The sequence below is a fragment of the Watersipora subatra genome, chromosome 5 (assembly GCF_963576615.1).
Source record: "Watersipora subatra chromosome 5, tzWatSuba1.1, whole genome shotgun sequence".
NCBI classification, from domain to species: Eukaryota; Metazoa; Bryozoa; class Gymnolaemata; order Cheilostomatida; family Watersiporidae; genus Watersipora; species Watersipora subatra.
This window is the reverse complement of record NC_088712.1, coordinates 34,043,854-34,188,032: the sequence shown is the minus strand read 5'-3', so window position 1 is coordinate 34,188,032 and position 144,179 is coordinate 34,043,854. Positions and strand designations below refer to the sequence as shown.

The window sequence follows — 144,179 nt, the reverse complement described above, 5'->3', positions numbered from 1 at the left end:
TCAGTAATCTCTTTCCATCATTTTGCTATCCTGCAGCTGATTGGTCTAAAATACTTATCATTGCCTCTTTGATTCCTATCCCAGCCACGCTTTATCGTTTAGTTCTTGTTAATCTTGTATAGATTTCAGTATTGTATGTACAATGGATCATGCAAGTATGTAGAGGGCATGCACATGTATATACGTGTAAGTACATGTACTTACGTGTACTTACATGTATAACAATTGTCAAAGTTTAGAAACCAGTTTAGGTGTTTTATAAAAAATGTAGTTTCTCTTTCATGGACATTTTCATTCACAAGTTGGTCTAAAACGTAAATCCTGCAAATCAGAAGGGATTACTGTAGGATTACTGTAAGATTACTGTTGGATTACTGTTGGATTACTGTAGGATTACTGTAGTTTGAGTGTGAATAAGGAGATAAACTTCTAACAGGCAGAATATTAGTGTACCCTAAATGTATTGACACTTTCATAAATACCCATTTATTGTCTGTAAGAGAACTTTTTCTAGGTTGCATCCTGGATTGCAATGAAGACTGTGTCCAAACTTCACTAGCAAAAAGCAAAAACAACTTGACAAGCAAAGATGTGAATAAATTCTATGCTTTATTGCAGGGGTGTTCTCACTCTTTGACATAGACAAAGATGGCAAAATTACCAAAGAAGAAATGACAAACATTGTCAAAGCAATATTCGACATGGTCGGCAACCAACTAGCAGAGAATTCAGAGTCTCCAGAGTCACGAGTCAACTTGATATTCTCACTAATGGATGCGGTAGGTTGCTTTGCCACAACTTGTATACCCTATCAACTAGGTAACTTAGCAACCACTTGTTTACCTTAGCAACTGCATTACTTAGCGACAAATTGCATTTTGTAGCAACTAGTGTTCTGAGCAAATCCTGGTGTTCGTTAACAACTATACTAGATTTTTTTTCTACAACTTATACGTGTTATCAACACGATTGCCCAGAAACAACTCCGGTTCCTCAACAGCTGCTGTAGGTTTATCAGCAACAATAAGCATAACATAATAATTTGACTGTTTAGCGACGCGACTGGGATTTCCTTGGTTGGTTGCTAAGCAATGACTTTTATAAAAGTCATTGCTTTTATAAAAGCAATGACTTGCTTTTATAAAAGCAATAAACATGCTCAGAATAAACATGAACTTGGTTACTACAATCCTGAGTAAAAACTAAACCTATATACTGTATATATTTCTCAAAATATGTCGTCTGTTATCAGTGGATCTGTCATTCCAGCTATAATAGGTATAGCTATAGCGCATGCCGATTATTTTACCGATGCGGCCACGCATTACGATGCCCCTGCTGAGAAATATTTTTCATAAGGTTTGATTACTATATCTGGGATCAAGGCCAATTCTTCTCGCACGGACAATTATATATAATTATATATAATAAATTTATTAAAAGATCCATATCTATTATCTATCGCCATGTACATGTAGGCCTACATGTATATTAAAAGATATACGTCGCTGAACTCGCCATGGCGAGTTATCTGTTAAAGCTTTTTACTTCAAGTGATTAAATAATAACATGTGTAAGAAGTTTCCAACTGCTTGAATGTGTTCTTTTTAAATAATCCTTGATGTTTAACTGTATGTACTTTGTCGGACTCATACAAGCATCTCTTCACAACTGAAGAGATCATAGGTGAGCTTTCATTTTACATGTAATTAAATACACTGTGGATGGCCATATCAACATTACATTTGTTACATAATGTAAATTTGAAATTAAAAAGCTTTTACAGTTGTATTATGTAGTACACTTAATGAGAATACAAATAATTTTATGTATTACGTAATAATCGGAATATTCTAGAACTATTTTTTGCTTATCACTTTAGTCAGTCTTCATAGATAAAAGTTTGTGTAGAAAGTAAATATGCATATGAGTATGCAAGTTTCCGATATGATTTGACAATTTTATAAGAATGCAGTATGATTGGTTGTTTGTAGAATCATGATGGTTTTGTGACAAATGATGAGTTTGTGCAGGGAGCTAAAAAGACCCATGGATAGTACGGTCAGATCTAAAAAAGATAACGATTTGTGAGTTTCTAGCCGCAATTCCTAACTCGGTTGCGGAATGTACACAAAAATAAATTTTGGCGCTAACAATATACCTGCACGTTGACAAGGTCGTTTCTATGGAACTACAAAATTGCTAATGCTAGTTGTACTGCCTAGTTGTAGTAGGCTGTTGTTGCAAATGGTTTTTAGTATACTCTTGAATAGAGCTTGTACATTGATAATATTATTACAAACTATTACGTATGTACTACATTGCAAAGCAGTTATTTTATATGACTACAGCAAGTTTTGGCTTGCCCACAAAACAGTTATACTTTTTCTTCTAATTACAATACAAATTAGAACCTGACTTTTCAGCAATTATTAGCCTAGCTACAAAACAGTTATATTTCTATTAAATACATATTGAAACCTGACTTTACAGCAAATATTAGCCCAGCTACAAAACAGTTATATTTCTATTTAATACATGTTAGAACCTGATTTTTCAGCAATTATTAGCCTAGCTACAAAACAGTTATATTTCTATTAAATACATATTGAAACCTGACTTTACAGCAAATATTAGCCCAGCTACAAAACAGTTATATTTCTATTTAATACATGTTAGAACCTGACTTTTCAGCAATTATTAGCCCAGCTACAAAACAGTTATATTTTTATTAAATGCATATTGGAACCTGACTTTTCAGCAATTATTAGCCTAGCTACAAAGCAGTTATATTTCTATTAAATACATGTTAGAGCCTGACTTTTCAGCAATTATTAGCCTAGCTACAAAACAGTTATATTTCTATTAAATATATATTGGAACCTGACTTTTCAGCAAATATTAGCCTAGCTACAAAACAGTTATATTTCTATTAAATACATGTTAGAGCCTGACTTAGCAATTATTAGCCCGGCTACAAAAGTTATATTTCTACTAAAAATACATATTGGAACCTGAATTTTCAGCAAATATTAGCCTAGCTACAAAACAGTTATATTTCTATTAAATACGTTAGAACCTAACTTTTCAGCAATTATTAGCCTCGCTACAAAACAGTTATCTTATTTCAACTTCATGGACTTGAACAGCAAGTATTAGCCTGGCTAAATAAGAGTTATGACTTCATACAAACTAAAGCTTAGAGTTATGAGAAGGTATTATCATTGTATGTTGTATGTAAAAGTTATATATTGTTTAGATTTACATAGCATCTCTCAACGAAATACAATATGTACCAAATAGAAAAACCGTTGAAAAAGTTGAATACACTAAGTTGCAAAATTGTATAACGAAAAGGTACACACTGAGTACAGCTGAGTACACACTGCCTTGATGTAGATTCGACTAATGCAAACAAACTGACTAGAAATACAGGATGGCTAAACTATATACATGTAAATGTATGCAACATAAAAGCTAATAAAACAGTAGTTACTATTGGATCAGGGCAACAAATACCAGGGAATACACTATAATAGTCCGGTGTGAACAAACAATAAAATTTTGTTTTAAAACATATTGAAGATATGCCAGTTATCCGCATACATATGTACATTGGAAAGCATAACAGAAAAACATGTTTAGCTATGCATAATGGATTTGTCCGTACCATAATATGCTGGAGATGGCCTACTATTGTCATCTTCTGGAGTCAACTTCTTACACCATGACTCGTAAGCTTCTAGGAGAGCTGGACTCAGTCTAATGAGTTGCCGACTAATGACCTGATAATCAGAGCTAGTCTCTTTAAGATAATATAAAATGGTCTCATTTACCATCTGAATACCATCATACATTCCAGATATATGCTCCTGTCGACAATGTTCGTAATCTTCGGCTGGAACTACATTAAATACACCATAACTAGTATGGTGCTAGTATGGTGCATAACTAGTAGCGCTTCAGGTACTTGATTTTATAATACATAAGCTGAGCATCTAGTGAGACAGCAGGAAATTCCACAGGGTTTTCTGTAAGCTCCTTGCCATTCCAGTTAGTAGCTTCATCATCTTCTGTTGTCATGAAACAATTCACTCCTCTTTCTCTGGTGGATTCTTCCTTGGCTATTACACAAATAAATAGAGAATGTTACGGACTACATCACAAAGTTTTGATCTAGTTAGCCCTTTGCTTACGAAATCCGTAAAAGCCTGGAATACGAGCATTGTCTCAGCGTACGGATCCCGAAAATCCCGAAATAATTCGGCCTTCGATAGACCTTTTTAAAATATATTATTTATTAAAAAAGCAGCATTAAAATTTAAAATTAGTAATTTGATCAATTTCCGTTGGCTTTGTAATACTGTTGTGAGGCTATAAGTAATCCCTAATACGCATGTGCAAGCAATACACTCTGCAAAGATGTGATCTTTTATGGAAATCTATTCATCATGAACGCACGCGGTTGTTCAAGCTCTGCTAAAAAAAGTTTGTTTAGAGAAAGACATCGACTGGTTTGGAAGTGAAGAAGAGGATATCAGGTCGGAAGAATGTGGGGAAGGCGATGAAAGTGAAAAATAAGATCAACAGGGTGAATTGGATTGCGAAAGTGAGAGTGAAACGGCCGGTGATGAAACCGGGAGTATTTACGGATTTTAAAGAGGAGCTGACTTAAAACCCCAAAAATTACATTTTGCTGACAGCTTGGCAGGAGTAAGTTCGAATTTTTAAACAGGTAAGTATTTTTAATGTTTAAAGCTTTCTATAACATTGGCCATTATAAATGTTATATTTAACGAAACGAATAAATATGGCCTCCAAAAACATTGCGATGCTTCGGAGCCTGTTGATGGTAAAGATATTTGGCGAGTTATTTATTTAGTTTTGCATATAAGTATTTTCAAATAGCCTACTCTGTTGTCTTACTGGTCCACAATCCTTTATTATCTACGCTGAATTTTAATAAAATTAAAAACAGAAAGAAAAATAGAAGCAATTTTACTTTCTACTGTGCATTTTGCTGACAATTTTGAACAGCCTGCTAGCAATAAATTTTTCAAGTTAGAAGATGTTTTTGCCATGATATGCGACCGGTTATATTCTGTTTTGCTGCCTAATAAATTCATATCTATAGCTGAAAGCTTGCTGGCTTGGAAAGGACGACTTAGACAACCAGTTTCTTTGCAAACTCTTGCAAACATATGACACCGTGCAGATGCTTATCATGAACCATGTTCACAGAGTTATTGCTTCCAAAAATGTATTTGTTATCAATGTTTTATGATAGAAAGGTGGCAACTTTGACACATCACAATTTTGATAGAAATATTCAGACGTATTATTTATACAGCATTGTCAATTACCTTTATCAATAGGAAAATACAATTGAAAATGGTGTATAAAAAGAAATTAATAGCTTCAACAAATTGAGACTTTTGCTGGAAAGCATTTGCAAGCTATCTGCATAGAAAAAATATCAGCTTGTAGAGAAATTTCTCAGCTTTCATATTATGTAGTATTTATGCAGTCATGTCGAAGGCTCAAATCGCCCTAATAATTGCCTCTGTACGCTGGTATTTTCCCGGCCGTAAGCGCGCCGTAGCCAAAGGGTTAAGAACATGCATTAGATATATATAATATATATATATATATGTACAAATAGTATAGTGTTGGTATCTACAGTAGATACCAACACTATACTATTTAAAGATATCAGAATAGTATTCTCATGCTCTAGATTGGTGAACACAGTAAAATAATTTTTATGTATTAACATGATACAAATATAAAACTTGTTAGCCTGTACGTGGCTTACATCTTCAACCTACCTGCTTCAATAGAGAGCCTGATACCCGCCAATGCTCGACCATCTTCCTAACATAAATAAAGACAACTGGTTAAAAACGAAATTCAATGCAAAAATGTTAAAAAGTTGTTAGTTCAGGTTGAGAAAATTAAACCAAATAAGTGAGGAAGTATCTTAACATATATTTACATACAAGATATACAGATGTGCTAAATCTGCTGGGAATAGTTATTGTTTCACATACCTTTATACTTGCCAATAATTCTTTACGGTATGTGGAACGATTTAAAGACATATCACCATCTTTTCTATTTTTTAGCTCAGAACGATTCAACCTATCGTTGCGCATGCTGAAAATATTAATAACATTATAAAAATACAGATTCTTAGAATTATTTTTTAATAAGTTTACAACAACAAAAAATGTGCCGAATATCTAGAAAGTTCAAGATTATTGCATAACCCCCTACAAGGAATCACACTAATTTTGCTGAAAAAACATTGTGGTTAACAGTGAAAATTGACAGAATAGGACTAGGTTTCCTAGTAATAGTTAATGTGTAGATAAATAATCCAACCAGACGTTTCCTACTGATAATTGTTGAAGTCTTGAGACCTCTACGAATTAGAGTGTCACTCACCTTGATAACATACAGTCCACAGCTTACACAATCTTTCTGTTGCATGGCCGCCATCTCACTATCTGTCACAGCATAATCAGCAAACCTCTCATCAACAGAAACAAGCTTCCTGCAAATATTGTTGCTAACAGTGAGTTTGGATTAAGCAATTTATGCTAGAATGCAAAGGCAATAACTGTTGCTTTTTGTAAGATTTACTGACAAACCTAGTGAAGTATTTCATGCTCACCTTTTTTCAATGGTCTGTTGTCCTTTGTAAGAAAGAGAGTCCATTAAATGAATTTTCCCAAGTTTCCTATCTACCAGCTGCAAACAGAGTACCATATACAACTTGTATATAAAGCTATGCAGGCTAATGCAAGTTGCATGTTATAGATACACGCAGAGCCAGTATTCCTGTGCCAGCTATGCCAGCTGTTACACGCTATATAAAAGATGTCCTGTTTTAAATTTTTAAAACAATTATAATAACTATGCACCACCATGCAACACTAATTGTTCTCAAAATTAATATCTTGACATAGTCTTTTAGTATAAAAGTGCAGCATAAGAATGCTAAGCATTATGGAGTAGTGACTTTGCTCAGAATCATGTCTTGGTACTATAACAATGTCAGCAGGCTGGTCTAATGCGTTAGTGAGACTATCATAGATTAGTAGAGCATAAAACTGAAAATAAACATTTGATACACATAAAAAAGTTAACGAATAATACAATATGGCAAGATCTTTTTTACTGCGTTAAGCGTTGCATAATAAGTTTATAAAATATATATTTTGTTGATGTAACAAAAATTATGATAAAATTAATCCCATGATGAACTTTTACTGCTGATTAAATGAAATAGAGATATTTTCAAATAGAGAGGTATTTGGACAGCATCACGTCACATCAACTTTAGATCACTACCTCAGAAATACATACCTTGATTGTTGATTTTGACTTTAAAATTGCTAGTTTTATGCCAACATCTAACACCTAAAATAAGTAAAAGAAAATCTAAAACAGTCCAATATTTCGAAGGAAAATTACAATTAGAAATTTAACAGACTGCACTAGAAGACACTGTTGCAACACAAACTGTCATCAAGAACGTAGTTGCTTATAAAACATCTGTCTAGGATCATATTTTTTCAATGTATTATGTTTTTATCACTCTTTTATATATATACCTTATATTTCTAGTGTCTAGAATAAATCTAGGCCTTTCCAGCACCAGCAAAACACCAGTAACCATTCTTTAATGCCAGTAATCATTCTTAATTTTCAAGAAGAAGAGTTTTGACTGTAAGCATGTAGCACGTTGCTGGCCCCACGATGCTGCTTGCTTTAGAAATGCAAAAAAGAAACAAATATTGCCCGCTAGAGCAGGACGTTTAACACTGATGTCAAAGGTTTGTTTTAATAGCTATACAAAACTATTTTCTCACGTCCATGGTACTACTGATTACTTATAATCGCCAACACAGCTACACAGTTTTCAAACTGAGTTAGGAACTGCGAGCTAGAAACTCACAAATCGTTATCTTTTTTGGATCTGACCGGATAGTACATGCTTTAGCCATGGATCTGGCCGGAATGTCTGGGAGTTAATGAACAACACATTATTTTGAACACATGTAGTATGCCTACCTTTAAATCAATGTAATGTGGTACTCATTCGCCAATAGTATCAACAACTACCAAATCTCTGCTGTCCCCTTATTTACAAAGTTTCATTTTCATGAGTACAAAAATTTTTCATATTTTAGTCTTTCATCTAAAACCTTTTATATTTGTATTGTAAATTATTTTATATATTACTGTGTGTTCTAAGGCACCATATATATGTATGAATTAAGTTGTAGTGCTTATAGTTCTTATGCTTTACCGCTCCTTTTAGTCATTTAAAAATAAACTATATTTGGTAGCATTTCAAGGACATTTCTAACACATTATTCAGGTCAAGGTCAAAGTTGTGACTAGTAATCTTGAACACAAGATTATTTGTTTTGAATGGCACTCAGAGGGACACGAGTTTGTTCAGTATTGATTGCTAGTTATTATCTAGATCATCTAAAGTATTTAGTTTATGAGAACTCCTACAGATTTCACAGTAAAAGGATAACTGCACAGATTTGTGACCCTTCTTCTTTCCTGTAATACTTCAACTATATAGAATTACGAAACCTCTTCATGACTATAGTTGTATATACGTTGCCTCTAATTTGCCTATAGACTCGGGTGACATTTCATTATATGCAGTAAATATAATTTTAAATTATGAAATCATTTAATATATATTTTTATATTACATCAGACACCATAGGACTCCAGAGACCTATGTTTACATTGTGACACGTAAGAGTGAAGAGAATATAAAACATAAAAAACTATACTGTTAGGATAGACAAAGCTTTGATAAAATTAGCAACTGAATTTTTATACAGAATATATTAAATTTAGCAATAAATTAAGTTAATATTCATCATATTAAAAAAATACATTTCAACAATTATCAAGAATTGCTATCAGAGCCTATTCAAGTTTAGTGTTTAAAAAAAATTCAAAGAACATTTTGTTGTGAAGGTACACTTAATGTAATTAATGTACAAAATGGTGTAGCAACTGTTCAATATTGAAACACCTGTAGGTAAATGAAGGATTAGAGTCTATAACGCGTTTCATAGCACTTATCACAGTACCACAGCTTTCCATACTCATAGGTAAAAATGTCAAACTTTTTGTTATCTATGCATCTTATTTCCCACCACCTTAAGCACTTTGAGCATATCATACATGTTTTATATCGTTTCCTAATGTCCTCATGACATTCAACACATCTATACGACTCCGTGTCAAATCTTCTTAAAATGATTCTACTCGCAGTCGACTCCATATGTGGAATTTGGAATTCATTCTCTGCAGTTTCTTCATCACTTGATGAGTCATCTCGTGCCAGAAAGGACACTTCATAACTAGATGTAGCCTTGACATTCTCTGCTGCAACTTCATGCATTTCCTGCAAGGAGGTTTGTCCATCGGCGCATTTAATTTGCTCAGCAAGCGCTGGTATGTATAGAAACTCGTCAGCAGTTTTCCCAAACAAAGTGGCACTCAAAAGAAGTATGTTATTGGCCTGCAGAGTGGTATATGTTGTATTTGAGTCAGGATCTGTTGTTCTGCACATATCAAATATCAGTACCTGAAAAGACAAATGCTTACTGATGGCCAATGAATGCGAAATTTACCTCTACATAGAATCGATGATACCACTAGGTGTAAGCCTTTTGGTTACGCCACCAAAATGGATGATTATTATTTGTTAGTTTACAAATGACCTGTTGATTAAAGCATTAATGTTGGGTAAAACCGAATGAGCACGATGACCATATGTAATTAGCCGGAAGGTTTTTGAATATTATTGTTTTAAATTATTAGGTTCAAAGATATGATAGCGACACAACTTTAAGATGTGTCCTCCAGAATGTTGGTTAATCCCAGTATTTGGTAATCCCAGTATTTAGTAATCCCAGTATTTAGTATTCCCAGTATTTAGTAATCCCAGTATTTAACAATCCCAGTATTTAGTAATCCTAGTATTTAGTAATTCCAGTATTTAGTAATCGCAGTATTTAGTAACCCCAGTATTTATTAATTCCAGTATTTATTAATCCCAGTATTTAGTAATCCCAGTATTTAGTAATCCCAGTATTTAGTAATCCCAGTATTTAGTAATTCCAGTATTTAGTATTCCCAGTATTTAGTAATCCCAGTATTTAATAATCCCAGTATTTAACAATCCCAGTATTTAGTAATCCTAGTATTTAGTAATTCCAGTATTTAGTAATTCTAGTATTTAGTAACCCCAGTATTTATTAATTCCAGTATTTATTAATCCCAGTATTTAGTAATCCCAGTAATTAGTAATCCCAGTATTTAGTAATCCCAGTATTTAGTAATTCCAGTATTTAGTATTCCCAGTATTTAGTAATCCCAGTATTTAATAATCCCAGTATTTAACAATCCCAGTATTTAGTAATCCTAGTATTTAGTAATTCCAATATTTAGTAATTCTAGTATTTAGTAACCCCAGTATTTATCAATTCCAGTATTTATTAATCCCAGTATTTAGTAATCCCAGTATTTAGTAATCCCAGTATTTAGTAATCCCAGTATTTAGTAATCCCAGTATTTAGTAATCCCAGTATTTAGTAATCCCAGTATTTAGTAATTTCAATATTTAGTCAAATCCTTTTTACAAACAATTTGATCATGTGCAGCAGGCGAGCTTGAATGGCTAATCTATTTTAATTATGAATATCTGGTTTTAAAACCTATAAAATCAAACAACAGATCATGTAAAATGGCCAAACTTTTACAATATTTATTAAACTAAAATTTGTATTGATTGTGTGATCAATTGTTGTGTTTAAGAATGAAACACACAATGTTTCACATTTTAAAACTATTTTGGAGTGGTTTGCATTAAACAATTATAACTGTGGTATCTACAAGTATGTTATGTCATGACAAGTTTGGACTAAATAATATAGCTTACACACTGCAAAGGTTCTTGAACTTTCTTGTTGTAAAGATGTGGAAAAGCTTTTACCTCAAGCATATACTGTACTTATATCATATCTAAGATCTGAACTTGAATTGAGATGAGATCTCCTTCTTACTTTTGGCACATTTTTTGGAAGGATCCCGCTGATGATATCAATGATTTCTGATAATTGAACAGATACTTGTGATCTTCCATTCTCTTGAATCATGTGCCCAGCTCTACCATGTGAGGTGATACACAGCAGAAAAATAGAACAGTTATCTTTAATTTTCTCTAGATGTGACTTTAGCTCAGTGAGAACCTTTCTGCTCTGTTGAACTTTTACTTCAGTCCAGTTTAGAGATTTTAGGGCTTCTTCCATAGCCTTAGCCTCCTCTAATGACCTTTTTAAAACATTTTTCTTGGAGTATTTTGAGTGCATGATTAGTGCGTAAGGCTTGCTTCCTTCACTTGGCATAGGAATTAAAAAGCTGTTTTGTATGACACCACTCGTATAAAAATAGTCAACAACTTTGAGGTTCATTTTCAATTGAAAAAAAAGATTTCGATAGGCAGGATTTCTAAGAGCTTCAGAAAGTTCTGCCTTGTTTTCTATAGACAGTAGCTCTGAGTGTTGAATGTCGTCACTCAGTAAAATGGACGACATAGCAGAGCAGCTGTATCCAAATTCTAGTAAGCTAAGAAACCATTTGTCTCGTGGAACACATGTTTCCAACAGTCGTATGGCAAATGATGGGTTTTTCTTTGCTGCCAGCCGGAGAGCATTGCTTTCTTTATCATATATTTCTGGGATCTCTTTGCGTATCACAACTTCTAACTTATCATCACTTGAAACCTCCTCCAAAGCATCAAAGATATACAGTGCTAATTTTGAAGGAACGTTTGGCCTTTGGAGAGAGACCATCAGCAGGTTGTATCCACAAAACTTTTCGCACCAACCAGGGTTATTTGCAGTACACTTTTCACACTTTGGAGTCATTTTAATCTGTGCAATGCGATCAGTTTCATCGAGTTTTTGAAGCAAAGTTTTCACAAAATGGTCTAACTGCATGCGTGCTGCCTCGAATAATATTTCTGTGACTTTCTCAAAATCTGTCTTTGCCCTGTTTATTTCATTGTTTCGTCCAACGGTATTTGCAGGAGCCACTGACTCTGCTTCTGTATGAGTTGGCATGGCATTCGATTTATTGCTTTCTTCTTTCGTTTGCCTTGAAAGCTCCCTGAAATCAGGAAACTTGTTCAAAAACTCTTCAATTACTTTTCGAAAATCGGTATCTGTACTTCTGCCATAACCTAGTTGAAGTGATGGATGTGGGTTTTGTTTTGAGAGACCTTCTATGAGTATATGGAAGCAAGTTTTACTGTCCGTATTCGACCAGAAGAGCACTTTTTGCATCTGAAGAACATGGGTCGATTGGTGTTTTTTCAATACATGAAGAACCTTTGTAGCGTTTTTATAGTCATCTAAACTAATTAAATAACTTAGAATGTTTGACCCATCCCTAAATGGGTGATTGATGAACGCAAAAGCATCTTCTGCATTGAATCCGTCGATCTTTGTCAATATTTCATCAGTATCTTTTGCTTCTCCATAGTAAAGCTTCTCCGCCATCTGCTGTGTAACTGTCATATCTACCATCTAAAGAACAGCAAATTGAACAATATTGTACAATAGTGTTCAATATTCTTGCACCATATTGAAAGTAAACATAAAACGAGGTGAGATCATAATAACATCACTTTGGGTGAAGACTTAAATTTAGTTTAAAGTGGGTCAGCTTGCATGCGATCAACCAGATTTGAGGATCTGATCTTCATGAATGATGCCAATGTGAAATGGAAAAATGTTGCAACAGAGGTAGGACAAGAGAAAGTGTTAATTGACTAGGGTGATAACATAGTAAATACTCTACCTTACCTGAGTATCAGTAGGAGAAGAGAAAGTGTTAATTGACTAGAGTGATAACATATCAGATACTCTACTTTACCTGAGTAACAGTAGGAGAAGAGAAAGTGTTATTTGACTAAAGTGATAACATATCAGATACTCTACCTTACCTGAGTATCAGTAGGAGAAGAGAGAGTGTTAATTGACTAAAGTGATAACATATCAGATACTCTACCTTACTTGAGTATCAGTAGGAGAAGAGAGAGTGTTAATTGACTAGAGTGATAACATAGTAAATACTCTACCTTACCTGAGTATCAGTAGGAGAAGAGAAAGTGTTATTTGACTAAAGTGATAACATATCAGATACTCTACCTTACTTGAGTATCAGTAGGAGAAGAGAGAGTGTTAATTGACTAGAGTGATAACATAGTAAATACTCTACTTTACCTGAGTAACAGTAGGAGAAGAGAAAGTGTTATTTGACTAAAGTGATAACATATCAGATACTCTACCTTACTTGAGTATCAGTAGGAGAAGAGAGAGTGTTAATTGACTAGAGTGATAACATAGTAAATACTCTACCTTACTTGAGTATCAGTAGGAGAAGAGAGAGTGTTAATTGACTAAAGTGATAACATATCAGATACTCTACTTTACCTGAGTAACAGTAGGGGAAGAGAGAGTGTTAACTGACTAAAGTGATAACATATCAGATACTCTACCTTACCTGACTATCAGTAGGGGAAGAAAGAGTGTTAACTGACTAAAGTGATAACATATCAGATACTCTACTTTACCTGAGTAACAGTAGGAGAAAAGGAAGTGTTAACTGACTAAAGTGATAACATATCAGATACTCTACCTTACCTGAGTATCAGTAGGAGAAGAGAGAGTGTAAACTGACTAGAGTGATAACATATCAGATACTCTACTTTACCTGAGTAACAGTAGGGGAAGAAAGAGTGTTAATTGACTAGAGTGATAACATAGTAAATACTCTACCTTACCTGAGTATCAGTAGGATAAGAGAAAGTGTAAACTGACTAAAGTGATAACATATCAGATACTCTACCTTACCTGAGTATCAGTAGGATAAGAGAGAGTGTTAATTGACTAGAGTGATAACATAGTAAATACTCTACCTTACCTGAGTATCAGTAGGATAAGAGAAAGTGTAAACTAACTAAAGTGATAACATATCAGATACTCTACCTTACCTGACTATCAGTAGGGGAAGAAAGAGTGTTAACTGACTAAAGTGATAACATATCAGATACTCTACCTTACCTGAGTATCAGTAGGAGAAGAGAGAGTGTAAACTGACTAGAGTGATAACATATCAGATACTCTACTTTACCTGAGTAACAGTAGGGGAAGAAAGAGTGTTAATTGACTAGAGTGATAACATAGTAAATACTCTACCTTACTTGAGTATCAGTAGGATAAGAGAAAGTGTAAACTGACTAAAGTGATAACATATCAGATACTCTACCTTACCTGAGTATCAGTAGGATAAGAGAGAGTGTTAATTGACTAGAGTGATAACATAGTAAATACTCTACCTTACCTGAGTATCAGTAGGATAAGAGAAAGTGTAAACTAACTAAAGTGATAACATATCAGATACTCTACCTTACCTGAGTAACAGTAGGAGAAGAAAGAGTGTTAACTGACTAGAGTGATAACATAGTAAATACTCTACCTTGAGTATTAGTAGGAGAAGAGAGAGTGTCAACTGACTAGAATAATGAAACAATTATTCTCTGCAGTACATCTTTAACCTTAGCATGAATCAAGTTGCGCTGTGACTGTTGTGCAAAATCAATGTTGTTGCTAGGTTACAGCATAAAAAACACAAACGGCATTGTGTCACCATTTGTAATGCGCTATAACCTCTTATGTGAAAGAATGTGAAGTACATTGATGCCCATTAGTAAGTCAATATTTGACTCGGTACACCTCCTATTCTCAGCTAAAATATTTGTGTAGCTCCAATGCAGTAGATCAGCAGGTTTTGGAGATTTTATTATAAGCCAGCAGCAAGCACCTTGTGATGACTTTATAAACTCTGTTAAACTAACTCTGTTTTGGATAGAAAGAGCTGTGAGGGTGCAGTGGCACTTGAATTGTTAGTGTAGTAGCTGATCTACATATATGCTGAACTACTCGCTAGTTGCTGCCGTTAACATTGTTTTGGTTCTGCCGAATAGCTGGAACAATTCTACAGGATAATAGATAGCTTTGCCATCATTACCTCTAAACCTTACAATATCTGATTATATTTATAGTAATAAATACTTACTTTTAAACCTTACAATATCTGATTATATTTATAGTAATATATACTTACCTTTAAACCTTACAATATCTGATTATATTTATAGTAATAAATACTTACCTTTACACCTTACAATATCTCAATATATTTATAGTAATAAATACTTACTTTTAAACCTTACAATATCTGATTCTATTTATAGAAATAAATACTTACCTCTAAACCTTACAATATCTGATTATATTTATAGTAATAAATACTTACCTCTAAACCTTACAATATCTGATTATATTTATAGTAATAAATACTTACCTCTAAACCTTACAATATCTGATTATATTTATAGTAATATATACTTACCTCTAAACCTTACAATATCTGATTATATTTATAGTAATAAATACTTACCTTTATACCTTACAATATCTCAATATATTTATAGTAATAAATACTTACCTTTATACCTTACAATATCTCAATATAACTATAGCAAGAGTACTTAGTCGGATACAACATGTGTATGAATCATACATACAATGTACACACACACACTCACACTCACATTCACACTCATACTCACACTCACATTCATATTCACATTCACACTCATACTCACACTCACACTCACACACGCACACGCACACGCACACATATACACACACACACACGCACACGCACACACACACACACATAAATACACGTATTGATTAAACCCAGTAAGAAATACATCGTCAAATTACACGACCATAAATAGACACATGAAAAAAAGAACAGAGAAATAACAAATTACAACTATGAACAACAGAGTCAGTTTACCTTTGGGGTCGGCAATCTAGATGAGGCCAATAGAAGAGTGCTGGGAGTGGAAGGACGGGGTCACAAAAGGTGAGTGTTGTATTGTTCACGTGAGTCTGCTTTGCTCAGAATAAATGTTTTGAGAACACAAGTATGGACAACCAAATATGTCCACCTTTGTATGCGGTATATCTCGTTCTTCCTCTTTCAAACTTGTTCTGTTAGGGGTTGCCGCAGCAATTAGTCGTCTTCCACTCTGGGAGTGAAGTTGAATAGGTATACGTACTCACTGTATCTTCTGCGTGTCATGAAAGGTGACTAACAGGGGTTGTGGCAGAAAGGGCATCTGGTATAAAATCTTTGCCAAAGAGGTAATTATCTGTAAAAAAGTCAACAGTTAAGCATGTAGTATATGATAACTCAAAATCCCACAAATAATGACCATTAAATCTTTGCAGTTTACTGCTTTTCGCTAGCAAATAAAATTGAGCGGAATGCATTGTACATTACGACATACCCAGTGCTGTGTAGGAGAGAGTTACGGGACCAATGGAAGTGTATACAGACTTTCCTAGTTTCCAAATATTCAAACCAAGATCATTGCATTATATCAGCTTCCATGGAACGATATCAACATTACCAAACAAAAACAACTTCCATTTGCAGTAGCTTTGAAATTGATTGCTGTATTACACATCATTTGAAAGAAGACAAAACCTTTTACAGGGTAATAATTTGTTTGCCAATTTCACAATTTAAGAGAAGACAACTGTTTTGAAGTCAAGGCACATATCATACCTGAATTGATACACAGCTTAAATTCTGATAGCTTTTGTATAGCAAAAGTACAAGAAAAAAACAATAAATTTAGTTTTTAAAATCTTCAGAGATTACAACACAAAACTAGAAATTTATGTGAACAAACAAATCGTTAATTTTTTGAATTGGTAATTTTCATTAAATTAGCACTTCATTTACCAACAAATAAACACAGTCTCTAGCTAAAGCCTGACTACAGCATATTATATGTACATAATCACCACTCAAAAAAACAAGCATCAGCGATCCTATAAATGTAAAGAAACTTGACAAAATATTACAGCCATGCCAAGGTGCATTAAAACAAAGCAGCTATAACACTAAACTCCAAAATGCAACAGAAACAAACATAAAAAGCACATTAGACAATGCAAGCAATTTGGTACACCCCTCATACAGTTCAAGTATTGCAACCTACGTAGGAAAAAAATATATTCAAATTGTTACCAGATGCTTTCACAAAGTAAAATGTTTTGCACAAAATCATTAACAAACACTCCCTGGAAATCAGCTACTCGTGTATGCTGAGTTTGGAAAGCTTAATTAATTAATAAATGAAGAAAGTAGTAAGCTCACCAAAGAAAAACATAATTAACCAAACAAAAAATACAACTGCAGACAAAAAGACAAATGGCCAACAAGGTTAATAAATAGGCAACAAGTTTATCACTAAGCTGAAGTAGCAAATCAAACCGTCATGAAAGCAGAGTCATATAATTATTAGATTGCGTGCAACAGAATTTAAATCTAGATGCAATAACCAATATAATAATGGAAAATATAAAAAAATTAAACCGTAAATGTGTTTTAATGTAAATGTGAAATCATTAGCAAGTATTGGCTAAATATAGTCTGTTTTGCTACGATTACAATGAAAAATTATTTGGTGTTGAATATGTACTAGTTGATGACATGATATGATGACATGACATGATTGACCATGGTCATTTGTTTGTTTCATATATAGCCATTCAGATACCTTGTTCATATTTACTCACTCATTTATTATGTAATCATTATGTAAACATTATGTAATTATGCTTTTACTCACTTGTCTCATCTATGTAGTTAATCAGTTGCTGTTTAGCTATCAAATTAAAAATCTTAACAGGTTATGGGCCCAGATAACCAAATGAGCTGTACATGTGTTTGATACCAGAAACAGTAGAACAAAGGCAGTCAGATGTTATACTAACTGACCAAGGACTGATGAACCAGGATTTAGATAATTGATACCAGGAACAGTGGAACAAAGACTACTGAACCAGCAGCCAGATTCTATCTCTCATTTTACAATGGATAGGGATAAATGGACAATAGATAAGTTGGACAGTCAGAATCATAGAGTTATCTCCCCCTAGAGTGATAACTACCCTAGCGTTTCCGGTGCCATCAAGGAGCGTTTAGGCCCCGCCCATTTTTTGTGCTAGTCACTCGTAGTGATTGACAGAACAATAACATCAGCCATGAGAATGATCATTAATTTGCACAGTTAAGATAGTAATTAATGCTCATATTAAAGAAATGATGATTATAGTTTATTACTCTGATATATGCTTATTATTTAAAGCAATTCAATACCTACCAGGGATCGCTAAACATATTATGGAAATGTTTACTTTTTCCTATCCATTTCCATCAATGATATGCGACCCCCCCCCCAGCCCCATACAGCAATGACATACAGCCAATGATATATAGCCCCCCTGTATATCATTGTTTCCATAAACATAAATATTTCCATAATTTTAGGGAGATGGATATGGAAATTTTATTTTAGAAATATGGAAATGTTATTGAAATGGAAATAATATGGAAATGTTATTGAAATGGAAGTAATATGGAAATGGAAATAATATAGAAATGAAGTAGGGAAATGTTATGGAAATAATATGGAAATGAATTATGGAAATGTTATGGAAATGGAATTATATGGAAATGAATTATGGAAATTTTATGGAAATGGAAATAATATGAAAATGAATTATGGAAATGTTATGAAAATGGCAATACTATGGAAATGAAATAGGGAAATGTTATGGAAATAATAAGTAAATGAATTATGGAAATGTTATGGAAATGGAAATAATAAGTAAATGAATTATGGAAATGGAAATAATATGGAAATGAATTATGGAAATGTTATGGAAATGGAATTGATATGGAAATGAATTATGGAAATGGAAATTGTGACATACATGTAATCCCTGATATCTACTTGACTCGCAAAGGCACTGAATAGATAGTGTTAAGTAAGTGAGTTAATGCAATCAGTTACTCATAGATAAGATAGATAGTCATACTGAGGTTGTATTGCATTGGTGTGATGGGAAGCTAATCGACTGCCATCAACTATGAGCTGTACTACCCGAGTTGCCCGAGTAATAAAATAGTCTGGACAGAAAATTTATTTTTAGGTAACATTTACCATTCTAATTTTTAAATTTCATATCATGAGAAAATATTTTTAAGCAGTTCAAATGAATTAAGAGGAAAAAGAAAACAACTGTAAAGGTTTTCAAGCTTTTTCAAACAACTACAACTTTTAAATTTCATATCATGAAAGAAGTGTTTTGTTGAAATAAATTAGGAAAAAAAACTGTAAATGTGTTTAAATGTAAAATAATTAGCAAGTAATGGCTAAATATAATCTGTTTAGCTATGATTACAATGAAAAATTATTTAATAAATAAGGTAATAAAAGAGTATTTTATTTTTATATAATTATAATTTAGTATAATTAAGTACGTTATAATTTATTTTTATTTAACATATAACAACATTTGTCACTTTAACTTTCAAACTACATATTATGAGAAGTGTTTTGCGTAATGGAAATAAATGAAGAGAAGAGAGGAAATAAGAACAACTGTAAATGTTTTTAAGCTTTTTCAAACAACTACAACTTTTAAATTTCATATCATGAAAGAAGTTTTTTGTTGACATGAATTAGGAAGAAAAATGAAACTGCAAATGTGTTTAAATGTAAATGTGAAATAATTAGCAAGTAATGGCTAAATATAATCTGTTTAGCTATGATTACAATAAAAAATTACTTAATAAATAAAGTAATAAAAAAGTCTTTTTTATTTTTAAATAATTACAATTTAGTATAATTAGGTATAATTTATTTGTATCTAACATATAGCAACATTTGCCAGTCTAACTTTCAAACTTTTTGCTTGCTTACATCAAGCAAAGATGTCCACTAACTAGTGGACATCTTTGCTTTAAGCTAGTCTATGTGTTTGATTGATATGTATTGAAATCTAATATTACATGCAAGGGCTGTTTGTGAACTGTGGTGTCAATGAATCACTCTATCACCATACAGTGTCAATACTTTCAGTTGATGGCAGTCGATTAGCTTCCCATCACACCAATGTAATACAACTCCAGTATGATTACCTATCTTATCTATGAGTAACTAATGATATACAGCCCCCCATGTGTGGGGGCTGTATATCATTGGAGTAACTGATTGCATTAACTCACTTACTTAACACTATCTATTCAGTGCCTTTGCAATGCATGTAGGTATTGAATTGCTTTAAATAATAAGCATATATTAGAGCAGGGGTGTCAAACTCATTTTCACCGAGGGCCACATCAGCGTAATGGCTGTCCTCAAAGGGCCAGATGTAACTTATAATTGTAATGAAATGTAATCGAATAATATAAAATAACTTAAACTAGTCTTTGATATTAAATAGCTCTGACTTTATTACTTAAAGTTGCAAACAGAATAGTTGCACAGCAAAATATGCAAAACACTTGTTTTCGAAAAAAAATCAGAAAAGTTACACAATACCCATCAACATGGGCATACTTTCAGTAAAATCAAAAATTGTGAGCTGCTAAGAACGTGAATTTGTTGGCATACACACATTAAATCTGCAAACACTAAATAATTGCAACAGCAGCAACACAAAATCAATATGTAAGCAGCAAAAAATCAAAAAATTATTTGCTATTTGCTGAAACAAAGTTAGACTTGCACCAAAGAAATTACAAAATATACAGAGTTTGACTAAAATTAGTGATTTATTACATACAATACAAAGTTATGAATAATAGTTATACATGTACAGTTAGTCATGAACATGAAAATCACGAAACTATAATTTCGAATTTTTCCTCGCGAGTATTATCTTCATAGCATAGCAAATCTACATCCTAATATAACTTAAATAAACTGTCATAAACATGTTTCAAAGAATAAAATTATGTTCAGTAACTCTGTTCTTGACTTTTCAGACTTCAGGGGCCGCTCTAAGAATGAATATGATCCTATCGAGATTGAATGATAACTTTTGTCTGACTACGGTTGACAGCCTAAAAGGTGCATTTTTATTCGAGTGTAACGATGCAAATTGACAAAATTAAAAGTTAGTAAAAACTTCGAAACATTAAAAATAATGTTTCAATTTGATTTATGCAGTCTTTCACTGTCTTACCCCTTCTGAATCTGCATATTTACTTCTGACGTTGAAAAAAATTGATCGCGAACGATAAATTTTAAAGTGACGGCGATGATTTTCGGTTCAGTAGATGTCAAAATGGGCGTAATAATTTAGTTACAACTTTTGCCAGAGAGATCATTGATGTATATATGTACGTTTGTTTGATTGGCCAGAAAAAAAGTTTTTCTGACTAATCAAAATTATTCTCATGTAATGTAAAAATAACAACACAAGGAATAGACAAAGTTTAGAGGCAAGATAACTCGCGTTGATGTGCCTAGCAACGTTATAAATACGGGAGAATGAGTCTCGGGCGAATGAGTAATTAAGCCCTCGCGGGCCACATAAAATGAGGTGGTGGGCCACATGTGGCCCGCGGGCCATGTGTTTGACACCTGTGTATTAGAGTAATAAACTATAATCATCATTTCTTTAATATGAGCAATAATTACTATCTTAACTGTGGAAATTCAATATCATTCTCATGGCTGATGTTATCGTTCTGTCAATCACTGCGAGTGACTAGCACAAAAAAGGGGCGTGGCCTAAACGCTCCTTGTTGGCACCGGAAACGCTTGTGTTGTTGATGGCACAGTTATCACTCTAGGGGGAGATAACTCTATGGTCAGAATTATCAGACACGGAAATTTCTGATGAAACACATTTTACTAGTAAAGGAACTATCAAATTACTGTAGCCATCTCAACCGCAGAAGTTGAATATGTTTCATATTGTGGATACGCTGAAAACTGCTTTTAAATCCAGGTATCGTAAGCATTCTCAGTAATTGCTCTGTCTGCTACTACTGAACTTCTTTACTTAATAACAGATACGAAAGCACCTGATGTAGCTTGAAAGCGGCTTCACAACCATTTTGAACATAATGCATTAGCAAACAAGTTATTTCTGAAGAAACAGTATTTTAGAACAGTAATGAAGGAGGGTATACTTGTAGAACAACACTTGAAACGTATGAAAGGACTTACTGATAAACTCAACGCTATTCATGCACCAACTTCCGAGGAAGATCAAGTAGTCACACTCTTAGGCAGTCTTCCAAACAGCTACGCTCATCTTGTAACAGTATTAGAAGCAAAAGTAGAGTTCATGAATTTGCTCAGTAGTCATTGATAAATTAGGATTTAAAACGTAATGAGCGAAACGCCAATGAACCTAATTCTGCCAGTGTATCTGATTTCACATCGGTGTCAAGAAAGCAGCCTAGAACCAGGAAACCTATTATCTGCTACAACTGCAATAAGCCTGACCACAAGTCACCAGAATGCTCAAACAAGCGCCGCCAGAATGCACAGTTAGTAAGTGAAAATAGAAGAACTATGTAAAAATTACAATGACAGTGCAGACAATGAGATTGCATTCATCACTAATCATGACCACACTTTTTCATTGCGCTGTAGCTCACTCTGGCTAATTGACTCTGGAGCATCGAGTCATAAGACCCTTAACAGGGAAAGTTTTGATAGCTACAAGAAGCTAGAACATACTGAAATAGTCAGCCTTGGTGATGGTCGAATAGTTGAAGCTGTGGCAATTGGTGTTGTAAAGGTGATGCTAAAGCTCAATCGAAGGGTTCAAGCTGCATTTTAGAATGTACTTCATGCCCTTCAGCAATTTATCAGCTAGCCAGCAATTTATTTTCAGTTCGAGCGGCCACTGACAAACGCTACATTGAACAGTTTGACCATATTCGATGTTGGATTAAAGATGCTAGTGGTCGAGTTAGGCCATGGGATCACTAGCTAACAAGCTGTTCAGTCTAGACTGTGTACAAACTAAAACTCAATATGCAAACACTGCTAGCGCAGAGATTTGGCATCAATGTCTAGTACATGTGAATGACTCTACTCGTAAAAACCTGAACAAAGGAAATATAGTCTGTGCTACAAGCTTACCCGCAATGGATATTAAATTCTGCAAAGGTTGTGCTGAAAGGAAGATGGCTCATAAACCCTTCAAACCTGTGAGAGATATTAGAGCTACCCGTAAGTTGGAACTAGTACACTTTGATGTTTGTACAATAGAAACATAATCAATTGGAGGTGGCAAACACTTCACCTTTATAGACGATTATTTTAGATGCTGTGCTGTGTACTTTCGGTAGTTCAAAGAGTTTGAAACATGTACTACCAACCAATGTGGAAAAACCATTCAAACACTGAGATCAGATAAAGGTGGTGAATACATGTCTCAGGAATTTACTGACTATTTGCAATCTAAGGGTATTCATCATGAACTCACATCAGCCTACTCACCGGAACAAAATGGTGTTGCTGAGTGAATGAATAGAACTCTGTGTGAAGCAGAACCTACAATGTTGTGTCATGCTAAATTGTCAAAGCAATACTGGGCTGAGGCCATTTCTACTGCTGCCTATGTTAGAAATTGGCTTCCTACTTCTTCACACAACAATGATCTCACACCGTATGAAAAGTGGTATGAACACAAACCCGACATAGACAGTCTAAGGGTGTTTGAATGTATTGCTTATGCTTATGTTTCAGATCATCTGCGACAGAAACTTGACAAGAAGTGTCAGAAGCTAAGGTTTATAGGATATAGCAAACGGTCAAAAGCGTACCGCCTGCTTGATGAATCGACTGGTTAAGTCATTACTAGACGAGATGTAGTATTTGATGAAATGAACTTTACAAATAACATTAAACCATCATGTGACCAATTTACAAAACAGCAATCTATTGATGTTGAACATTCTGTAGATGAACAGACAACTCCTAACCTCTCTGAGCTATGCAATGATGAAGGGCAACAGCGACGCTTATCTGCACACAAACATAAACCTCCGGTTTGCTATGGAATTGAAAAGTATGCAGACTAAGCTCATCATGCTGCCCATCAAGCCAGTAAAAAAATTGAACCAGAAACATTCTCATAGGCAAAACAAAGCTCTCAACATAAGGAATGAATGGAAAGTGTGCGTATCAGTCACTGATAGATAACAATAACTGGAATCTTACCGAGCTGTCTCAAGGGCGTAGTGCTGTTGGATGCAAGTGGGTGTTTAAAGCTAAACACCGAAGTGATGGAACAGTAGAGCGATTCAAAGGTCGACTAGTGGCTAAGGGTTATTCACAGCAGCATAGAATAAACTATCATGAAACATTCTCACTTGTTGTTAGCTTTGCAACAGTTTGTACGCTATTGGCATAGGGCCGTAATCGCAACATGTACATTCATCAAATGGATGTTGTAACTGCTTTTCTGAATGGCAAACTTGATGAAAAAGTCTACATGTCTCAACCAAAAGCTTTTATTAAACCTGGAGCTGAACACCATGTGTGTAAACTCAACCAGTCTATCTATGAACTGAAGCAATCCCCTAGATGCTGGAATGTTGCTCTAGAACAGGGGTGTCAAACTCATTTTCACCGAGGGCCACATCAGCGTAATGGCTGTCCTCAAAGGGCCAGATGTAACTTATAATTGTAATGAAATGTAATCGAATAATATAAAATAACTTAAACTAGTCTTTGATATTAAATAGCTCTGACTTTATTACTTAAAGTTGCAAACAGAATAGTTGCACAGCAAAATATGCAAAACACTTGTTTTCGAAAAAAAATCAGAAAAGTTACACAATACCCATCAACATGGGCATACTTTCAGTAAAATCAAAAATTGTGAGCTGCTAAGAACGTGAATTTGTTGGCATACACACATTAAATCTGCAAACACTAAATAATTGCAACAGCAGCAACACAAAATCAATATGTAAGCAGCAAAAAATCAAAAAATTATTTGCTATTTGCTGAAACAAAGTTAGACTTGCACCAAAGAAATTACAAAATATACAGAGTTTGACTAAAATTAGTGATTTATTACATACAATACAAAGTTATGAATAATAGTTATACATGTACAGTTAGTCATGAACATGAAAATCACGAAACTATAATTTCGAATTTTTCCTCGCGAGTATTATCTTCATAGCATAGCAAATCTACATCCTAATATAACTTAAATAAACTGTCATAAACATGTTTCAAAGAATAAAATTATGTTCAGTAACTCTGTTCTTGACTTTTCAGACTTCAGGGGCCGCTCTAAGAATGAATATGATCCTATCGAGATTGAATGATAACTTTTGTCTGACTACGGTTGACAGCCTAAAAGGTGCATTTTTATTCGAGTGTAACGATGCAAATTGACAAAATTAAAAGTTAGTAAAAACTTCGAAACATTAAAAATAATGTTTCAATTTGATTTATGCAGTCTTTCACTGTCTTACCCCTTCTGAATCTGCATATTTACTTCTGACGTTGAAAAAAATTGATCGCGAACGATAAATTTTAAAGTGACGGCGATGATTTTCGGTTCAGTAGATGTCAAAATGGGCGTAATAATTTAGTTACAACTTTTGCCAGAGAGATCATTGATGTATATATGTACGTTTGTTTGATTGGCCAGAAAAAAAGTTTTTCTGACTAATCAAAATTATTCTCATGTAATGTAAAAATAACAACACAAGGAATAGACAAAGTTTAGAGGCAAGATAACTCGCGTTGATGTGCCTAGCAACGTTATAAATACGGGAGAATGAGTCTCGGGCGAATGAGTAATTAAGCCCTCGCGGGCCACATAAAATGAGGTGGTGGGCCACATGTGGCCCGCGGGCCATGTGTTTGACACCTGTGCTCTAGAATCTAGATAGTTTTCTGAAGTCTATAGATTTTTGTTAATCCACTAATAACCCATGTGTATATGTTAGAGATAGCAAATCAAGCATCAAAACTATAATGGCTGTGTATGTTGATGATCTCATTATAATGAGTGATGACGAAACATCATTAATACAAGTGAAGCTTGCTCTCTCAAATCAGTTTAAAATGAAAGACTTAGGACCACTGCACTATTGCTTGGGGGTTAATATTGATCAACCTGAATTTCCAATATCTCTATAGTAGTAGCACTATCTCCAGCAAGCCATCAATCGCTTTTGCATGCAAGACTCAAACCCGGTATCCACACCTGCTGACACAAATTTTAAACTTGTAAAAGTTGATGGAATCAGTAAGCCTGTGGATTCGAGGAAGTATCAAGCAATAGTTGGCTCACTTCTACAGTCTATGCTTCAGTTGCAACACATCCAAATATAGCAAAAGCAATAAGTGAAGTGTCAAAGTACCACTCATGGTCAACAAAAGCTCATCTTACCGCTGTAAAGCGGTAAGAATCATACACTATATCATAAGAACACTGACGACTAAACTTTGCTACAACAAATCAGATGAAAGTAAAGCTATTGGTTATTCCGATGCAAACTGGGCTGGATACTTAGATAATCGACATTCTACTTCAGGTAATGTGTTCGTAATGTCAGGTGGAGCTATAAGCTGGCAAAGCAAACATCAAAATACTGTAGCCATCTCAACCGCAGAAGTTGAATATGTTTCATTATTTTATGCAACACAAGAAGCAATGGAGTTATGTAGGTTACTCAATGACATTAATGGCAAGGATGCTTATATGCCTACAACGTGCATGGTTGACAATCAAGCTGCAATCGCTATAGCTAAGAACAATGCAACAAAATCCCGAACAAAAAATATCGACATCAAAAATTGCTTTTTGAGATAAGTTGTTGCAAATGGACACATTCTTATCAAATACTGTCCCTCTGCTGACATGACTGCCAATATCTTAACTAAACCCACATGTAGTACATCGGCAAGGCATGGTGCTAATGGCTTAATAAGTTTCCATGTGAAAACTATGTGGGAGAGTTGAATATGTACTAGTTGTTGACATTGATCAGGGTCAGTTGTTTGTTTTGTATATAGCCATTCAGACTCCTTGTTCATATTTAATCATTTACATGTATGTCATTATTATATAATTATACTTTTACACACTTGTCTCATCTATGTAGTTAGTCAGTTGCTGTTTAGCTATCAAATATAAAAATTTAACATTTGCTATACAATTATATGATTTTAGTTTGTTTCAGTGTTGACATCTTAAGGCGAAAATATCGTATAGTCGGTGTATAGAAACCCATAGTAATTATCTAATGCACACACCTGGTAAAAATCATCATCATTAAAAATAGTAACGAAACAATATGTTAACCTTGGTAACGATTTGTACCTACAATGACTTTAGTGCATTTTGTGGTTATGATCTGTAAGATATAACATTACAATGTACTACATGGAGAGTTTTTACCTTCATGACAGAAGTGTAACATAAACACTGAATCTAACCTGAATGAATTTAGCTTACTAAACACATACTTAAAAGAAAGTTTTAATATGTATTTTAGTAAACTTCAAACTTTTAACTAAAGTTTTATCAGTTATCTGTTTGCGAATCCGTTTTCACCATAACGGATAACACTGAACTCAGATAGCAAGCAACAAATAGCTTTTAATAGCGTATATAATCAGTACAACAATCGCCCTTTTGATTTCGAGAGATTATCTAATTATTGTTAATTATTGATTTTATTGTTGTTATTGTTATTATTTTTTAGACTTTTTTTTCTTCTTATTCTTCTGCTTCCTTTTGACTTATTTGACCTTGTTTTAAAAGTAACTAAAATGGTTTGATAAGCGATAAGTGAGTAAATAGACCGACTGAGATGTATTGTCGTTGCTATAGAGAAAACAACCTTATCAGTTCTTTTGTACTCACAATGATAGCTTCTTGTTTCGGACAAACAAAAGAAATTAAACAACACAAGTAAGTTATAATTAAAAAATGGCGTCCTTTCATATTTGTCTAAACAACAGTGATTCTTTTTAGCCAAGGAAACTTTTTGAAGACTCAATAAAATCATAAAGATAACCATAAAACAAACACAATGAGTGCCGGCTAAGGCTAGTAGCTCTACAATGGCTATTTGCTCGAGCAATAGCTCTTTTATTGTTAACTTTGCATTATAATTAACATAACTTAACATAATTAACATAGCTTATTACAAATTATATATATATAATATATATATATAATATATATATATAAAATATTTATATATATATACATATATATATATATATATATATATATATATATATATATATATATATATATATATATATATATATATATACGGGACTAATAGCTTAGTACGAATTGCATTCTACACTCAATTTTTCTTGCATAATCAGTTAACAATTAAATAGAAAATGTAGAAAACTTATATCAATTAATATAATACTTAATATTACCAATATAAATATTTTAATATTAGTGTTTAAACAGGTATAATGATATTTAAAACATTTTGAATGCTTGGCGTTCAATTTTAGTTAGCAGAGACACCGTCCAATGTCGGAAAGTTAACAATTAAAGCGCTTTTGCTCGAACAAATAGCCATTGTAGAGCTACTAGCCTTAGCCGGCACTCATTGTGTTTGTTTTATGGTTATCTTTATGATTTTATTGAGTTTTAAAAAAGTTTCCTTGGCTAACAAGAATCACTGTTGTTTAGACAAATATGAAAGGACGCCATTTTTTAATTATAACTTACTTGTGTTGTTTAATTTCTTTTGTTTGTCCGAAACAAGAAGCTATCATTGTGAGTACAAAAGAACTGATAAGGTTGTTTTCTCTATAGCAACGACAATACATCTCAGTCGGTCTATTTACTCACTTATCGCTTATCAAACCATTTTAGTTACTTTTAAAACAAACTCGAAAAAGTCAGACGGTATGATGTAACGTTTAATTGGTTTGTGTACACATTTTATCATAGGCCTACACATGTTAACTCAGTATTTTTTACATGTTTATTCGGGATGAATCTTCCAAATCAAAAATGTGAGTAGCGCTGCAATAAAGTCAAGTCTCCTAAGGCTATTAGTTTAACAACAATTGCTATATTTGCACTGGAAGAGTGTGAGGTAAGAAGAAGTTTGAGCACCTCAAATACTTCTAAGTTTAAAAAAAGAAAGTAAATATTTAGTTAGCATTTACGCAGATGGCCAAAGTTCGAAAGCTCCTACCATTTGGTTATTTTCACTTTGATTCAACTGCTTATAGCAGGAACTGTTCTTAGCTCTACACATACAGTTTTATATTATTTTATACATATAAATGAATATAGGCTAATATTATAGTATAACAAGTGCTACTTGAAACTCTCAGTTATTTGTTTAAATCTAGTATAAAGTCCCTTAATCAGGATTAATAATGTTATTTTATGATTCTGAAGTACTGCGGATAAGTCTGGCTTTGATGAGAGACAGTTGCAGTGTAAAGAGAGTACATGTCTCTAGAACACCAGTGTCTTATCAGTAGAGAGGATGTGATGCGTTATGACAGTATAATTGCCTGTTAAGTGCTTAGTGTGTGTGCTCCAGCCACTTACTGCTAGACTCTAGTATCTAATGAGCCTACAGTCTTAGCTTTATAAACTATTCCCACAATAAGGTTGCACTTAGGCTAAGTAGGGAAGATACTAGCAAACTCGTGTCATATACAACCCATTACATACCACATTTATTACACTGGTTATAATTACTCGTAGTTTTTTGTTGTTGATACGTGTTGTTTTCACTGTAACAGCATGATAAGGTTGCGACACAATTGAATATTTTGCTTCAATTTGCTAATGTTTTAGTCAACTGAAATACCTTGCTAGACATACTCAGATTAGAAACACTTTGCTGTCTTTATGTTAGCTCTGGTGTGCTGCAGCGTTAAGGCTGGTTCACGCTGTATTACTGTATGCCGGAGTTGTCCTCTCATTGATTATTCATCGACTATGTGCCCAGTAAAATGATGAAAATGCTGCAGCAACGCAGATATGTTGAGAAACCTTGCAACTTTCAAACTTGTCTGAGATTTTGCTAAGCTTCCACGGCAGTCTGTGCAATGAGCAGCACTCCAGCAATGGTGATTGGCTGTCTCAGATCGCTTGATCTATATTTCCATTCATGATAGTCTATGGTAGTATTTCATCATTTCAGCCACTGCATTGTGTAATGAGAACACTATGCCAAGGGCTACTTGCCGATGTAAACACAATTGGATTTGTTATAGTGTGAACATTGTTATCACAAAATATCACTGATGCATTGTGGGATTAATGCAGACGCGCAGCAGCGCAGTGTGATCCAGCCTTTGCATGAGCACACTGATGTTAACATAAGAGAGCAAACTACAAGCATTGAAGGCACATTTATTTTCATCTTTGCAGTTAGTCTTTTAAATTATCCCAAAATGCTGACCCCAAATGTTATATTTCCATGATTTACAATTATCTCCCCATCAAAATGTCCCAGCTTGTTATAATTGCTTGAATCTACTTACACTGTAGATGTTTATTTTGAGTTACATGTTATTATTTCATGATTCAACTATGTTTCATTGTTAAACATCTACATGCTCTGTTTATAGACTAAATATTGTAGTTTCACTCTTTTACAAGTTTTGATATCATGTGTAGTGGAACCATGTTTGGAGTTGTGTTAACTTTACTTTTACCAAAGTTGGTCATGGAAAAACTCAAGCGATAAATTTAGGATAGACCAATCATTTCAGAGCTCTTTTTCTAAAGTTTATTCAATAACAACAATACTAGCTAAGTTTTAGGAAGATGATATGATCGATGAGCAGCAGACAGTCGGAAAGTAACTTTACAATCTTTTCAAGTATCCAGAATGGAAACTGTTGATGCCTGCACTTTGATCTCTAACTAATACCTTCATGTTATGTTGTAGTTTCAAAGAAAGAAATCAAGCTTTGGTAAGTAACTGGTCTGCAATTGTGAGCTAAAACACCTGTATAAGGATAATAATGCCTTCGGCAGCGTGTCACTCTAGTCAGCCCTTGTAAAGTTAGAATAGGTTATGTGTTATCATGTACCTCTATATGAGCTACCTGTTTATAACATGCATGTCTATGAGTTACCTGTGTATAATATACATGTCGATGAGTTACCTGTTTATAATATGCATGTCTATGAGCTACCTGTTTATAATATGCATGTCTATGAGCTACCTGTTTATAATATGCATGTCTATGAGTTATCTGTTTATAATATGCATGTCTATGAGTTTCCTGTTTACAATATGCATGTCTATGAGCTACCTGTTTATAATATGCATGTCTGTGAGTTACCTGTTTATAATATGCATGTCTATGAGTTACCTGTTTATAATGTGCATATCTATGAGCTACCTGTTTATAATCTGCTTGTCTATGAGTTACATTTTTATAATATGCATGTCTATGAGTTACCTGTTTATAATATGCATGTCTATGAGCTACCTGTTTATAATATGCATGTCTATGAGTTACCTGTTTATAATATGCATGTCTATGAGTTACCTGTTTATATTATGCATGTCTATGAGTTACCTGTTTATAATATGCATGTCTATGAGTTACCTGTTTATAATATGCATGTCTATGAGTTACCTGTTTATATTATGCATGTCTATGAGTTACCTGTTTATAATGTGCATATCTATGAGCTACCTGTTTATAATCTGCTTGTCTATGAGTTACAATTTTATAATATGCATGTCTATGAGTTACCTGTTTATAATATGCATGTCTATGAGCTACCTGTTTATAATATGCATGTCTATGAGCTACCTGTTTATAATATGCATGTCTATGAGTTACCTGTTTATATTATGCATGTCTATGAGTTACCTGTTTATAATATGCATGTCTATGAGTTACCTGTTTATAATATGCATGTCTATGAGTTACCTGTTTATAATATGCATGTCTATGAGTTACCTGTTTATAATATGCATGTCTATGAGTTACCTGTTTATAATATGCATGTCTATGAGCTACCTGTTTATAATATGCATGTCTATGAGTTACATTGTTATAATATGCATGTCTATGAGCTACCTGTTTATAATATGCATGTCTATGAGCTACCTGTTTATAATCTGCTTGTCTATGAGCTATCTGTTTATAATCTGCTTGTCTATGAGTTACCTGTTTATAATCTGCTTGTCTATGAGTTACCTGTTTATAATATGCATGTCTATGAGCTACCTGTTTATAATCTGCTTGTCTATGAGCTACCTGTTTATAATATGCATGTCTATGAGTTACCTGTTTATAATATGCATGTCTATGAGCTACCTGTTTATAATATGCATGTCTATGAGTTACCTGTTTATAATATGCATGTCTATGAGCTACCTGTTTATAATATGCATGTCTATGAGCTACCTGTTTATAATATGCATGTCTATGAGCTACCTGTTTACAATATGCATGTCCATGAGTTACTTGTTTACAATATACTTGTCTATGAGTTACCTGTTTATAATCTGCTTATCTATGAGTTACCTGTTTATAATCTGCTTGTCTATGAGTTACCTGTTTATAATCTGCATGTCTATGAGCTACCTGTTTATAATATGCATGTCTATGAGCTACCTGTTTATAATCTGCTTGTCTATGAGTTACCTGTTTATAATATACATGTCTATGAGTTACATTTTTATAATATGCATGTCTATGAGTTACCTGTTCATTTTATACTTGTCTATGAGTTACATTTTTATAATATGCATGTCTATGAGCTACCTGTTTATAATATGCATGTCTATGATCTACCTGTTTACAATATGCATATCTATGAGTTACCTGTTTATAATATGCACTTCTATGAGCTACCTGTTTATAATATGCATGTCTATGAGTTACCTGTTTATAATCTGCTTGTCTATGAGCTACCTGTTTATAATCTGCTTGTCTATGAGTTACCTGTTTATAATCTGCTTGTCTATGAGTTACCTGTTTATAATATGCATGTCTATGAGCTACCTGTTTATAATATGCTTGTCTATGAGCTAACAGTTTATAATATGCATGTCTATGAGCTACCTGTTTACAATATGCATGTCTATGAGCTACCTGTTTATAATATGCATGTCTATGAGTTACCTGTTTATAATATGCATGTCTATGAGTTACCTGTTTATAATGTGCTTGTCTATGAGCTAACAGTTTATAATATGCATGTCTATGAGCCACCTGTTTATAATATGCATGTCTATGAGCTACCTGTTTATAATATGCATGTCTATGAGCTACTTGTTTATAATATGCATGTCTATGAGCTACTTGTTTATAATATACATGTTTATGAGCTACCTGTTTATAATATGCATGTCTATGAGTTACCTGTATATAATATGCTTGTCTATGAGCTAACAGTTTATAATATGCATGTCTATGAGCTACCTGTTTATAATATGCATGTCTATGAGCTACCTGTTTATAATATGCATGTCTATGAGCTACCTGTTTATAATATGCATGTCTATGAGCTACTTGTTTATAATATGCATGTCTATGAGCTACCTGTTTATAATATGCATGCCTATGAGCTACCTGTTTATAGTATGTTTGTCTTCGAGCGCATTGCTGTTTGGTTCGTTTGGCTGTTTGCTGCATATGTATATATACATATAAAAGTATATCTAAATTCAATCACTGTCCATACCACCACTTTGATACAGTATGTTTAAAGCTTGTTTAATACAAATAGTAACAAAAGTGTTACACTAATGATTCACACATAGCAACATAATAACATTAGCACTTTAAGAACTAACAGTAGGGAATATAAGGCTACAGCATTGTGTCTGGTTTTAATGAGGAATAACTTGATAGACGTAATCAGCTTTATATGTATAGTGTTGTTCTTATCGGTACAAACACTTTATATGTATAGTGTTGTTCTTATCTGTACAAACACTTTATATGTATAGTGTTGTTCTTGTTGGTACAAACACTTTATATGTATAGTGTTGTTCTTATCGGTACAAACACTTTATATGTATAGTTTTACTCTTGTAAGTACAAACACTTTGTATGTATAGTATTATTCTTATAGGTACAAACACTTTCTAAAGGATTGTCCTTCTGGAAAGCTGAGCAAACAGGTAAGTAACACTCATTGGTGAAGATTGGTTAGGTCATCATGACTGTGATTATTTGATCAGCATGGTGCATGTATGATGGCAGATGTATGGCAGATGGTTGACCAGCTTTCAAGGCCTGGCCACACATGTCAATGAAACGCGCCTTCTATGTGAGCAAAATATACCATTACAGTTAGCTGTACAAGTGCTACAGCTATTACAAAACAAATGTTTGATTATTCATGTTATGAAACGCATAACCTGACAATACCTCAATATACTGTAAAACCTGTATTTGAACACCACCTTTATTTGAGAAGGGTTAAAAAATAGAGTGCCACCCTTCAATTGAACGTCACTTCTATTTGAACACCACTTCTATTTTACCGATACTATTTGACATTTTTAATCTTCACGAACCCATAATAGCAAGTTATCAGTAGAAAAGTGTCTACGAAACCAAGCTAATAACACTTAAATCATTCATATGTTTCGGTTTGTATCGAACTTTTCCAACTCTTTAGGTTTTTTTCGAAATACCTAAAGAAAAACCAAGTCTAGGTTTTGCCATTAGAAACTTTGATTGCAACATCATAAAAATAATTAGTAACTGCATCAGGCTAATAATAGTTCCTTTAAAACAGTCTTCATACACCGGTGTATGTGGGGAGAAGTTTTAGCATTTACCATGGAAAATGTCCTACTACGTATTTTGAGGCTATTTATTACAAGCAGTTTCTTCTTATTCGCGCTAGAAGTTTTTATTTAATTAAATAATTTAAAATCTTTTTTCAAAAATGTTAATTTTGTTGCTGCATGTATTGTATTTATGGTTTGTTTATGTCACTTGTTCATGAATATATATTTGTATCATATGATAGATTATTGTTGTATAACTTATGAATATGCAGATTTATAGCATGTTATTTAATAGCATCCTTGTGGCTATCTTAACACTGCTTACAATGGATTGATGCTCATAACTCCTGCTCTATTGCACCTAAAAACCTAGTTTTGGCTGTGAACTGTAACAAACATATCGATGCATAAAAGCTTAAAAGCTCATTGTTCCGCAATGAGCTCTTATGCAACCTTGTTAAAAATAGTTATGAAATTACACCTCCAAATTTAAAATGAAACAAAAAACTTTGAAAGTTCCAACAAATTGCAACGCAAGCTATAAGATTATTGTAGATTATATCATGAATAGATATCAACTGGTAGAGGTTCATATTAATATGTCGACATATCAGTCAGCTTCCGCATGTATATTTACTTTAAAAGTTTATGACAAGTTGGGGGTAAGTTAGCAATTTTTTTGCCTCCCAAAAGGTTAATGCCGCACCCCCTGAAGGAAAGTGCAAAATAAAGTGTTAACTTGATCTTGCCAACATACTGTCGAGACGTTTGAAAGATACAACGCCACTCTTTATTTGAATGTCACCACTAATAAAGTGCCATTTTAAGGGAAAGTTGAAAAATAGAGTGCCATGGCATTCAAATAAAGGTTTTATGACAAGTAGTGGAAAATACTTTCCTACTTTTCATACGACTGAGGTTAGTTTTAATTGTCAAAACAAGCTCATTATTTAGTGGGATTGGTAAAGGTTTCCACAGCTAGTATCTACGTTGCATGTCAGCGATGCAGCTTCTCAGTACTGTAATAAGGTCATGGAGAGTTGAAATATCTAATAAGTAGAACTGCTCTGTTTTAAACTAAAGACACTAATAGTAGTGTCTGCTGAGCTTCAGAACCATTTCCTTTCCTCTGATGCAGCCCTCTTGCCTAGCCTCTGCAATGACCAATGTGACCATTGCTTATAATAGTCTCTTTCTGTATAGCATGGCTTTCTCGTTTCGTTATGCCACAGTGAATTTAAATATCAATAGTACTAATGATTTATGCGAAAGGAGACCAGCCTTCAAGATTAGCCTCATAAGTAGGGCAAACTTTATATTGACCACAAAATCATAAAAATTGACCTTATTGTTTTGAGAAATTGACTTTATTGACTTTAAATTTTCAAATACATAGTTTTCTAATTAATTAACAAATCGAGCTGTCCAAGTGTAGTTTGAAAACATAACATTAATACATGTAACTACATAATGGATGCATTGCATGCTGCCGGTAAGAACTTTTGCGTTGACTGGTTTGGCTGTTCTACTTGTTTCTTGTGCTTGGCACTTTTCTGATGGCTTTCCACAAAAAATCGTTTAGGAGATTTTACTACACTACTGCAAAGTTTACAATACATATCATTGCCTGGTGTTTAGGTAAACTTGGTAGGAAACTCTCTTATAATCTGAAGAACCTTCCCATGAGCTGATTGCTTAGCTTTTGGCATCTTTGCTAGTGTAAAACTGACCGCATACTAGTCATATAATTGGGCACGCTATAAATACAACCAGTGGCTTAGCAGATTTCATCCGGTCATGCTTACTCATCCTATACAAGCGAGAATAAACCAAGAGCAAAAAACCTACCAAATTTCCATTAGGAAAGGGAAATACCCAAATACCTTAATAAGGGAAATTCTGAATTCCCAGTATGCATAAAGAGTGAAAATTGACCCAAAAATATAAAAGTTGACCTCAAACATAAAAATTGACCTGAAAGATAAAAATTGACTATTTATTGACCTTATAACTTGGCTATTAATGAACCTAGGGTGCTCATATGTGGTATTTTTGTGTTTTAAAGTGATCCCAACATGTAAAAAAAAGTTGACTTTATTGACAAAAGTTTGCCCTACTCATAACCAATTTCATGAAGTAATCAGCTATTGCCAAGTTAGTTAACAAGAGCTGCATGGCTGAAATTGGCTTTATGTGTCACTAACATTTAAGATAATGCTGCCAAACAGATCTCTATGTTGAAGTTTCACCCTTTGTGTGATTAAAAAACTCACTTCTTAGTTTCAAAGAGAAAGAAATCTAATACAATGATATCAAGATTACAAAAACATTGAAATAAAGATCTCTTGCTTGTTCTATTTCGTAAGCAAACAAGATAATTGTGCAAAAGAATAAAAAAGCACCATTTACTGCTTTCTGTATGATGGTAAATCTTAAAATCTATAGATAAATGCAGCCCCAGTGCTGGAACAAACTTGGATTTTATTTTTACGCAGTCTGATGTACTTTGAAACAAAATCTGTTTTTAACAACATTTCAACTCCGAACTATAAAGAATCTTTCTCCTTTTATTTATTGTAAACCTTATTTATTATGTGTTTAGAATAATTATGAACTATGATTATTATAATACATAATTATTAATTAAATATTATAACTATTAATTTATAATTATCCACAAATGGTGTGAGAGTTATTTCACACCGTGTCATATCTTACAAAGGTTCCTTTCAATAGTATCCTTCTCTTTGCAAATATACAATCTGAAAGTGTTCGCATTAAAAGCTGTCTCTTTGTTAAACTTTAGACTACAAACTCAAATACATTTGACTATGTTTGAAGCATGGATTTTGCAAAACTCTTGTATGAGAAGTCCTGTTCATGCAAACAAAATTTCTTTTGCTCATTTTTGTACCATTGAAAACACCAGCTAAAAGATACTATTTCATGTCATAACAGAGACTATTTCATGTCATAACAGAGACTATTTCATGTCATAACAGAGACTATTTCATGTCATAACAGAGACTATTTCAAGTCATAAAAGAGACTATTTCAAGTCATAAAAGAGACTATTTCATGTCATAAAAGAGACTATTTCAAGTCATAAAAGAGACTATTTTATGTCATAAAAGAGACTATTTCAACTCATAAAAGAGACTAATTCAAGTCATAAAACAGACTATTTCAAGTCATAAAAGATACTATTTCATGTCATAACAGAGACTATTTCAAGTCATAAAAGAGACTATTTCAAGTCATAAAAGAGACTATTTCATGTCATAAAAGAGACTATTTCAAGTCATAAAAGAGACTATTTTATGTCATAAAAGAGACTATTTCAACTCATAAAAGAGACTATTTTATGTCATAAAAGAGACTATTTCAACTCATAAAAGAGACTATTTCATGTCATAAAAGAGACTATTTCAAGTCATAAAAGAGACTATTTCATGTCATAACAGAGACTATTTCAAGTCATAACAGAGACTATTTCATGTCATAACAGAGACTATTTCATGTCATAACAGAGACTATTTCAAGTCATAAAAGAGACTATTTCAAGTCATAAAAGAGACTATTTTATGTCATAAAAGAGACTATTTCAACTCATAAAAGAGACTATTTCGTGTCATAAAAGAGACTATTTCAAGTCATAAAACAGACTATTTCAAGTCTTAAAAGATACTATTTCATGTCATAACAGAGACTATTTCAAGTCATAAAAGAGACTATTTCAAGTCATAAAAGAGACTATTTCATGTCATAAAAGAGACTATTTCAAGTCATAAAAGAGACTATTTTATGTCATAAAAGAGACTATTTCAAGTCATAAAAGAGACTATTTCATGTCATAAAAGAGACTATTTCAACTCATAAAAGAGACTATTTTATGTCATAAAAGAGACTATTTCAACTCATAAAAGAGACTATTTCATGTCATAAAAGAGACTACTTCAAGTCATAAAAGAGACTATTTTAAGTCATAAAAGAGACTATTTCAAGTCATAAAAGAGACTATTTCAAGTCATAAAAGAGACTATTTCAAGTCATAAAAGAGACTATTTTATGTCATAAAAGAGACTATTTCAACTCATAAAAGAGACTATTTCGTGTCATAAAAGAGACTATTTCAAGTCATAAAACAGACTATTTCAAGTCTTAAAAGATACTATTTCATGTCATAACAGAGACTATTTCAAGTCATAAAAGAGACTATTTCAAGTCATAAAAGAGACTATTTCATGTCATAAAAGAGACTATTTCAACTCATAAAAGAGACTATTTTATGTCATAAAAGAGACTATTTCAACTCATAAAAGAGACTATTTCATGTCATAAAAGAGACTACTTCAAGTCATAAAAGAGACTATTTTAAGTCATAAAAGAGACTATTTCAAGTCATAAAAGAGACTATTTCAAGTCATAAAAGAGACTATTTCAAGTCATAAAAGAGACTATTTTATGTCATAAAAGAGACTATTTCAAGTCATAAAAGAGACTATTTTATGTCATAAAAGAGACTATTTCTACTCATAAAAGAGACTATATTTCATGTCATAACAGAGACTATTTCATGTCATAAAAGAGACTATTTTAAGTCATAAAACAGACTATTTCAAGTCATAAAAGATACTATTTCATGTCATAACAGAGACTATTTCAAGTCATAAAAGAGACTACTTCAAGTCATAAAAGAGACTATTTCATGTCATAAAAGAGACTATTTCAAGTCATAAAAGAGACTATTTTATGTCATAAAAGAGACTATTTCAACACATAAAAGAGACTATTTCAACTCATAAAAGAGACTATTTTATGTCATAAAAGAGACTATTTCAACTCATAAAAGAGACTATTTCATGTCATAAAAGAGACTATTTTATGTCATAAAAGAGACTATTTCAAGTCATAAAAGAGACTATTTCAAGTCATAAAAGAGACTATTTCATGTCATAACAGAGACTATTTCAAGTCATAACAGAGACTATTTCATGTCATAACAGAGACTATTTCAAGTCATAAAAGAGACTATTTCAAGTCATAAAAGAGACTATTTCATGTCATAAAAGAGACTATTTCAACTCATAAAAGAGACTATTTTACGTCATAAAAGAGACTATTTCAACTCATAAAAGAGACTATTTCATGTCATAAAAGAGACTACTTCAAGTCATAAAAGAGACTATTTTAAGTCATAAAAGAGACTATTTCAAGTCATAAAAGAGACTATTTCAAGTCATAAAAGAGACTATTTCAAGTCATAAAAGAGACTATTTTATGTCATAAAAGAGACTATTTCAAGTCATAAAAGAGACTATTTTATGTCATAAAAGAGACTATTTCTACTCATAAAAGAGACTATATTTCATGTCATAACAGAGACTATTTCATGTCATAAAAGAGACTATTTTAAGTCATAAAACAGACTATTTCAAGTCATAAAAGATACTATTTCATGTCATAACAGAGACTATTTCAAGTCATAAAAGAGACTACTTCAAGTCATAAAAGAGACTATTTCATGTCATAAAAGAGACTATTTCAAGTCATAAAAGAGACTATTTTATGTCATAAAAGAGACTATTTCAACACATAAAAGAGACTATTTTATGTCATAAAAGAGACTATTTCAAGTCATAAAACAGACTATTTCAAGTCATAAAAGATACTATTTCAAGTCATAAAAGAGACTATTTCAAGTCATAAAAGAGACTATTTCAAATCATAAAAGAGACTATTTCATGTCATAAAAGAGACTATTTCAAATCATAAAAACCAAATTAAAACTTTCTCCGCTTCTAAAAGATTGTGTTTAGTATTCAGCTATCCTGTCCAGAGTATCATGTCAAGTTGTTATGTTGTTAGGAGTGGTGACAGCAGGAATGGCACCGCACCACGAACTCACAGATAAAGATCTTTCTGCCATGTTGAAGCGACATGAGCCAACTTCAAAAACAAACCAGAATCAGAACTTCTTCAACAATGTGGGGGTCAAAAAAAAAGACAGCTACAATTCAAATCTAATCCCAAAAGACTTGGGATTAAATCGTCTACTACCTGTATACTACTTTTTCTATAGCCTTTGCCAAACCAAAAAAAAAGTACAAAACAGAGCTTCTACTGAGAAAAGTAACTTTTATTTTATCAAAAAGAATGTATTCTCAAGTAGTAGCTCAATAAAAACAGCTAATAAAAATACGAGTGAAGATAATAAAAAGTCGTTTACTGGATTACTAAAAACATCAACCTCAAAATTAGTTCCAACGCCTGCTTCTGTGATGACTCAGACGGCCAATTACCAGTTTGGCAACACTGCACATGAATTGCAAACGAGGTGCCAACACAAAGAACAAAACAAGGGGATTCAAATGTGTGAAATATGCAGGATTGGTTGTGAAGGAGAAAAACGTGCGGAAGACTGCAAAGAAGGCAACAACCTCCTAATGCTTGCTCTACAGAATGAGCGTGAGCTAGTTATGTACATCCTAGATATGTTAACCAAACAAGAGACAAGTGAACAAAAAAGGTTACAGATTTTGCTTGGCCAAAAAAAGGTGGATTACTTTAGGAATGATTTTAGCTGCGTCATGCTTGTTGGACAACAGTTTAACACTGATTCAAATATGTGCAGTATTTTTAAGAAGTTAGACAAATGTATTCCACGCCATTTCCTGAAAGCCTTACTTCAAGTTAGAAGACCAACTCATTCAGCTTTGTCCTCCATAATAGAGAGCAAAGAAGCTGTTGAAAACTTGAGAAAGATTCTACCAAGGACTCAAACTACTAATAAGTTAGAGTGTTCAGAGTGGCGTAAAATTTTGACAGATGCCGGTTGGAAAGACATCTTCTTGCAGTTACAAATGTCGCCTGCAGTGATCAAGTTTTTCTCATGTGAAATGAGATTGTTAGAAGAAGAATACATAATACCGTTTCCTAGCAACAAGAGTAGTCCGACGGCTCTCATCTGTTATCACACAGATGATGGTGGTCTGGAAGACATAGAAAAAGAAGCTGTGCACATGAAGGAGGCATTGAAAAGTCAAGGATGGGCCGATATCAGCATGTATGGTCCAAGTTGGAGCTGTGATCAATTACAAAAAGAAATTACAAGAAAGATTGACGTGGTGCACGACCACTGCTCATTATTCTTACTGTGTATTTCCTGTCATGGAACTTCTGCTCATATCCATGGAGATGGTGAACCAGGTCCCATAAATGAAATTTTGGAAGATGTCACAGACCCACGTCTTGAATGCATCCCAAAGGTTTGCACTCTTGGCCAATTGCAATAGTTTTAGATCAAGACGTTCATTGAAAAATAGCAAACGCTTAGGGAAGAGTACAATGATTAAACAATCTGTTTTTGTTTGGATGAAACGACCTTCTATCTCATGTTGATAACAGAGTCTTTTATGTTTATTTTAGCCACAGCTGTAAATATTTATTGTATATTTTGAGGTACTTTGGGTTCTTCTACCTATAAACTAAATCTGTGTACAACCAATATTTAAAAAAATGTTATTGCTTTATTTTCTAGCTTTTAACTTTTATCAGTATATCTACTATAGCTACACTGGTAAACTGCTATTATAGCAGTTTATCAGTATAGCTAGTACAGAAATACTGATATACTGCTATAGCATAGCTAGTATAGCTAACATTAATGAAAAATTTGGCTTTTTATTTAGAAATGGAAAACAATGAAACCTTTCAGCACTGACCCTGGCACAGAGACTCTTTTATCAAACACAATAAAAACAACGCAATTTTTATTAATACTTATCACAATAACTTTTTTCGGTTTTTGGTAAAAGTAGCATGTTTTTAAATAATTCTAATGTTTGTATTTCAACATATTAAATGGGTTTGTTTGTGACAGTAGCTATGACACTGTATTGTACATTTTAAGAATGTTTAGATAATTCGGTTGACCAAATGCTGCAGGTGGTGATTCTGGACATGTGCAGGAAGGAAGGTATTGACATCAAAGGGTCTACCGATAGCATAAAGGTGTCTAAGAAGGACTTGCTTGTGTTGAGTTCAACCGTTGTTGGTGGTAGCGCTGCTCAAATGGCATACATGTATGAACTTGCAACAGCAATCGAATCGTCAAGCTGTGAAGTTGAGTTAAGAGATTTGCATAATACAGCAAGTAGAGCAATCGTCGCTCGTGTACAACCTAGAAGAGCTCAAACACCACCTGAAGATAACCTGTCATTGCCTGGAGAAGCTGTAGGGACCCTTCTCAGAAGTCTAGCACAACCTCGAGAAGATCGAACACAGCCTGAAGAAAGTACAACATACCATGAAGAAACTGAAGCACTGGGTGAAAGGACTCAAACATTGTTCGGCACTTGCCAAGTTCATTGTGAAACATATCAAGACTCAACCAAAGAAGGAGAAGTAATACAAATTACGCATATCGACTCCACTCAGAACAAAAAAATCTTCTTGGGAAAGAAAAAACTAAGTGAAGAAATCTGCCCATATTGTAAAGAGAGTGTAATTTTAGAGACATATATAAAATGCTCCGGATGCTATCATTACAGTCATTTAGCATGCATAACAAACCATAAAAGAGATATTAAAAAGCATTATAATAACAGGCCAGGTAACGAATGGAAGTGTATCTTATGCTATCCCAACTATTCAGTGTCTGCTGTAGAGGATTTATCTTTTCCAGACATACCAGATGATGAAATTTGATGAGTATCGTAGCCTTATCAATTTACGGTGTCTCTGCGAGTGCATCAGAATTGCTCGAACACAAACTGCGTTAAGCTACACTAAACCATAAAACTTATAAGTAGTATATTTATTGTTTGCGTTTAAGTATATATTGTGCCACTTACCATAGTGTTTACAGCGATCTTCATTGAACTTCTACTGTGTAGAGTTAAGTTGGTTTGCTTGCATCTTATTCTCCTATAGTTATCTTCAGGAAGCGTAGTTATCTATCAAACCATTTGTATTGTGAATAACATTTTATATACTAATCCCTAATACAATACTTGATGCCTGTGTGGCTCGATATTTCTCATAACTCCAGAGCCACGTTAAGAGCCACTCTAAGCTCCCAGAATGCCTTTCGATAGACACGACTCTTATTATAGTGAAGAGTCGTACCCAAACAGTCCCGAGTGAGATGGTCATGTGTAATAGCTATGTGTACCACTATTCTAACAAGGATGAAAGTTGAGTGTGTCTAGCTGGTAAGCTGAGTCTCCGGGCTAGATTCTCAAGCTTTCTTTGGCATTCTAAGCATTGAATTTGGATAGGCAGACGGACAGACACAGCTCTGATTATAGTAACTAGAAATTCCCCTGTCATACAGCCCACGACCAAAGTGATATTGGAAAAAAGAAAGTGTACTGATGGTTGAGAAATGCAATATTAGCAGTCAAATGGCACTGCAGTGCAATAGGATAACTGCAATGGTAGCTGTAATGTAGTGGGTGTGGGTGTTATTATGTACAACAAACAGCAATAATGAAAGGAAAGGATTATATGTTTATATCTCTCCCCCTGCAATAGGAGAAATGCAATATTAGAAGTAAAATGCACTGATATTATTAGAATAACCAATATCATTAATATACTAGTAATACAGTAATAATAGAAAACCGATGCACAATTTTGTTTACATTTCAAAACGTCATAGCTAACAATATCAAGAAGTTGTGATATTTATATAGATTTTTAGAAAATCTATTTAACAAAACTATTTAGAAAAAATAATAACAGTAACACATTGCTCATCATCGATGTTGCTAGTGTGGCTATAACACTTCAATAGTCATCCAAACTTATAATTAAATATTGTAATAATCTCATAAAAATCGTTAAAAAAAATATCATCGTCATTTCTTTTACTTTCACTGCGTTGGACATCAGTTAGAATTCCAAAGTACTCAAAAGTGTTTAAAATGTCAGTTACTTTGAAATCGGCAAAAAAGAAACAATAATATTTCAGTACTTCTACATTAATTACAGAGACCTTCGGCAATTCGACAATGCTATAGACGGGTGAAATGCGCACATTATTTTTTCGTGAAATGCGCACGACTTAATGGTTCTATTCTCTGTTGCTCGGCGTTTCAATTGCCGGTCTCAATTTTGATAAAAATAAGGCTTGGCAAGTTTTAATAACGATTTTCGTCCAAATTAATCTGTCTATTTATGTGTCATCCGGTCAGATGGGTTATTTTTAAGACTTTGCGGTAACCTTTCAAAGGCTTGGTAACATATTTAAATAGGCCTATAGGTGTTTTGTATCATTATTATACTTAAACGACTTTACTGAAAAATGGTTAAATTTGTTGATGAGATTTTGGTACAAGGGTTTGCGACGGCTGCTAAAAAACAATTTTCGTGAGTTGTGTGCACATGTGCATTTATCAAAAATCTCCCAACCAGTCGCTCCGCTCGTATTTGAAAAACACGGTCGTGGGATGAAAAAGTTTTTTGTGCAGAAGATTTATTAGTAGTTGCTAAATTTAGTTGTGATTGGCTAAATCTCTTTACCTAATGAATTTGAGTAACTTAAGCAAGTCTAAATCTTTACTATAATAAGATCCGTTATTATAACTTCAGCCAATGCTAGAAAAAAATTGTAGGCTATCATGATTCCTCACGCAATCATCAACGTGAAGCGCGTTTGATGACTTGAATGAATGCGCCTTGAATGATTGGCAGGTGTGATGAGTATGATTACAATTAATCCTTTGATAAGTGCTGAAAAGCTTCATTGTTTTCCATTACTAAATAAAAAACTAAATTTTTCATTGGTGTTAGCTATCCTAGCTATGCTATAGCAGTATATCAGTGTAGCTATGTTAGCTATGCTATATTACATGTGGTAGTTGGAAGTGTAGTGTAATGGTTAGGCTGCAGGTCTGCAGAGCATGTTGTAGGCTCTGAGTTCAAATCCAGTGTGATGCATATTTTTTGTTGCTATATTTTAATCACTATAACTATATAAACAACCCACAGACAACACATTATGAGATTTATATATATAAAATTGTTTCCTCACCCCGGATACCCCGTATGGGTGGTAAATTCTGCTCTAACTCGGGTCTCCTACCAGAGACCTGGGAGTTTGAGCACTCGTCTCAAGATCTTAGCTGTTCCCAATAGCGCACTTTTCTGCAACTCACCTGAGTTGATTGTTGTTGGTATTTGGGCAAGCCACATTTTATGCGCCGGTGTTATTGCGCCCAGTGCCCCAATCACTACTGGGATTACGGTTGTTCTTACATTCCAGCATTTTTCAATTTCTTCTCCAAGAGGGAGATATTTTTCTACCTTTTCTTTTTCTTTGCTGGCTATATTGTAGTCATTGGGTACTGCTATATCTATTATAGTAGCCCTCTTGTTCTCCTTGTCTACCACCACTATATCTGGTTGGTTTGCTAGGACATGCTTGTCAGTTTGGATGTAGAAGTCCCAGAGGATCTTAGCGCGGTCATTTTCATTGACCTTACCAGGAGCTTCCCACCAGTGTTGTGGTTTATTAAGGCCATACTCATCACATAGACTTCTATACACAATACCTGCGACATGATTATGCCGCTCAGTGTATGCGTTCCCTGCTAGCTGTCTGCATCCACTGATGATGTGTTGGATGGTCTCAGGTGCATCTTTGCACAGTCTGCATCTAGGATCGTCTCCAGTGTGATAGATTTTCGTTTGGAGTTGCCTTGTTGGGAGCACTTGCTCCTGGGCTGCCATGATTAGCGACTCTGTATTGGCCGTTAGGTTTCCTTTGTTCAGCCACATATATGTCTGGTGAAGATCGCCAACTTTAGATATTTGTTGGTGGTAAGCACCATGAAGAGGTTTCGTATGCCAGTCAATTTCCTCATCATCAGGGCATAGGTCCGTTGTGAGAGCAGCCGATTGAAATTCAGCTAGCAACTTATCTGAGATGGCCATGGAGGCTGCATATGCTTTGATGCTTTGCTCCTCCTCTTTCACTGTCTGCTGTACACTTTTGAGTCCCCTACCGCCATCCTTCCTATCAAGATACAATCTAATAGTATCAGATTTTGGGTGGAGTGCTCCATGCATGGTCAGCAGTTTACGAGTTGCTATATCTGTTTCTTTGATGGCTTCCTCAGTCCACTTTATTATGCCTGCTGGATATCTTATTACTGGCAGTGCGTAGGTATTTATTGCCATGATTTGGTTCTTGGCATTGAGCTGGCTCCGTAAGACCTGCCGAAGGCGTTTCTTGTATTCGGAAATGGCTTTGTGACGTACCTCGGCTTCGTGGTTGATGTTGCTTTGCATAATCCCCAAGTACTTGTACCCTTCTTCTATATCTTTGATGGTACCATTTGGCATTCTTAGGCCATCTGTGAGCATAGAATGGCCTTTCTTAAGAATTAGCCTTCCACATTTCTCAATACCTAAGGTCATTCCGATGTCCTTGCTGTATACCTGAGTGAGGTGTATGAGCGAATCAATGTCCCTTTCTTTGTTAGCGTACAGCTTGATGTCATCCATGTAGAAGAGGTGGTTTATCTTGGTGCCACTCTTAAACTGGTACCCATATTGAGTCTCCTTCAGCATATTGCTTAGAGGGTTTAGGCATATGCAGAAGAGCAGCGGTGATAAGGAGTCACCTTGATAGATGCCTCGCTTAATTTGTACACTCGCCAGCTTTTTGCCATTAGCCTCCAGTTCCGTCTTCCATTTGGTCATTGACATCTTGATGAATGCCACAAGAGCAGGGTGAACATTGTACATACTGAGGCACTCAAGTATCCAACTATGGGGAATTGAGTCATAGGCCTTTCTGTAGTCAATCCAAGCCATGGCAAGATTGGTTTGCCTTCTCCTGCTGTCTTGACAGACCGTCCGATCCACCAGTAACTGATGTTTAGCTCCTCGGGTGTTGCGCCCAATTCCTTTCTGAGCACTGGTCATATAGTGACTCATGTGCTCTTCCAGTTTGTCTGCAACTATTCCTGAGAGCAGTTTCCAAGTGGTGGGCAAGCACGTTATTGGTCGATAGTTTTTGGGAATCGGCCCCTGCTTTGGATCTTTTATCAGAAGCACAGTTCGTCCTTTGGTCAGCCATTCTGGATGGTCACCTTGTTCTATTAGGTATTCCATCTGCTTAGCCATTCTAGTGTGAAGTGATGTCAATTTCTTTAACCAGAAGGCTTGAATCATGTCATGGCCAGGTGCTGCCCAGTTTTTCATACGCTGCACTCTGCACTTAATGTCGTCTTTGCTGATGGTGAGTCCTTGCTGAGCCACAGTGTGTTGTTGGTTCTCTTTAAGCCTCTTCAGCCAATTAGCAGTGGTGTTATGAGTGGTCTCTTTCTCCCAGATGTCCTTCCAGAACTTTGAAGTGCTAGATCGGGGAGGCTCAGACATTGGCCTCTGCAGTTCACCTTTGAACTGGGAATACACTCTAGATGGATTATTGATGAACAGTTTGTTCATTCTCTTGTTATCTCGCTCTTTGGTGTACCGCTTCAGTCGTGCCGAGAGTGCTACTAGCCGCTGTTTGGCAGATTCTAGAGCTTCTATTGTGGCTTCCCTTTTTGGACGCTCCAAACTGTGGTTAGATCTCTCACTGAGCCTACTAACTTTCTTGCGCAAGTCCTTGATCTTATTTTGTAGCCTCAGCTGCCAGGATGGAATGGCTTGAAGCCTTGTTGGCATTGGCTTAATATCCATCTCCTCCAAGATGACGGTTGCTGTACTGTAGATTAAGGCATTAGTCTCACTGATTGATCCAGTTGAGATCGACTCCAGTGCAATGTTAATGTCTTCTAACAGCTTCTTAGGTATGGCCTTGCTAACTCTTCGTAGTGGTACCCTGCTTCCATAATCATTAGCAGCTGACATCTTGTTGATGATATTTTCCGCAAGCTCTTTCACCCTTGGGTCAAGGTCCAAGTGCATGTCCTCTTCTACATATATATATATATATATATGTATATATATATATATATATATATATATATATATATATATACATATATATATAAATCTCATTATGTGTTGAGATATGTATTACATATATATATATATATGTATATATATATATATAGATTATTATTGATAGTTATGTATAAACTTACACTACGCCTTTGGGTTGCGATAACCCTGTTATACAATTATTCGCACTACGAGGTAGAAAAGGATGATTTTTCCCCTTCACCATATGAAATATTTTTCATCATACATAACAAACAATTTTCTCGAATTTGAAAATTGGCAGTCAGTGTGCTGATTATGTTGGAATAACAAATATGCCAATATGCAATATGAAACAAATACAATGCCCGATCTCTCTCAGTTTGGCGTTATTCCTTATTAGTTATTGAAAAAATAAAACTGGAAACCGATAGGTTATAAAAGTTTAGCCGATGAAAATGCTGAAGTTCAGTAAAATGGTTGAAAATACTAATACTTGTTTAGTTAGCTAAGTTCATTTAAGGTAAATTCAACTATTATGTTATCTGTCTGCCTCGAAGGTAAGAACTCCCTATGGTATGTACTACACATAGTACATTGTAACATGACATTTTATTGCGGATCATAACCACTAAATACACTAAAGTAACTGTAGGTAACTTTAGTTACTAATGGTAACATATTATTTTGTTTCTAATTTTTAATATGTACGTACATAAAATTTTAATGATTTTATCAGGTGGTGTTTGTATTAGATATCTTCTATCAGGTTTTATCCTCCTCTGTACAAAATTTTCGCTTCACGATGCAAACACAGGCAGGAATTAAATCGTATTGCAAAGGCCCACTGGATAAGTAATCGCAATTAGTAGCTACATGTATAGAACCAGATACAATCTAGCACTTTACAGTCTACCCTAAGCTTTTAGAGTTGTTTCATTATATTCTTTTGTGTTCCTCAAGTACTCCGATTTGTATGAACTACGCTATACAGTAACCTTAGCTAACAGCTGTCAACACTGTTGCTATACAGTAACTTTAGCTAACAACTGACACAAGTGTTGCTATACAGTAACCTTAGCTAACATCTGTCACAACTGTTGCTATACAGTAACCTTAGCTTCCAGATGTCACAACTGCTGCTATACAGTAACCTTAGCTAACATCTGTCACAACTGTTGCTATACAGTAACCTTAGCTAACATCTGTCACAACTGTTGCTATACAGTAACTTTAGCTAACAACTGTCACAAGTGTTGCTATACAGTAACCTTAGCTAACATCTGTCACAACTGTTGCTATACAGTAACCTTAGCTTCCAGATGTCACAACTGCTGCTATACAGTAACCTTAGCTAACATCTGTCACAACTGTTGCTATACAGTAACCTTAGCTAACATCTGTCACAACTGTTGCTATACAGTAACCTTAGCTAACATTTGTCACAACTGTTGCTATACAGTAACCTTAGCTAACAACTGTCACAACTGCTGCTGTACAGTAACCTTAGCTAACATCTGTCACAGCTGTTGCTATACAGTAACCTTAGCTAACATCTGTCACAACTGCTGCTATACAGTAACCTTAGCTAACATCTGTCACAACTGTTGCTATACAGTAACCTTAGCTAACATCTGTCACAACTGTTGCTATACAGTAACCTTAGTTAACATCTGTCACAACTGCTGCTATACAGTAATCTTAGCTAACATCTGTCACAACTGTTGCTATACAGTAACCTTAACTAAAATCTGTCACAACTGCTGCTATACAGTAACCTTAGCTAACAGCTGTCACAACTGTTGCTATATAGTAACCTTAGCTAACAGCTGTCACAACTACTGTTATACAGTAACCTTAGCTAACATCTGTCACAACTGTGGCTATACAGTAACCTTAGCTACCAGATGTCACAACTGCTGCTATACAGTAACCTTAGCTAACAGCTGTCACAACTGTTGCTATACAGTAACCTTAGCTAACAGCTGTCACAACTGTTGCTATACAGTAACTTTAGCTAACAACTGTCACAAGTGTTGCTATACAGTAACCTTAGCTAACATCTGTCACAACTGTTGCTATACAGTAACCTTAGCTACCAGATGTCACAACTGCTGCTATACAGTAACCTTAGCAAACATCTGTCACAACTGTTGCTATACAGTAACCTTAGCTAACATCTGTCACAACTGTTGCTATACAGTAACCTTAGCTAACATCTGTCACAACTGTTGCTATACAGTAACCTTAGCTAACATCTGTCACAACTGCTGCAATACAGTAACCTTAGCTAACATCTGTCACAACTGTTGCTATACAGTAACCTTAGCTACCAGATGTCACAACTGCTGCTATGCAGTAACCTTAGCAAACATCTGTCACAACTGTTGCTATACAGTAACCTTAGCTAACATCTGTCACAACTGTTGCTATACAGTAACCTTAGCTAACATCTGTCACAACTGTTGCTATACAGTAACCTTAGCTAACATCTGTCACAACTGTTGCTATACAGTAACCTTAGCTGACAGCTGCCACATCTGCTGCTATACAGTAACCTTAGCTAAAAGCTGTCACAACTGTTGCTATACAGTAACCTTAGCTAACAGCTGTCACAACTGTTGCTATTCTGTTATCATTACTTTATAAAGCCAATGACAAGCATGAACAGGTAACAAAACCAGGCAACTGCATCAGACATTTTGGCAAGTAAGCTGTCTCCTTTTTGTTTTCTTAGCGTATAACTGTTGTTGTTCTAGATATTTTTCAGACAGAGTACAAGGATCCCTAGTAATAAATATCCCAGAGTGCTTCACTAGATTGGATCCAGCAATTTTTGTAGAGTATTCAGAGTCTTGCAGCTGGTTGGTCAGCTCAGTAACTGGCAAGGGCTGAGCTTGGGATTCCTCAATAATGTTACTCATATGTTAAAAATTTTATCTTCTGATAGGGTGCTTTCCATTTCCTAAGCACATGTATACCCTTGAGAGGTGGGCATGACAACATATCGACAAAATCTGGATCATAGAATGGTGTGCTTCATAAATGCCATATCTAATCTTAAATGCACCTATAAATTTGGATTTATCCACTACACACAATAGCATGGCCGTAACTCTATTGATAATAAGGAAATAAATAAAATCAAAGCATACTCCAAACATGTTTATTACAAGGCAAGCATATGTTTAGGGAAGACTGTGAACTCAAAAATCTTCACTATAAGACGAGACTTGTTTATATGAAGGCAGGGTTAGATGTTGGATTAGAAGATTACCTTGCAGGGGATTCGAACTCACAACCTCCAGCTTAGTAAACCGTCATTAATCAACAGCCTTGCAACATATCTTAATAATTGTACAAATACATAGTTATATTCTGTATTTTATCAGCCCACCTGATGATCCCTCATGATGCACGAGACTGCCAGTTTACTAGTATTTATAAAGATCTCAGACTAGATTTTAATCATGCTTGACATGAATGCCCTTACCACTATCAATGCTAAGGTATACTTCATCCAACTAAGGGAAACCCGAACTGTAATTCTCCTTAAATTGCTGTCACAAATTTCGAAGTTAGTTTTCATTCTGCGTGTAATAATCATTGTTATAACACGTGTTATTACTGCTTGAGAGCTTGCGGCTTTGTTTGTGATTTGGTTGTATCGCTCAATCACCTACTAGTGAATGTCAAAAGCTTAGAATATTCTAGATTATTTGACTTACTATTGACTATTATTGACTTACTACAAATACTGCAACAGATTGTTAATAGAAGTTTTTAATATTTCAAGGCTTTGCTATAAACATCAGATAGAAGAATAAATCAGCAATCCTCCACAATGCTATATCTTTCTCTTGACTAGTTTAGCCGTAGGCTTAGCCTGTTTTGACAAGCTGTTGTTTTTGCGTAGTTGTCCCCCCCCCCTCCGAGCAACAACAGCTTGTCACAAGACGTACTGCACCTGATGCATCAGCTGCACTTATAAGGAGTTATTTTCTTCCGTCTATGCGGCTTGGTTGCGATGTTATGTCAGTCGCTCCATTGGTAATCATAACGAATTTTGTGCAAAAATTTATGTAGAAAAAATAAGATTATAACGTTTAACCAGCGACCAGTCTCTGCGGTAAACTTTAGTGGAACTTGAGAACTTAGGTAACAACAGCGACTAAAAATGTCGTTATTTGTGCGCTCAGTCAGTTTTATTTCTATTTTTGTATCAGTCAGTTTTATTTGTTCTAATGGATTTTATTTTAAGTTTATTTTATTCTTAAATTCTACTAAAGTTTAGCACAAAAAAACTGGTCTTTGGTTAAACGTTGTAATCTTGTTTTTTTTCTACATAAATTTTTGCGTAAAATCCGTTATGATTACCAATGGAGCGACCGACATAACATCGCGGCCAAGCCGCGTAGACGGAAGAGAACAACTCCCTATAAGTGCAGCTGATGCTTCAGGTGCAGTACGTCTTGTGACAAGCTGTTGTTGCTCGCCGCTCGACGGGGGGGGGGGGGGGGGGGGTTGTTGGGGGATTACTACGCAAAAACAACAGCTTGTCAAGACAGGCTACCGTAGGCTATACCACTTGTCAGGGCACTTGTGACCCTAGGAGTCCTTTCCGAACTCGTCACATAACAGTCACTAACAGTCTTTTGTGACAACGGTTGTTAGAATACCTTGTGTCTACTAGACTCACATAACCCTTACTAGTAGAAGTCAACCCAAATTAGATCACTGATCACTATCATCTTCATTGCAGTATTTACACTCGTCTCAATGACCAGCTCCTTCGCTGTAAACTCGTCAGACAAATATATGGAAAAACCCTCAACCGTGTGATTAGTTTGAGGCAGTAATGGCCAGTAAGGCCTCCACTAAAGTACAAGAAGCCTAAAGTTGTTGGTATACGAGATGAGATTTTACCACAAGGAAGAAATTTGGTGGCCCCAGAGCAGAATTTGACTCAATCTCTATTTGCCAGGCTAACAAGCAGTTGAGAAATGTTCAGAAAAATTTTCTGTTTTTCATTTTTCAAATCAGATAATTTGGTTTAGCTGTGGCGCATGTATATTAACCAACTTAATTTCATATGGCTAATCTGTACTACTTCGGCACGTGTATACATGCATACACTTGCTTCGGCGTGATCAGCCATATCTTCCTAGGTTGGAGCTATAATAACTTGTTACAATGGCACATTTGTGTTAACATATATTTGAATCCATCACAGGACCAATACATATATTTCATTTACTAGTATTGGAACAAAAAGGTCCTATTATTCTATTAAAAAAATACTTTGTTGCTGTCTCTAGCCTGTGTACTCAAAATATCATCCTGTAAAATATGATAGATTTGTATTGGGTATAGCCCAAATGTTAAAGATGGCAAAGCCACTAGGGACACAGCCTAAAATATATTCAGAAGAAAAAGGGAAAGAATTCAAGATCTAAACATGAAAACTTACTACAATAATGAATGTGAATTCTGTAAAGTAAAAATATTGACACGATCATTTCAGTAAACTATGAGAGCTGAATGGCTGAGATTGAGCTCATAGGAAAGGCAACTCCTTATTTATATCATAACTGTACTGAGATTGCCAGTCTCTATCAAACACATCAGCTAACTGTTTGCGTATTGTGATAGCCGACATATCTGCATTTGACTGGTTGAAGATCATACCAACCCCAGCGGTTGTAATGAAGTAATCACCTGACCAATTTGATGTTCCTATAAAACGAAACATTATTTTTAAAATAGAGGTAAACCCCTTCTTCTCAGACATTGCAAAGGAAAACAGCATGCTGATCTATTACCACGTACAAAAAGCATCATGTACAACAAACCTCATGTTTTACTAGCCAAAAAAAATGCAAATAAGATAGGGCCAAACATCATGCAGCTCAGCTCAATTTATGTAATAATATTATCATTGTTATAATTATTTAAATTGGTGTTTATCTATTTTATAGCCTTTGTTTATCATGTATAAATATTACTTTTGCTTTAACTGCATATACAGGCGGGTATCTATAATACATATACAAGTGAGTATCAATAACACATATACAAGTGAGTATCTATAATACATATACAAGTGAGTATCTATAATACATATACAAGTGATTATCTATAATACATATACAAGTGATTATCTATAATACATATACAAGTGATTATCAATAACACATATACAAGTGAGTATCTATAATACATATACAAGTGAGTATCTATAATACATATACAAGTGATTATCTATAATACATATACAAGCGAGTATCTATAATACATATGCAAACGAGTATCTATAATCTATATACAAGTGAGTATCTATAACACATATACAAGTGAGTATCTATAACACATATACAAGTGAGTATCTATAACACATATACAAGTGAGTATCTATAATACATATACAAGTGAGTATCTGTAATACATATACAAGTGAGTATCTATAATACATATACAAGTGAGTATCTATAATACATATACAAGTGAGTATCTATAATACATATAACAAGTGAGTATCTATAATACATATATAAGTGAGTATCTATAATACATATGCAAGTGAGTATCTATAATCCATATACAAGTGAGTATTTATAACACATATACAAGTGAGTATCTATAATCCATATACACAAGTGAGTATCTATAATACATTTACAAGTGAGTATCTATAATACATATACAAGTGAGTATCTATAATACATCTACAAGTGAGTATTCATAATCCATATACAAGTGAGTATCTATAATACATATACAAGTGAGTACCTATAACACATATACAATTGGGTATCTATAATACATATACACATGAATATCTATAATACATATACACATGAATATCTATAATACATATACAGGTGAATATATATAATACATATACCAGTGACTACCTATAATACATATAGAAGTGAGTATCTATAATACATATACAAGTGAGTATCTAAAATCCATATAGAAGTGAGTATCTATAATCCAGATACAAGTGAGTATCTATAACACATATAAAAGTGAGAATCTATAATACATATACAAGTGAGTATCTATAATACATATACAAGTGAGTATATATAATCCATATACAAGTGAGTATCTATAATACATATACAAGTGAGTATCTATAATACATATACAAGTGATTATCTATAATACATATACAAGTGAGTACCTATAATACATATACAAGTGAGTATCTATAGTACATATACAAGTGAGTATCTATAATACATATACAAGTGAGTATCTATAATACATATACAAGTGAGTACCTATAATACATGTACAAGTGAGTATCTATAATACATATAAAAGTGAGAATCTATAATACATATACAAGTGAGTATCTATAATACATATACAAGTGAGTATATATAATCCATATACAAGTGAGTATCTATAGTACATATACAAGTGAGTATCTATAATACATATACAAGTGAGTATCTATAATACATATACAAGTGAGTACCTATAATACATGTACAAGTGAGTATCTATAACACATATAAAAGTGAGAATCTATAATACATATACAAGTGAGTATCTATAATACATATACAAGTGAGTATATATAATCCATATACAAGTGAGTATCTATAATACATATACAAGTGAGTATCTATAATACATATACAAGTGATTATCTATAATACATATACAAGTGAGTACCTATAATACATATACAAGTGAGTATCTATAGTACATATACAAGTGAGTATCTATAATACATATACAAGTGAGTATCTATAATACATATACAAGTGAGTACCTATAATACATGTACAAGTGAGTATCTATAATACATATACAAGTGAGTACCTATAATACATATACAAGTGAGTATCTATAATCCATATACAAGTGAGTATATATAATACATATACAAGTGAGTATCTATAGTACATATACAAGTGAGTACCTATAATACATATACAAGTGATTATTTATAATACATATACAAGTGAGTATCTATAATCCATATACAAGTGAGTATCTATAAAACATATGCAAGTGATTATCTATAATACATATACAAGTGAGTACCTATAATACATATACAAGTGAGTACCTATAATACATATACAAGTGAGTATCTATAATACATTTACACATGAATATCTATAATACATATACAAGTGAATATATATAATACATATACAAGTGAATATATATAATACATATACAAGTGAGTATCTATAATACATATACAAGTGAGTATCTATAATCCATATACAAGTGAGTATCTATAAAACATATACAAGTGAGTACCTATAATACATATACAAGTGAGTATCTATAATACATATACACATGAATATCTATAATACATATACAAGTGAATATATATAATACATATACAAGTGAATATATATAATACATATACAAGTGAGTATCTATAATACATATACAAGTGAGTATCTAAAATACATATACAAGTGAGTATCTATAATACATATACCAGTGAGTATCTATAATATATATGCAAGTATCTATAATAGGTATACAGTCAAATCATGATTTTTTAACAGTTCACATCTATAAAATCTGAACTCAAACAATTAGTGCCAGCATTCTTTGCATCACATGTTGAACGAAAGTCACATATGTACATATATAAATCACACATGTACATATATAAATCACATGTGTACATATATAAATCTCATATGTACATATATAAATCACACATGCACATATATAAATCACATATGTACATATATAAATCACACATGTACATATATAAATCACATGTGTACATATATAAATCTCATCTGTACATATATAAATCACATATGTACATATATAAATCACATATGTACACATGTAAGTCACATGTGTATATACATAAATCACATTTGTACATATATATAAATCACATATATACGTATATAAATCATGTGTGTGTATATATAAATCACATATGTACACATATAAATCACGTGTGTACATATACAAATCTCATATGTACATATATAAATCACATATGTACATATATAAATCACATATGTACATATATAAATCACATGTGTACATATATAAATCTCATACCCTAGGACACTTATGAATTTGCGGCATCTAACCTTCGCGTTTTCGCGGTGTCATCCTCTCGCGAAAATTTAATGCGCGAAACTAAACTAACATAACGAACGAGCGAAAACGCGAAGTTAAATAGCTTTGTTCATTGATATCCACAATAAAATCGTCATATTAGAAATGCAGGCAATTTTCGTCTGTGGTTGGATCAAGGGGAAATTTCTGGTAAACTCATTATAGCTAATACACTGACTGAGCAGCATGGCAAAGCAAATTAAGATTATATCAGTTTGGTCACCGAATTTGTAACTGATGAGGATGAAAGTCTGGTAGGTGAAGTCATAAAATTGAAGAATAATTATTGTAGTAATGAATTTTATTACCAACCAAAAACAATATCAACCCTCATCAGGTCCAACCACATTATCTCTTTCACTGCCAAATCATCATGTACAAATTCGCAACCGGCCTAGTGCCAGCCATTTTACCGAAATTGTCGATATTGCTTCATGATATGTATACACTATTTTTTCAAGTTCTACTTTAATTATCTGTATAATCACAAAAATCTAAATTGGCTATTATGTCATCAACAACTAATTACCTGTTTTATGACCCGCGCGGGGTAGTTAATGAACTCACAGAACAATGTTCGTTTTTAGATTAGAAATTCTCAAACAAAAGTTTAAAATTGCTTTGTTGTTTTAGGCTGATTTTATAGAGAAATCTTCGGACAACACAGTCAATTTCATAAAACTCTTAAAGACCGTGGGTTATGTGGTCAACAAATAATAAAATCAGGTTACCACGCAATTGCCGAGAAAGTCCAAAAATGCGTTAATGGCAGTGACCCCTAGAAAACGCATAAATGCGTTTATGGCAGCGTAAAGGTTATACAGTTTTGGTTGTGAAGTTGGTTGTTACCTATTTATTTTCTTCTGCTTGGGATTCGAGTGTGAAAGTCACGGCGGGAGGGACCTAGACGTCATTGATAGTCTAAGCAACAAATGGCAGCAAGTGATCAAATTGAATTGTCGATCTCACCCACACATTTCAACTTGTAGTTTACAAATACGAACTAGTCCCAAATTGAATTTTTTTCTTATTAGCGAACAGGACCTGAGGAATGTAATCTGTTTTTCCGCTGCATTTATTTTCACATCACTATATTTTCGCACTCATCAGAGCCACGAAATTAAGTTGCAGCGAAATTTTACTCTGTGTGCTACTCACGAAACTAAATACTAGCGAAATATAAGTGTCCTAGGGTATGTACATATATAAATCTCATATGTACATATATAAATCACACATGCACATATATAAATCACATATGTACATATATAAATCACATATGTACATATATAAATCACATATGTACATATATAAATCACATATGTACATATATAAATCACATATGTACATATATAAATCACATATGTACATATATAAATCACACATGTATGTATATAAATCACATATGTACATATATAAATCACATATGTACATATATAAATCACATGTGTACATATATAAATCACATATGTACATATATAAATCACATATGTGCATATATAAATCTCAGTGTTTGTCGTTTGTTTACTGGACTGTCATTCAAGCATTCAGTTATAGCGATGAAGTTTTAAGAACGAAAAACCCACTTCGCACTGGATTTGAACTCAGAATTTCCAGGTCTGCCGGCAGTCGTCCCTAGGCCGATCGGCTATGTTGTCACAAAAAAAATTGTGGTCATATTCATAGTGCTTATGAAGATGCTATTGGTTACCACTAGCATGCTTTAAGATCATGATTGTGAGAGAGATCAGGGCACGTAACGTCACATGTAACGATTACAAGCTGACTTCACAGCTCTTATTATAGTAAATATGTAAACAAGCTTAAGTTACTAGCTTAAGTTACTCAAGTTTGCTGGGTAACTTAAGTAACCCAGGTAACTTGAGGTGTTTTTTTCTTTCATCGCTAGGGGGCGCACTAACTGGAATTAGAATCAAAGCTGAGGAAAGGTTACGCAAAGAAGCGGCCGTTGATTTTTTATTCATTTAGTAAATAGAACACGGACGTTACACAGAAATGAAGTTAAGTAAATACTGGTCATTTCTATTGCTTCTGTTCCGTTTTAACAGGCAAAGTTGCTGCCATGTTAAAAAGCACTGTTATGAGTTCTGCGGCCGATACAAGAGGTGTGGCCTATGCATTGTTTTATTATCATTTTTTTAAAACAGAGCAGTAGTGGCTTAGCTAAGGAAGCGGCTAATAGTTTGGAAAATACAGTACATATTTTTGATTTGTTCATGAAAAGTTTTAAATACAGCAAAATAAATCTAATTGTTTGTATTTTGTCTACTGGAAAAAATCGTATTAAGGAATTATTATATCGTAACCCGTGGGTGCACTGTTCAATGCAACCCTGGTTCGTATAACAGAGACATCGTAACCCGTGGAGTTCAATGCAACCCTGGTTATGATACCCCTGTTATACAGTTTTTTCCCCTTACAACGCCACACACGATGTTTTTCTGTCCACGCCACATGACATTTCTTTCGTCATGCGACATTGTCACAAGTTTTTCTCGAAATTAAAATTTAGCAGTCGGTGTGCTGATCACATCCGGATATCGAAGATGCCGGATGCGGAAGCTATTTGCCGAAATCCCTCCAACACCTGAAAGTGATATGAAACACTCTCTTTCTCAGTTCAGCCTTATTTGTTATAAGTGCAGTTATTGCTAGTTGTTACAGTTACTATAACCAACTGTAAGTTATAGCGAAAACGAAACCGGAAACAGATAAGTGTTAAAAGTTTAGACGATGACAAAATTAAAGTTTAGTTTAGTAAAATACATATTAAAACTTAGCCTTAGGTATTTGTTTAGAAAGCTAAACTCCTTCAAGTTAAATCAACGCTTATGTTATACGCCTGTCTCAAAGGTAAGCACAATCTACGGTACATACTGCATGTAGTAAATTGTAATGTTACATTTTATTGCAGACCGTAACTACTTAATACTTAAAAAGTTACGATGGGTAACTATAGTTACTAAGGTTAACATACTATTTTGTTACTAATTTTTAATATGTACAATATGTATATTAAATTTTGATGTTTTTGTTAGGGGCGTCTGTATTAGATAATTACTATAGGTTTCCATACCCCATTATACAATTTCATCTTACGATGTAAATGCTGGAATGAATTAATGCTGTACGGCGAGGGTTTACTGTATCATGGCGAGGGTCCACTGTAGTATAGCAGCTACATATTATCACTAGAGTATTCAGGTTATTGAACTGATGAAATGAAACACAATTGTATTCCTATAAAATTCTCCGCTCTAGCATACCAGTATCAACTAATAAAAACAAGTGTACTTTTCATTTGTCAAGGTTTGACAACTCCTAATTGCTAGTTTAGCCAATGAAATTGACCCAGCATCATATAATATACTGACCTATATACGCAACACGATCTGTCACCATATACTTGTTATGGTTTACTCTGGCAAAAGGGACTCCAGTCTCATTTTGAAAAGTCGGTACAACGAATACTTTCTGCAGCATAAAAAGGGTTGAAAAGTTCAAAAATTCACAGAATAAACAGTCAAGACTTTTGTGAAAAAATTTGAACAAGGAAAGACAACTCTTTACCACTGTGTTTTCATGTTTCTAAGATTTTTAAGAGATGTTTCATCATTTATGTAACCATTATGTAACCAAACTATCTGTGAGTAGGTTTATATATAGTCAGAGATGATATTATGTAACCAAACTAACTGTGAGTAGGTTTATATACAGTCAAAGATGATATTATGTAACCGAACTATCTGTGAGTAGGTTTATATATAGTCAGAGATGATGTTATGCAACTAAACTAACTGCGAGTAGGTTTATATACAGTCAGAGGTGATATTATGTAACTAAACTAAGTGTGAGTAGGTTTATATACAGTCAGAGATGATATTATGTAACCAAACTAACTGCGAGCAGGTTTATATACAGTCAGAGATGATATTATGTAACGAAATAAACTGTGAGTAGGTTTATATACAGTCAGAAATGATATTATGTAACCGAACTAACTGTGAGTAGATTTATATACAGTCAGAGATGATATTATGCAACCAAACTAACTGTGAGTAGGTTTATATCCAGTCAAGATGATGTTATGTAGCCAAACTAACTGTGAGTAAGTAAACATATACAGTCAGAGATGATATTATGTAACCAAACTAACTGCGAGTAGGTTTATATATAGTCAGAGATGATATTATGTAACCAAACCAACTGTGAGTAGGTTTATATACAGTCAGAGATAATATAATGTAACCAAACTAACTGTGAGTAGGTTTATATACAGTCAGAGATGATATTATGCAACCAAACTAACTGTGAGTAGGTTTATATCCAGTCAAGATGATATTATGTAACCAAACTAACTGTAAGTAGGTTTATATCCAGTCAAGATGATATTATGTAACCAAACTAACTGTAAGTAGGTTTATATACAGTCAGAGATGATATTATGTAACTAAACTAACTGTGAGTAGGTTTATATACAGTCAGAGATGATATTATGTAACCAAACCAACTGTGAGTAGGTTTATATACATTCAGAGATAATATAATGTAACCAAACTAACTGTAAGTAGGTTTATATACAGTCAGAGATGATATTATGTAACCAAACTAACTGCGAGTGGGTTTATATACAGTCAGAGATGATATTATGTAACCAAACTAACTGCGAGTGGGTTTATATACAGTCAGAGATGATATTATGTAACCAAACTAACTGTAAGTAGGTTTATATACAGTCAGAGATGATATTATGTAACTAAACTAACTGTGAGCAGGTTTATATACAGTCAGATATGATATTATGTAACTAAACTAACTGTGAGCAGGTTTATATACAGTCAGAGATGATATTATGTAATCAAACTAACTGTGAGCAGGTTTATATAGTCAGAGATGATATTATGTAACCAAACCAACTGTGAGTAGGTTTATATACATTCAGAGATAATATAATGTAACCAAACTAACTGTAAGTAGGTTTATATACAGTCAGAGATGATATTATGTAACCAAACTAACTGTAAGTAGGTTTATATACAGTCAGAGATGATATTATGTAACCAAACCAACTGTGAGTAGGTTTATATACAGTCAGAGATAATATAATGTAACCAAACTAACTGTAAGTAGGTTTATATACAGACAGAGATGATATTATGTAACCAAACTAACTGTGAGTGGGTTTATATACAGTCAGAGATGATATTATGTAACCAAACCAACTGTGAGTAGGTTTATATACAGTCAGAGATGATATTATGTAACCAAACTAACTGTAAGTAGGTTTATATACAGTCAGAGATGATATTATGTAACTAAACTAACTGTGAGTAGGTTTATATACAGTCAGAGATGATATTATGTAACCAAACTAACTGTGAGTAGGTTTATATACAGTCAGAGATAATATAATGTAACCAAACTAACTGTGAGTGGGTTTATATACAGTCAGAAATGATATTATGTAGCCAAACTAACTGTGAGTAGGTAAACATATACAGTCAGAGATAATATAATGTAACCAAACTAACTGTGAGTGGGTTTATATACAGTCAGAGATGATATTATGTAACCAAACCAACTGTGAGTAGGTTTATATACAGTCAGAGATAATATAATGTAACCAAACTAACTGTGAGTGGGTTTATATACAGTCAGAGATGATATTATGTAACTAAACTAACCGTGAGTAGGTAAACATATACAGTCAGAGATAACATAATGTAACCAAACTAACTGTGAGTGGGTTTATATACAGTCAGAGATGATATTATGTAACTAAACTAACTGTAAGTAGGTTTATATACAGTCAGAGATGATATTATGTAACCAAACTAACTGCGAGTAGGTTTATATATAGTCAGAGATTAGGGGAGAGCGGGGTAGGTTGGACCCCTGGGGCAGGTTGGACTTTGTAAATTTTGAGCAATATGTGCATTTTCAGAGTTATCTTTCCACATTATATGTAGGTCAAGGTCAATTCATCACTTCCTGTCAATGACTGAACAAGACATGTGCAATTGTAAGTAAATAAGTTTCAAATCTATATTTTCTGCCTAAAAAGTAACTATACGAAATAAAAACTTTTAGCAATTTATTCTAGATTGAATTGTTATTTTGCCCCCAAACTCTGTTTGAGGGATGTTTACCATGTATTCAGCAAAATTCAGATAAAATTTTACAGCTAAACAATATTGAATTAAAAAAAAATACAATCTTGCTAGCAAAGGTCAGAAGGGGCAGGTTGGCCTTTTGAGAAAGGGGCAAGTTGGCCTGTAGGCCAACCTGCCCCTTCAACAATGTTATAATGGAAAATGATAATAATCTTTGCCTGTTTGACTCCTACTTCAGTTTAGTGACAATTAGTACAATTAATATATGCATACTAATACCATTGTAGGCAACCATGGTTAGGAATTATAAACGCAAGACAGAGAGAGGGGCCAGCAAAGAGAACATTGATGCTGCGCTCAAGTTTTGGAGTGAAGGGGCTACTTTAGACCAAACAGTAGATACTTATAAAATTTCAGCTACCACGCTTAAAAGACATCGAAAGAATGCTGGTGAGGGCTATGTCCGTTGTAAAACAGTGAAGATGGTGTTTAGCGAAGCCATGGAACAAACATTAGCTACACATCTTAAAGACCTAGACTCGCGATTCCATGGCTTAACACCTGTTAAGTGTCGTGAGTTAGCATATGAATATGCTATCAACAACAGAACCGAAGTAAAAGTACCTGAGAGCTGGCACACAAATAAGTCAGCTGGCAAAGATTGGCTTGCTGCTTTTATGAAGAGACACAAGTTATCAATAAGAACACCAGAGGCCACTTCGTTAGCCAGACAGTCAGCATTTAATAGGCCAGCAGTTAACCTGTTCTTCGACAAGCTCAAAGAAGTAACTGCTAGGTAAGCAAAATGTAACAAATTATTATGAGCCTACAGCATATAATTAGTTTTTAGCCGCGGCAAGTTCATCAATACTAAATACTCACATTATAATACTGCAGGCCAGCTATAGATCTTGTAGACTTCTACTACAAATTATAAGTAGCCTAACATTTAGTGAATTAAATTATGATGTTTCTGGTTTTCAAATAAGAACTATTTGTTTCAGATTCCAAATATTACCACAGAATATCTACAATCTAGACGAGACTGGTGTGACCACGGTTCAGAACCCTGGAAAAGTGATAAGTGTGATGGGAAAAAAGCAAGTAGGAGCTACTGCATCTCAGGAGCGTGGTGAACTGGTTACAATGTGTTGTGCTGTAAACGCTATCGGTAATTCTCTACCACCGTTCTACATTTTCCCAAGGGTGAATATGAAACAACACTTTCTAAATGGGGCTCCTGCAAGTGCAAAGGGAGTGGCTTGTAAAACTGGGTATATGAACAGCGATATATTTACAAATGAATACTTACCATTCTTCATTAGTCATGCAAAGCCATGCAGCAGCGAACCAACTCTGCTAATTCTTGACAATCACAGTTCACACATATCTCTTCAGTCAATCGAATTATGCAAAGAGAAGCATATCATCTTATTAACTCTCCCTCCTCACACTTCCCACAGACTTCAGCCCCTAGATCGTAGTGTATATGGTCCTCTGAAGCGTTACCTTAACTCAACTATGGATGAATGGCAGCGAAGTAATCCTGGGCGTGCTATAACCATATATGAAATGGCACAGCTATCAGGTGTAGCTTTTACAAAGAGTGTCACAAATGCTAACATTATAGCTGGGTTTCGCGCAACAGGCATATATCCCTACAATGCAGACATATTCGATGACAGTGAGTTTCTCCCTGCTGATGTGACCGACCAACCAGATCCTGAAAGACATCAACCACAACCGGATGCAGAGCCACAACCGGATGCTAGACATCAACCAGATAATGAGCCACAGTCTGATCCAGAGCCACATGTAGAGCCACAGGCTTCTACATCTACTCATCCCTCACCTTCTTCCAGTAATATACATGTAGGTGAACCAATACCATCAACATCTGCACAAACACCAATAGAGCAGAGGCGAGTATCAACCTCGCATATAACTCCAGAGCAGCTTATGCCATTGCCTAAAGCTGGCATTCGCCAAAAAAAGAACACCAAAAGAAGGAAAGTAGCATCTGCTATTCTAACTGATACACCGGAAAAAAACAGAATTGCAGAGCATGCTGCAGCAAAAGTATCCAAACAACCTGCAAAGAGGAGAAAAACGGCACCCATTCCTGAATCCTCAGATGACGATGATATCTTGCCAATAGCATTAACGGACTCGGAGTCTGGAGAAGATCCGTTCGATCCTGAACAGCAACAGGAAGATCTGGGGGAAATTACCAAAGGCTGCTATGTGCTAGTAAAATATCCTGCTGGCAGGAAGACAATATTTTATGCCGGGTCTGTATTAGATGTTAAAGAGGATGACAGATTTGAAGTTAACTTTCTACACAAGGTCAGCAGCAGTAGACAATGTGCCTTTCAGTATCCAGATAAGGAGGACCGTGACTGCATACCTAAAGATGATATTGTGTTAAATTTGGGCGACCCAGTATCTACAGGGGAACTTTAAGAGCAATAAGACGCATCATGTTCAACGTAGATTTGAGCAAGTTCTATGACGATCTGAGATGACTTGATTATTAGATACCAATTTTGAGTAAAATTTTATTTCTCTGTATTGGATACAAAGATTGAGCAAGATTTTATGTATTTCTGTTTTAAAAGCACTTCTTTGCTGGGACTTTTTCTGGTTCTGGTACCAACTTTATGGTATAAAACATTTTATTTCACTGTTTTAATAATTCTGTCTTCTACCATAATTCAACTTTATCTTATTCACCTTGGCTGTGTTAAATAAAACTTTCATATCACATCTTATTTTGCGCATAACCTGAGCTTAATAATGGATAGTCCAACCTGCCCCACTATGGGGTCCAACCTACCCCGCATGCGGGGCAGGTTGGACTTTTGAATTTGTTGTGCAAGAGCAAGAATAACTCTTTCAAAAAAATTCCCAGAAATTTAACAAAGGACCACAGTGGTGTCAACAAGTGAATGTAGTGTCACACAAAATTCCATGAAAATGTGATAAAAAACACAGCAGCAATAGCAAGAAACCTAAAAAGGGGTCCAACCTACCCCGCTCTCCCCTATATTATTTAACCAAACCAACTGTGAGTAGGTTTATATACAGTCAGAGACAATATAATGTAACCAAACTAACTGCGAATAGGTTTATATATAGTCAGAGATGATATTATGTAACTAAACCAACTGTGAGTAGGTTTATATACAGTCAGAGATAATATAATGTAACCAAACTAACTGTGAGTGGGTTTATATACAGTCAGAGATGATATTATGTAACCAAACCAACTGTGAGTAGGTTTATATACAGTCAGAGATGATATTATGTAACCAAACTAACTGTAAGTAGGTTTATATACAGTCAGAGATGATATTATGTAACTAAACTAACTGTGAGTAGGTCTATATACAGTCAGAGATGATATTATGTAACCAAACTAACTGTAAGTAGGTTTATATACAGTCAGAGATGATATTAAGTAACTAAACTAACTGTGAGTAGGTTTATATATAGTCAGAGAAGATATTATGTAACTAAACTAACTGTGAGTAGGTCTATATACAGTCAGAGATGATATTATGTAACCAAACTAACTGTAAGTAGGTTTATATACAGTCAGAGATGATATTATGTAACCAAACTAACTGTGAGTAGGTTTATATACAGTCAGAGATGATATTATGTAACCAAACTAACTGTAAGTAGGTTTATATACAGTTAAAGATGATATTATGTAACCAAACTAACAGTGAGTAGGTTTATATACAGTCAGAGATAATATTATGTAACCAAACTGACTGTGAGTAGGTTTATATACAGTCAGAGATGATATTATGTAACCAAACTAACTGTGAGTAGGTTTATATACAGTCAGAGATGATATTATGTAACCAAACTAACTGTGAGTAGGTTTATATACAGTCAGAGATGATATTATGTAACCAAACTAACTGTGAGTAGGTTTATATACAGTCAGAGATAATATTATGTAACTAAACTAACTGTGAGCAGGTTTATATACAGTCAGAGATGATATTATGTAACCAAACTAACTGTAAGTAGGTTTATATACAGTCTGAGATGATATTATGTAACTAAACTAACTGTGAGTAGGTTTATATACAGTCAGAGATGATATCATGTAACTAAACTAACAGTGAGTAGGTTTATATACAGTCAGAGATGATATTATGTAACCAAACTAACTGTGAGTAGGTTTATATACAGTCAGAGATGATATTATGTAACCAAACTAACTGTGAGTAGGTTTATATACAGTCAGAGATGATATTATGTAACCAAACTAACTGTGAGTAGGTTTATATACAGTCAGAGATGATATTATGTAACCAAACTAACTGTGAGTAGGTTTATATACAGTCAGAGATGATATTATGTAACCAAACTAACTGTGAGTAGGTAAACATATACAGTAAGAGATTATATTATGTAACCAAACTAACTGTGAGCAGGTTTATATACAGTCAGAGATGATATTATGTAACTAAACTAACTGTGAGTAGGTTTATATACAGTCAGAGATGATATTATGTAACTAAACTAACTGTAAGTAGGTTTATATACAGTCAGAGATGATATTATGTAACTAAACTAACTGTGAGTAGGTTTATATACAGTCAGAGATGATATTATGTAACCAAACTAACTGTGAGTAGGTTCATATACAGTCAGAGATAATATTATGTAACCAAACTAACAGTAAATAGGTTTATATACAGTCAGATATGACATTATGTAACCAAACTAACTGTGAGTAGGTTTATATACAGTCAGAGATTATATTATGTAACCAAACCAACTGTGAGTAGGTTTACATACAGTCAGAGATGATATTATGTAACCAAACTAACTGTCAGCAGGTTTATATACAGTCAAAGATGATATTATGTAACCAAACTAACTGTAAGTAGGTTTATATACAGTCAGAGATGATATTATGTAACCAAACTAACTGTCAGCAGGTTTATATACAGTCAAAGATGATATTATGTAACCAAACTAACTGTAAGTAGGTTCATATACAGTCAGAGATGATATTATGTAACCAAACTAACTGTGAATATGTTTACTTTGCAATAAACTTATTAACTGAAGTGGTCATGTAAAACACATGATATTAATTATTCGACATGAGCAAATATGGCTGACTTACAGTTGAACGCTTTCTACTTGCTATTGTTTATAGTTTATTGTTTATCAAACTATTTTATTGCCAGTAATACTGCAGGTATTTTATTACTAGTAATACTGCAGACGGATCAACCACAATATTTATACTTCTTAGCATAGTGACTACCTTTCAGCAGCAGGTTGATCTTTCAAGAATGGGACAGTCTGTCGACTTAAATAAAAGCATAAAAACAAGTGGCCTTGACCTTGTCTAATATTTGAGTGTGCTTCCTACTCACCACATCTATGCCATGGCCAAAGTCCTGAAGAGATTTGAGGTAACCTATCATGAGGGGGCTCGTGTGATTCCATAAGGAAGCAAGCAGTCGTACCCGCACCTTCTTTTCAAAGGATATCCTTTTGAGAGTATCATCTATCTCTGGCCAGTAACTGACAGAATGGAGGAATACATAATAAGTTTACTGCACTTGTTATATTAGATATAGCGGCATATTCATCGTACATAAATACTTGAAAGGATGCCAGATTTCATAGAAAGTCATCACGCTGGCAGCCCCGTGCGCCATGAGAGATTATCATGTGTAATAAGTAAGTACACAATTATTCCACAATGCAGCAAGGTGGTTGAGTGGTACAGACAGTCGTGTGATTGGCTGGGAATCACTGTTCATGTAGCCATTTTATACTAGCTTTGTGGACCAGGAGCGTCTAAATCAGATGGTAAAATGTTGCTCTAGTACAAAAAATCACACTAACTTGGCATTCCCTGGCATTCTTTTCATGGTAGCTAGGAAACTGCATCAACATAATTACAAATATCTTCCTTTATGGTGTAATTGCCTGTTCGCACCTTGAAATGACAAATTTGAATCCTACATACTCAATGCAACTATACACTACAGCCACTTCTGATTCATATTTTAGGAAAACTATTAACAGTAACGCAGTATTCACTAAATATTTGACATCTTCATCATTTAAATATCCTAACAATTCCATATTATTAGCTTTCCCTAGGACACTTATATTTCGCTAGTATTTAGTTTCGTGAGTAGTACACAGAGTAAAATTTCGCTGCAACTTAATTTTGCGGCTCTGATGAGTGCGAAAATATAGTGATGTGAAAATAAATGCAGTGGAAAAAACATTACATTCCTCAGGTCCAGTTCACTAATAGGAAAAAAATTCAATTTGGGAGTAGTTCGTATAAATTTGTAAACCACAGATTGAAATGTGTGGGTGAGATCGACAATTCAATTTGATCACTTGCTGCCATTTGTTTCTTAGACTATCAATGACGTCTAGGTCCCTCCCGCCGTGACTTTCACACTCGAATCCCAAGAAGAAGAAAATAGATAGGTAACAACCAACTTCACAACCATAACTGTATAGCCCTTACGCTGCCATAAACGCATTTATGCGTTTTCTAGGGGCCACTGACGTAAACACATTTTTGGATTTTCTCAGCAATTGTGTGGTAACCTGATTTTATTATTTGTTGACCACATAACCCACGGTCTTTAAGAGTTTTATGAAATTGACTGTGTTGTCCGAAGATTTCTCTATAAAATCAGCCTAAAACAACGAAGCAATTTTAAACCTTTGTTTGAGAATTTCTAATCTAAAAATGAACATTTTTCTGTGAGTTCATTAACTACCCCGCGGCGAGTCATAAAACAGGTAATTAGTTGTTGATGACATAATAGCCAATTTAGATTTTCATGATTATACAGATAATTAAAGTAGAACTTGAAAAAATACTGTATACATACAGGGGTGGATCTAGAAAAAAAAGTGTGTGGTGCAAAATTTGTGTAATATATTTAGAGTGGGAGGGGCTGCACGGGGCGATCCCCTTACCTGGCCCCGCGCTAGCGGAACTTTTTGAAATTTAGGCATCTTAGAATGAAGGAGAGGTGTGTTTGAGCCCAAAAAAGTGTAATCATTTATTTGCAGCAAGCAACAAGTTTAGAGGTAAAAATTGACATTAGATATGATTAATTAAATTGGTGTTTTATAATGTTCCTTAAGCTATTTATATCAAGATTACATGTAAACAGAAAGTTGACAAACATTTGTGCAATAAAATAAAATCAAGACTAAATCAATCACAAAACCTCAACAGCCATTTGGTTTGGCTGTGCAGAAATTATGGCTAATTTCTGACATTCAGAATTCTGAATTCAGAAATTAGCCATAATTTCTGTAAACTACCATAAAAAATGTTTCGTAGCATTAGCTACATAACGATGCTATTATAAAACAGACATATTAGGGCGTACTTTTTTGAATTGTTGTTTTGTCGTCGAAAAAAATTATCCAAAGTTCGTTCTTGACCTTTCTTTTGAGACATTTTGCTTTTAAAATTGCTTGTAGTACTTCTTTCGAAAAAGTTGTGGCTCAATTGGGGATGTTTATTGGGACCACTCTCATTTGTTTAGAAGCTAAACAAATTTAGGTCAATGTTATTAAAACTGGTTCGTTATAACCAGCTCTACTAGGCCGTTTTTGTTAATTTCCCCCCAAAGCAAGTTCTCAGTGAAATGAATTGTAATTTACTCAATTCTTGATGGATTTTAAATCTTTTTTTTTATTTTTTGCCATATTTATGGTGGTGCATTTGCACCATATGCACCACAGTAGATCCGTCCCTGTACATATCATGAAGCAATATCGGCAATTTAGGAAAAATGGCTGGCACTAGGCCGGTAGCGAATTTGTACATGGTTGGCAGTGAAAGAGATAATGTGGTTGGACCTGATGAGGGTTGATATTGTTTTTGGATGGTAATAAAATTCATCACTACAATAATTATTCTTCAATTTTATGACTTCACCTACCAGACTTTCATCCTCATCAGTTACAAATTCGGTGACTAAACTGATATAATCTTAATTAGCTTTGCCATGCTGCTCAGTCAGTGTATTAGCTATAATGAGTTTACCAGAAATTTCCCCTTGATCCAACCACAGACGAAAATTGCCTGCATTTCTAATATGACGATTTTATTGTGGATATCAATGAACAAAGCTATTTAACTTCGCGTTTCTCTCGTTCGTTATGATAGTTTAGTTTTGCTCATTAAATTTTCGCGAGAGGATGACACCGAGGATGACACCGCGAAAACGCGAAAGTTAGATGCCGCGAATACATAAGTGTCCTAGGGTATACAGGAATCTTTAGTACTCCCAGCCAACCTTTAAAGTTGGCTAACTAAGGTATTATGGCTTAGCATTGGCTTCAACTCGCGAAGTTTAGCGTGGTCCACCGGCTACAAACAACTAGCAGAGTTTAACATGGTCCACAGGCTACAAACAACTAGCAGAGTTTAGCGTGGTCCACAGGCTACAAACAACTAGCAGAGTTTAACGTGGTCCACAGGCTACAAACAACTAGCAGAGTTTAGCGTGGTCCACAGGCTACGAATGACTAGCAGAGTTTAAAGGTTGCGAGGCAATCTTTTTTTATCGTTCTTAGTGTGAATTCAGATCGACTGACAGACACAACTCTCATTATAGCAAGGATTAGTGAGGTGATACTCTGTAAAGGCTGTGGAGCCCAATTATTCCTAAGTAATGCGCATGAGCTCTTATAGGATGTATTATTACAACACATAAAACATACACTGGCTAATATATGGTGAACACTAGGTAATATAAGCCACACATTGACCATTATACAGTGTACACCGGTTATACAAAGTGTGCTGGTTATCATAATAGATACAGGAGTCACTGCATACGAGGGACATTTCATACTAGGCCAACTGTTATTTTGGCATGTAGACATATGTCACTGACAAGTTACCTAGCCGCAGGTTAAATAAAACTCTCGAATACTTCAATGTAATGAAACCCAAAGACTGCCAACTTGATACCCCAAACCTACTCAAACTATAGCAAAATTCACACTTCCATGAGCCGACAACTCCTTCCCTGCATACACAATAGCTATGCAGCACAAACTAGTCAGTGAAGTACTATTAATACACATCAGTGTACATTATTTGATTACTTTACGATCTTCTTGATTTACTGCTATTTTGTAGATCTGAAAGTATCAGAGTTGCAGCAACTATCACACTTCATTTCTTGTAAAATGACTCAAGAGTTGCCTCCTCCTGTCTCCTGTTCATATTTATAGTGTAGTTAAAATATAATATCTTACACTTGTTTTTTCATAATATTTCGGCAGGTTTGATAAAAAAATTAATCAGAATCATAAGAACCTTTGTTAACCTTCTGAATATCGCCATAGCAACGTAATAAGTAAGAGTGATGACACGAATTCGTTTGTCCGAATCCATGCTAAAGAAAGCGCATGAGGAGAAAGATTGCCTGGCATAAAAATGGAAACCCGGACATTCAGTTTGCCAGCCAAGCGCACTACCACTTTGCCACATCTAGGAATACTTGTGCACATACCTACTACACATGACCATCTTTCACGGCGCATGGTACTGCCAGGGTGATAGTTTATATTATAGTAACATCTCTAAAGACTCACATATTTCTGTCATCTGGCTTCAGATAAAGTGTCGTAGGATAGTAATCCATGACCGCGATGTCGATGAATTTCGTAGCGTCTTCCATAATAGAAGTAATCGCTTCAAGGTCCACAGTACGAGAGTTTGTGCAGAGGTCGGGTGGAGAACTCTGTAAAACAAAGACATGTGTATGTTATATGCACCTTGCATATGTCATTAAGTCTTCAGCAAGTATTGTAGAAATGTATAAACATGTACAGTGCACCTCCGGGTTACGATGTACATACATGTAGAAAACTGAGTTGTCTCCCCCGTCGAGCAACTTTTAAGGGCCGTATCCGGGGACTGTTTTCGGGTAGAAACCTATTTTTCCTCTTATGATGTGGAACAAAATGTTTTTTATTCCTTATCTACGGCACTTTTTCGGCATATAATATCAACAAAAGTGTTTCTCAAGATTCAAATTTGGCAGTTGGTGTCCTAAATACGTCGAAATAACGAAGATGTCGACATACTAGGTATTTGATAAATTCTTTGCCGAAATCCCTCCCAAAATGCCTGAAAGAGATCCGATGCTCACTCTCTCTCAGTTCAGCAGTATTCATTATAAGTTATTAATAAGTTATAGTGAAAACGAAACGGGAAACAGGCAATAAGGATCAAGATGATGCCAAAATTAAAGTTTATTAAAATACTGAAACTCAGCTTTAAGTGTGTGTTTAGTAAGTAGCTAAACTCATTTAAAGGTTGACTTGCAACAAAATTCAAATTACAGGTATTTGGTATCAAAAGATTCACCATGTCTTACTCTGTTGTGTAGTAGGTGCCAAATATGTGGGAATGTGATTACAAGCCCTTAAAAGCTAAAAAACGAACAGTTAATCGCAGCCATCACGAAAATTCTGTAGGTTGAAATACCTCTCCAAAACGGCTCAAATAGAACGTAGTTGAGCCCGATGTGCTTCTGTTTACACTTTCACGCAACCTCATTCGTCGAAATATTTTCACAAATAAACTTCACGCATTCAGTAAAACAATGTATGTTGTCTTTACGCATCTATTTCATTATTATTCTAATTCTGTCACTTTGAGCACTGATATCTCAAAACCTAGCCTAAAAATTAGTTTAACTTAAGCTCAAACGGATGCATATCATTCTCTGATAAACATGAGGAGTCTGTTGGTCACCTGCAGAAGTTTTTCATGGAAAATTTGGTGGAAAATATGGGTCCCATGATCATATAATGACTAGCTGATTAAACCAAGCTGAAACAAAACTGTAAAGTAACGAGCATCTACTGTATATTTGGTAACGGATTTTCGGTAGAACCCGAAGTGTTTGTCATAAACCAGTGCTATGATACGTTTTATATTGAGCCTTTTATTGGCCTTTCATTTCAAGTGATAACAGCATGTGACAAAAACAACCACATCAAATTGAATACGTCATCATAATAAAGGGATTCCAACCTATGGCCGTTTTTTAACTGTTTGTTTTTTTAGCTTTTAAGAGCTTGTAATCACATTTCAACATATTTTGAACATACAACACAGCAGAGTAAGACATGGTGAACCTTTTGATACCAAATAACTGTAATATGAATTTTGTGGCAAGTCAACCTTCAAGTCAAATTCAACGTTCATGATATACGTCTGTCTCGACGGTAAGAACTCCCTATAGCACATACTGCACATAGTACATAGTAATGTTACATTTTATAGCAGATCATAACCACAAAATACTCTAAACTCATGATAGATAACAACAGTTACTAAGGTTAACATACTATTATTATTATTAACTAGAAATTCCACTGTCATACAGCCCACGACCAAAGAGATGGCCAGAGATATTGGCAAAAAAATAAAGGGTACTAATGGTTGAGAAATGCAATATTGGCAATCAAATGGCTCTGCAGTGCAATAGGATAACTGCAATGGTAGCTGTAATGTACTGGGTGTGGGTGTTATTATATACAACAATAAGCAATAATGAATGGAAAATATGTTTATATTTTCCCCCTGCAACAGGAGAAATGCAATATTGGCCAATATTAGAAGTAAAATGCACTGATATTCTTAGAATAATCAATTTTATTAATATAGTAATAATAGAAAACCAATACACAATTTTGTTTACATTTCAAAACGTCATAGGTAGCAATATCGAGAAGTTGTGGTATTTATATAGGTTTTTAGAAAATTTATTCTAGCAGAATGCGTTAAGTTACTGTAGGTAACTATAGTTACTAAGGTTAACATACTATTTTGTTACTAATTTTTAATATGTACAGTACGTATATAAAACTTTCATGTTTTTTACCGGAGGATGTTTGCTCTAGATAATTACTATGGGTTTCTATACCCCTCGATATGACATTTTTGCATTACGATGCCAACACCGAAATCAATTAATGTCGTATGGGGGGGGGGGGGGGGGGGGGGGTCTACTGTATTTAAATTTCACATTAGAGTCCTGAATATTATCTAGTTTATCTAGCTCACCGCGAATTGCATTCCTAACCCAGACTACATTTCATCAACCAGAATTGTCATTAAATAAGCAAAATGAGGGAGAAGATATGCAGGCTGTACGTGTATATGAATATATACTGTATGTACATATATATGTATATGAACATATACTAGTGTATATATACATGTACACTAGTAGATGAATAGGATTACTCTTAGGCCAAGGACAATGGCTATGAGACTCTTTTACACCCATCTTCTCTTATTGGACATTATAAGATATAACATACTGTTGTAATATCTCCAATCTTAAACCATAACTGCCACGAACAACTTTTATCGTATTTACTAGATAAATCAGACATGCTGATTCCGATTTTGTAATCAAAATAAAGATTAGGCCACTAACTTTCAGAGTAATAAAGGATTTTTTATAGCGTTTTAATATCGGTCTCGAAAACAACACGATCGGCATAACAAGCTCCGCCCATAAATACTTGACGTAACCTAGCTTTTTAGGAACAGAAGTTACGTAGAGATGTTTAGACCGATTTAGAATAATAGAGATGGGTGTTTTAAAATCTATTAATATCTAAATCCAGCTTTAAAAATAATATCAGTCTTTTCTGAAAGGTAGATAAGCTATTTAGCATTGCATATTTAAAAAGCGCGATAACAACGCTAGCTCGTGATAAAACCGCGCTTTTTGAGCTCATTTTTCTCGGCGTCCAGCCCATTTAAACGTCATGTAACAAGCTGCGAGCAATTTTAAATAGTTTATATCCTTTTCATAAAAAGCTGAAATTATTTTACAGGCTGGATTTAGATAATAATGGGTTTTAAGACACCCATCTCTATTATTCTAAATCGGACTAAACTTTTCTAACTTCCGTTTCTGAAAAAGCTAAGTTTCGTCACATATTTATGGGCGGAGCTTGTAATGCCAATTGTGTTGTTTACGAAACGGATATTGAAACGCTTTAAAAAAAGCCTAAATGACTTTGAAGGTTAGTGGACTAATCTTTATTTTGAGTACAAAATCGGAATCAGCGTGTCTGATTTACCTAGTAAATACAATAAAAGTTGTTCGTGACAGTTATGGTTTAAATTAATCCAAGAGAGAATGAGAGTTGTCTGCTCTATACAGTATACATTATTTCTTGACTAGCTCACAATTTAACCATCCTCACCAGCTCCTAAAAGTAGCCATGGGGCAGAGGACACTGATTTCCAATGTATGACATAAAATTAATTTACCATGTCATTTACGTACGAAAATGTTTTTATCTCCTGATACCTCTAGCGTTTTATATCTTATATCCTTATTAAGCTGTCTTTATGAGTGTCAAATGTCAATCAAGTAATTAACTTTACATATTGATCACATAACGGGTGGCTTGTTACTGACCCGACCCGAATGCATTTTTTGCTAGAAGGCATTATATTATGTGGCTATTGTAGTGATTCAACATAAGCGTAAATCTGTTTAACGGCACGACATATTTTTGTCAATGAGCATCAATAGTTTACCAAAATTTTACAAACTATCCAAAGTACGATATCCTTACCACTCATGTTCACAAATTGTCCAATATTTTATAAAACTATGCCTCAAACTAAAGTAACATGAGAAGATAACACTTACAGATAGGCTAATATTTGCCATTTCATCTCCGGCCAGTCTGATAGCGAGCGGATGTGAAATATTATAGTGTGTGTCAAGCTCCTTGGGCCAGCTATCAGGTAGGGTATTGTTGTTGCCTATCAACCAGTAAATCTGGAATATCTTGTAGAGATCATCCACAATTGGACACCGACACTGTGACACGTGTACTCCCATCTCTTTTATCTAGATAACAACAAGTGACACTGTGACAGGTGTACTCCCATCTCTTTTATCTAGATAACAGCAAGTGACACTGTGACAGGTGTACTCCCATCTCTTTTATCTAGATAACAAGAAGTGGCAATGTGACACGTGTACTCCCATCTCTTTTATCTAGATAACAAGAAGTGGCAATGTGACACGTGTACTCCCATCTCTTTTATCTAGATAATAAGAAGTTTCCATAAACATAAACCTGAGCCGCGAACAGTCAGGTAAAAATAAGCGTGCAAAAGTCATATCAAATGCTTATTATAGTGTGTGCTGTATTACACTTATTATAGTGTATGCTGTGTTACACTTATTATAAATATATATATATATATATATATATATATATATATATATATATATATATATATATATATATATATATACCGTATACATGTCTTTTGACACCAGTTCAAATATATACACCGTATGCATGTCTCTTGATGCCAGTTCCAATATATACACTGTATACCTGCCTCTTGATGCCAGTTCAGATATATACACTGTATACATGCCTCTTGACACCAGTTCAAATATATACACTGTACACATGTCTCTTGATGCCAGGTCAGATATATACACTGTATACATGCCTCTTGACACCAGTTCAAATATATACACCGTATGCATGTCTCTTGATGCCAGTTCAAATATATACACTGTATACCTGCCTCTTGATGCCAGTTCAGATATATACACTGTATACATGCCTCTTGACACCAGTTCAAATATATACACTGTATACATGTCTCTTGATGCCAGTTCAGATATATACACTGTATACATGCCTCTTGACACCAGTTCAAATATATACACCGTATGCATGTCTCTTGATGCCAGTTCAATTATATACACTGTACACATGTCTCTAGATGTCAGTTCAAATATATACACTGTATGCATGCCATAAAAGATATTGGAGTAGCTTATCCACATGGAACTTTAATGCATATAACAGACCTTGTAATATTGCATAATAATCAAATAGAGGGTTTATAGTCAAATAGGTATAAACTCTTATACAAGGTCTTAAATACAATTTTTTGATAGATGACTTCTGAAACTTCTCAAAATATTTCAACTTTGTAAGTGATGTAAAACTCGCAAAAGCATAAAAAATACACAAATTAATTTCAACCATAGTTAGTTTAGCTAAAGTAAGTTATACAATGCATTCCTATTAATTTCAACCATAGTTAGTTTAGCTAAAGTAAGTTATACAATGCATTCCTATTAATTTCAACCATAGTCAGTTTAGCTAAAGTAAGTTATACAATGCATTCCTATTAATTTCAACCATAGTTAGTTTAGCTAAAGTAAGTTATACAATGCATTCCTATTAATTTCAACCATAGTTAGTTTAGCTAAAGTAAGTTATACAATGCATTCCTATTAATTTCAACCATTGTTAGTTTAGCTAAAGTAAGTTATACAATGCATTCCTATTAATTTCAACCATAGTTAGTTTAGCTAAAGTAAGTTATGCAATGCATTCTTATTAATTTCAACCATAGTTAGTTTAGCTAAAGTAAGTTATACAATGCATTCCTATTAATTTCAACCATAGTTAGTTTAGCTAAAGTAAGTTATACAATGCATTCCTATTAACTTCAACCATAGTTAGTTTAGCTAAAGTAAGTTATACAATGCATTCCTATTAATTTCAACCATAGTTAGTTTAGCTAAAGTAAGTTATACAATGCATTCCTATTAATTTCAACCATAGTTAGTTTAGCTAAAGTAAGTTATGCAATGCATTCCTATTAATTTCAACCATAGTTAGTTTAGCTAAAGTAAGTTATACAATGCATTCCTATTAATTTCAACCATAGTTAGTTTAGCTAAAGTAAGTTATGCAATGCATTCTTATTAATTTCAACCATAGTTAGTTTAGCTAAAGTAAGTTATACAATGCATTCCTATTAATTTCAACCATAGTTAGTTTAGCTAAAGTAAGTTATACAATGCATTCCTATTAACTTCAACCATAGTTAGTTTAGCTAAAGTAAGTTATACAATGCATTCCTATTAATTTCAACCATAGTTAGTTTAGCTAAAGTAAGTTATACAATGCATTCCTATTAATTTCAACCATTGTTAGTTTAGCTAAAGTAAGTTATGCAATGCATTCCTATTAATTTCAACCATAGTTAGTTTAGCTAAAGTAAGTTATACAATGCATTCCTATTAATTTCAACCATAGTTAGTTTAGCTAAAGTAAGTTATGCAATGCATTCTTATTAATTTCAACCATAGTTAGTTTAGCTAAAGTAAGTTATACAATGCATTCCTATTAATTTCAACCATAGTTAGTTTAGCTAAAGTAAGTTATACAATGCATTCCTATTAATTTCAACCATAGTTAGTTTAGCTAAAGTAAGTTATACAATGCATTCCTATTAATTTCAACCATAGTTAGTTTAGCTAAAGTAAGTTATGCAATGCATTCCTATTAATTTCAACCATAGTTAGTTTAGCTAAAGTAAGTTATACAATGCATTCCTATTAATTTCAACCATAGTTAGTTTAGCTAAAGTAAGTTATGCAATGCATTCTTATTAATTTCAACCATAGTTAGTTAAGCTAAAGTAAGTTATACAATGCATTCCTATTAATTTCAACCATAGTTAGTTTAGCTAAAGTAAGTTATACAATGCATTCCTATTAACTTCAACCATAGTTAGTTTAGCTAAAGTAAGTTATACAATGCATTCCTATTAATTTCAACCATAGTTAGTTTAGCTAAAGTAAGTTATACAATGCATTCCTATTAATTTCAACCATAGTTAGTTTAGCTAAAGTAAGTTATACAATGCATTCCTATTAATTTCAACCATTGTTAGTTTAGCTAAAGTAAGTTATACAATGCATTCCTATTAGTTTCAACCATAGTTAGTTTAGCTAAAGTAAGTTATACAATGCATTCCTATTAATTTCAACCATAGTTAGTTTAGCTAAAGTAAGTTATACAATGCATTCCTATTAATTTCAACCATAGTTAGTTTAGCTAAAGTAAGTTATACAATGCATTCCTATTAATTTCAACCATAGTTAGTTTAGCTAAAGTAAGTTATATAATGCATGCCTATTAATTTCAACCATAGTTAGTTTAGCTAAAGTAAGTTATACAATGCATTCCTATTAATTTCAACCATAGTTAGTTTAGCTAAAGTAAGTTATACAATGCATTCCTATTAATTTCAACCATAGTTAGTTTAGCTAAAGTAAGTTATACAATGCATTCCTATTAATTTCAACCATAGTTAGTTTAGCTAAAGTAAGTTATACAATGCATTCCTATTAATTTCAACCATAGTTAGTTAAGCTAAAGTAAGTTATACAATGCATTCCTATTAATTTCAACCATAGTTAGTTTAGCTAAAGTAAGTTATACAATGCATTCCTATTAATTTCAACCATAGTTAGTTTAGCTAAAGTAAGTTATACAATGCATTCCTATTAATTTCAACCATAGTTAGTTTAGCTAAAGTAAGTTATACAATGCATTCCTATTAATTTCAACCATAGTTAGTTTAGCTAAAGTAAGTTATATAATGCATGCCTATTAATTTCAACCATAGTTAGTTTAGCTAAAGTAAGTTATACAATGCATTCCTATTAATTTCAACCATAGTTAGTTTAGCTAAAGTAAGTTATACAATGCATTCCTATTAATTTCAACCATAGTTAGTTTAGCTAAAGTAAGTTATACAATGCATTCCTATTAATTTCAACCATAGTTAGTTTAGCTAAAGTAAGTTATACAATGCATTCCTATTAATTTCAACCATAGTTAGTTAAGCTAAAGTAAGTTATACAATGCATTCCTATTAATTTCAACCATAGTTAGTTTAGCTAAAGTAAGTTATACAATGCATTCCTATTAATTTCAACCATAGTTAGTTTAGCTAAAGTAAGTTATACAATGCATTCCTATTAATTTCAACCATAGTTAGTTTAGCTAAAGTAAGTTATACAATGCATTCCTATTAATTTCAACCATAGTTAGTTTAGCTAAAGTAAGTTATACAATGCATTCCTATTAATTTCAACCATAGTTAGTTAAGCTAAAGTAAGTTATACAATGCATTCCTATCATTCACTCTATCTTTACTGCTTTTACTCACGGATATCTGTGACAGAGTAACATCAAATACCTCTTTTAATAATTATTACTATAATACTACTTTGGTTTTCAAATATAATTCAAGTGTGTTGAATTTAGTTTGTTTATATAGGTTTAAATAATATATTAGATTTTAATGTTTCAAGCAACTTCTTAAAACATTGATCTTTGTTTTTGAGCTCTGGAACAAATTTAAGAAAATACAATGTATTTTTGTAAGAATATTCCTCCCAAATAAGGAGGTTTTGGCATACATGTACAAAGCATATATCTATATATAATATATATATATACTGATATGGCATATATCGGTATGAATTAACTTGGTGTTGTAAAATATGGATGTATGTTACTGAGGATAAAATGGAATTGCATGCACCAAGTCAAGACACGTTAGTGGACTGCTCATTATATCAAAAATTAGCACAAAAAGTAGGAGTCATTGCTTCAATAAAAGAGAAGAAAACTCCAACACATATTGGTGAAGTAACACAAGGTGCTCAAGGCTATGCAAGCATTCATCTACACACACACAAGATAACAGATATGTGGTCACACCCTGGCTGTATAGCAACTTTTTAAAATTGAAGCACACACACGCCTTACAATGACACGGCGTACATAAACAGGAGCCACAACAACACAAAAGCACTATTTTAAACCATTCTTAAAGGTTGACTTGCAACAAAATTCACATTACAGTTATTTGGTATTAAAAGATTCACCATGTCTTAAGGTGTAAACACACTAGGCGATTTTATCGCGGGCGTCATGAGGAGGGCGGAGATATCGCTAGCGTGTGCATAAACACACTTGAGCGATTCACTAGCAAGCGATATAATGGGCACGCCCACAAACTGCCAATAAAATTCCGTATCATTAGTTTCTTCGGAGTTGTTAATAAATTTAGGCCAGTCAATATGGCGCCGTCTTGGCGACAACGTAAACAACTTACGCATTTGTTATTAAACCTATCTCACTTTCACAGATTGTACACTGCCTACACTACAAGGAGACATAAGAAAAACGATTATGGCATTTTTAACTGTAATATTTTTTACTATTTTTATACATATTTTATTTTGTAGTGGATTTTTTATATTTAGGCCTAATGTATTAAATATTTACCGTTCTCAAGATGGTCAACCTGCGCAACGATTGACTCCAAATGTTGGTTTTCAACTTGGATTTTTGTAATTTTTGTTTGTTGTGGTGCACATGACTGGGAGTGCTATTATTAAATTTATGAACAATTCAGTGCTCGTTCTGAAGATGTTTCAATATTAACAAAATAGCAAATTGTCGCTGCTGTACGTTGGTGAACATCGATAAGAAATAATTACCCGCCATAAAATTGCATTCTGGTAAAATCCAACCAATCGACATGCATCTCGCTAGCGATAAAGTTGTGCAGAGAAAGTCTAACGTTATCACTCTGGATGAGCACGCTGGGTGAATTCTAGCGCAGATTAGCGCCACGCAGCGCGATATCACTCTAAATATCGCCTAGTGTGTTTATACCTTTACTCTGTTGTGTTGTAAGTGCCAAATACGTGGAAATGTGATTACAAGCTCTTAAAAGCTGAAAAACGAAAAGCCGGCGTAGAATGTAATCTCTTTATTTATCTGACGTATTCATTACAGTTTGGTTATCGTCTTGTCACGTGACGTTCTCACGTGAATTAAAAGGCCAATAAAAAGCTCAATATAAACTTATCGTAGCACTAGTTTATGACAAACACTTCGGGTTTTACCGAAGACCCCGTATCAAATATGGATTCTCGCTACTTTACAGTTTTCTTTCGGCTTGGACTAATCGTCAAGTTGTAATCTGATCATGTGACCCAAATACCCTAGGACACTTATGTATTCGCCTCATCTAACTTTCGCGTTTTCGCGGTGTCATCCTTTCGCGAAAATTTCATGTGCGAAACTAAACTATCATAACAAACGAGCGAAAAAGCGAAACTAAATAGCTTTGTTCATTGATACTGTAGAATGGAATTTTATAACGACATTTATTTTAACGTTTTTAACGACCACTATAGCATCGTTAAAATATAAACCAACAAAATAATTTGACTGTCAAAATTTATTACGTTATTATTTTGCAATTATGATTATTCTCCCATTAATAATGATTTATAATGATAGGAATTTGATGTCAATGCACACGCATAGCGTTATCGTTTGTTGAGGACATCAATCAATGCAGTGAGCACCGCGTGTTGAAAGAAAATAAGACACACTGACACTCTCAGTAGGCCCTACTACACAAGCAGCATGGCACTGGAAAGGTTTGGATTCATCACTGACACCTCTTCAATAACTTGTAATTTTTTGAGATTTGTTTTGTTTTAGGTGATGTGACTGACGAGACGCTTTTACATTAAAATAGGCAAAACTTGACCACAGTTAAAACGCTCAGAAAAAAGACATCTTTTTCTTTTGAGCGTTTTAACAGAGATCAATTTTGCGGATTTTATTTTAAGTTCATTCGGAGGCTTTTACGCTTTTGATGGGACATGGCCAAGCGGGTGTTTGATAAAACTTAATCTTTTGCAAACCTTTATAAAAGTCGTTAACAAAAATATCTTGCCTCTGATGATAATAATGATGCCTAAGAACTACTAGAAGTTGATGTTTGTCTCTATGGCTTGGAATGAAGTGATATTCTACAGCGATAAAAACCGTGTTCATGGCCGTTGGGCAAATAACTTTTCGAATAAATGATGTTGAGGTCGAGTTATCTGAAGCAATTTATTATTGCGTTGGAACTGACCAAACAAATCCGTTCGAGTTAACCTTGTGTTTGAGATGAAATGTTACATTTTATCCGAGGGCGAGTTATCCGAGTTGGACTGAAATTACCGTAAAAAATTCCTAAAAAGTTGGGGCGGCTCAGCCGGCCAGCCGTCCCAGTGAAAACGGGCCTGTTGAAAGTCCGAGAAACAAATGGCAGCAAGCGATCAAATTGCATTATCGACCTTGCCCACGCCATTCTACCTGCGGTTCACAATCACCAACTAGTCGCAAATTGAAATTTCTTTTTATCGTTGAACTGAACCTGAGGAATCTAATTATGTTTGTTCCACTGCATTTATTTTCACACCACTATATTTTCGCACTCATCAAAGTTGCGAAATTAAGTTGCTGCGAAATTTTACTCTGTGAGCTACTCACGAAACTAAAGACTAGCGAAATATAAGTGTCCTAGGGTACTTCGAAAATAATTTTTGCAGCACTTTTCGATTATCACAGGTAACCAACAGGCTCATCGTGATTAGCAGACTATGATATGTACTCCTTCAAGCTAAGGTTAAAAAGTTTAACAATTTGTTACGGTAAGTTATGAGATATCAGTGCTAAAAGTGACAGCGTTACAATGACGATAAAATAGACATGTAAGAACAATAGACATGGTTTTATTGAATGCGTGAAGTATATTTGTGAAAATATTTCGACAAATGAAATTGCATGAAAGTGCAAACAGAAACCATCCTGTAACAACTACATTTGAGCCGTTTTGGAAAGCGAATCCAAACTATGGCGGTTTGTGATGGCGGCGATTAACTGTTCGTTTTTTAGCTTTTAAGAGCTTGTAATCACATTCCCATATATTTTGCACCTACTACACAACAGAGTAAGACATGGTGAATCTTTTCATATCAAATAACTGTAATGTGAATTTTGTTGCAAGTCAACCTTTAAATGCTAACTAAGGTTTCGTAATGGTACTGAGCATTGAGTGGACACAACAACTAGTGGTACTTAGAGCATTGAGTGGACTCAACAACTAGTGGTACTTAGAGCATTGAGTGGACACAACAACTAATGGTACTGAGCATTGAGTGGACACAACAACTAGTGGTACTTAGAGCATTGAGTGGACACAACAACTAGTGGTACTGAGCATTGAGTGGACACAACAACTGATGGTACTTAGAGCATTGAGTGGACACAACAACTAGTGGTACTTAGAGCATTGAGTGGACACAACAACTAGTGGTACTTAGAGCATTGAGTGGACACAACAACTAGTGGTACTGAGCATTGAGTGGACACAACAACTAATGGTACTTAGAGCATTGAGTGGACACAACAACTAGTAGTACTTAGAGCATTGAGTGGACACAACAACTAGTGGTACTTAGAGCATTGAGTGGACACAACAACTAGTGGTACTTAGAGCATTGAGTGGACACAACAACTAGTGGTACTTAGAGCATTGAGTGGACACAACAACTAGTTTGTGACAAGCAAAGGTAAAATTATTTAAAACAAAGCAAGTAGGTGATAGGCGTCTGTAGTAACATGAGAGAGCGCAGTCTAGTAAAGTAGAACTTGTACAACACGGGTATAAAACATTAAATGGGGAGTCATGTGTATGTGATACGAGCATGGTGAATGGATTTCAGTCAGTGGGGTGTCAGGTGTATGTGATATGAGCATGGTGAATGGATTCCAGTCAGTGGGGTGTCAGGTGTATGTGATATGAGCATGGTGAATGGATTCCAGTCGGTGTAGTGTCAGGTGTATGTGATATGAGCATGGTGAATGGATTCCAGTCGGTGGGGTGTCAGGTGTATGTGATACGAGCATGGTGAATGGATTCCAGTCGGTGGGGTGTCAGGTGTATGTGATATGAGCATGGTGAATGGATTCCAGTCGGTGGGGTGTCAGGTGTATGTGATATGAGCATGGTAAATGGATTCCAGTCGGTGGAGTGTCAGGTGTATGTGATATGAGCATGGTGAATGGATTCCAGTCGGTGGGGTGTCAGGTGTATGTGATACGAGCATGGTGAATGGATTCCAGTCGGTGGAGTGTCAGGTGTATGTGATATGAGCATGGTGAATGGATTCCAGTCGGTGGGGTGTCAGGTGTGTGTGATACGAGCATGGTGAATGGATTCCAGTCGGTGGAGTGTCAGGTGTATGTGATATGAGCATGGTGAATGGATTCCAGTCGGTGGGGTGTCAGGTGTGTGTGATACGAGCATGGTGAATGGATTCCAGTCGGTGGAGTGTCAGGTGTATGTGATACGAGCATGGTGAATGGATTCCAGTCGGTGGGGTGTCAGGTGTATGTGATATGAGCATGGTGAATGGATTCCAGTCGGTGGGGTGTCAGGTGTATGTGATATGAGCATGGTGAATGGATTCCAGTCGGTGGAGTGTCAGGTGTATGTGATATGAGCATGGTGAATGGATTCCAGTCGGTGGGGTGTCAGGTGTATGTGATATGAGCATGGTAAATGGATTCCAGTCGGTGGAGTGTCAGGTGTATGTGATATGAGCATGGTGAATGGATTCCAGTCGGTGGGGTGTCAGGTGTATGTGATACGAGCATGGTGAATAGAATTCAGTCGGTGAGGAGTCATGTGTATGTGATACGAGCATGGTGAATGGATTTCAGTCAGTGGGGTGTCAGGTGTATGTGATATGAGCATGGTGAATGGATTCCAGTCGGTGGAGTGTCAGGTGTATGTGATACAAGCATGGTGAATGGATTCCAGTCGGTGGGGTGTCAGGTGTATGTGATACGAGCATGGTGAATGGATTCCAGTCGGTGGGGTGTCAGGTGTATGAGATATGCGCATGGTGAATGGATTCCAGTCGGTGGAGTGTCAGGTGTATGTGATACGAGCATGGTGAATGGATTCCAGTCGGTGGAGTGTCAGGTGTATGTGATATGAGCATGGTGAATGGATTCCAGTCGGAATGACAGAAATAGTTACTATAGATTATGTATTATTTGGGTCATAAGAAAATACACAAGCATCAAGTAATAGGATGCTCATAGGAGGCGAACCCTATGCATATACCTCTATGGGCCATCATTAAGATGTATAGCCTGAGATCTTCAGCTTATTATTTGTAGGTTTCATCATTTAAAAATGACCTTACACAAAATTGTAGTAATTCTTATAACAAAGAATCTGTATTTTTCTATCATATGCAATTGTTTTTGATGTTTAAGATGATCTGACTGCCCAGGATGTTTCAAGGTTAAAATCGATAAAACTTGATCACGATTAAAACACTCAGATCAAGTAAAAGTGTAATTATAACACCTGTAATTAAAGTGACATAATTTCTTCTCAGGTTTAACCGCAGTTAAGTATTGTAAACAGGCCAATGTTTGGCTGTAAACAGGCCAATGGTCAGCTGTAAACAGGCCAATGGTTGGCTGTAAACAGGCCGATGGTCAGCTGTAAACAGGCCAATGGTTGGCTGTAAACAGGCCGATGGTCAGCTGTAAACAGGCCAATGGTTGGCTGTAAACAGGCCGATGACTGGCTGTGTATAGCGTGAGTGCAATTGAAAGCCTTGTGACACTCGAGAGATAATATGCATCATTTTAGGCAACGACCAAATGAAAACATTGGCTTTTAGTTTGAATCAGCTCCTCCCTCCTCAATTGAGGATCTATCTTACTGTCTCAACTAAGCACCACAGACACCATCGGCAGACTGATATGATTGTAAAGCTACTAAATTTATATTGAAACAAATAATTCCTTCGATTTACTTGCAAGAGAACGTTCAACTGGATGTCTGTCCAAAAAAGCCTGTGTTCCATTAGGAAGATTTACATGTATCCTAGTAGACACAAGTTTTAGAGAGTTTATCTATTGGTTGAGCCTGTGATTAACTTTGTTGCATCTTACAAAAACATTTAAAATGTGTACTAACAGAATATTCACAAAACTCAAATAGTTTAGAAAGATGGGAGACTACCTAATGAGCCAGTGTAAAGTGTCTTGCACGCACAATGCATGGATGACCAACCAGGTTAGAGAGGCTCTGCATTTCACGCACAAGCTGGGTTAAAACTGAAACAAACTATAACATTATCGGCTATATAAACAGACATACCGATTCCAAACCTGTCTAAAATACAGAAACACTGAGGTCAACATTCAACTCAGCATTGAAATTTAGTCCAAGTCTGATGGAACTTGCTGTATCTGGGAGGGTTAAAAGCTAACATTAGTAAGGTACCATGAAAGATATCACACACAGAGACGGAGTCAAGTAGAAGGAATTCCTGTATATAGTTGGCAGATAGCGATTGTTCAGTTGTTTTATCGACTACAGTCAACACCCATGATTTATATCGACTACAGTCAACACCCATGAGTTATATCGAATACAGTCAACACCTGTGCTCTCAGATTACTAGTGGAAGTCTCTGTACTCTAAGAGATATTCATTAATTTATTTCATTTGATTTATTAAATTTAAAAACGTAATGAAAACAGACAAACAAAACTGTTCCTGAGGTCTTACTGTCGAGTAGGAAGCATTGACGATTCACAAGAGGATCTGAAATAACAATTTATTCATGAGCAGAGTGTTTTGGGAGAGACCACTATTTACAAAGAGGCATCCCAGGAGTGCTGAGAGCGTGTGCCTGTATGAAAGCGGACTGAAGATAGTGAGAAACCTTACCTGTGTAAGGGACCTCCAATCCATGTTAGCTGAGCCAAGATAAAAAGCTGACATGTCAGAGATGATGAACTTGGTATGAAGGACGCCACTACCAAGCAGAGCCGTAAAGTTCAGTCGTTTTACCAAGGCTCCTTGAAAGTAATCATAAAACACAAGTAAAGAAATGAATGACAGCAAGAATGACGAAATGATGTTGATCCACTCCAGAATATCTGAGGATTTAAAGACCTACACCGAGTCAAACTGCCAGCTTTCTACTACTCCATCTTCTCATAATCTCTGTTTCCATAACATACTGACAACTTTCACCCAAAACAGTCAGTTTTTGGGTTAAAGTTTTTTGGGTCAGTTTTTGGGTGAAATGGTGAAAAAGAATATGAAAAATGTTTTTAGAAATGAGAGATTGAAATACAAGCTAAAAAATCGGGAGAGAACAATGCCAGCGCATTTTAAAGAAATTAAAAAACTTAACTAAATAAACCAATAAAAATTGGACATTAGCTGAACTGGAGGATGTAAAATAATTGGATGAAGTTATGAGCAAATGAGGTTGGAATAGAATTGAGTGATTGAGGAACTTGAGAGGGGTGAGAGGTGTGCTCAACGACGGTAGTAACATGGCAACAGCTTACTGAATGTTAGCAACTTGTTGTTTATCATGAAAGTATGGCTATTCCTTGTTTATTGTTTGTTGACCCATCTTACTCCATGCCTTTGATAAGGGAATTAGCATATGAACTACTACAAAGCATATGAACCGTGACAAAGGTAATAAATGATTGCCAAGCTAATTCTTAACTGATAATCTATTGCTAGCGTAGCCACTCCCCGCAGTAAGCCAATTAAAGTGGCAGCAGTGTACATTCGGTTGGCGATACAGATAACGACCTTAATATCACAAAGTTACCTTTCTTCCGAAGTTCACCTGTCTCAATAGGGATTGCGAAGTTCATATCCTCCACAATACTAATCTTGACCCCTCTATTCAGAGCTTTCTCTAGCAGTTTGAAGATTTTTTCACCCTGGGTAAAAAATCCAAGAGTGCATGACTCTGAATTCTTAACAAAATTACCAAATCTAAATAATGTGTGGACACACAGCAACAGCCATAACAAGAGACAGGTGGTAACATGAGCACAGCATAAAGTACATACTACACTACGTACTACACTACGTTTTGTAGTATGTACTTTATGCTGTGCTCATGTTACCACCTGTCTAACACTACGTACTACACTCCATAATACACTACGTACTACACTACTATCAGCTGTCATATATACATGACAGCTGATAACTCAATCAACCCCGTAGGAACCATGGTTAGAATATGAAAGAGCTGTTTAATAATGCAGTGAAGTAAACCCCTGGAGAGCTAACAATTTCCATCTTTTAAAAAGAGAGCGTGTATGAACTCAGGTTAAAGAGTGCTTTCTACACCGACTATGAAGAAGAATAAGAGAGAGCTGTCAAGGCAGCATTAGTCTGAGACCGCTGATGTCGTATCGCTCATGTAAAATATATCATCGGTTAACCAGATTTTTCATAGGATAAACGGCTTGAGAATCCCATTCTACTCGAGCCCAAAATCTAATCAGAATGTACGATGCAATGATTATGCTCTCAGTACGTTCCTACAACCTTGTGTAGTTAGAGCTTATAACTATAGAAGCCACATGACATCTGATTTTGTACAGATGCTTCAGTACAGATACTAGTTCTGTTTCCTAATTTAATACGCGAAGTCAGAAAGTTCTAGTCGGTAAATCTGAATGGTCACAATAATAATAAGAATGACTGGTATGATAACACGGGATAAAACGTGATAATACATGATAGTACGTGATAAAACGTGATAATACATGATAGTACGTGATAAAACGTGATAATACATGATAGTACGTGATAAAACGTGATAATACATGATAGTACGTGATAGTACGTGATAATACGTGATAATACATGATAGTACGTGATAGTACGTGATAATACGTGATAATACGTGATGATACGTGATAATACGTGATAACACGTGATAACACGTGATAACACGTGATAACACATGATAACACATGATAATACGTGATAATGTTTATAACGATAATAATAATCATCACAATAATAATAGCAAACTGTATGAAAAATACAAACGAACTCCACAAACTTTTAGAATGTTTGTGGAGCTCACGTTCAATTCATCAGCTTACATACAACTAACTGAACCATCAGCTTACATACAACTAACTGAACCATCAGCTTACATACAACTAACTGAACCATCAGCTTACATACAACTAACTGAACGAGTTGACAATATTGACTCAGCAACAAGTTGCGCCGAGCACTTTAAATATTTGTGTTACTGACTAGGATTATAAACACGAGTGTGTTACCATGGATTACCTTATTCATCTTTGAAAACTATACAGTTGAAATACAGTTAAAACCTGATGTTTCCATAGAAGCTTTCTTATTAATAATATTGTTATTAAAAATAGTTCTTCAAATGTATATTGAAAAAATGAGTGCTTTGTTGTGACATTTACAAATAATTTTGAATGGACATTTCAAAGCTTTTTTTTATAATTTTAAGAAAATACATTAAATATTCCGCTAACCAAATATATGTAGAAGATTCCATTTTAGCATATCTAGAAACAAAGCAGCATATCAAGATTTCACAAGACATCAGTAAGCATGTAGTCAGATAGTCAGCAGTGTTCGACTGAAACGTCGTGCAGACCAAGGGTCAAGGTTGATCAAAATGTCTTGCAAATGAAGGAGAAAAATCTAAAGTTTTTTTCGACATGTAATACTGTAATTCTTCTACAACTGTTACATATTTCAAACACTACTGTAATTATTCTACAAATGTTACATTATTATTTCAAACACTACTGTAATTCTTCCATAATTGTTACTAATGTTAAATACTACTGTATTTTCTTTTACAAATCTTACATATTGTAAACATTACTGTAATTCCTCTACAATTGTTACATATTGCAAACACAAACTGTCATTCTTCTACAATTGTAAGGGAACACGGTTAATGTCTAAACTACATGCATTAGTCGCTCCTACATCTAAAAGCATGGGATCTATAAGCACTCTACGAAAACCTGCTACAAACGGTCTAATCCTGCAGGCAATCAGACTACCTGTTCAGCAGACGGTTCGCTAGAGTTGGTCTCTTTATTGCGGAGGGTCCAGTACATAGAGGATATAAGAAGGCTTTCGTTCGCTGAGGTAATGAGATCAGCCCAAGCCGAGTAAGTGCTATTATGTGAAGGTGCCCCATCTGGGTAGACTAGCCCTTCTGGCACGCTCTCTACTAGAGAGATGCTGTCAAGAGGTACCATAAGGCCAATAAATTGCAGTTTAATAATATCAAACCTTCTGACTAAATCTAAAGTTGAACCTTCTAAAGTAAAAATAATGTAAACCTTCCTACCTGGGGGTTTACATTCCAAAACCATCCACGAAACTAGGATGAGCCATAATTTTAACACTTCAGAACACTTTCACTGCTTTCTGAACAGTTGTAATTATTATACATGTAAGTACATTTTCTTGTACATGTGACGTATGTGTATAGAATGCTGTACATACAATAGTGAAACCTGCAAGAGATTTATGAGAACTAAACTAAATAGTATGTTTTACTTCCAATTCATTCATTATCATTTCTTTTATGAGATTCATGTATATGTATATCTGAACCTTTGCCCAAAGAAACTAGCTGAATGGATTATTTATTCTACAGACAACTGCATTACGATTTGTGTGTAATTTACAAATGATGCTACCTTGTTTTGTACCATTTATGTTTTAGTTTAGAGTAGTGGATGTCCTCCCTCTGCCAGATATATTAACTTATTTTACTAACATTGTTGGATTCAGAATAGTGAATAGTTCAACTCCTTCAGACATGACTGATATGTTTCAATTCTCAAGTACCAGATATCCACCATATGATGATTATATTCTGTACTTACTAAAATATGCACTCAACAAATGTATTACTGAATCTTTTCATCTTTTGTTAAAAGAAATAAAATATATGCTTAAACTTAGCAGTCTGAAGTCTTGTATAAGTTTTGTTGGTGTTTCTGACAATTATACGTGACAATACTTTTTTAATAATTGATTTTTTTTCGGTCACAGCCTGTGCAACTCCAGCCATGCTTTGCCGTTTATAAATATAAACAGCAAAGCATGGATGGGGTTTGAATAAAAAAGGCAAAGTCAATGATAGATGTTCCTGAAGGGAACAATGTGGACTTGGAGAGAAGTAATAATGGTGATTACATTACAGAAGTGTCAACAATGTGGACTTGGAGAGAAGTAATAATGGTGATTACATTACAGACCTGTCAACAATGTGGACTTGGAGAGAAGTATTAATGGTGATTACATTACAGACATGTCAACAATGTGGACTTGGAGAGAAGTAATAATGGTGATTACATTACAGACGTGTCAACAATGTGAACTTGGAGAGAAGTATTAATGGTGATTACATTACAGACATGTCAACAATGTGGACTTGGAGAGAAGTAATAATGGTGATTACATTACAGACATGTCAACAATGTGGACTTGGAGAGAAGTAATAATGGTGATTACATTACAGACCTGTCAACAATGTGGACTTGGAGAGAAGTAATAATGGTGATTACATTACAGACCTGTCAACAATGTGGACTTGGAGAGAAGTATTAATGGTGATTACATTACAGACATGTCAACAATGTGGACTTGGAGAGAAGTAATAATGGTGATTACATTACAGACGTGTCAACAATGTGAACTTGGAGAGAAGTAATAATGGTGATTACATTACAGACATGTCAACAATGTGGACTTGGAGAGAAGTAATAATGGTGATTACATTACAGACATGTCAACAATGTGGACTTGGAGAGAAGTAATAATGGTGATTACATTACAGACATGTCAACAATGTGGACTTGGAGAGAAGTAATAATGGTGATTACATTACAGACATGTCAACAATGTGGACTTGGAGAGAAGTAATAATGGTGATAACATTACAGACCTGTCAACAATGTGGACTTGGAGAGAAGTAATAATGGTGATAACATTACAGACCTGTCAACAATGTGGACTTGGAGAGAAGTAATAATGGTGATTACATTACAGACCTGTCAACAATGTGGACTTGGAGAGAAGTAATAATGGTGATTACATTACAGACATGTCAACAATGTGGACTTGGAGAGAAGTAATAATGGTGATTACATTACAGACATGTCAACAATGTGAACTTGGAGAGAAGTAATAATGGTGATTACATTACAGACATGTCAACAATGTGGACTTGGAGAGAAGTAATAATGGTGATAACATTACAGACCTGTCAACAATGTGGACTTGGAGAGAAGTAATAATGGTGATAACATTACAGACCTGTCAACAATGTGGACTTGGAGAGAAGTAATAATGGTGATTACATTACAGACCTGTCAACAATGTGGACTTGGAGAGAAGTAATAATGGTGATTACATTACAGACATGTCAACAATGTGGACTTGGAGAGAAGTAATAATGGTGATTACATTACAGACATGTCAACAATGTGAACTTGGAGAGAAGTAATAATGGTGATTACATTACAGACATGTCAACAATGTGGACTTGGAGAGAAGTAATAATGGTGATTACATTACAGACCTGTCAACAATGTGGACTTGGAGAGAAGTAATAATGGTGATTACATTACAGACATGTCAACAATGTGGACTTGGAGAGAAGTAATAATGGTGATTACATTACAGACATGTCAACAATGTGAACTTGGAGAGAAGTAATAATGGTGATTACATTACAGACATGTCAACAATGTGGACTTGGAGAGAAGTAATAATGGTGATTACATTACAGACATGTCAACAATGTGGACTTGGAGAGAAGTAATAATGGTGATAACATTACAGACCTGTCAACAATGTGGACTTGGAGAGAAGTAATAATGGTGATTACATTACAGACCTGTCAACAATGTGGACTTGGAGAGAAGTAATAATGGTGATTACATTACAGACATGTCAACAATGTGGACTTGGAGAGAAGTAATAATGGTGATTACATTACAGACATGTCAACAATGTGAACTTGGAGAGAAGTAATAATGGTGATTACATTACAGACATGTCAACAATGTGGACTTGGAGAGAAGTAATAATGGTGATTACATTACAGACATGTCAACAATGTGGACTTGGAGAGAAGTAATAATGGTGATTACATTACAGACATGTCAACAATGTGGACTTGGAGAGAAGTAATAATGGTGATTACATTACAGACATGTCAACAATGTGGACTTGGAGAGAAGTAATAATGGTGATTACATTACAGACGTGTCAACAATGTGGACTTGGAGAGAAGTAATAATGGTGATTACATTACAGACGTGTCAACAATGTGGACTTGGAGAGAAGTAATAATGGTGATAACCTGAAAGATAGCGTAACCTATGCAACAAAACTAACCCACTTTCAGGAAAACAAGCCACTTGTGCTGGCAACAGATGCATTTAGCTATGGAATTAGTGCTGAACTGTCCAAAGGGAAGGTAAGTAGGAGAGAACACTACCTCTCCCACTCACATGCACCAAAGACTCCAAGAGCTCATCAGAAAAATCTATTCTCAGGTAGAGAAAGAGATTAGGTAGAGAAAGAGTAACTAAATTCAGACAGTATGTTCAGACCTTTATGGTAGCCGACCCTCTATACTGATCATAAACCTCTTGTGGCAATGCTGTCTTCTCACAGCAATGTACCTGCACTGACAGTACAATGTTTACAAATATGGGCTCCAACGATCATGGCTTATCTGTAGGTTATGGCATCAGGTATATGCCCGCAGCTGAACATGGCAATGTTTATGGTTTTTCATAACTGCCAAGAGGAACCCATCAAGAATTTGATGACCATGAAGAAAAGGAAGAAGTGGATACATGATGGGTTGTGGCCAAGTAAGCTACCCTCTAACTGTGAACATTGGCCAGTCAGCCTGATTAGCCACGCTATACTGAACCTTCAACTGGTGTTACCTGATACCCAGCTCGTCATAGAAAGCGGCCTGACTACTATGACAGTTCTAAATATTAGTTACACTGCTAACACTTGCGACTTTAATTAGCAAGGTAGATTTGATACATTTACATGTATCTCTTTTACTGTATTGGTTATGGTTTTAGTTTTGGCATTGCATATTACATTGTATTTTACATTATGTTTTACGTTGCGTATTACATTGTGTTTTACATAGAGTCTTATTGTATTGTCTGACCACTTCGGTTTAACTTGCGCATCGTGCTTGCAATAAATGTAATACGACTAAAATGAATATATCGTAAAACCTCTAATTGAACGCCACCTCCAATTGACCACCACTTTGATATTATTTGATCTTTACGAGCCCATAATATCGACTGATCAGTAGAAAAGTGTCCACCAAATCGTATTAATAATGAATCGTATATCAATAACAATAGTTGCTCTCATTGTCCAATTCCAAAGCTTGTCGTTTTTTTCCTTAAAACTTTGAAAGCAACACCATAGAAATAACCAATAACGGTCTCAGGCTAGTGGTAGCTCTCTGTCTAACACGGTCTTTCTAATTCGAAGTAGCCTACATATATAAAAACTGGCTTAAATTTACAATGGTAGATGGAACTTTGAAATCAACGCCATAGAAATAACTACTGTCTCAGGCTAATAGTAGTTTTTTGTTTAACGCGGTCCTAGCACTTTGAAGGACACGTATATAAAAACAGGTTCGCAAGTTTTGAACCAAGGGTTACATTTATTGTAAGCAAAACTTTTACGCGTTGCATTAGTGATAAATGCAGTGCGTGAAAGTTTTGCTTTACCAAAAAATTGTTTGGACGCTGATATCGACTAGTTCAGCAGTGCACAAGAAGAGTTGAGGCCAGAAGACACTGCGGAAGGTATTGGACAACTAGAGAATGTTCGTTCCATCAAAAGCAGCAATCAGAACGCAGCAATTCGAGCAAACGATGGAAATATTTTTGTTTCAACTACGTTAATTTTTGTTTCTGCATGTAATACAAGTATGGTTCGTTTATGTCACCTGGTCATGAATATATAATTGTCTCCTTACCTAAAAAATATGCAGATTTCTAGCATGTTATTTAATAGCAGCCTCACGGCTATCTCAACACGGCTTACAATGGATCGATGCTCATAACTCCACTTCCCACTAACTTTATAACTCCACTGGCGTTCAATTAAAGGTTTTACAGTATTTATCAACTAGTGGTTCGGAATAATGCAACAATGTGTCATATCATACACCTGTATAGTTGGAAGATAAATTGTAGGTATTATCTCATATCCGAGAGGCTCTTTTAAAAATTAAAATATCAAAATAATTTTCAACAACCTGTTTGGAGATAGTAAAAGGCATTTAATGTGTAATTTGTACTAAACTATTAATTTTGTCAAACATAACTAAAAGGCAAATAATTCAGCCTAGCAATAGGGATTGCAACTGGTTTATATTCAACCAAGTTTCCTAAAAAATTCCACCAAAATTCAACTATTACTTATGTGAGTTTTAGGCATAAGCTTGAGAGCTAAAAATGACTCCTCTATATTTACTGCATTACAATCACTTTATATAAAGATAAACTCAATAACAAGTCACAATTGCTGTATTCGTAGCAAATTTGGTAACCACACTATGTGTCACAAATTCACGGAGTTACCACTATATCTTCTGCACACAATTGCATCATGTGTCACAAGAATATAAAACTATCACTTGTATTCTGCACATACCTGCAGCCTGTGTCACACGTATATGAGACCACGACTGTATCGTTTTCAGAAGAGTTGATGATGAAGAGCATAACGACTAGACCTAGAATGATGCCTAGCACGATGATAGGAAATATCGCACCTGAAATATAAAGCGAGTCTGAGGTGAACCTAGTCATACTGGAAAGACAAGTTGAGGGGTAGAGAAAGGACAAGAAGCTACTCGGGCAACTTTAATTGTCTACTGATGAACCTCATAAGCAAGGCTGCTATCCTTCACCCCGTGGAAAGTCTTAGCTAGTCTGAACAGTCACCACAGATTACAGTAGACACTCCTATAAAGTAAACTCCAATTTACTTTTATAGAATTTACATAGAGTTTTCACGTCGTACTACGTAAAGAATTTCATGTAACGTAGTGTCAATTCGATTTGAATAATGTGAATCTCTTGGCTACTAGTCTTAACACACTATTTTCTCTATTGGCTCATTTAGTAAAAAGGTGATGTCTAGTGTTATCTCTAGTATATATATGCTAGTACCCTGTCAGTCTAGTTCGCTGTGAGAGATCGTCAGTTGTGGCGATAGAGCACAGAGAATAAGTATGTGTGCAACTATTCAGAAATACTTAAAGACGATCGATTGGTGCGGGTGGGTATGCCAAGCTAAATGTCACAAACTGTAGTCTCGTCGAACGCTATCTTTTATCCTAACCTTGAACCCTGGCGACGGATTGACAGACGGTCAAACAAACAGACGAGACGGTCAGACAGACACTGCTCTTATAACACATGGTAAACACAAATTTTAGTTTTACTTTATTTTTTAACAGTACAAATTTGCTATAAGTTGTAAAATAATAATCTATCGGATGTTACAAATATATATGTTCAAAAACAAGTCACATAAACAAGCAATTTTTATACTATTTCAAAAAAAAACTTATTAAGCATCATTAGTTTCATAGCCTCAGCTCCCAGTTGCAATCTGTCTGTAGTTTTAATTTTGACTAGTTTCAGTTTCTACAAGCTGTCAATTTCAGTGTCTTCTGACCTGAAATCTTTCTCCTTTCTTGACCAGTCGACTAACTAGCCTTAGTTAGCGCCCGAACCAGTTTTTAGCAGAGCAATAAATTTCATGTGTAGCCATTTTAAATACTTTTCACGCAAAGAAAGAGAAACTTTTAGCAACGAAGTACGCTTGCGCACGCGTGTGAATCACAAATAATTACTCAAGCCAAAAATGTTTAAGTAAATAAAAGATCTTGAAAGGGTCTATCGAAAAGTGATTCCACAGGATTCGCTTTTCGATAGAAGGTAATAAAAAATCTTACAGAAGACGGTAAAAGAACAAGCTCTGCAAGTGACGGATGATCATAGACAGAACGTACCTTGAATTCTATTGCACACGGACTTGCTTGGTTTCTCATCTTCTGCTTGAGCATCCTGAAGCAGGGTGTCTGATTTGGTCTTAGGCCAAGGTCGTCTCACACCTACACCGCCATTGGCTGTCTCATTGGTGATTATGTCATTCTCATTGAGGTGCACCCTCTCATCACAACTTGTCTAAAACATTCGTAGGTTATTATATAAATTCAAGGAGCTGCCAACAAGTCAATTTGAATATTGATTTGCAGGTCGAGTAATTCTCAACTCTTGAGTCAAGGCATAAAAATCAATCCTAAGAAATAAGATTATCAGTTAAAGCAGGAACATATATGATAGAGGAAACTATGACAAGTTGAGAGATCAAGGGTCCTCATGTGTCAGAAGTTAATAGCTTTACTTGTCATATTATTGATGTTTAGAGAATAGGAAATGCTAGTCGCGTACTTTGGCCTGGTCTAGAATATTCTAATTAAACGGTTGGTTAACCAGACTGGATACTAAAAGGCACTGATGTTTGACCCAAGCCATCGAGTTGGCGCACCGTTCATCATCCATTATACATCTCAAAAGAATGGCTGGCTAAACATCGCTAGTAACACTCATAAAACAATAACAGAATTAGTTGATAGGAAGAAAAGGCTAAGCACATTATAAGTGGTCCTTAGGTGAGCTATAGTGGTGTCAGAAAGCCTTTGACCGCCTGTTCAAATGAGTGTAACTCTGCAATAAGTTCATCATAACTTGGGTAGATTTGGTGATGCATTCATAAAACTGTATATCAAAACAATCTTAATGGTCTGAAGAATACAAATAACTAGTTGTTAAAATTGCCAAACTTTTACTGTATCAACTGCCTAATAATTCATGAAAATAAGTCATCGCAAGTTCTTTTACAGTCTCCTTTTAATTATTTTCTAAATTGAAAAGAACGCACTCTTGCACTGTTATGGGGACCCTGAAAAGGGCCATTGTGGTTGTTTCACAGTTTAATATTTCATCCGGATAGCCTTAGCTGCCTATAACCCTTATGCAGCTTTTGGGCATGCTGTGAACAAGCCTCGCTAGCTCTTGAGGGTTGATAACATGAAACCAGCAACAAATGTTTTCCTTCAGCTTTCTTTTATTAGCTGGTGCCTTTTTTTCTGCCAAAAGGACTGCCAGCCACTTCCACAGGTTCTCAATAGGGTTGAGGTCAGGTGTTTGGGGTGGCCATTCCATTCTCTCCACATCGTTCTGACGGGTACCATTCCTTCACTGTTTTGCTCTGTGGCACGGTGCAGTATCATTCTGGAACAATCACTCTCCTTCTGAAAGGAGAGACCGTGCAGAGGAAATAAGCTTGTTGCCTAAAATCTCTTTGTAAGCAGCTGCATTCACAGTATCATCAATCAGATGTAGCGGTCCCACATCTGTAGCTGCCATGCGACCCCAGACAATCACGGATGCTGGATGTTTGACAGTGGATGAGAGGGTAAATGTCAACGCATCGCTGAAGATCATTCGAGTCCAGTGCTCCTCTGTCCAATCTTTGTGCGAGCGTGCCCAAGACAGAGAGTAGCTTCTGCTGCCTGTTATTTAATAGTGGTTTCTTGCGGCTGTGCTGCAGGCTTTGCATCCACCGAGACCAGCTTCCAAAAGCCGCTGTCTGACAGATGACCTTACCATGTCAGCTCCACATATCTCCTTCCAATCTGTCTTTAATTCCTTGCTGGTCAAACTTTGGTTTGCCAAAAAACGCCGAGCAAGTACGCGACCATGTCGGACAGTTGTTTTTTGTTGTTTTTGTCATCTTTTATTTGAAAATGAGTTAATGCGCACTGATTGGCATTGATTGGTTTAAAATTGATTATTGATCCCTGATTGACACTAATTTCATCGTTGAGAGTGTGAACAAGATCTACAGATAATTGCCTTTTAAATGATGCATGATTTGTCAGGGTTTAATCCCACTGTATGACTACCACAACAAATTTGCCTGAAATCGCCGGCGAGGTTTGAGGCGGACGAAGACTTTCTGACACCATTGTAAAACCTTTGCAAGCACGAGCTAACTGCAGCTAGCAAGAGCTTATGGTGATTCGATCTTTAACAGTCTAACGGGTTGATAAAATTTAATCGAAGAATAAACCTACAAGCATTTCTAAGCTTCAACTCGGCATAACCAAAGATAGCTAAAGGTAGTGTGAAAGACAAAGTAAAAACACAAGAAATATACTAGACCCTCGTTAAAACAGACTAATTGGGGTGGTGGATAGTTGGGTTTAACATTGCACTATACGCTATACGCTGTGCCCTATACTACACTGCGTATAGTGTAAATATTTTGCCTGTAAAAAAGATTTCTGAGCAGTTGTAAAAGCAACAGCTGAAAAAGCAAATTTTTTAAGAATGTGTTGCCACTTTTGTTTTACTTAATATCAAATAGGTGACTCCTTGAAACATTTGTTGTAGTTATTTAATAAATATTTTGTATAAAATGTCACATAAAAGTATATTTCGCCATCAAAGAAAAGCACACAAACAATGTGATTTATATAAACAGCGACAATAGACATCTGTTTCTCACGATTAATAATTTCCTAAATTACCAGTAAAAATGATTATAAATCGATTATGAACTGTTTGAACGTAACTGCACTTTCATTGCAGCGGCTATACCAAAATCTGTTCGTCCTATACAATATCTTTACTAACAGGTCCTTCTTAATGACAGTTGACTGTAATCACAAACAAGCCTTCAAACATGAATAACCTTCAAAGAATTCACCAACGTTGTGAATAAATTGTAATATACAATAATTAGCAACGCGCCTATCAGTTTACCGGCCATCTTTAATAAGGGGACTGACTACAACCAGCTCTCATTTATATAAATGTTTTACACGGTTTTCTTGGATTTATGGATACAAGACTTTATGGATACTGAAATTACAGTATGTTACTGCAAGAACAACTACCCTTGAGGAAGGATGCCTCAAGGTATAGATTACTATAGAACTACAATGAATAGGGAGTGTGATTTGTAAGTTATATTAAATTCATAGATGTCTGACAACTGGGACACAAACCATACGTGAGCTATTAATTATTAGCGATGTGGATGCTCTGGCCTCTCGCTATGAGCTCATTAGCACTCAACTTGTCAGTGTCATTTTGTCAGCCAGAATCGGACAGTTAAACGCTGAAACGTTCACTATGTTTCCATGGTGCGCAGTACTGCGAAGCAGCCCCCTCCGAAGTCGAGGGGATTGTACGTTTCCATGCTGCGCAGTGGTTTTCAGCAAATACCGCAAATTAGCCAGAGAAGAGAAATTGTATAAATCGAATCACCTGATGGAGAAATAGAATCGATCACGGATACCGAACGTCATAAACAGTCTTTTTTATTATTCTGTCGTCATTATACTTTTATTTACAATACACATTCACAAGGTTTTACATACCTTAACACACTTTTTACATAGTAATATATTTTTAATAAGTATTTTTAAGTAATATATTATTTAAACGTTAATTTAGGACTTGCCACCTATTTTTCGAAGTGTTGGCATCGATAACAAAGTCCAGGAAAGTAATCACCTTATCATCCTCGTGAATGCAGACTATAATTAAATTTATGTGAAAGAAGATCGGAAGAATAGTGAAAAAACAAGATTAGCAGAACAACCTTTGTACTAGTTTATGGCCATCGAAAAATCTGTCTCCGCGGCATGAGAGCTATGCGCAGCCACTGCGCAGTCGCTGTTTCCTTGCTGCGAATTTGCACTGGCTTCGCACTGATCAGTGCGCAGTGATTTCAGTGCGAAGACGCCGTTTCCATGATTCGGAGGTAGCGCAACTCCGAAGCACTGCGCATCATGGAAACATAGTGGTTGAACGCTCATTGCAAAGCCTCAGCTAGCTCTCGAGGCAAATGTAAACTTTGGATGGTGACAAAATTGATTCAAGGCAGAGTTCAATATTTAATCCATGCATTTACACGCGCTGGGGTATCCTTTGCTGAAGGGGTCATGGGTCTCCATACAGCTGAATAACCAATACCCAAATTTCATAAACGTTAGTAGATATATTCTAATTATTGAATTTATTGATTTATTTTGTTGAGTTACTGTTTTTTATTACTGGTTTATTTTAGTAGATAAAACCTAGTTGTTCCGGAACCACATAAACTCGAGTATGTTCATAAACCTATGGAAGTTCATGAACATACTCTGGCTCATGAACTTACTCCGTTTCATGAACCTACTCGAGTTTATTGTAATTGATAGAAAAATGCCGATATTTTCTAGTGAAATCTACTAAAATTTTATGGAAGTTCATCTTTAAAAACAGCTACCGCACGCAAACTAGAAACCATTAAAACTTCTCATAGCCAAGAGGTTTGACTGTACAAAATCTTGTAAAAGACAAGCTAACTTGAATGGGAAATGGTACAATGGAAATCTCTAAACTTGGCTTGTTTATCAGATGTAAAAACACCAAATCAGTGTCACTACGTTGGCTGCCACTTACATAGTGACACTTACATAGTGACACTATTTTGACCTTGAACTTAACTGAATACTTACATCATTGTTGATCATCGTGCCTCCCAAAAGTCAACTATTTCTGAGTCAGCTTATTCATTCTTATCTGACTACAAAATATCCAACAAAGATAAGATTAATATTAAACAGTAATATTAAACACAACCTATAAAAAGGTATCAGTGAAACAGTAAATTAGGTCAACAAGCAGAAAAAACGCTGCAATATAAAATAGAAGAAATCTAGTAAGAATTCAATTCTTGACATTGGTTTGACATTGACATACTTTACAACATTCAAAGCAATAAGTCTGTGATCCGCACACCGATAGCCTGTGATCATTACTTTTTATGTAGGTTTATGAGAAATTAATGGTGACTAGAATCCTGGTGACTAGAATCCTGTCATTCACTGGAATGACAAGAGGAGTCAGTGCCTGGTAAACTATATTAGTGGTTCATTATGCAAAATCAATATTGCTGTAAATCAAGACTCTTATAGCCCGGCAGGCTAAACAGGTACTTGTAGAGTCATGTATGTGATTATCAGCTGAACATTAAGCAGGGGTATCAATATGTATATTATAATAGTAGAAAATATCTGTCTACCTGTATATTTGTCTGCGGCATGTACTGCTATTTTTTTTAAACTTCGGGATTCTAAGATAGAATGCAAACAAATATACAGTAATGCTAAATCTAATTTTTAACAAAACATGAACAAAAGTGACAGAAATAAGAATTTAATAGTAGTAATGATGATAATAATAATAGTAATAATGATAGATCAAGTTCTGCTAAACTCAAATAGTGTTATAATAGTAATGAGCTATAATAGTAATAAACTATAATAGTGCTATAATAGTAATAAACTATAATAGTGCTATAATAGTAATAAACTATAATAGTGCTATAATAGTAATAAACTATAATAGTGCTATAATAGTAATAAACTATAATAGTGCTATAATAGTAATGAACTATAATAGTGCTATAATAGTAATAAACTATAATAGTGCTATAATAGTAATAAACTATAATAGTGCTATAATAGTAATAAACTATAATAGTGTTATAATAGTAATAAACTATAATAGTGTTATAATAGTAATAAACTATAATAGTGCTATAATAGTAATAAACTATAATAGTGTTATAATAGTAATAAACTATAATAGTGCTATAATAGTAATAAACTCTAATAGTGCTATAATAGTAATGAACTATAATAGTGCTATAATAGTAATAAACTATAATAGTGCTATAATAGTAATAAACTATAATAGTGCTATAATAGTAATAAACTATAATAGTGCTATAATAGTAATGAACTATAATAGTGTTATAATAGTAATGAACTATAATAGTGCTATAATAGTAATAAACTATAATAGTGCTATAATAGTAATAAACTATAATAGTGCTATAATAGTAATAAACTATAATAGTGCTATAATAGTAATAAACTATAATAGTGTTATAATAGTAATAAACTATAATAGTGCTATAATAGTAATAAACTATAATAGTGCTATAATAGTAATAAACTATAATAGTGCTATAATAGTAATGAACTATAATAGTGCTATAATAGTAATAAACTATAATAGTGCTATAATAGTAATAAACTATAATAGTGCTATAATAGTAATAAACTATAATAGTGCTATAATAGTAATAAACTATAATAGTGCTATAATAGTAATAAACTATAATAGTGCTATAATAGTAATAAACTATAATAGTGCTATAATAGTAATAAACTATAATAGTGCTATAATAGTAATAAACTATAATAGTGCTATAATAGTAATAAACTATAATAGTGCTATAATAGTAATAAACTATAATAGTGCTATAATAGTAATAAACTATAATAGTAATAAATATTACTATGTAAGCTTGCTATTGATAGCAGCTTCAGTGAAAGCTTGCAAAGTGTAACACAAGGATCAATCACAATACCTGTATTAGGTATAAAAATTACTGCTATTTTATTTACTACGCTTTTTGCTGTAAAAACGGCATCATATATTGTAAAATAATAAACCACAAATTAAAACTAGGTGGTTAAGAATTATAATATGTAAGTATTGTGTGTTGAATTGTGATCATTTACCATAAATAGTTGTTTTTACTTATGAAATATTACGAATAATAAAATAAATACTACGAATTCAAACCAATTATAAAATTAACCACATTGAGACGACTAAGTAAAATTCAGTCGAAAGAAATGTAAAAAAGCTAAAAGTGAACACTGTTAGCCACTGTTAAAAGCGAACAGTAGCTAACTTTGTCAATTTAGCCTCTAGATTGGATGTCAATAAAGCCAAGATTATTGGGAAATGACCAGATTTTGAACATCAGGTGGTTATGTTATCAATAATATATCATAGTCAACTATATATCTGGAAGTGTATCTAACCAGGCTGCGCTAAAATAATGTTGAAGAGCAGCATGTAACAGCTGTGTAACCATATAAACTGGCCTCTTCCATCAGAGTCACCTGCCTCAAGTACCTGCCTTATCGTCAGTTGCCATTAAAATTGGCACTGGTATCTAATCTCACACCAAAATATGCCCTTGACAAATGTTAAAAGATGAATTTTATTTATTTAATAAGAACCTAAGAATTATTAGAACCTATTAGAACCTATTAGAATAAGAATTTAATAAAATTTATAGTAAGTTGTAACATTACTTTTCTTTAGGTTTTTAATAGCAATAATGGTTCACTCAACAAAAGTTGAGCATTGCTTCCCGTGATAATGTTGAGAAGAACTGCAACAAAAATATTGAGTAGGCGGTCGTTAATAAGCTCACAAGAACTGGCAAGAATAGACACCCGGTGCTGCAGGCTGCATGTACTTCACAGTAGAATATTGTCTTTTACATATGCTTAGTGCCGGGTGTATACATGACTGGTAACATTAGATGCCAATTACAGTAGGCTCCGGAATGGATCAATGTACTCGGGAAAGAGAGTTCTCTTGAATTACCTGGGGCAAAACCTCCACAAAACTGTCAATAATTGTTGTAAGGCATAAGTATAAATGAAGGCTAGTCTGTGATCACGCTCAAATCAACAAAATGATTACAAATAGAACAGAGCCTGTAATCACTACATGATCGCACTTCGCCCCTTAGCCTAGTATTCTAAAGAGAATCCCTCTTGAGGCCACCGCAAGCTCTTCAGAGTAACAGCCCCTCACAGACATAAATGGTGTGATGTAGAAGTGTAATTGCTTGGGGGACGTATAGACGGAATATCCGTGACTCACATAATGCCCACACGTAGTCTGACTTTTGGCAGCGATATTAGAGGTGATCATGGTGATACAGTATGCGCTGCTATAACGTAAATAATCCGTTCCAGTAACGTTTACGTTATAGGGGTTTTACTTTATAAGAACAGTAAAATACAGTCATGTGAATTGCGTTCCAAGAGCTTGCCAAACTCATTTCATTGAGCATAGAGAAAGAAAAAACTACACTTAACTTTTTAATTGTTGGCTGTATCGTAACTGTAATATTATTAGTTTGCATTGACAACTTGTCTTATTTTTCTGATCAATTTCACTGGTTTTACAGACTATGAATGCGGTAATTTTACAATAAGTTGATGGGGAACGCAGATATTCGACGTACATTCACAATCACTTCAGGGCTCAAGGATAAGGGTTAGGATAAGAGAGAACTTTCGACGATATTTCAACTCGTGACATTTAGATTTGTAGACCGACACTGTAACACCTGCACCAATTGATCGCCTTTGTAGTTATGAACAAAGCGCAGCTACTCTATTCTCTGTTTTGTCGACACATCTGGCGATCTATTATGATGAACTAAATTGTTGCAAAATTTGTATATATAACAGGTATAAAACTCTATACACACGTCGTATTTCCTTTCGTAAGTGTGATGATATAGATTAACATTCAAATCGAATTTGAAAACTAGCCCGACTTTACGTTATATGGAATGTTTTGAGTAGTAGGAAGCAAAAACTTAACAAAATTTTTTTTATGTTGATTGGAGTTTACGTTATCCCATTTCCAAACGAGCGGATGCGAAGTTTGAGGGCTTTTATAATAAATGCATGTGCACACAACTTATGAAAATTATTCATCAACAATGAGACGAACCCTTGTTTCGAAATCTCATCAACAAATTTAACCATCATTTTGTAGAGTCGTTAAAGTATAATAACGATGCAAAACACATATAAGCCTATTTAAATATGTTATCAAGTCTTTGTAAATTGTCAAAATTTTCTTAAAACATACCCATCTGAACGGATTATACACAAATAGACAAATTAATTTGGCTGAAATTCTTCACAAAACGCTTGACCAGCTTGGTTTAATAAAAGTTAAGACCGGGAATTGAAACGCCGAGCGACAGAGAATAGAACGATTAAGTCGTGTGCAGTTCACAGAAAAATACCATGCACATTTCACCAGTCTATAGCATTGTCGAATTACCGAAGATTTATGTAATTAACGTAGGAGTACTGAAATCATTTCATTTTTGCCGATTTCAAAGTAACTGACATTTTAGACAATTTGAGTACTTTGGTATTCTAACTGATGTCCAACGCAGTGTAAGTAAAGGAAATGATGATGATTTTTTTTCTAACGATCCTCATGAGGTTATTACAATATTTAATTATTTATTTAAAGTTTGGATGACTACAGAACAATGACTACGTAGTACAGATTTTCAAAAAAATCTATATAAATATCGCAACTTCTTGATATTGCTAGCTATGACGTTTTGAAATGTAAACAAAATTGTGCATTGGTTTTATATTATTACTATATTAATAATATTGGTTATTCTAATAATATCAGTGCATTTTACTTCTAATATTGGCCAATATTGCATTTCTCCTATTGCAGGGGGAGAGATATAAACATATAATCTTTTCCTTTCATTATTGCTATTTGTTGTATATAATAACACCCAGTACATTACAGCTACCATTGCAGTTATCCTATTGCACTACAGTGCCATTTGACTGCTAATATTGCATTTCTCAACCATCAGTACCCTTTCTTTTTTTCCAATATCTCTTTGGCTGTATGACAGTGGAATTTTTAGTAGGAGGTATAAGTTATAGGAGGTATATGTTATAAGTGCGTCTACTACAGGTCGAATCCCTACGGTTACAAGTCAGACAACCAATTGAAGTTCATGAAAAATGGTTTAACTAGTTTTGATCAGATACGAACTGGAGGTGAAAGCAAAAATCAAAATGATATAGCAATACAATACACCAAGAATACAATGCAGTTTCAAGGAGCACTGACAGTCGTAACTAGTACATCAACAGCCATGCTACTTATTGAAAAACATCTAACAAACTGAAGGCACTACTAAATTTAAAATGAGCCACATGAATGACCGAAATATATGCTAACAATAAAGTGGTAAGTAATAGGGATGACACACACAAACTTCTTCTCTGTTGCAATAACATCGCAATTCTATTATCTCTTACAACTGCCAACAAAAAATGTCATGCGGGCATCAACAAAACTACCTTAAAATCGAAAAGCAATTCTACAATGTACTACTGCAGAAAACTAAAATAAAAAATAAGCTCTTTCTTTATAACAAGCGTGTTGTATGCTCAAAATTAGTTACATGTATTGTATTCATTCGCAGGTCTCCGATAGAGGAATTAACATGTAGGTCACAAATCACTGGTAGCAGCCAGTAGGGGATAACTTCAAGTCTATGGATATCTACTAGGACTAAATGTTTATCACGAACCCAATTACGCAACACAATATATTATCTCTTCGAAATTCTTTCACACGAACCACAGAGAATTCCAAAAAGACATATATTGCATATTTTACTAGGAGCAACTCGCAAGCATTGGTCGCTTATTGGTACCAAGTCATGCGTGAATGATAACAATGTTTTCACCAGTCACTAGCATTTATTAATTTGACAGAGTGGCAGCAATCAGCATAGAGAATAATAATGACATAAATAAGTTTGGTTTGCATAATATAAATGAAAGATTCTGTAGAAGTGGTGATCTGAAAGCAAATGGCTCGATGTCCTCGAGCATGGAATCTAGTAACTAAAGCGGTATATTGGTATATTAAGGCAATCAGGGTATCTTAACATTATTGTTAGTGCAAATATGAGTGACAACAAGCTATGAGGGCATGAAGGAGGGCATGAGGACAACAAGGGCATGAACCTCATCTTTGCCCTGTCTCAAGGCTTGTTGATTGCCATGAACCAATTTTGACTGTCTTATTAGTAAATATTGTGAGGAAACGAATGATTACTGATAAATACTGTGTTCATGCACCCTGCAAAAGACACTAGCCATCGTAAACAATGGAAAACCCAACATAGATATGGAAACTGTGTGCAATGAACTATCACATTACGATATTTAAAAAAAAAACAAATAATCGTCAATCCTTTTAGACTACAATTACTACTCAGTATACTAATGGAAGCGCTTCACAAATCATACTGTAAGTGCTTTTTAATAGTCATGGAAAGGGCTGATAGTGCGCTGGTGTAAGCAATCACATGGATACTAGAGTACGAATAAATAGAGTTAGTAGAACTGTTGTCTAGAGGAGCTCTCCCTGGCTGCGAGTACTATTATGTGAGCATCAGAATATGACCTCACAATATCACAATATGACCTCACAATCTCAAAAACCAAAATAAATCAAAGTATGAATAAAAGGGGTTTGAGGATTCATTAGGAAGTCTAAAGCGTCTGATATTATAGGTTTGACCCTAATTCAAAAGAGCAAACAGAGGACAAAGGAGTTTAAAGTCGAACAATCATCTTCTGCAATGCCATCAACAAGGTTTCAAAGTACCAAGCATGAGTGACCAACAAGCCCGCAAATGTTTTCATCAACAACTGAGCTAGACATAAAGTAATGTAGAAGTAATGAACATCACGCTGTTCAACAGAATTTGACAGAGTATCATAACAATAGCTTTAAGGTGGTTAAGTCAAGTTTACGTTGGTGGATCAAGTTACATACTTAGCTGCTTAGTTAGCTGCTTAATAAGATAGGCTTCTAATGGGGGTAAGCCATGACTTTGCGTCTGCATTGTTGTCCAGCTACAACTATTCTAATAATTGCTATAGCCGGACAATCAAACCTAGAATACACATATGGACATACTTTGAGAAATATATATATATAATATACATTATATATAATATATATATATTATATATATATAAACTGGGTAGGATGTAATGACAAAAAATAAAGTAAAATAATTTTAATAAAAGTTTATATAAGTTAAGTAACTTTAAGTAGTCAATACTTACTCAAAAGATGCAATGCAGCGATCATCTTTACATTAGTAAAATATGCTGTACAAGATAGTATCTGGAAATGGTATATTTTAAAAAAGCGCAACATCATATCCGAGCAAAGCATAAGGAAAAAAGCTCCAAAAGTGAACTAGTGTTACAAACAGCTAACTGAAAAGCAGGTGAAATACTCTATAGCTTATTAATGGATAATAATAATAACAGTATATATGTTCATTTCTGTATTCTATGATAATATAAGACGCTGATGACACCGTTAAACAGGGTTGTTAATATGTGTAGTTACGTTAAAAAGTTTATAAGTATGTCCTCATCTTCTTTTCAATGATAACTGTTTGTTCCAAAGATCAGTTTTTGTCAAAAAGGGTAGTCACATGGTGCTGGTATAGAGTCGTACTACTAGCGATTAAGCTATGAAAACCCATTATTGATTGATTTAGTAGCCATAGAGGGTTGATTACAATGCTGAATATACTGTTTGTCAAGGTATCTGCAATGACAAATAGAAATCTGTCTTGCTGCTACATGTCCGAGTGTTTACACAAGTAGGTTACATGTATTAGGGAGCAGCCGTGATTCAGTGGTTAGGAGGCTTATGATCGGTAGATCGGTAGTTCGTGTTACACAAGTGGTTGGATGTGTTGGATGTCAAGTGGTTGGATGTGTTGGATGTCAAGTGGTTGGATGTGTTGGATGTCAAGTGGTTGGATGTGTTGGATGTCAAGTGGTTGGATGTGTTGGATGTCAAGTGGTTGGATGTGTTGAATGTCGCGATTGAGGGACTATGGTTACTAACACTACTATGAATTGTGCTAGGAAGTGCATCCAACCACAATCGCTCCTGCTCTACACCGGTCTAAAGTCTGTAGACCGGCTCAGCCCCAGATGGCTTTCTCACAGTGGTATCAAAGTACAATGAATCGATGAGATTTTTAGGTTATACTGAATGAACCGAGTCAATGTTCAACATACAAAGTTATTCCATTCCAACATTTACTTTGTATTTTGAAACCACCATATTATGTAGTTCTGTAAAACTAATTCAGTAAAAATATTTTGTATTTTGTTCTGGAGTCTAACAATGATAAATATCTCAAGTAATCACCCACACCCTATCAAAGTAAATGCATTGCATATACAATATTGAACTATGCAAAACATATACAATATTGAACTATGTAAAAAATAATTCTAAATTATATGTAAAAAGTGTACTAGTAAAGAAAGGTTATGTAAAAAGAAACGTTATCGTTACTTTGCTTTAGAGACAAACCAGTAGAAGTATACACTCGGTAATGCCTAGGTTCAGAGAGTGAGCAATAGAAATTTATGGTGTTAATTACTCCAACTCATAGATATAGCTAGAATAAGTTAATTTCTATATTTTGTTATTTTTGGATGTAATTTTAAATTTCTACCAGCTTTTCAACTTTTACATAAAAACTGTTATGACTCAAACTGTTACGACTCAAACTGTTACGACTCAAACTGTTACGACTCAAACTGTTATGACTCAAACGCCTTTGAGCATCATAGGCTGGAAATTTCTTTGAATGTTGAAACAGTTATTTGGTTAGTTTACATTGTATACCGAAAACTCATATTTAGAAGTGATCGCGTGTCAAGATCTGAATTTAATTGGATAAAAATTCATTCAAAAAGATATCTTGGTTAATGCGCATGTAAATCTTATATACTTCTATTTTACTAGCATTAGCTATACTGTAAATATAGTGTAATTGTTCTCTTCTTTGTGTGCCAATCTGATCGATAATAATTACAAACAGAACACTTATACACCTTCAGTTAACTGTTATCATTAACTTAAAATACTAGAACCTCGCAGTCTTTTGGCCGCTATTCAACCATATTCTATCGTTTTACGAGCGTCATTAAATCGCAATTCGAAGTGGTATTGACCGACTAAACTATAACGCCTATTCATCTCATTTTTGTCCAAGTCGATATTTGTCTTCTACAAAGTAAGCAACTATGAGACAAGCATAAGAGCTAAAATAAAGCAGCCTTGGGTTTTATTAGTAACCCACAAGCCATTATAAAAATAAAATTCTACAGTGAAGGCTTTCAAGGTAACATGTGTATGATTATTTAATAGGCCCAAGGTAATTGGTTAGATATTATAACACCAAATTATCAAACGATGGTAATGATTTTATCACGTTAAACAAGTAAGGTACGAAACATGCTCATGTTGATCGATTATTTTGCAATGATAGACACAAACGCGTATGCATGATTTTCTACCTCAGATGAGTTATCATACAGTAAAAAGCTCATTGTTAGTCATGCAGCTTTGCTCGTACAACTTTGTAAGAGTCTCCTTATTTAAATGATACAAAACTACACCCACAAAAAGTGTATACCTGAAAAGAAATCCTATGTAGCTTCTACTTGCCCTTGAACCTAGACGGCATTTTGATACAGTTCCATATCGAGCGCTGTCTTCTAATTACGAGCAGAAGGTATAAACTCTTCATTTGCAAATATGTGTACAAAGATAAAACTATCTTCGCTTTTTTCGAACAAAATGCTAAAGATTATATGGAAAATGTCAATCGAAAGTCTTGCTACAAAGTTTTACTATTGTAGCTTAACTACCTACGACGAATGATACCCCGGTGTCTACGACTATTACTCCCTCACCATCACACCCTCTGGTTGGAACAGAACTACTTAGTTATAATGATGATCATAATAGTAACAACAATAATAATAATACTGCCAAACTTTCACTCATTAACAATAGCTTTTTAAAAAATGTGACAAAGTGAAACGGTTTTTATAAAAGAAAAAAAAGCCATGATAAAACACCTAAAACTCACAATGATTGATAATACAATAGACTCGTACAGTTTACTTGCTCCAGTGTGTGTTGTGTAGGTTCCTCAGTCGCTAAACCTTAATTAACTATTATAGCGAATTCTGACTGAATAATCTTCGCAAAGATATGAACACGAATCTGTGTAGCTTAATCTAGGTGACCAATCAATAATAACCAATATCCATGCGGTTTCGGTTTGATGATATCACGTGATCAATACCACCGAATCAGTCGAAGAAGCTTGAAACCGCGATAGATCGTAAGATACTGTTCAAAGCGATTTGCTGGCACGGAATGCTCGCTACAAAATGTGCAAATGTTTTAAATTTAGTTGAAGTACTAAAATAACAAGTAAGAAGTGCATACAGCACACATAACGTCTGTACAGAATATAGTTACCTTGCATAATTATACATCTGCTTTGGTAGCACTCTAACAAAAATAGCTCTATACACAAAAGAGATCACAGCCGTGGAAATCATGGAGCCTAATATTTAACATGATTTGAATTACAAATTAATACATACGTACAAACAACCTACGCCGTGTACTTGTCGGAATTTGTTGAAGTTGGTTCTAGTTATTTTAGTTAGTAGTTATCTGCTCTCCAAGTGTCTTTTTACAGAGAAGCCAACTCAAATTGGTGTACAGATTAACACCGTAATCAGTCTTGTTGGTGCAAAGATGTTTGCAATATCACTTGTAAAGATATGAGCTGGCTGCGAGTTATGTGATTGTATTGCAACATTTGGGTGCGTTATCTGAAGCCTGACAGCATCAAATATAAGAGATGGGTAAAGCCAAACACAGGTAATAATTGTAAGTGCTTTAACTATCAGTGAAATTGTAAAATAAATGAGTTGCAGAAACATGCCGAGTAATAGAAAGAGTCTAGTCTCCCTGGTTTACAAGAATGCACTCGCTGTACAATGTTCAATTACGAATGATCAAACTATTGTCATGATGCATGCTTTCAGAGTGTAATACAAGGAAGGAGTCTTCTCATGGGATTTATGGCCTGTGGCAGGTGATTCCTGCACCAAGGAATGAGGCTGATCGAAATACTTTAGCATATATACATAAATCTCAATACTTTGCTTCATTTTGGCATTTGTATTTTAGAGAAGCCTATATGATCACATAGCCGCTAATTGCAAGAAATTAACAAATCACAGTGACAAGAAGATCACAGAAGTCTAAGCAAGATGCAAATTTATTATAGTGTTATAAAATATTTATTTTAGTAATCTGCTTGCTAGTTATGTTATATTGAATTTTTGCTCATATCGATCAAAATGTTTAGTACCGAACACTGAAACCTGTTCCAAACCAATGTTCCAAGACTGTAATAAGACCACAGACTACTCATTTGATTAAAGCTTTGCAACCTTGATGAATTTGGTCAACTGTATTTTATTGTACCAAGATTAGCATATAGGCCATTAGCAGTTCAATAACTTATAAATTATTTAGTGTCCATTTCTTACAGTACATTCTCGAGGCTAACATACTAACATACAAAGTCATATTCATAAAAATAATACACTAAACAAAATTGTAAAAGAAAACCAGGCATAATATTGATAATGCAAGAAGATTTTATTGCGTCGATACAAAAATATCAACATACAAGAATATTTATTGCAGACATTTCAAGATACAATATGTACATAAATACAAATTAAATTTTTCTAAAAATGTGTTATTTTACTACATACACATCAAAATAGTAATACAACGTCGTGTAAAGCATCTCGCCTCTGTCCATAAATTGTGGTCTTGCTGGTTGAGCGAAACTTGACCACATTGAGTACAATTTCCTCAAGAGATTCTCTGTAAATGGAATGTTTAATTGTTAGCAAACTATGTTTTTGTTTTAGATTTCACACATTAAACACAAATTTTACTGTAAATAGTTAAAATCTAGCAATTTAAATGTAAATACTATCTACATGCTGCCAAAATAGCTCAGAGTACATCTTCTAATACATATAGTGATGTATAATCGCAACCCCTTTTTGTGTATCGATTGAGAGATCTCATCTAAGCTTAGCTTGAAGTGCATAAATTTATACATCATTTTATAGCTAAAAGTGTACTCTTTTTATTTAATTAAATGACAATATTTTTGTTCTTTGACTACAGAGTTACAATATAAATTGAGCTCTAATTCCAAAACTCCAAGTAAATATGTCAATCATTGCATATCTTGAAAAGGTCTTGTTGCGCTACAAAGGATGCAGGGAACACCTGGGGAATTTAGCAACATTTCAGAAATATTTCAAAGCAAACAGCTGACTGTAAATTTGATATCAATCTACTGCAAAATCATTTTAAAGTTCGTACAACGTGAGACATGTGTAGAGTTTGTACAACATGAGACATGCGTAGGGTTTGCGCAACATGAGACATGTGTAGAGTTTGTGCAACATAAGACATGTGTAGGGTTTGTGTAACATGAGACATGTGTAGAGTTTGTGCAACATGAGACATGTGTAGGGTTTGTACAACATGAGACATGTGTAGGGTTTGTGTAACATGAGACATGCGTAGGGTTTGTGCAACATGAGACATGTGTAGAGTTTGTGTAACATGAGACATGTGTAGAGTTTGTGTAACATGAGACATGTGTAGAGTTTGTGCAACATGGGACATGTGTAGGGTTTGTACAACATGAGACATGTGTAGGGTTTGTGTAACATGAGACATGCGTAGGGTTTGTGCAACATGAGACATGTGTAGAGTTTGTGTAACATGAGACATGTGTAGAGTTTGTGTAACATGAGACATGTGTAGAGTTTGTGCAACATGAGACATGTGTAGGGTTTGTACAACATGAGACATGTGTAGGGTTTGTGTAACATGAGACATGCGTAGGGTTTGTGCAACATGAGACATGTGTAGAGTTTGTGCAACATGAGACATGTGTAGGGTTTGTACAACATGAGACATGTGTAGAGTTTGTACAACATGAGACATGTGTAGGGTTTGTACAACATGAGACATGTGTAGGGTTTGTACAATATGAGACATGTGCAGGGTTTGTGTAACATGAGACATTTGTAGGGTTTGTGTAACATGAGCCATGTGTAGGGTTTTTGTTGAGTGAAAAGAATAGAGCTGAAATAAAGTTTTAATTGCATATTGGAACTGCTCACAAATTTTGGATAAAAATTATATATAGTTGCATAGTTCTGGTGTTTTTAGTACAGCAACCTTCAAAAAAACAACACTTGTCACATTGTTTGGGGAGTTGCCATGATTTAACATACCACTTAATATAGTTTTATTTACCTGCTCGATGAATTACTGTTTTTAGAGGTGATTGGCTGATGAATCATTAATCTGTGCAGCTGATTGGTTACTTATAAATGATGGAGTATTTAGCGATTCCTCAACTTCTCTGATTGCGGGTACTATTTTTTTCATCCTGCAAAAACACATCATTACATATTTCAAGGGCAGCTTAAGGTGAGATAGCAAAAGGATAAGTTTTGCCTTTGACTATGACCACTTTCTCGCAATGTCCACTGACTAAATAATGTTTGCCATTTTGTAGTCACCACAATAGTCAATCAATAAAACATCAAATGCACATATTGCTGACGACCCATTAATTAATGTAAAAGTTGTCTTCTCTCAGAATACCGTTGTCAAATATAGATTAATACTTCTAATTTGCATTTGCTTATGTATAGAGTAAAATCATGAACACATCTATAGAAAAGGTATATTCTGATATTTCCTAAACCCTAAATTATCAGATTTTGACTAACCCTTTAGAATTAGGGCTTTGCAATGAAAGACTTTTGCCAGTGTACCAGATGCCAGATGTGCGGCCGGATTTAGGGGAGTCAGTCGCCTCATCATGTTGAAAAGCACTAAAACATATAAAAATGACCAATGGTTAGAATTGAAGATATAAACAGCTATAAATTCCATTATTGCCGGTCAATGGTGCTATGGTGTTGTTCAACGCAAATTAGACAATTGGACAGAAAATAACATTAAAAAAATTATGATGAACTTTCAATGATTTGGCACTCATGGCCTTTGTACAGTTAGGCCTTTGCACAGTTAGGCCTTTGTACAGTTAGGCCTTTGTACAGTTTGGCCTTTGTAAAGTTTGGCCTTTGCACATTTTGGCCTTTGCACAGCTTGGCCTTTGTACAGTTTGGCCTTTGTACAGTTTGGCCTTTGTACAGTTAGGCCTTTGTACAGTTTGGCCTTTGTACAGTTTGGCCTTTGTACAGTTAGGCCTTTGTACAGTTAGGCCTTTGTACAGTTTGGCCTTTGTACAGTTTGGCCTTTGTACAGTTAGGCCTTTGTACAGTTTGGCCTTTGTACAGTTTGGCCTTCGTACAGTTTGGCCTTTGTACAGTGTGGCCTTTGTACAGTGTGGCCTTTGTACAGTTTGGCCTTTGTACAGTGTGGCCTTTGTACAGTTTGGCCTTTGTACAGTGTGGCCTTTGTACAGTTTGGCCTTTGTACAGTTTGGCCTTTGTACAGTTTGGCCTTTGTACAGTTTGGCCTTTGTATAAATAGATTAGCTAAAGCATTGAATATGGCTCTGAAGTTTTTACAATACTGAATAATTTGGAAAGATGAAGTTCTACAATTATGGTGAAGCTAAGCAAATGGATTAATTTTTTTTAATAATTGTAGGAGTCTCAATCAATTATCTATGGACATAGAGAGGAGAGAAATATAAAACTTGCTTGACATTATTTAGTAAATTTCAAAATATTTTTTAAACTTGAAAGTGAGATTTCTTTCTATTAGTAAACAATTTTAATAAATAAGTAACAAACAACCTAAAAATAGCAGAAAATAAGTTTTTGCTAAGATTCCAATAGCTAGTTCCTCACCAGTTGTCATACTCCACACCTTCCTTTCCTTCTTTCACGTGCTTAAGAGTCACATGACCAAACGCTGGTCGAGGTAAGCTTCCGCACCTAAAGAAGTCAGATGATAGGATGAAACTCCTTTTAGTAAACTTCGTTATGATTTGATGAAAGTCTTACTATTATATCTGTGAAACCTTTTATTCCTAAGCAGGTTCTTCTCACAGCTCACTGCATCGCCACTGGTTAAAAACTATGGGTATAAGAATTATGGGGTATAACAATTTAGTTGTCCCACAAAAACCTTTTTTTCGGTTTGCACTTGAAGTAGAAATAAAACCAATTGATCTTTTCCCTGGTGTATTTAGTAGGCTATAAACATGATCTATTGAACACTTGTAAAAAGGTTTAAAGTTAAACTTTAAATGCAAATCAGATACCGTTCAAGCTGCGCCGAATAAAAAACGTTTTCGCACTATTTCACTTTGTGAAAACTTGATAAAATATCAAGTGATAAAAATCTGGTATTTGCTCAATAAATAAATAGTCAAGACTGCTAAACTGCTTTTCTTAAATTAGCTGTAGTTGGCAAAAAGACTTGAGATAGAAGACAACTCCATATCATATTTACTCTATAAATAAGCTCAAAATAGCTACCTGTCAAGAGAAGACAATTTATCAGACTGACACAAGCCTCTGTACGGATCTGTTGAGCTTCTAGCTCGAGCAGTTGGGAGTGATGCAGGAAAATTATTAGAATTTGACCTTTGACCATCTTTTCTTGCATCTTCTTCAAATAGATTTAGAATAGTTTAGACTAGACAGCAATAATTTTGAAAATGCAAGACTCAGGTTGATGTTTATGTTATTGCTTATTTTCATACCAGCAAGTAAGGGTTACACTATCCTTGCTCACTGAGCAGATAGATGAACGAATAAACAGCCTCTCCATTTTTTAGATAGTTATTTGATTTAAAGGTTTTCATTCTTACCATTAAAATGAAGACAGGGTTGAGAGCTATAATGGCCCTTCCTCAGGTCTCCCCTACTTCCAAATGATTGGTTCGAATCAAGACTAAAGTAGTCACTCGAGCAGTAAGATGGGGCATTACTCACGACCCCCTCTCTGACCCAAACAGCTTTCTCCTGCTCTTGCGCAATTACATCACAAACCTACAAAGTTTAGAAATAATCATATAGTATGTCTTAGTGCTGTTGTGTGAAAGCCAAAGGTTTTGCAGAAATTTTCAGTGGCAGGTTTTTACAGTAGCAAGTTTTTAACAGTAGCGGGTTTATCAACTTTAAAAAACTATTATGAGTTACATCTGTAGCACTGTTACGCTAAACAGACATACAGATGATTGAGAGACAATGCTTGTTTGTATAACTATGTATAAGAGAGCATATTTCCTACATCACATAACGCTTCTAGCAAGTAAACAAGCTTATGTTTTTGTAGCATCAGAGTTTAGAAATCATAAGCTGACCTACCTGTTGCAGCCAGTCCTTTCCTCTGGTGATGCTCACACAGGCTGATATGAGCTGTGGATAGTCTCTTTCTATCTTTTCAGAAAGTCGATCAAGTTTTTTCAACCCCTTAGACAACTTGTTGTCTAAAAATCAAGATTATTACTTTAGTAAAACTAGAGGTTGTGTCATAGAGGGAAGTTCTATTCTGTTGAAAATACCAATGAGCTCTAACTCAAGTTATGATAAGTATACATCAAAGCTAAATGTCAATCATCATATTTGTTATTTAAAGGCCTAGCTTCATAGCTATATAATGACATGGAGACCTCTCTCCTTTTTAATACCATTCTCTAAAAAGAATGTATCAACACCTCATTCTACAGAAAAATGTACTTATAGCCCTTTTCTCTTTTTTTCTCTTTCTGCAGAAGAGAAAAGAAGAGGATACAATGTGGGTATGAAGGGATGCATCTACACCCCTCACAGTGTGCCCTCGGGTTACGATGGCCCCATTATACAATTCTTTTGCCCTGCAATGTAGAACATGATGATTTTTTGTCCTCTCCATATGAAACCTTTTTCACCATATGAATATCAACATTAATTTCGCTCGAAATTAAAATTTGGCATTCGGTGTGTTGATTAGGTCGGAATAACAAACATGCCGATACGCTACTCGCCGAAATCTCTCAAGCATGAAAAAGATGCGATGCTCAATATCGGAAACAAATAGGTGATAAAATTTAACCAGATGCAAATTTTGAAGTTCAGTAAAATAGTTAAAAATACATACTAAAACTTAGCTTTATGTGTGTGTTTTAGTAAGCTAAATTCATTTAAGTTAAATTCAATGTTTATGTTATACATCTGCTTCAAAGGTAAGAGCTCCTTACCGTACGAACTGCACATAGTACATTGTAATGTTACATTTCATTGCAGATCTACAAATTATCTGCAATTATCTACAGTTTTAGACGACTCACCTTTGAGTTCTGCCGTATCTGATGAAACATTGATGACTATTGGGTGGAAGAGGTAGCTGATAAGCTTATCAATAGAGTGAGGTGGTAAGTCGAGCAGACAGTGCTTTCCAGAATCAGATATTTTCTGGATATCAGCGAACTACAATAGTTGTGTGTGCGTTTTATTTCTTCAATTAGTAAATAGTACAACATTAAGCAGAAAATATATATGATTACAAGTATTGATTAAATGAAAAAATGAACGCCTGATTTTTATCTAAGTAAGACATGACGAGGTCGACATGCAGGGTAGCACTGGAGCTAGTCAAAGTGCTAGGCCCACAGAAGGAGGTCGACATGCAGGGTAACACTGCAGCTAGTCAAAGTGCTGGGCCCACAAAAGGAGGTCGACATGCAGGGTAACACTGCAGCTAGTCAAAGTGCTGGGCCCACAGAAGGAGGTCGACATGCAGGGTAACACTGCAGCTAGTCAAAGTGCTGGGCCCACAAAAGGAGGTCGACATGCAGGGTAACACTGCAGCTAGTCAAAGTGCTAGGCCCACAAAAGTAGCACATAACATTCACCATCTCATTAAAACTAGAAAAGTAGGCTGCTCTTGGTTAAATTAGGTTTATCAAGTGAGCAATGCAATTTTTTTAGAAAATAATTAAAATTAATTTGTGTCATACTTATATTTTGGAAATAAGATGATTGTGATGTCGATGTTATAAAAACAAAAAAGTAATTTATATAAACAAAATATATGCAGTCAAATTACAACTTGGGATCTACATACAAACTTACAACGAAAAATTTGAGCAAATCTTTGTCTCAGCATGTAGAGTTGCTTGCAATATACGATGACGAAAATTGATCAAAATATTAGTTTTGAAAGTCAAAATCATATAAACGATTTTAATTAAAAATAGATTTTAAAAAGAATATGAATAAAAGTAATTTAAACTATGCCTACAGTAAGTTGTAGTAAGTTGCACCCTATTGTAACACTTAAGCTTCAGTCTGGGATAAAAAACAATAACATTTGTTTGCTACTTTGTAACTTCAATTTTCTTATAATTTAAGTTTTACATTTAATCTGTTTAGATAATGGATTATTAACTATATAATGAATTTATTTTATTGTTGTAAGTTCTTAAAGTAGTTACGGCTGTTGTTTGAGCTCTGCAGCAAAGTGAATGAAATACGATACTTTCTTATAAGAGTACTAGGTAAATGGCCAGCGTTACACGAGTAATAAACAACAGCTTGTAACAGCGGCAGTCAATGTAGCTGCCATTAGCTAATTTGAGTAAGTTAGTATTTAAGTAAATAAATTTACTAATAAAAGCTGTGACAGCAAACTTTAATGATGTTGCGCGCAACGTCTCGTTGTTTTGGGTATTTTAACCTATGTAATGACTATCTGATTGATGAACCTACTATATCTTGTTTAGCTCGATAGATAAGATAGTCGACTTGTGGATGGAGGTATCTGAGATCAAATCCTCTGTGATGTAAACTTTTCATTAATAGATTTTTATCGCTATAGCTGTACACGTTACAGAATTTGAGATTCATATATATAGATTCGCACTAACAGTGTGAGATGCAGATTAATTTCCTAATATATGTTAAACTAGAGTTTTAATAGTGTTTTAGATAGCGTCATAAAAGGAGATTATGGTCCAAACTACAGTATAAAATAATACACATGTGTATGCTTTTAGAAGTTGTCTCACACTTGTCCTGTCGTTATATTCACAGACTATTTGATAAGTGTCAAAACTAATGATTACCTTTAGAACTTCTTTAGACTTTGGCCCAGTTTTGAGTTTTGTCACACGCGGTACTTCAAACAAGTTGGGATATGTAGCTGCTAGCTTAGTTCGGCATAGTTCAGCCAGAGCACCGTATATAATCACTGGTCTTGGAAGATATGCTAAAACAGATGAACGCTTAAAATCATCAAATCAAAATTTAGCAGAAGAATACTTTGTGTTCAATCGACTAGGTGAGTGAAAAAATGGATGCTTCGCAAAATCATGCATAGTGAGTTCTTTAAAATTTGATGAAATTGTATTTTATTAATGTGAGGAACAAAATATCAAAAACTCATCAAAATTGGACAGAGTTGGAGATTGTTAACCAAACTTGAGTTATTTCGCAGTTTTAGCAGGCACTCTTATTTGAATTTGGAGTTGTGTTCACCACATTTTCATTGTTTCGGGGCTCTCACCTTCTTCAAGAGTAACTCTTTCATATGCATCTACTTTTGAATGGTGTTCACTTGAGAGAGAAGTGCCTTCTAAAACAAAAGACAAAGGTGGTTGTCTACTGTTCTCATTATAAATAGCTCTATCGGAGGGTAACCTTACAAAAGGGATATTTTTTAGCTGTCTTAATGGCTCAATAGCAATTTTATTGATGGGTTAATCGAGAAGCTACACAAATAGGTTACAAACAAGTGGATTCACAGGCTATTTGGGAATTGCCCACAACTAAACAAAGAACTTCTGCATGTTAAATCAACTGGATGCCAAAACTCAGCCAATGTATGTAGACTGTTTCTAGCTAAAGAAAGACAAAAGTTGAATCAGCTGAAGTAAATTAAGGTCAAGATCGCGGTAAACTGCTTGTCACATGGTAATGCTCTATTGGCATATATGCTCACCTAGTATTATCTTTTGCCATTGGTCTTTGCCAAATGATCTGGCAAAGTTTGTTTTATCATAAGAGCTTGAGGCTTTAAAAAGGTTGTTTGCTGTTATCTGGTTGGGTATGATTCCAGGCTCCAATTCTTCTCCGTCTGGGCTCATTCTCACGACAACCCAGCAGCCTATATAAGTATATCAATTTATTGGCAAAATGGAGACCTTGGAATCAATTCTTCAAAGTATGAATTAATTACAGTCAAAAACAAGTAAAGCACAATTGTGGTTTCATCAAAGCAAATTCTAGTCAGTTAAAACAAACCTCAAAGTTAATCATATGCCCAATATAAAATACAAAAGTTGTCTTTCCTTACACACAACAGAAGACAACTTTCTATCATATGAGCCAACCTGGATAGTGTGACGGTAATGTGTCTGTAACTTTGAAGACATCACCTGGTTTCATAGACAATCGTGCTGGAGCAGTTTGAGTTTTTAATGAGTTGTGGGTGAAGCTAGCTTTGATGTAAAACTCATCACCACTGCAACAAGTCTGTCATTATTAGTCCAGCAGTAAGAATGTACACGTGATATATAATGTTTTATTACCATTCTTGCGCATACTGTAAAATAAACAGACGCTTTACTACTAATAATAAAAGTTAAATTTGTGTTACGTATTTTATTGTTACACTTACGTGTAAACCCCATTGAGCATATCTTACCCTTCTGAACTTGTGCTGGTAAACAGTCTAGAATATTCTTCCCTCCTGTCTGTTACAAGAAGGTCAACCCTTGTTGGAAGATTCTCAAGTCTTTTCACAACCTGTTCCTTAGTCATCCCTCGTACTGGAACACCGTTTATCTACAGAAAATGTTTATAAATTAAACTCTATAGTTGACAGAGAATATTTGTATGCCTGTCTGCATACCAGAAGCAGTTATGAACATAGCTTGCGCTATTGCTAAAAAATACCTGTGAAGGTTTTCCCTCATCATAATCCTATTACTGATAATGATTCTTTTAGTATCAGCACCGTAGACTTTTGTTGCAGCAAAATAGTTTTATTTATAACTAGATAAATTTCGAATAATTTTTATTTTTCATCAATATATACATTATACTCGATGCAAATGTGATATTATTATTCTATTATTATGCATCTTACTTTTTTATTGTTTAAAGTTTGTAGCAATGGGAACAGAAGTTACAAATAGGCAAAAACGTTGACAGTAAGTTGAGTTGCCAATAAGTTGAGTTGCCAATAAGTTGAGTTGCCAATAAGTTGAGTTGCCAATAAGTTGAGTTGCCAATAAGTTGAGTTGACAGTAAGTTGAGTTGCCAATAAGTTGAGTCACCAATAAGTTGAGTCGCCAATAAGTTGAGTTGCCAATAAGGTGAATTGACAGTAAGTTGAGTTGCCAATAAGTTGAGTTGCCAATAAGTTGAGTTGCCAAAAAGATGAGTTGCCAATGAGTTGAGTTGCCAATGAGGTGAGTTGCCAATAAGTTGATAACCTTTGTGTTATGTTAGCCTAAGTCTATGTTAGCCTATGTGTTATGCTAGCCTAAGTTTATGTCAGGCAACTAAATGCTTTACAAGATTCAAAGCTATTTCATGGTTGAAAGAAGATTGTTAAAAAACAATCATAGATTTCATCATAGATTCCACAATCAGCCTCCTGGTGATGAATATTGTAGTCGTTTTGTGAAGCTACATGTATGTTAGTAAGATCATTTGCAAAGCCTCATGCCTTACCTGCAAAACAAGATCTCCTTCATGAAGGCCTTCTCTTTGAGCTGCACCCCCACCCTCAACTCTAGATATATACACACCAGTCTGATTTCCTCCTACCATGCTTAATCCTGTTCGGTTGTTTTCTTTCTGATAATTCACGTACCTCGTCTCTTCACTGAAAGTATTTTATACAATGTATATTTGTCGTATTAGTAACTATTCACAAATAGACTTAGATATTGAATACAATGTATATTTGTCGTATTAGTAACTATTCACAAATACACTTAGATATTGAATACAATGTATATTTGTCGTATTAGTAACTATTCACAAATAGACTTAGATATTGAATACAATGTATATTTGTCGTATTAGTAACTATTCACAAATAGACTTAGATATTGAATACAATGTATATTTGTCGTATTAGTAACTATTCACAAATAGACTTGGATATTGAATACAATGTATATTTGTCATATTAGTAACTATTCACAAATAGACTTAGATATTGAATACAACAATTTAATATTGTGTAATACTAAGAAATCTTGTATTCCATTACATTATGTAAATGTGCCTAACGTCATACTGCATTATTACGTTATCTACATAGCGTTATAATTTGTTCTTTTGCTATACTATATTGTAGTGCATTATGTTATGTTGATTATGTATTATACTATGCTATGGTACGTATGGTTTATATTGTCTGAGATTATGTTATATCATAATCATTATAGTATGTTATATTAAACTATATTATAGTGTATAATACTATGCTATATTCTATTATGCAATAGTATATTGTATTTGTCACATATTTATCAACATTAATATACCATTCAATAAGATGCCTTAAAGGTTGACTTGCAACAAAATTCACATTGCAATTATTTGGTACCAAAATATTCACCATGTCTTACTCTGCTGTGTTCTAGATACAGAATATGTGGAAATGTGATTACAAGCTCTTGAAAGCTCAAAAATGAACAGTCAATCGCAACCATCACCAAAACGCCGTAGTTTGGAATCTCTTTCCAAAACGGCTCAAATGGGACGTAGTTGAACAAGATGGTTTCTGTTTACACTTTCATGCAACCTCATCCATCGAAGTATTTTCACAAATATACTTCATACATTCAATAAAACCATGTCTATTGTCCTCACGCATCTGTTTCATCAACATTGTGAGGCTGTCACTTTGAGCACTGATATCTCCGAAACCCACTGTAAAAATTCGTCTATTTTTTAACTTTAGTTCGAAGGAGTGCATACCATCCTTTAATAAACATGACGAGCCTGCTGGTCACCTGTGATGGTCGAAAAATGCTGCAGAAATTTTTTGCGATATTTGGCAAGATTTACGGGTCACATGATCAGATTATGACTAGATGATTAGACCAAGCCGAAACAAAACTGTAACATAGCGAGCATCTATATTTGATACGGGGTCTTCGGTAGAACCTGAAGTGTTTGCCATAAACTAGTGCTACAAGACATTTTATGTTGAGCCTTTTATTGGCCTTTCAGTTCATGCAATAACACCACTTGTCGAAACATTAACCAAGTTGGCTTGAGTACATCAGCAAAATAAATAAATTCTAGCCTGCGGCGCTTTCGTGACGGCTGCGATTAATCGTTCGTTTTTGAGCTTTTAAGAGCCTGTAATCACATTTCCACATATTTTGCACCTACAAGACAGCATGGTAAGACATGGTGAATCCTTTGATACCAAATAACTGTTATGTGAATTTTTGTTGCAAGTTAACCTTTAACACTTCACGAATGATTCATTAGTTCATTAGAACTGCTTCTTATGACAATGTATACTGGCAACTATCATATGTAACTTAAGGAGTTGTCTTCCTTTTAGTCCTTGATAATTTATTGCCAGTTTCTTAGTCATGCTGCAAATAGCTCGCAATAAATTATATCTTACAGAAGTATTTGCAAAAAAAATTCTCTTTTAAGAAAGTTACCTCAAACATGATTTCTCTGAAACATATTTCTATCATTCCATGAAAAACTATTTTCACTCTCGAACCATAACAGCCAAACTGAGTGCTGCATTCAAAATATTTCATTTCTCGTTGCTGTTTGCTCCAATTGGAGTTGTCAGGTATTTAGATAAGAGCTGAGTGAAAGCGTTTTAGTATCTGTCACAGCATGTCATCTAGTCAGCAGATTTATTAGAGGCTTACCATGGCATGTCATCTAGTCAGCAGGTTTATTAGAGGCTTACCATTGGCTCATCTTAGAGTTGGCACGGCTGCGTCCGCCTTGAGACGCTGTCGGGGAATGATAACCAGAACTAGCCGCTTGCTGCATCGTCCAGTGATAGATGCTATCTGATGCACTGTATTCACCTCTGCAAGAATATATTATACCATTTACCCAACTGTGTTTTGCTATAAAATGAACAATGGAACTGGTTCTAAGTACCCATTTCTAAAGCTATAATGCTTGTTACTAAGGCTATAGTAATTCACCTCTGTTGGTCAGTCTCCAAAGACTTGGGTGGTCTTTCCAGCAAAAGGCTAAGACGACCTTTTGTTCTGTCTATCAGACGCTGCGTCTGGGCAAATGTTAGATTTTCCGTTGATTGCCCATTGACCTAAATCAATAGAATTATATTCGATACGCTAGCAACCTTTGGTCGATTAAAATAGAAAATATCACATAGTTGTAACATACATTGCTCTGAACACTATGAGTTGTTTTTGTGTCTGAATTTTTGTAAGCCTGCGAGGCATTGGCATTGTGTAAATCACTATTGCATCTTTATTGCAGCTTTTATCATCAAGTTTGGTTTAGCGTGAGTTCTAGATTTTTGGATGGAGGTAGACCTCTTACCTTCAGAATGTAGTCTCCCTCTTCTATGTTACAGTTTCTTTCCAAGAGAGAACCAGATTTGATATTTTTAACAAAGTACCTGCAGCCCATGCCAAGGCCAACATCTGCAAAAAGTTGAAGATATTTAAAATAGAGTTGTAATTCTGTAGAAACGCAGCATGAACACTCAAAATACTTTATGACTCTAGAAATCATAAAATGAAGCATTTACACTAAAGTTTTTACTAAAATATGCATTTGCAATATTGGTTTAATTTTGGTTTAATCTTGGTTTAATCTTGGTTTAATCTTGCTTAATTGCGTTTATCAAGGCTAGATTGGCTAGATAAAACTTTAATAAACAAATTACAGAAAGTTTAGTTTTATTACCAAGAGACCCTGCGTATCCGTAGTGTGTTCTGCTACATCATACATTGTAAGTCAGAACAGCGTTTCGCAAACTCACCCGCTTTGTCACTCATTTTATCAATGGTAATGGTTCGCTCCAACTTCTTATGGGGAGAAGGTACGAAAACTTTACGTTTGATCAGCAGATCAACCATCTCTCCACTGTCCCTCAGAAATGATATAGCCTGAGAGTGGTTAGAATCCTCCATAGAGATACCATTTATGCTCGTAATTCTATCATTAACTCTAATAAATAGAATAGACATTGGCTAGTGTGAGGTCTATGGACAGCATTAAGTCTGAGATTGAGCACTCCTCCAACATTTAAAGCCCAGGTAGAGACTTATGCTAACATCTTGCAATCACTTTGAATGTTAGCACTATAAATTAATTTTAATTTTCAAACATGCTTAAAATAAAATGACAATGAAAAATATTGTCATTTTAGTCATATTTTCAAAATATTGTTTTAGAATTTATAGTCTAGACAGAAATTAAAATTAAATTTAATTAGGTTAAATGAAGTTGCATTTAGTTATCTTGAACCAGTAGAAAAACGCACATTTTTTTGACACTGTATGCTCCATAGATATTTGAGTTGTCTCTTTTTTTCAAATAGGAAAAGTTTTGTTGACAAAAAATACATAACCTACTAGAATGTGCCAATTAAGCATGAGATTATTGGCTCATAGAATTCGAGTAAAATACCATATAATGAATTGTCTGCCCATTTTTAAATGATGAGACAATAATTCTCGATGTCAAGTTTTTTTGTGTTTGTTCATGTACAAACTAGTTGAATTGGCTCATGAAGTTTTCAAGTATTCACATCTGTGGCAATAAACATTTTTCTATTGAAAGCTTTAAAACAATTTAGGTGAGCTGTGTAAAGTTGTAGGTTTACAATTACAGTAAGTTGAAATGATAGCAATTAAGACTTACTTCAGCAAATTATCTGCAGGACCGCCTTTAAGCACGCCTGAGACAGCAATAGACGTTTCGCCACTGCTAAAGTGAGGGTTGTCTACTCCACCAGATATAGCTATACCAAATCCAAGACCAGGTTCTCTATAAAGTGCTACATGGTGTGTCTCCCATAGAATCTTGTCTCCACCCTGCAATTAGGCAGCAGTAAAACTTGATAACAATCTTAGGAAAAATGTTAATGTTTTATAACTAGGGAAACAAGTAGATGATAAAACATTTTGATTCAGACAGATTTTGGAATTGTTTCCTTCTGTCAGCAAATCAGAGCTGAGAGAAAGAAAGAAATTAAACTCAATGAACCTTTGACTTTAATAGTCTGTGTGGTTGACTCCCATGCAGTTTGATTTCATCAATGACCTTGTCCATTAAATCTGTATTTTTAGAAGTTATAAATTTTTGATATTTCAAACACGGTCTGGATACAGTTGTCAGACTGCGGTTGGCTATTTGCTGCGTCCCTCGCTGATCACTCTTCTCTGCAAATGTTACTCGAGGCTTGACTTTTCCAGAAGGAAATAGATTTCTCTTCTTTTGTTCTTTCGCAGGTTTAATTACACTCTTTGCTGGAACTGCATGATGAAATTGATAGTCAGAAAGTCGAGTAGTTCTTTTCTTTTCCAACTCTTCTTGTAGTCCAGCAAAGAAATTTTGAATCTGTGTGTCCTTGCTTGCAGTCACCCCATCTCCTCTTTTATTATGGCGAGATAAAATGCTTGCTGTAGCATCGTTGATACAAAAAGTATTCAAAGATTTCTTCCTTCTTGTCGGACCTTCAAGTAACCTTGATTTACTTGAATCGGAGCAGTTGAAATGCTTTATTAGTTGTCTAACTCTGGAATTTGAAGATGAAATCAACGTTTTAGTTTCGGAGTCATGTTTTCGCCTGCTCAGACAACGATCGTAATACATGTCCACTAGGTTGTAGTCTAAACAGCCTACACCAATGTAGGGCTTAAGACAACTCAGAGATATTCCCTAAGGCTTAGAACACAATAGAAACATCCCTGTGGATCTATGACTTACCGCTCGATAAAGACAAAAGTATAGAATGCTTTAATAAACTCATTGAAGCATTTCAGCAAATGGGAGGTGATTACGGACCGGACCGCTGTTTGTAAAGGTGCTGTAAGTTTATAAGCTTAGACTGAGAACTTACCATCCTGATTGTATCTGTGTGTACAAGCCCGTAGTCAAGGTCAGGAGGATAGATGCCCTCATCTTCTGATTCATTCGTGCTGTTCAAAGAGCAGACGTCACTGAAATATTAAATATACACTTTCATCTCAGCATCACCTTTTTCAATGCTAGGCTCTAATATAGCATTAGCTCTTCTGAAGCAAGCATTTGAAGTGTAGGAGTAAGGAACTCTGGCTTTCCTTTTTAATAGCTTCGCAAAATGCTTGGGCTTTTACTGTCACTAGTGGCAAAAAACCGGTGTTGTGTATGTCACTTCTATGAAAAGAAAATTCCATGTGATTTCCTTGTTAACTTTATTAATCAATTGCATCAATTTTTACAATAATTTCTAATACAATCAACAATTTAATTTGATTTATTTTTGATTTTTAATTTAATTAATAGTTTAATTTAATAATTTAATTTCTAAATCATAATTTCTAATGGCATAACACTTAAAATAGTATTTCAAAATGTGAATCTAAGACGGTAATTCCTTATGGATAGTATTATCTGTTTTTTGGTTTTTATATATGCCTGTTTCAACATCACTATCACACCCAAAGAATATAAATCACTGGATCTACATTCAAACAACGTTGTCCTGTTCAATGAAGAACTGTAAAGAAAACTGACAATGCAAAGCCTTTCCCTTGTACTCTTCTAAAAACTTCTAGAAATATCTTGAATAATCAGAAATAGGTAATTCACCCAAGGGAGATGGCACAATTATTCCGAGGTTTCAATAGATAAAGGATTAGCTCAGTTAGAGTCTAATAAACTGACTTTCAAGGGTTCAGACTTTCTATTGGGCAATTTTTTTGCCGTTTCATTACCAAGTTGCATCTAATTAAAAACTTCTTTTTTGGCCCTGGCCTCAATTACGGGTGGTGGCCCCCATTACGGGTGGTGGCTTTGATAACGGATGGTGGCCCCCATTACGGGTGATGGCCCCATTACGGGTGGTGACCCCCATTACGGGTGGTGACCCCCCATTACAGGTTGTGACCTCAAAATCGTTTTGGCCTAAAACCTTGAGGAGTATCAAAGAAAACACAGCACATTTTCAGAGCGATTGTTTAATTAGAAGTTCTTTTTTATAGAGGACAAACAAACAGACAAATCAAGGCAAAATATGTATGTATACAGATGTATATGATGTAATAAGGAGTTATGTTCACCTGCTTAAAAAGTATCAATAGCATTGGCCATTGACCAACCTTGAGAAAGGTGTCCCCATTAGCAAATGTTAAGCTTTCTTCACACAATTCTTTCAAACCAACTCAAAGTCTACGACACACGGTGTCTTTCACTGTGTTCTAAGTCCACGACACACGGTGTCTTTCACTGTGTTCTAAGTCCACGACACACGGTGTCTTTCACTGTGTTCTAGACCAAATACTAGCTCATTGCTAAAAATAGAAACTGTTTGGCTACCTTGTATCTCCAGGAGAAGGATCTACTCCTTTACAGCTGCCTCGCTTCCTGTAGAACGATTCCGGTACAAATCTCTCAGGAGGGACAAACAAGCTGTTTAGAGATGCTGTCATTTTACATTCAGGATGGTCGTCAGGGAGAATTTCTGGAAACATTATCAGCGGGTAAGCACGAGTGTACATAATCACGCAAATGGATGTAGAGGAGTTTAAGGTGCTATTTAGAGAACTGTCTCTCGTCAATACATCCATTTTGATTAGCAATTGAACTTGAGCACACAATGTCGGTTTATTCAGCAAAAACTTATTAGAAATAATTAATTTCTTTGAAAGACTCAAGAGGTTCAAAATAGTTCGTTGACAGCAAACCTTGAAAGGTTTGCTGCCGGCAGCATGTGTAGTGAGGCAGCATGTGCAGTGAGGCAGCATGTGTAGTGAGGCGGCAAGTTAGGATTTGTTCGAAGTATTTGTGCATCTCATGTCATCCACGGATTGTGCTAGTAACCCACCTACTTGTTGCACTTTGATAGACTCACACAAACTTTTAAACTCTAATGAAAAAAAATAGTCTCATATATAGCCAACAGGTTCTGTTTTATACCGATGAAGTCGGCGCGGATGAACTCCGCGTACTCATAAAGCACCCGCATGTCTTTATTGAAAGTGAAGGCTCAGTGCTCAGTCTAATGAGAGAGTGTTATATACTTCTATGCTGTGCTGATCTACAGTACGTGTATACCTCTGACATAAGCACCTCAATGCTAAATGTATGACTTATTTAAGGAGCTCAAGCTGTTATCTGTTTGTGGTTGAATTTGAGCCATTGTGCAATGCCTGTCGCGTGTATAAATGTGTATATAGGGTGAAGAGAGGAGATAAGAATTTATCAAGTAGTCTTGAGTACGGTCACTTCCTGGCCTTGGCCTAGTCTTGCGTAAAAAGATGGACGAATAGTGATAAACCAACAAATGCTCAAACTTCGAAAATTGGCCAATTTTTTTCTATCACACTTCAGAACTGTATCAAAAAAGATAAGACAAGAAACTTTGCTGTCTACAATATTTCTGTATGTTGGCAAGCTTAAAAATAGCACTGGTGTAGAAAGAAGAACAGCCAATTAAAAACTGTTGCTGTACAATTGTGAATTCTCATTGGTCCGGTTAACTTTATAGAAGGTCAAACAGGACTGCTTGCTGACACACACAATCAAACTTTTTTTTCTCAAATTTTATAACGGTAGAGCATTTATTACTTCTTTCTCAGATCTGCTCTATATGTGTCAGTTGTTCAGACACAGTTGCTATTAGGATATATGCTATTCCTCAGCCGTAACACCTAACATATATGTGTCAGTTGTTCAGACACAGTTGCTATTAGAATATATGCTATTCCACAGCCGTAGCACCTAACATATATGTAGTTGTTCAGACACAGTTGCTATTAGGATATATGCTATTCCACAGCCGTAGCACCTAACATATATGTAGTTGTTCACACATAGTATTAAAACAAATGTATTATTTATATACAGAAAGTTTAATCATATTTAAAGCGCTAACGTAATAAGTCAATATACTTATAATCAATAAAACCAGCTTTATATATACTTTTGCTTGAAGACCTGAACTGAAGTAGTGGTTCAGTGATGTGTAGTGTAGTGCGGGGGGGGGGAGGGTAAAGAAACGCAGACTCAAATAGTTGCTGAGAATTTAGAAAATACCCATGCCAAGGTGGTCAAGAAATAGATATTTGACTGCATGTGCAAAGTTTCCACCTGGCAGCAAACTCAGGCGTTACGTTCAATTTTCATGGGAAGACACGAGGCCAGCAAATTTTTAATATCTGGACAGAAAGGTGGTAGAGTATATATTATTTTATTTAGGGACAACTAAAGACTAGAGTATATATGATTTTATTTAGGCACAACTAAAGACTAGAGTATATATGATTTTATTTAGGCACAACTAAAGACTAGAGTATATATGATTTTATTTAGGCACAACTAAAGACTAGAGTATATATGATTTTATTTAGGCACAACCAAAGACTAGAGTAAATATGATTTTATTTAGAGACAACTAAAGACTAGAGTATATATGATTTTATTTAGGCACAACTAAAGACTAGAGTATATATGATTTTATTTAGGCACAACTAAAGACTAGGGTATATATGATTTTATTTAGGCACAACTAAAGACTAGAGTGAATATGATTTTATTTAGGCACAACTAAAGACTAGAGTGAATATGATTTTATTTCGGCACAACTTAAGAAGTCCAGCTGTTGATTATAGGAAAGAAAGCCATGAGTTAAACATAGATTTTAGGCTATGGCTACTATATGCATTGTTTGCACATCGGTTGGTCTTCAAGTCTAGTTTTCAGACTCTGGGTAGTAAATGGCAATATAGCATCGCTCGTAAAGAATGTATAAACTTTACCTGATGTTAGAAAATCTCTGCTCGTTCGGAGTTCTTCCTGATCTTGGAGCCTTTGCAACTGCTGAAGATTTTGAACATTCAGCTCAAATACTTCGGCCATATTTGAAGTAGACGCAAACAGATAATCTAAAATAAAATTGCGGAACTTAAATATATAAAACCTAGTATTGCAACTTTATAATATTACAACAATATCATAGTTATATTATTGTTAGTATTATGTTATATATTACAGAACCTATTATATTATAGTATATTCTATGGCTATGTATTATATTGTTACGCATGGTACTATATGATATGATATTACGCATGGTATTATATTACTATATAATATTCTATATCATTTTATATATACTACACTGTACTATATTCTCGCAATATTATACGATATAACATTATATTATTGCATATTTTTACATATTTTAATATATTTGGTTATTGCATATTATTTTGCCAGTTATAATCTGTCCTTGCTGCTCTGCAACTAAAGGATTATTAAAAACAACACTCAAATTTGTGCTCTGACTCATGGCTTTTATAGACATGGAGGGAAACATTAAAAAGATGAAGAAAACCAAGAAACACAGATTTATTTAATACTTCAAACGAATTGGCAAAACTATCTGTGACAAAAAACAACTCCCTTTTACCGAAAAAAGGCTTGATTCAAATGAAATTAAATATTATACTGTGTTTTAGTTTTAATACAGTTTGCAGCTTTTAGTTCCAAGCTGCAAACTGTATTAGGCAGTTAAACGATATTTTCCTTATTACAAACGTAAACCAATATTGCATACATATCAGTGCTTATATGCTAGAGACATTTCTCTCAAAGAGCTCAGGCATCAGTTTACATCTATGTAAATTTAGATCCAAGTCTATTTATTCCCTATTGAAAATAAAAGCTGAGCATAAATAATTGAATCAATAAAAACATTCCTATAAAAACAAAAACTATCAAGTAATACGATTAATGATTTTGAAATTTTAATAATCAAAACGTTTTTACAGCAAGCAATGTCAAACAACCTACGAAATTATCGATTAGCTGCATTATACGTACCCTTCTCGATGCCAATGACAGAGTCGAGTAAAGGTTGGGTGGACACCCTTTGTTTATATAATGAACCAGCTGGCCAATAAGAAGTTTGCATCAGCTTATTCATACCTCATGCGCTTTCCCACCACCGAGACAGACCTGTCAACACGCTGATTCATGGGCCTTTTCTCCGCATCACCTGTTGACAGTCTGCTGTAGGCTACGTGAGAATTGATAACACAATAAGTATATCGCATGACGTGACCCAATGCCGGTGATCAAATTTTATTTTTTATGTACGATTTTATTACAAGTTAACTGCTTGTAAGTACAGCCTTCTAATGTCTCTTAAATGACACGAATCTCTAAATATATGCCAAGTTTGGTTTTCTGAGAAAAGGGAATATTATTCCAAAATTTTGTTTACATCAAAAGAGGCTTTGTTAAAACCATAAATTTTGTCATAAGCGTCAACACTTTTTAAGTGTTATTTGTATTTTAGTTTTTAAAATGCCTCAAATTATGATTTTTCTATGATTTCAATGATTTTTCAGAATGATCTTTAAATATCTATAAACGATCTTTTATAGAAGCAAAAACGAGTGCCAGTTGTTGATTATAAGAAATCAAAGAAATCAATAGTTTAAGATATTCAAAAGATAATCGTTTCCTCGTCGAGTTATAATCTTCCTGTCATGCACAGACTAGGGATGATGTTTTATCGAAAACATTTTCTTCCAATCTGCATTGACCAGTATTGACTTATATGCCAGCATAGCTGAAAACTCTGTCAACTCTGTAGGGTAGCAATATGGGATGATGACAAGGTACATCATTTCTCTATAATTTAAGCAATGGTTTTACTGCGATATCAACAAGGTCAAGGATGTTTCTTGGATGCAACCGTAAACTGCAATAACTATAGGCATAAAATACTCTCAAATAACACAGGAGAGGAATAAAAGTCAATTTATTTATCCAGCTTGAGTGCTATTATGTTAGAAGGCTACATGAACTGCTTTGGTAGGTTTCTAAGCAGACAATAGCCATTTTACTTGCAAATTGAAGCATATCTGTACAGTACTGCTGTTGGCAGGTCCGTAATGGACCTGTAAGTGATCTGAGACAAGTCTGTACTTTGGCCCTAGAGAGATGATATCACAGGCCACAACAATAGAATAAAGGGGACAGAGTTTCATATGACAGTTTTAATGGGCCCTAGCCAATAACTTTCTTTCATTGCCGGAACTTTATCGAACTGTTAGAAGTGTTCAAAGCTTTGGACATTTGTTCCAACCGTTGTATAGCCTCAAATACCTTTTATACTTTTCTTTTTGGACTTTTTAGTCATTATGGCGGTTTAAAGATACTCTAAAAGGTTATTTTTAGCGGAGGCGAAGGTATGTTTAATGTTGGCTGTTTATAAGCCTACGTCAATGATTTTATTCTGAAATTAGCTGATAAAAACATACGACATAAAAATACAAAACTTTAAAGTTGTTTTTCAAAAATGTTTCTGTTTTTTCACGTATTTTTTTTATTTTAGCGTGTAATGAAAAACATCGCATTTCTGATGATTACTAACGACAACAAAAAGTTATCCATATATGCAAGTAGCGAATTTAGCCACCAGACAAAAGACTCCCATAATATGTTTGACAATGCTGATAGCTGACCAGACAAGTTTGTGCAGTGTGGAGCAACTTTCATGTCTGACTGAACAGTTCTGCAGATAGTTACTATCGACAGATGAGACTAGCAGCTGTAGCTAACCATGAGAGCTTATTCTATTGCTGGAAATCTCTTTGCTGACACTGAAGTATTTTTTTATGCATCGGCACCGGCACCAGGTACCTAAACTAACATCCCTGCCTAGTTTCCGTAGAAGGAGAAAGAGAGAGCAGTGCTGCAGAAGCAGCAGGAAAGACTCCACTTTGGTATTTATATATGTCCGGTGACATGACTCTCTTTCTACATTGCTCTGGCGTAGTTAACGTATGGGCAGGAAGGATGCCTTTAAATTCGCTGCTCAAAGTTTGTGATTAGCCAAAGATCTAATATTAGCCTGAGAACTAGTATTTCAAATATGTTTTTTTGTAGATATATTATCATAATCACTCTAATCTTGCAGAGCAATGTATGGAGGGAGTAATGTTCACTGGAAGTATAAGGCTGCCATATTGGAGCCATCTGCACTTCCTTGGTGACTTTACTCTTTCATTATTCTCTGTGTCTGTCCTGACTAGATTTCCAGAGTCAATGGTCTTGCAGACTATCATTATAGCAATAGAATACTCAATAGCCTATTCAATTAGCTGAATATTGACTTATTTTCTTCTTATGCTAGCAATCAGACTTTCTTGGGTTATATAGCAGTAGGCAGCTGCCTCCAGTGACAGTGACATGCAACAATGACATGTGACCGCTACATGTGACAGCTACGTGTGGCGGCTACGTGTGACAGCTACATGTGACAGCTCCATGTGACAACTACATGAGACAGCTACATGTGACAGCTACATGTGACAGTTACATGTGACAGCTACATGTAACAGCTCCATGTGACAGCTACATCTGGCAGCTACATTTGACAGCTACATCTGGCAGCTACATGTGACAGCTACATGAGACAGCTACATGCAACAGCTACATGCGACAGCTACATGCGACAGCTGTATTATACAGGGGTGATACAAATTATGGAACCACCTCTAATTTTCGTTACACAGCAATGAATTTTGAGTTGTGTTTGTTTTTTCTACAATCAAAATTCTACATAACTATAAAAAATTATATATCATTTGATTTGTCACAATGTTGGCTTTTTGATAAACTTAAATTAAAACCAAATCGTATGTTCTATAAAAAGATTATTAGAGGTTTACTGAAAGCTGTCAGAGAGTTACTGTACAGTTATCATTTTTATCAAATAGTGTCTGACCAAAAGTCATAAAATAACATATTTCTTTTTTTTGAAATGGCTTTTATTGTGAATTATCTTAAAGAAAAGGTATAGTAGCTTTGAAAAAAGCTGTTTTGGTCCTTAAGATGATCAATACTTAGTTGGCCAGCCTTTGTTGTCCATCACTGCTCGGCAGCGCCTGGGCATACTATCTGTCAGCGTCTGAAGCTCTTCAGGTGTCACTATTCGCTGCCAGGATTGCACAATAAGCTTCATCAATCTTCTTTTATTAGTGGGGTTGTCTTTAGTTACGAGATTGCCTATCCTGCTACACAAATTTTCAATTGGGTTAAGGTCTGGTGACTGAGCAGGCCAAGTCAGAGTGTTAACATTATTGTCAGCAAACCACTTCTTTACTCTTCCGGCTGTGTGGCATGGAGCATTATCTTGCTGGAACAGCCACTCTCTATCAAACAGACTTCTAGCAGATGGTATCATCACACTTTGTAGTACTCCACAATATTTTTCTGCATTCATCATACCATCAACATAATGTAATCTACCAAGACCAGCAGCGGAGAGACAACCCCACACCATTACTGAGGTGGGATGCTTTATCGTAGGTAAAATACATTCTAGTTTAAACTCTTCACCAGGACTCCTTCTTCCATAATTGTTGCCAGAGTGATTTTGCACAGTAAATGAGCTCTCACCGCTGAACAATACTGCTCTCCAGTATTCTGGTGACCAATTCACATGATCTTTTGCCCATTGTAGACGAGCCATTCTTTGTCGAGATGATAACAAAGGTTTTCTACGAGCTTTACAGCTTCGTAAGCCATTATTTCTCAATGATTTGCGAACAGTTGATGGTGCTAACTCTGTACCTGTTGATTCTTTTAACTCTCTGGCTAGCAGGGGACTGGTTAGATGTTTATCAACCAAAGAAAATCTCACTAGGCGTCTGGTCACTCGATCTGTTGCTAGCTTTTTCTTCCCCTACCAGCCCTTTTTTCAACTTGACCAGTTTCCTTCCATCTGCAGAATGTTGTAAATACACCTTTCTTAGAGCAAACTACTTCCCTTGCAATTTCCCTCTGCGATTTCCCTTGCTGATGAAGGTGAATATTAGGGCACACTTTTTTGCGTGAGATGTTGAGGCATGATGATGAAGTTATTAGAATGACTTTTACTGAGAGCAGAAGGACTTTTCAATTCTACTTGGGTTACGTTGCATAATGCCCAATGTCTCACTCTAATGCAATTGTTGTCTTAGATGATTGTTAAACTGAGCAGATCAAAGAATTTGGGAATTCTAGACATCATTCACCAGACTGCTGTTTTTGAAAAAAGTAACTTGTTATGAAACACCTTGACTAGTTGCACTTTTAACAGCACTAGCGATGAAATTATGTTTGGATGCGGAAAAAAGAAACAATGAGACAGCTGATAAAATTTCCTTTCTAATGATATATAACTTTCCATATCTGGACTCAATATAACTAATATGAGAGCCGTTATAGCGCATTATGTATTAAAACTCAAAGGCGGTTCCATAATTTGTATCCCCACTGTATATTTTACCTGAGGGTTATAATCTTCATGTACAAAGTAGGTATGATGTTTTATTAAAAACATTCTCTTCCACCCTGCATTGACCAGTATAGACTTATACTCCATCAAAGCTGAAGGTTTCTGTCAACTATAAACGACCAACATGGGCTGATTATTAGGCACACCATTTATCTATAATTCACTCAACGGTTTTACTGAGATATTGACAAAGTCGAAGATTTTTTTTGACATCACCAACAACAGCACTAAGACATTACTGTTAGGTATAGCAACTTGAGAAAAGAGGGAGATAAATGTCATTTTGTAAATTTAGCCTTAAAACATTAATATTAAACAGTTACATATGGGCTTGTACAGATTTCTTAGTGGTCAATAGATGTCTTAACCTTAGACATCCCCAGCTAATCTAACGAGTAAGGAATTGCTCTTTATGAAAACAACGACAATAACCTTGGTTTTCTTGTCAGGACTACAGATGTTCTGGCTAGTCGAATCTTTCCAATGCAAATATACGAATAACTAGTTTGTTTTTTAAGTTAGTTACTAGCTGACGCTGTCTCTATCTGACAACAGACATTTTTGGGTACTGCACTACCTGTAATGGAGTGAGAAAGTCAAGGTGTGGTATATGACATAACAAAAACATGATGCTTGCAAATGGGTCGCTGTTCTTATGTAATCCGATAATGTTACGCAAACAATCTTGATAACAGCTGAAAAACATTGAAAAGAGAAAAGGAAACGTAATGCTATTGCCCACAAACCAGATATAGCTGGCTGAATAACAGCTGGGCTGAAATAACAGCCAAGGTATTGTCAGAAGCAAATAAACACGGACAGGATATTTTATAAAGAAGGCAGGTAAGTAGGGAAGACGTCGCAGGCCTTAATAATAAAACTAAATATCATCAGCAAGTGTTTGTAAATTTATATAAGCCCACAGAAAGCCAATTATATAATTTTTCTAATACTTTATTGACATTCATATTATTTCAAACAGAAATATTTCTAAATTATAAAGAAAGGTAACTGTTGATCAATCAACTCAAATAAATGGCTTGATATACAGCATTTCATGTTGTTGCTGCTTATAGAAGGAATATTAGGAATAACATTGTTAGGGAACATGTGATAATATTGTGTACCTTTTCCTGCTTATAGAAGGGATATTAGGAATAACATTGTTAGGGAACATGTGATAATATTGTGTACCTTTTTCTGCTTATAGAAGGGATATTAGGAATAATATTGTTAGGAAACATGTGATAATATTGTGTACCTTTTCCTGCTTATAGAAGGGATAATAGGAATAACATTGTTAGGGAACATGTGATAATTTTGTGTACCTTTTCCTGCTTATAGAAGGGATATTAGGAATAATATTGTTAGGACACATGTGATAATATTGTGTACCTTTTCCTGCTTATAGAAGGGATATTAGGAATAACATTGTTAGGGAACATGTGATGATATTGTGTACATTTTCCTGCTTATAGAAGGGATATTAGGAATAATATTGTTAGGAAACATGTGATAATATTGTCACATAATTGTTAGAGATTGTATGGATATTGTGCATATCTTGTGCAATTGGTGAACCGTTAATCCGTAGTATTTAGCTTCAAATCAATATTTCATATCATTGGATAGCTAAGGTGATGCAGCTAAATATTGTTGCCAAGTAAAAAAGCTTGTTATTATAGTTGCTAGAATTAAAAAGAACTACTATAAATGCAGCCTGGAAGTAGCCCATAGCCTATGGTTGATCGCAAAAAATTAATAACAATGTGGGCTCCAGAGGCTCCTTTCTTACAACTTTGCATCTTGTAGACTCTGAAACAATTGAGCTCTAGAGTGTGTGACTGTTAACAACAGGTTGAAAGTTTAATTCTGGTGATGGCAGTTGCGGGGTAGTCGCGATGGTGGGAAGGGTGGTGGGAAGGGTGTCCAACCATAGACTGCTTTCTTCCCTAAGTTAGCGATACGCTGCTCTTTCTGTTCTGATAAAAAGCTTGCAAACTCAATTTGGTAGAGAACAAAGTTAAAATAAAAAAAGTCGCTTGATTAAATGAAAAATGCCTGTCACAACGTTGTAAGTTCAAATTAATTAAACCATCAGAAATTCCTGAAAATAATACCAAAATACCTACTAAAACTATCCTCGTAGGTCTGGTGTCTGGGAGGCATCCTGTAGGCCTTACTCTTGGAAATTTATTACTATAAAATTTAATATTCCAGGACAAACCCTTTCTAAAACTATTCGACTACATAAATATGGAATTCGAAACAACAGCAGTAAAAAGAAAATTATTTTTGTGCAGTTTGTGTATCTGCGCAACACGTAGCTTTGAAAATATATTACTTTAATATGGCAATACATACAATACAATACATACAATGCAATACATACAATGCAATACATACAATGCAATACATACAATGCAATACATACAATGCAATACATACAATGCAATACATACAATGCAATACATACAATGCAATACATACAATGCAATACATACAATGCAATACATACAATGCAATACATACAATGCAATACATACAATGCAATACATACAATGCAATACATACAATGCAATACATACAATGCAATACATGAACTTCAGGAATGCAAAGTTCAAGTTGAAAATTATAGATTAATTAAATAAAGAACGGGCTAGTTATAGACCCCTGAAGTAAGACAAAAAAGGAAAGCAACCATTTAGGTTCGCAATTAAATAAACAAAACATTATAAAGATTTACAGTTGAATGTGAGAAGATAACTCTAGAGTCTGTGTGATTCATAAGTGTAAGATGCATTGTTTATAATGGTGTAAATGGATGCAACCATTGTTATCTCAGGTACTGCAGAAGCCAAGGGTGATATTCGAAGCTTGTATTGTGATAATCGGACACGTGTGGCTTTGTTCGTAAAGATGAGCCGGCTATTGTAAGATCTAAGTGCATGCTTAGCTTCTCAAGCCAAGCCGAAGTGTCTCGTGTCCTCTGAACATTGATCCATCCGTATCGGTCTCGTCTGGGAACCTTTGGTACACGCCTTGCGTTTACTCGCTCCTATTACACGTGTCTGTCGTGGGGAGGTGCACCAGTTGCTCGGCAGTCAACTGACAATTATGCTATAAATCGAATGACCAATTACCAGGCATGTTACTAATTGCCATATTTACAAGGTATGAAATCTATGGTCAAGTATTTTTATAAATATTTGAACGAGTAAGGGATGTGAGTTTGGGCTGTGAATACAAAGCTGG

At 34.7% G+C, this 144,179-nt stretch overlaps 5 protein-coding genes across 8 annotated transcripts; 1 reads left to right on the top strand and 4 right to left on the bottom strand.

Moving 5' to 3' along the window:
• Positions 1-3,951: 3,951 nt before the first annotated feature.
• Positions 3,952-13,079, bottom strand: LOC137397299 (uncharacterized). Its single transcript, XM_068083588.1, has 8 exons — positions 13,055-13,079; positions 11,112-12,635; positions 9,266-9,631; positions 7,372-7,425; positions 6,677-6,753; positions 6,448-6,556; positions 5,829-5,874; positions 3,952-4,124 (listed from the first exon to the last, which is right to left on the bottom strand). The coding sequence occupies exons 2-8, from the start codon at positions 12,633-12,635 to the stop codon at positions 3,952-3,954; spliced, it is 2,349 nt and encodes a 782-aa protein (XP_067939689.1). The 5' UTR covers positions 13,055-13,079.
• A 2,922-nt stretch (positions 13,080-16,001) lies between these two features.
• Positions 16,002-22,850, top strand: LOC137397298 (uncharacterized). Its single transcript, XM_068083587.1, has 4 exons — positions 16,002-16,050; positions 22,198-22,274; positions 22,382-22,554; positions 22,661-22,850. Exons 1-4 carry the CDS (start codon positions 16,002-16,004, stop codon positions 22,848-22,850), a joined length of 489 nt encoding a protein of 162 aa, XP_067939688.1.
• A 31,156-nt stretch (positions 22,851-54,006) lies between these two features.
• On the bottom strand, positions 54,007-114,582 carry LOC137396212 (5'-3' exonuclease PLD3-like). 4 transcript variants are annotated; one of them, XM_068082389.1, is made up of 12 exons: positions 114,464-114,582; positions 104,294-104,361; positions 99,728-99,902; positions 98,359-98,479; positions 92,685-92,868; positions 90,431-90,545; positions 89,524-89,654; positions 77,711-77,914; positions 73,611-73,759; positions 69,383-69,533; positions 61,233-61,332; positions 54,007-54,444 (listed from the first exon to the last, which is right to left on the bottom strand). In XM_068082389.1, the coding sequence occupies exons 2-12, from the start codon at positions 104,306-104,308 to the stop codon at positions 54,266-54,268; spliced, it is 1,524 nt and encodes a 507-aa protein (XP_067938490.1). In that variant the 5' UTR covers positions 104,309-104,361; positions 114,464-114,582; the 3' UTR covers positions 54,007-54,265. The 4 variants fall into 4 exon arrangements, with proteins under 4 accessions (XP_067938490.1, XP_067938491.1, XP_067938493.1 ...); XM_068082390.1 differs by having other exon boundaries at positions 114,436-114,549; XM_068082392.1 differs by having other exon boundaries at positions 104,294-104,357; positions 114,471-114,525.
• Positions 114,583-115,940: 1,358 nt separating this feature from the next.
• LOC137396731 (tight junction protein ZO-1-like) lies at positions 115,941-135,488 on the bottom strand. Its single transcript, XM_068083041.1, has 22 exons — positions 135,388-135,488; positions 132,947-133,091; positions 131,490-131,589; positions 130,289-130,461; positions 129,405-129,592; positions 128,960-129,063; positions 128,596-128,720; positions 128,349-128,474; positions 126,122-126,275; positions 125,088-125,227; positions 124,774-124,904; positions 124,383-124,547; positions 123,948-124,016; positions 123,508-123,650; positions 121,732-121,870; positions 120,770-120,891; positions 120,271-120,451; positions 119,936-120,068; positions 119,303-119,389; positions 118,211-118,315; positions 117,729-117,864; positions 115,941-116,267 (listed from the first exon to the last, which is right to left on the bottom strand). Exons 1-21 carry the CDS (start codon positions 135,485-135,487, stop codon positions 117,750-117,752), a joined length of 2,745 nt encoding a protein of 914 aa, XP_067939142.1. The 5' UTR covers position 135,488; the 3' UTR covers positions 115,941-116,267; positions 117,729-117,749.
• On the bottom strand, positions 116,768-117,514 carry LOC137397297 (zinc finger protein 28-like). The gene has a single exon (XM_068083586.1). The coding sequence runs from the start codon at positions 117,512-117,514 to the stop codon at positions 116,768-116,770; it is 747 nt and encodes a 248-aa protein (XP_067939687.1).
• Positions 135,489-144,179: the final 8,691 nt, after the last annotated feature.

What these genes read in the sequence shown, in the direction of transcription:
- LOC137397298 (XM_068083587.1), top strand. Translation starts at nt 16,002, where the DNA reads ATGAGGCCAATAGAAGAGTGCTGGGAGTGGAAGGACGGGGTCACAAAA. An exon ending in CAACTTCCGAGGAAGATCAA is followed by an intron (nt 22,275 to 22,381) that starts GTAGTCACACTC and finishes TTGATAAATTAG; the next exon opens with GATTTAAAACGTAATGAGCG. An exon ending in AAGCGCCGCCAGAATGCACA is followed by an intron (nt 22,555 to 22,660) that starts GTTAGTAAGTGA and finishes ATTGCGCTGTAG; the next exon opens with CTCACTCTGGCTAATTGACT.
- LOC137396731 (XM_068083041.1), bottom strand. Translation starts at nt 135,487, where the DNA reads ATGGCCGAAGTATTTGAGCTGAATGTTCAAAATCTTCAGCAGTTGCAA. An exon ending in AAGAGTTACTCTTGAAGAAG is followed by an intron (nt 123,651 to 123,947) that starts GTGAGAGCCCCG and finishes CATCTGTTTTAG; the next exon opens with CATATCTTCCAAGACCAGTG. An exon ending in GAAAGGACTGGCTGCAACAG is followed by an intron (nt 120,452 to 120,769) that starts GTAGGTCAGCTT and finishes TAAACTTTGTAG; the next exon opens with GTTTGTGATGTAATTGCGCA.
- LOC137397297 (XM_068083586.1), bottom strand. Translation starts at nt 117,514, where the DNA reads ATGTTACACAAACCCTACAAATGTCTCATGTTACACAAACCCTGCACA.
- LOC137397299 (XM_068083588.1), bottom strand. Translation starts at nt 12,635, where the DNA reads ATGGTAGATATGACAGTTACACAGCAGATGGCGGAGAAGCTTTACTAT. An exon ending in ACACGGAGTCGTATAGATGT is followed by an intron (nt 7,426 to 9,265) that starts GTTGAATGTCAT and finishes TACTTATTTTAG; the next exon opens with GTGTTAGATGTTGGCATAAA. An exon ending in GTGGACTGTATGTTATCAAG is followed by an intron (nt 5,875 to 6,447) that starts GTGAGTGACACT and finishes TATTTATGTTAG; the next exon opens with GAAGATGGTCGAGCATTGGC.
- LOC137396212 (XM_068082389.1), bottom strand. An exon ending in CGTGTGCAATAGAATTCAAG is followed by an intron (nt 98,480 to 99,727) that starts GTACGTTCTGTC and finishes TTTATATTTCAG; the next exon opens with GTGCGATATTTCCTATCATC. An exon ending in ACGTGTGACACAGGCTGCAG is followed by an intron (nt 92,869 to 98,358) that starts GTATGTGCAGAA and finishes ACCTCTTGACAG; the next exon opens with CATCTCTCTAGTAGAGAGCG.